We start from the raw sequence: 121,513 nt of genomic DNA on the forward strand, positions 1-121,513 counted from the left end.
GCAGTCTGACTGTTTTCTGAATATAATTATGTTCTTTACTGTCTTCATGTACATGACAAAGACCGATTATGTTGTCTTTGTACCAAACTTCAGGATATCATATTAAAATGATTGAGAGTATGCACTAACAGCGTGTGAGGACTCGCTTAGTTAGCCAAGCGATACATTGGCTACGTGATGATATCACCATAACGTGGATGTGATCCGGGAACATTTCCCCATTCTATAACATCAGGCATATGGACCTTGTAATGTTCCTGTACTCAATTTGAAAACACATACGTACACACGTGCGGGCGCACAGACACTCCGTAATATACAATGTGAAGGCATGAAAATAATATGATCTCAAAGTACCAAATGTTTTCACGTGCCTGCATTGGCTCCGATTTCGTCATTATTAAAGTCTCATAACCGACTGCAGTCAAAGGTATAACTGAACCGAATTTGAGCACTATGATGGAGTAGAACGCATTGCGCAGGGGCTCATGCACCTGGGCTCAGGTTTCGTCATACATTGCAATCTCATAATGAATCAACATCACATGGACCATAATGAACCTTTTATGAACTATTGTTTAATGAATTTGTGCATTAGTCTCCAATATGTTGTTTTTACAGAGCATCTTTCTTTCAGGAATTCAGTACCACTCGAAAGTGAGACTTATTATCCCAAAACGGAATTCATTCATGATACCAAGGCGGTGTACTTCCTTGACGATCCCATATCGAGATCAGTAAGTTTGTGGATGCCAAGGGTTGTGCCATAGATTACCAATAGATGGCGCAATTCAAATACTATCTCATGCACTGATTCATGCAGAATCAATTACCGTACGGCTTTGATCTCGTGTCCGGCGTTATACGTCTTAGATCTCCTGCAGTGTCATCTGTACATGAAATAATCTTATGTAGGCCCTATATGTATAGCAATAATAATGAATAATAGTGGTCTCTTGTGTTAAAGCGCTGAAGTCAAAATGACGCTCTTGGCACTGTTACAGTCATAACCAGCATAAACTGTACATTATAAGGACCCACAGCTATAGGAATAATGCAATGTCTTACTGAAACAAAATATTTCTTTTTTTTTTTCATTTCATTTCATATTCATTGACGATTAAACGTACAAATGAAGAAAGTCAAACGTAATATATAGAATAAGGGGGAGATTGTTCCAGAGATAATGACATACGTGGGTAAAGAATAATGTGGTCACCCCAAGAGTGCCAGCGAGGATCGAGGAACCTGGAGAAGAGGAAGTACCTGATGAAAGGAGTCTATGAGGGGGTTGATATGAATGAATAGACTTCTAGAGCCAGAGTGGCGAGGATCCATGGACTGTGTGGTAGACCTGCAAAAGAACTTTGAAGATGATGCACTTTTCGACTTGTAACCAGCGAAGGGACAGAAAAACGGGTGTAATGTGGCAGGGTTTCTTGGTAAGGGTGCAATGGGAAGTCACGGAGCTGCAGAGTTTTTAATGCGTTGAAGTTTGGATAGCTGCTGTTGATGGGAAAAGCCGAGAAAGAGTGAGTTACAAAAGACAAAGCGAGAAAAGGTGAGGGCATGGACAAGATTTTCTATTGCACTGTGGTCAGGTAACTGCGGATAAAGCTTTGGTCAGGCGCGAAGTTGTTATTTTATGATACGGATCTTGATATTATTGTGAGAAACATGAGCATTGAAGAACGTATTCGAAGATCTAAGAAAACTCATAAATAGTGAGTTTGAAGGGAAGGGTACTTATCCCCAACTTGATTGTAAAAGAAAAATAAAATGAACTGAAATGAACTGAACTGAAAAGTCATTCATATCAACTTTATTGACCAAGCATTTGCTTTGAGCCCAGAACATGCACCTCTGACTTCTGCCGATATATTTTCAAACCGGTATGGATGCACTCATCAATTTGTTGATGTCTTTGATGCAAGCTTCAAAGTGTCTTACAACAGACGGCATCGCGGTGAAGGTTGGAGGATTATGACACATAGAGGTGTATGTCATCGGCGTAGCAGTGGTAGCTGACTGGCTGAAGCCATGACTCTTGATGATAGGACCAACAGGCTGCAGGTTACAGAGCGAATAGGAGGGGCCTTCCATACCAAACCCTGGTGGACGCCAGAAATCAGTTTACTTGTTTGAGACAATTAAGGCATCACCGATGATCACACTTTGACAACGATTTGTCACGTATGATTTAATGAAGTCGACACTATAAAATCAAACACGTCGAGGAGAAATGAGAGCTGACACGGCGTTTCCCCTATCCATCTGCTGCGGGGTATCGTCCGCTAAGTTGGTCACCAGTGTCTGTGCGTTGTAGTTACAATATTATGCAGACGTGCTGTCAAGTACCACGTCAGGACGTCATCCAGATATTCTGAAAGTCGAGAGAAAGCCACACGCTCAAAGACTTTGGAGAAGTAGGAGAGGATGGAGACCTCGGGCAGAAACTCTGAAGAGACTCAGTGTCCATTGCTGGTTACTTTAGTGTTTTCCGAAAAAAAAAATTGAAATTTTTTAAAATGTCATATCTTCCTTATTTCTTATCCGATTTTTGACATTTTTTTTATTTTGTTGTAAAGAGTCTTTTTTGTCTTTCTTTTGAAGTTTACTAATTTTGGGATGGATTTCCTCTTTAAAGGAACTTGCATATAGAGAGTCATCATAAGCCACACGTTCCTCTAGACATGCTTTTAAACTTTTTTTTTTCCGCTGTCCTGCAGGGTTGGTTAAAGAGATTTAGATCAGAGTAATGAATAATTGCACTTGAGTGTCGAAATCTTCAAATGTTAGCATGAATAAGATAAAAGTGTAAGATTGAGAAAATCGATGAAAGAATTCGTTCAAAACTCAACAAGTGAAATAAAATAATCGCTGGTCGGGTTGATCACGATCAGGATTTTATAAAAAGTCTATGAACTTGAAATAAAAAAATGGCAGCCGCGGTTACGATACGATCAGTGGTTACGATGCGACTCGACTGTATTGTAAAGATCTACCAATAGAGGGCGTTTATCAGATCACGAGAGATTTTAGGTCGTTACTCCCTCTCGAGACCACCACGCGAGAGACTTGTGTGCATGTGCAATGTTGTGCATGCATGAAGCCTTTCTAGCTCAGAACGTGTGTGGACGTTACGTGGTGTGGTTATGTATTGTGTGCATGCAGGTGTATGACATAATCTTTATCACGTGTAAATCTGTTTACTCGAGCGAGGATACCTGTGTTATAAATCATGAGCAACAAGGAGAAGGAGGCTATGGAACTTAGTGGTGACAACGTGAAAAAGATGGATACGCCGAAACCAGTAAGTATTTCAGCCACATATTCAAATATCTTGCAGTGGAAATTACAAGGGAATTGAGACCTCGCTGCATTGAGCATTGCACATGCAGCTTTTGAGGTGACACAGAGCCAGAGGGGTGGACGGGGCTCTGGCGGGCGGGCGGGCGGGGCTCGAGCCGGTTGGTTGGGATGGGCCAGGCTCGATTCTGGGGGCAGGTGTGCAAGTGGTGTGCGCGTGCCGCTGCTTATTTAGCCAGCAACGTGAATGAAATGAAGTGAAAGGTCAGAATGAAATTTTATGAATTGCTACACGTCGAGATAAATGACTGGTATTGAAGTAACTCCCGTGTCAAATTATTTTTAGGTTACTTCTCAAGTGCAAGCGTTCTACCCAGATGCTATTCGGCTGTGAATGAAACTCCCTTTATACTTTACTGTGTTTACCGTACGTGTACCACCTTCGGCTTCGCTTCCGGCCATCTTAATTGATTCTAGCTGCACCTTCTTTTATTGGAAATCTTCAAGAAGAAGACCTGCAACTTGTAAAGCTCTGATGAGCTTTTGTCTTGTTTTTAGCTGCACATAGAACATTGTAGAGGATTTTTACCTGCACACTGTACACGCACCCAGCAGTTATAAACAAGCACAAGGTACGATAATATATAATGCCAGCGGTGGACTGTACCGCTACCAGACTGGAAGAAGAAGAAGTCCACAAAGTGACAAATTAACATTCACTCAAGTACTTTTACATCTAGAGTTTCTAACTACTACCCACTATTACTAGATGGTTAACTGAGCTCTTGCTCACACGTTTCGGGAGTAATTTGCAAAACTCCATCAGGAGTATACTTGGGTGACCCGTAGCCCCGGAGACCGCGCCGCTATGCGGCGGGGTCCTGGCGGCTACCTCGCAGTTTCGCTAAAGTGAGAACCACGAACAACTCCCTATTGCCACATACGGCGACTTCACGAGTAAATCATGGGTAAATTTCTATCATAAACACAGTGACAATAAAAAATGAAATACACATTACCCAACTGCCTTGGTTCTTTTCACGAATTTATCTGGAAACTGCAAAATTTTCCACATTTTTTAGGAGTAAGCGGCCTGCCCTAGTGGGAGAGCCGTGCTACCATTTTGAACGTGTCCATTAGTATTAAAGCATCTGCGCATGTAGCGAGTAATACGTAGCCTTTTGTCAAGGCCCTCTCGCTGCGTGGTGTAGAGAGCCCAGCCGAGTAAGGTAGCGCGACTCGCTTCGCTCGTCCGTTCGCTCGTCCGTTACAGCGAGAGGGCCTTGCCAAAGGCTAGCATGCAACGTTAGTGAGCATCGGCGAGCTGAAGACAATTCGCCTTATAAGACAACATTTTCTGCATCATAAGCAATGAAATGCATCAAAAAGTCGCCGATTTGAATCATTTAGGTTTAATCGACCCATGTAAGTATTCCTAGTAGTTTTTGTTGAAAAATTAAGGAAATATAGCGCCGCAACGGCACCCGTTTTGTACAACATTAAGATCTGAATGCGAAAACGGCGCAGCCCCAACGCTGCACGTTGGGGCTGGTCGCAGTTAGGTGACCCGCACCTCGTCATAGTTAATGTTTGTGCATAATTGAATCACATTTCGTCACTGAAATTCTATGAAATCCCACTCACATACAGGGAAAATGCTGAAGATTCCAATGGAATCATAAGTTCACTAATCGATATAGAAAATTTGCAGCTATCATCGCCAAACGCGAACGATTCGGAATAGTTGTGCGCTAAGGAAGGGGCCCACAACTCATCACTGGCGCTGCCATAGACAAAGCACGTAAAAGACCTGTGCGGGTGACCGTGATGCTCCCATAGACATACACGTAAAAGATGCGTGCGGGTGACCGCGATGATACTTATAACACATATTCCTCATAAAATTTCAGATTTTCGCAAAAAACTGTTCGGTTTTCACCACAATTTGCTTGGTTGTGGTAGCCCTGTCAAGTTTCAAGCGTACTGAACATAGTCCCTGGCTTGAATTTTTGTTTAATGCGCTTGTAACAATTTTAAGCAAGGTGACGGTATTCGGGCCCCTGACGAGGTGTGGGCACCTCACTATATATTGGAGGGAAAACTACTTGTACCAAGTACTAAGGGGACTGATACAGTTTCCACTGGATGTTTCCACTGAAAGATACATGTCACAGCTAGTACGTGATTATAAATATGACTAATTCTCATTGTGCAGCTATCCCTGTCTGTCAGCTTGTTGGCTGAGTCATATTAAATGCTGCTGTTTAGTTTATGTAATATTTCGCCAGTTTTGTCAAGCATAAGAATCTTCTTCGCCTTCTGAGCTGTTATGAAGAGAATATCAGTGATGCGTAGTTTTCATGTTAAAAATGCCGCATTCAGCAGCTTTCACTGAACTTTAGAGGCCATGAGCCTGTGTAGATGTGGGGTCTTCAAATAGAAATATTGTACAGTATAGAACCTATATAAAATACAAAACTGATTTGTGCGTCTCTCTAGCTCTGTGTTCTTTGAGAAACATTTGAGAAGTAATTTGTAACTTCTCTGTTCTATAGTGATGACAGCCCTAACTAACTTTATGCTGTAATAGTAATTAGTCTCCTAAAGAAAAGAATTACAAAAATAATTAATACCACATTTACTCACACACACAAATTAAATGCTTTGTTGTAAATACTGCTCAGTAGATTGGATTTTTGCCAAAATAGTGACTTGCTGTTTCAAGAAATATATGAGATTTTTCCTTTGAGGATGTAACAGCAGCAGGAGCATCTACAACAAAGTCCATAAAACACTTCCCTACACACTGGACTTTGACCGAGGTCATTATCGGGTGTAATAAGGGTGGAGTGTTAGCAGTAATGATCAATTCTCTTGTGGTTGCCAATGAAAATTTATGTCTTGTTTTGCAAATTGCAATGTCTTAATTGCCAGCCAGCAGTACACAGGCTACGTTATTAATGCACCAAGATTGCACTGTAATACTTATGAACTGATCTCCCTAGACGCTGTTATGAGCTCATTTTCTTTCAAGATACCATGTGACACACCCTTGACAAAGTGCATGATTACTGTAACTTTTTTATTATTTTGTACCAACTAGTGGGATACTTGTGAAGTGATGACATCTTAATAGTAAAATACACAGACTTATACTTTTTATGTTTGGCTGCAGCCAATGTCACTTTTTGGTAGCAAACATGGAACTTTGAATTCTATAACTTTGTCTCATATTGTCTGTGTGTGATTTTGTCATAACTTCTACCAAGTGGTGTTTTCCTCTGATTTTAATCTTCAAACACTAAGTTACAGTGTAGATTCATCAAAGTCAACGAGTGTGGAAATTGAGTTTAAAAAGTCCTAATCTTGTCAGGTTGGCCAAGGACGAAAACAGACTAGTCCAGTCTGAGTCAAGATTTAAAAAATTATTTTGCTTTTCCTGGTAGTAGGAATTCATTGTTGTTTTCTCTCTCTCTCAACCCCCACAGGGAAGAGTCACCTTCTCTCTAGCAATCTCCTGTGCTGCAGCGGTCCTTGGATCGTCCTTCCAGTTTGGATACAACACTGGGGTCATCAACGCTCCGCAAAATGTGAGGAAATTTTTCGGTGTTGGGATTGGGCATGTGTAGTACTTTGGAAGCAACCTCGAGCATTTTCTTGTCAGCAAGTTACCCCGAAGTTGCAGAAAGCTAGGCAAACTATATTGGGTTGTTGCTGGGAGAGTTAGCTGAAAGTGTTGCAACACATGAAAAACCTTACCCTGATGTGTGTTTGATTTGTTCAACAATACACTCTTCTTACAAAACATTAACCTTACAGATAGTTAATTCCAGATGTTTTCTTCATTGACCCAGTTTGAGGCCAGCCACTTTTGTTGTGATATTTTGCCAAGCTTTTTCATTAATGGGCATTCAGTTAGGGAGCCTGTTCTACAATGCCTCAGTCCAGCTGTGTGGACATCATAAAACAATGGGAGAATTTTGCTACATACTGTAAAAAGATAGGATGCAGACTGCTAAAATCAGTAAATTTGCCCAAAATCAGAAAGAAATGTAAAAACTTGCCAAGTTTCGCAAGAAACATGAAATCTCATGAAATGTGTACCAATTAGAGAATCAGGTTTGAACGTAGCAGTTAAGCCGTTGAGGACGGTTTGATTTTGCTACAACATGCATTTCCCATAGACACCTGCCCGAGTATACTCGGGACTCGTCCTCAATGGGTTAACAGAAACAAAAACTACTGTAAAAGTGGACATTTTCGCGGTGTTGAAATTTTCGCGCATTTCGCGCAACCAGAAACTAGCGCGAAAATAAAAACACGCGAATATTTTTGCTTGCCATACGTTCCTGTGCGTGATGTCTTGATTCCGCGGAATTAAAAACACGCGAAACTCTTCTGACCCGGCCTAGCGCGAAAAATTAGTCCCGCAAAAATATCCACTTTTACAGTAATATGAACAAAAGTGGCTCTAAAGAAAAACAATTTTGGGGGTGTTTTTGTTTTTGTTTTTGTGTGTTTTTTTTTTACACTACCAATTACAAAGTTAACAGTCTGTAGCAAAACAGAAACAACGGCAAAGAAAAAATGAAATAAAAGCAAAGGATAAATTATTACAAGATAAATGTACCAACCACAGTACTAAGAGTTCATTCTAGGACTTGATGGCTTGAAGGGATGTTTGAATTTAAGAAAGGGGACTTATAAAAAAAAATAATCACTCAATTTACTTTGTATCAGAAAGTTGATCGTGCAAGTGTCTTTCAGCCAGCTGGGAAGATAGAATGTAAAAATGTGAGTCATTTTTTGCCCCAGTGCCAGTAGGATGACAAGGAGAAGACATGCAAACAAGGTAAAAAATTGTTTAATGTGCAATTTAGACAGAACTCTTGTTTTATGCTGTCCTTCTGTGTGGTCAGATATTGTGTGAAGCAGGGTTCTCTTTGATGTGTTAGAAGGAGAAGAAGTCTGTAAAACTCTCCATGCAAGCTTGTCTGCATGACAATGAGAGATTGAAAGGTTTCTGCCCTGAATTGTTATAAGCACTGCATTTGCAAACAAACGTTCTAGTAGGTTTGAAGTCCATTTACTGTCATTATGATGGCTATCATAGTGCAAATTTGGAAACTAGAGCTCACCATTTTGGGTTGTGTTCACAAAGATGTAACGATGATGTAACTTTAAGTGTTTGTGTACATAGAAATATGTTTTGGCCAGACATTTTCTTCAAAACCAGTATTCATGTAGCTGAAAGTCTAAAACTAATGAAACAACAGGAAGCAAGTAGACTTTGAATATTCCAGGGAAATTTAATTGACATTTGCCAGGTCAAGTGGTATTTGATAGCCCAGTATATTTGTGATTTATAGCCCAGTATATTTGTATATTTGATAGCCCAGTATATTTGTGATATTTGTGTATTAGTTTTCTGATTCTTTTTTTTTTTTTTTAAGACATTGATGTTTTGAGGACATGCAAGATTAAATACAGACCTGCAGCACATGCCCCTAGCAGAAAACCGTGAGATATCAGAACTAAGTTTCTGAAATGCAAAAAGAATTACATTTCTATTGAAATTGATGGAAAATCTAGGAATTCTATAATGCTGTATCGTGAAATGCTTTACATTGACTATCAAAAAACATCAACTTCAAAGGGGATTTGGTACAAATTTTGACCCCTAGGAATGTTGAGAAGTATTTACACTCTTTACTGTGAAGCTGGTGACAAAACTTGGCAATGAGTGGCTGCATTGTAAGGAATAAACAACAGCACAAGGAACAGCTGTGTGATATTACTTAGTTAGAGAGATATTTGAAAATTTACACCAATTTCAATAATCATGGAGAATCCTTAGAACTAAGGCATTATCTACCAATTTGCAGATGAAACAAAAACGCAGCTTAGTGAGAGCACTTGATAGTAGTTCTGAATTGTGAGTTAGGGATCTAGTAACAACCAGTGTAAGTATGTAAGTATTGTTAAACATACAAAATGTAAACAATAGTTATGCTAATATTGTTTCTAGAATAAACCATCTACAGTTGAAGATGGTTTATTGAGAAAATAGTGATATCTCCTTATATTTTAGACTTTATTACAATTTTTTTTAGTATATGGTAGGATGTTTTGTGATACAACTGACCTACATATATGTACACATGCATCAAATGTGATAACTTGAACATTTTAAAATCACTGCTCCCAATGGTAGCAATACCTTTAATTGATAACATAGTGCAGTCATCTAAGACTGCCAGAAAGCCTGTTCTTGTATTTAAGACCCCTTTTACATCCTGCGCATGAGATGGTTCACTTCATATTTTGAATTCATTTTTAAAACATGAAGTTCAACACAAATCTGGTCATGGCCTATGAGTATAAGGAACCTACATGTCATCGTTTTGAAGGTTCATTATTCCGAAGGCTTGTCAGTCCAAAAATGAAACAGGGCTCTTATTCCGAAGGTTCATTAATCTGAAAATAAAATAAAGTTCATTCTGTCAAAGGTTTGTCAAGGCAAAAGTGAATGAGGTTTATTAATCCAAATGTTTGTTAATCTAAAATTTTAGAAAATGTTTAATCATTCCAAAGCTTCTTTACTCTGAAATGTAGTAAGGTTCGTAATTTTAAAGGTGCATTAAAAGTACACACCTTCCTTTCATTTTCGGATAAACAAGTGTCATTGCACTTTGGGATTAACAAACCTTTGGAATAACGAACATCACCTGAGTATACCATTTATATTCAGTCTTGTCAAAAGACAGAGGGAGAGAGAGAGAGAGAGGGAGAGAGTATCATGTCTTGCTTGTACAGTAGAGATATCGAGTTGACTTTTTGGCTCCATCACTGTCCAGGTCATCGAGCAATTCATCAACGACACCAACATCCAAAGGACCGGTGATCCGATGGACGATAGCCAGATCACGTTCCTGTGGTCCACCACGGTGGCCATCTTTGCTGTAGGCGGCATGGTCGGATCCCTGTCGGCCGGCTTCTTTGCCAACGTCTTGGGGAGGTTAGTTGACGGGACACAGCGGTTTTTCCTTGTACTCCACAGCTTTTTGTCCCCGCCGAACGAGTTCGAGCAGGGGACTATGAAACGGGCTCCGTACGTGTGTGTGTCCGTGTGTCCGTCCGTCCGTCCGTCCGTGTGTCCGTGTGTGCGTCCGTGTGTGATCAAAATGTTCAAAATGCTACTCCTTCGCCATTTCTAACCCGATTTTGATTCTGTTTGCTTTATATGATAGCACTACATGGGAGCTTTGAAACTTCTATACAAAATTTCAGTTGTGACCTTTGACCTTGACCTTTGACCTATATTGTACATTTTGCTTCAAAATGCTACTCCTTCACCATTTCTAACCCGATTTTGATTCCGTTTGCTTTATATGATGGCACTAGGTGAGGGCTTCAAAAATTCTACACAGAATTTTGACCTTTGACTTCTTTGACCTTTGACCTTGATTTTTGACCTATATTGTACATTGCCTACAAAATGCTACTCCTTCGCCATTTGTAACCCGATTACAATTCCGTTTGCTTTAAGTGATGGCACTAGGTGAGGGCTTCAAAACTTCTACACAGAATTTTGACCTTTGACTTCTTTGACCTTTGACCTTGATTTTTGACCTGTATTGTACATTTTCCTACCAAATGCTACTCCTTCGCCATTTCTAACCCGATTTCGATTCCGTTTGCTTTATGTGATGGCACTAGGTGAGGGCTTCAAAACTTCTACACAGAATATTGACCTTTGACTTCTTTGACCTTTGACCTTGATTTTTTTTACCTATATTGTACATTTTGCTACAAAATGCTACTCCTTCGCCATTTCTAACCCGATTTCGATTCCTTTTGCTTTATGTGATGGCACTAGGTGAGGGCTTCAAAACTTCTACATAGAATTTTGACCTTTGACTTCTTTGACCTTTGACCTTCATCTTTTTACCTATATGGTACATTTTGCTACTAAATGCTACTTCCGGCGGGGACATATATTACGCACCGCGTAATTTCTACTTTTCCTTGTTTGAAATTTGGTTGGTACTATGTTGATAGTTTTAAAGTGATCTGTTGTGGTAGGTGGATTACATTGATTAGAGAATTTTTAAGATGGTTTTTTATTAAGTCCCTGATATCATTTTGAGCATTTTTAAGTTCCTGTTAGGATTTGTTGATGATAGGATGAGAGATTTGAAGGTAGTTCTGCGCAACTGCGTGATGTAAATTTCATAGCTTTATTAAAGTCAGCCTGTCTGAAAATTGGTTAGTATTCTTTCAAGACACTTGAAATCAGCTTTTTGAAAAAAGGAGTTGATATTGTATTGAAGGGTGTATGTTTGAGGAGTGGAGGATATTTTGTGAAGAGTCATATAATCACTACGAAAATCGGTTGCTGTTGCTAGTTTTAAAGGGTGTGTACAGTTTTGGTCGAGGTGTAGATTTAGCTTTTAACATTTTGCGAGATATTCAGAAACCACTCTATGAGATGTAAGGGGGACTGCAGTTCTAAAGGGTATCAAACGTTTATTCGATGAAAATCGGTTTTGAAATGGCTGAGATATCCAAAAACAAAGTGAAACAAAGAGATCATGATAAAGTTGTGGCATGTCGCCTTTTATTACTAGCACTTGTTTGGATATCTCAGCCATTTGAAAACCAATTTTCATCAAATAAACGTTGAATCCTTCTTAAAATTACATTCCCTTTCATATTTCATAAGAGGCTTTTCATTATCTCACTTAGGAATGTTCAAAACATGAATCCCTACCTCAACCAGTACTGTACAGTCCCTTTAAGACAGCTTTATGAAACTTGTTAGACATTATGTTCAGAGTTTTGATTTTTTTTTAAAAATGCTTGTTTTAGTCAAATGGCTCTAGTTATAGACACAAGTGCCGGAGCTAATGGCCCAGTGACATGTTATTGATAGACTGAATGTTGTAGTCCATTTAGCTCAAAAGGAGTAGCAATTTAGATTAGTGTTGGTTATGATTAGACGAATGACAGATATGTGATGATTAACTTTATTTTAGTGTTATTTAGCTTACTGGGAGTAGCAATTTAGTTTTGTGCTGGTCGTGATTAGAATAGTGACGGGTGTGATGATCGATTTAATATTCTAGTGTCATTTAGCTCATTGGGAGTACCAATTTACCATTAGTGTAGTGTTGATCGTAATTAGAATACCAGAAGAGTGTAATTGCTGTCAAGGTTCTGTAGCTGACTTGGTATTGTTGTCAGTTCAATAGCTTATCACTTGAACTCTGAGCGGAGCTCACAAGCAGTCCGTTCAAGGTACACCCACACACTAGACCCGCCTCTCCGTACCATCCTGTTTGAGATGGGCTTAGCAGTGTGGAGTGTAAACAGTGGGTCCTCCTCTCCAGTGGTCACTGGATTTATATGCATTCTTAGTTCAGTTGACCCTAATAAGCTGATAGTTTGACAAACTCATGTCTACACAGAGTGGGGCGTATTTCCGTTTACAGATTCCTGGGTCTGGTTGGGAAATGGCAAGAAAAACATTTGTGATAAAGCAAGGACTATGCATAAGAGTAGTTTTTGTTTTATTTTGTTTTTTCTTATCTGTATCTGCTTATGTTCTATTCCTGACTCTAGCAGCACTGTATAGCAAGTTGGTGATTGTAAAGTTTGCATGAGACAGTATTCACATTTGATGGAGTACAGTAATATTGTAGATGTACAATGTAGATGGGTAATTCCATGGGGTTGGGACTGAAATTGTGACATACAAGTTGAAAATTCAAGTTGGGTAAATTGAAATTTCCTTTTTCCCCCTGATTTGTTACTCCCATTCTTCAACTTATTCCACTAGAAATCTGTTTATTACTTCGCACACTTTCAGTCAGCATGGGTAAACAGGTATGGCAAAATACCTATGTTACACGGACTTCATTTGTTGACATCCTTCATAATTTTGTGTTCTGAAATGATAACAATGAACACATCCACGTTTTTTTCGTCCATAACACATCAACATGTTATTTAACAGGCGCATGAGATCATTATTAGTAAGATTGTATGTTCTGATGTCAACTGCAAGCCACTTTTATTAACATGTTTTTTTCTACAAACCATTAACGATTTCAATCAAAGGTTTAACTTTTTCATCAAGAGTGACACAATGACAATATTCTTAAAAGCACCACAATTGAAGCAAGTGATTTGTATGGGTATTCAAGTGAAAACATGATTTTATTGTTATAATCAGGGGTTTTCAGTCAACAACCTCGCCCACAGTGTACTACCTATGTTACACGGACAGTATGTCTTTGTAACATAGGTACACTACGACATATCAACTGATTTCCTTTATTGTGGTGTGAGATGTTAAAACCTACACATATAGACTTTATGTATGTTCCCACAAATAACACTATTGTAACAGTTCTTTGGAATTATATCTACTGCACACCTGTGGAACAATACCTATGTTACACAGACTTCAATTCTTTGTAACTCTGGTATGAAAGAAGGCGGACTTAATCAGAAGAAGAAGAAGAAAGTGAAGCTTTACACAATTTGACCTTATATACACTAACATCATCAACTAGTTGTCAACTAAGAAAACTAATAAAGAGAAATCAGACAAGTCTTCTTGTCTTCTCCATGTTCTTTGTTTGAAATTAATTTCTGCTCTTTTGTCCAATGTCCATTTAGCCCTCGATTTTTGTTTTTCTTCTGTCCATTTTCCCTCTGTGCAATTTTCTTCTTGTCTAGTCTGTTACGTTCACTCTTCTTGGGTGTTGCTTTGTCGGCTTCCTCTCTGTTTGTGGAGTGCTGTGGATGTGTCCTTGTCACTCTTTCATGTAGTTTAAAACGTAGCGGTGGCAGAGGAGGAGCCATGGCAGATTCATCGACAAACTGAACATAAGGTGTAAAGAGAAATAGAATAAAAAAATTAAAAGAAAATTTTTGTCGGGGTTGACTATATATTCCTGTTGATGTATCTGTGTGTTTATGAATGGAATTAAATAAGTTCAACAATTTTGCTTACATTTCTACCTCTTGGCATACCCATTAGCTAGAGTTCCATGTGTACCTCCCACCAAAATTGGAAAAAAAAATGGGTTATGCTTAAAATGATGTAAATATTAATAATAATAATAATAATATAGCATGTAAAACATAGGAAAATATCATTTTCATACTCTATGCTAAAAACTCGTTTTGATGTAAGCTAGGAAGGGCAGGTCGCTGCCCCCAGTGTCCTAGCTAAGGTTAGGCTAGGGTCAGGGTTATGGTCCTTAATAGACTCCCAAAATAATACTAGGCCCTATTTTATATTCATCCCCCATCAAAATTGTCGCCCTCTTTTTGAATGATAGTGTAGAGCAATAATAGTCCAATTTTGATTGGGGTTCATAATTTCATTGAAGCCTTTCCTACCCACTACCCACCCAAACTGAATAGGACACTGGCATTTTAGCTTTGAGACTTCACAGTGGGTGAGCATGGAATAGAAATGGTGAATCCTTGTGAAATGTTAACAACTTCATCAGAGCATCTAACAGGTCAGTGAAATCTTGGAAGGAAAACATTGACATTTTCGAAGTAAATCTGTTAAAGAGAAAGAATTTCACAGCTCCTAGTTCTCTCAATATCACCAGCAAAATAAGGCAAACTCTATTTCTCTAGTTCAGATGCAGTCTGGACATCTACGTTTTCCAACTAGTATATAGTGATGAATACTAACTTTAGCACGTCTACCTTGGTAGATACCTTATGACAAAAGGGTCCAAAAATTCACAATAATCGGGAGGTAAAACAAATTTATATTGCAGTGAAGATACACTGATATACTTTTGTATGGTTTTCTAAGAGAGGAATTATATGCTCCTTTTGCAGAGACCGGCATGGACGGAAAATTTGGCGATCAAAATTATGAACATGAACCTGTAACAAATATCTCAGTATGTGGGACTACAGTATCATCGTCCACAGTATTTTTGGCCAGTTCAGAGGTTTAGATGTCGTTTTTTTTTCCTCTAATAGAGTTACAGAATATGACAAATGTTATTATTTTCGTAAAATAGCGTAAAAGCTTACCAATTGACTTCAGAAACATTAAAACTCCTGTACCTACGTTACATGGACAACGGCAGAAAAACAGATCTTGCGCTGTCCAGGTAGGTGTATATTGGCTGTGAGTAGTTTTTCTGCCGTTGGGGGAGGACTGCCAGTGACATGAATACGATTGCTGAAGTTAGTAGCTCTTCTTTTTATCACGAGACGCGTCTTTTCTTACCTACGTTACACGAAGAGGCCGGACATCGCACTGAAGTACAGTGATATGTTCTGTATTTTCTCGTTTATTTGGAGGATTTTGATGCTAATTTTTGGATAAGAATACTTCTGAAATATAAATCTCATTATAGAAATAAAGTTTCTGATCATATTATGATTGGAAGTGTATGTAAAACCATGCTATACCTATGTTACAACAAAAATTGCCATGGACATCATTTGTAACATAGGTATGAGGTTGCTTGAAGATGCTCTGGTGTTCTTATTTTGTTACAAATGTTTATGTGCCTTATAGTCTTTGTAGAAGTCACCTTGCCTCTCTTAATTATGATAGGCATAATGCTGAAAGGTTGTATATTCCTGTTTTACATTGCCATGAAAATGGCATATATTTATGTCACAACATAAACCACAAAAAACCATGGGACATCATTAGTGAAACAGTCATAGACAAAATACATTTGTACACAGGCTTGTTTTTTTTTCATCAAATAATTCTTCACACATTTCTCCTCAAGAATAACTGCAAACCACAGACAATTATTTGATAAATTTGTCAGAATATGACTTTTATTCCCTACACAACATGAAAATCTAGAGAAGACCCAACCCCATGGAATGACCCAGATGTCACTTTGGGAAAGTTGACTGAAAATCTAGGCATTAGAAGTGTATTTGCTTCGAATCAAGAACAGTATTCATCCTGGGTTTACACATACCATGGGCCTTTTGAAGTATCTTGTAGTGCATTCCCTGCTGGAAGGTACGTTTACTTGCAAGCCTATATGTGATGTGAACTTAGTATCTGTAATGTACAGTACTCCATTACGAGCAACGAATATCAGACCTCCCAAATTACCTGATAAAGTACATGTACTTACATAATCATGCAATAGTGAAAAAATGTAAGGGTAAATAGGGCATATCTTGTTTTTTTCTTCTTTTTTTTGGAGGATGCACTATTCATAAACATATCTTATGTACAATGCATATATATACCAAATATATGTAAAAATCTTCCTCAGCCTGGCAGCCCACTTAAGTGACAACTTGTACCATGTTTGGTAGGATTTCTGTGGGATAGGAGTGTAAAAAGAAAAATGGAATCAAACTCACTGGAAAAGGAATAGCAGGAAGTGATGAAACTACAGGTACATGACTATGAAATGCCATTGAAGAATATCACTCTTGATGCTTTTCTGTTCAGACAAGTATTTCCAATGTCCTTAAACAAAAATTTGTACTGACAGAAATGTAGTTAGTACACGTGTAGCTTTCCAGATTGATCAGTGTTCTTCTCATTATTAGGAATAGAGAACTTAAGGAGAAATTTTGAAAGCTCTATGTGGTATGTGAGCAGCCCTATGCAGTGCAAATATCAAATATTGATCATTGTAATGAAAATATTGCCCCTGGAAAGTATCAAGTACATCAATCTTGGTCTTATTTTTCTCACTTTTTTTGTCTCTTTGTCTCAGCCTTGTCTCCTTGAACTTTGACCCTCCTGAGGAGGGTTAGAGAGTGTGTTCTTTCTTCATGCACTATATTAAAACATACATTATACTGCAGTTGTTAATGGTCACATTAGAGACTAAGCAAAGATTTGTTTAGCTCCATGATGAAGGTTGCGAGTTAGATATTTATTTGAGATAATTAGTCTCAATTTGCGACCATCATATTCATAAAGATCTTCGGGTGAAACATAGCCGTCACAACCCCCTTGGAGAAACTTTGTGAATGAAAATATACATTTATTAGATGTTCCCTTCATGGATACCCGGTAAAATATGAAAATGTAATCTGTATTGTATAATGTTCAAGGTTGCTTGAACAACATAAAGTTCTCCAAATGTGATCACGGCGTACTGTTAGGAGCGAGCATTGTGACATAAACCTGCTCACCTAGAGCAAATTAAATTCGCAGCTGGGCATTATTGATCCTTGTCAGTATAAATGTATAGTGGGAAAAATAGCCTCATAGGTATATGATGTATATAATAATTTTTTTTTTAATTTCTGTTTCTTCTTTTAAAATGCCCTGGAGTGTCAAGCTCTAATGATAGTCTGTGGTGTATCAAATTCTTTCCAGTATTAAAAGGGTTTTCCCTGAAAAGAATCTACTCATTTAGTCTGCAACTGGTGCGACCTCACCATCACCCTGAGCTTGGCTAGACAATGCTTAAAATCAATCAGCCAAGTATGAATAACCAATGGAATGCTGTTTACTATCAATATCACTTTCTGCTCCAGATGATGAGGTCTGTACGCAAGGTTGAAATTGAGACATGAAATGACAATGTCAGTTGCAGTCCTCAGAAAGAGAAGGGGGTACAGTTAAAAAACTGTAATACAGAGGGCTTATGGAATATGATTTCTTCCTTTAAATCTAATGTGATTGTATCATTAAATCTCATATCGCTGTCACATGAAAATATGGGGAAACTTTTAAAGTCATTTTACATTTCAAACTCTCCAATTGTAAACATGCAATTATGATGAAATTTTTTGTATGCGATTCTGATATGAATCTACTATATCAATTGCATTTAAATGCGGATTGGCATTGCCTTCTAAAAATAGAGTGTGAACTAGTGAGATAGGTTGCCAGACTGCATGCTGAACAGAAAATAGAAAAATCAGCAAAAGAAGAATATACACAAGGATCTACCATTTCATGGCTTGTCTGAGGGTGTGTCTGTGTCTGAAGCACATTCTTGTGTAATTATTTCCCTTCTTCGATTGTGGAGACAGGGCTGCCATGTGACACACATGGGTGGTATGCTGCACTGGGACATGTGACTGAGTTGAAAGGTCAAATGAAGCATACATACAATGTATGTTAAGAGGTCAGCAAGATATCCTAGCTGTATTCTGGGATCTTGCTGTGTGCTATGAGATATCACACTATAACTTGCAATGTTTTTTTGTTTTTGTTTCAAGGTGTTAATGATAACTTAAACTAACTAAAATATCTCTGTGCTTGATCAATTCATCATCACTTACAGACAAATGTAAACATAAGCCTTATGAAGAGATAATTTTTGGTAGTGACAGGAGATGTTACCATTACGTGCGCAGACAAAACAGCAGACAAACAAAAGATAAAGGAGTAATGTTTCATTGAGTCACTATTCAAAATGTTATTATGGTGTCAATTTTTTCTTTTAGCATGTGCGTCTAATCTCTGTCTATGTATTGTCACGTTTTATTGTTCAGATATCAGGAAAATTAAAGTGTCATTTTTTTTTTTTGATTGGTGCCAAAGGAGTTCATCAAAGTCAGTAGTTACGTTCAGACGATGATCTTTGACCTCAAGGATAAGCTAACTTTGAGGATAAGCTATAATATGGGGTGCCAAGTGTCACACGGTCGATTTCATGATCAATGAAATAAGTGAATTTGTGATGAAATGGCCACTTCATTTATGAAATAACTGATTTCACAACGAAATCAATCTTGCAACACTTGTGCCCCATAGAGCTTATCCTCCAAGTCAGCTTATCTTTGAGGTGAAGGATCACGGTCTGAATATAACTATAGTTTTTCCGTAGTCTGCTATTTTTATTGTCCCTAGAGTCGACTCAGTAGTTTATGGTCAAAATCTGTAGTTTTCACCTTTTAGTTACCAAATTGGCTTGTAAGGGAGCATGTCATCAATATGTATGAATGTATGTATGTGCGTGCATTTGTATGTTGTATACATATATATATAAGAAGAAATGTGGTGGTTTTCAAGTGTGGTTCTAATCTCAGTCAATGTGTTGTCACAGTTTTTGCACATTTCTTCTCATGTATGTATTAAAGTATGAATGTTACATTAATATCAATATCTGTATTAGTCATTGGCATATATTCATGTGTGGTATATATTTTTAATGTTCCCAACCTTCAGGAAAGGAAGCATGTTAGCAAACAACATAGTGGCCTTTGCGGGGGCAGCACTCCTTGGATTTGCCAAGATGGCATCCTCGTACGAAATGCTTATTGTTGGACGCCTCATTATTGGCCTGAACTGCGGTAAGTGTTTGCTTGTTGTGGACATGGTTTTGTCTCCCCCCCTTTTTTTTACAGCTGAAAATTATTGCCTAAGTGCATTGGGGAGTGAGGTTCATATAATTTATGAAGTGTCAACAACTCAATGATTACAATGTAAGATTGAAACAGAAAACAACGTTTTCTCCTTCATAGAACATTAAAAACTTCTTTGTTTTGGTCTTAAAGGGAAGATAAACCCCAAGAACAATGTGGATTGAGTGAAAGCAGCAACATTAGTAGAACACATCAGTGAAAGTTTGAAGAAAATCGGACAATCGATGCAAAAGTTATGAATTTTTAAAGTTTTGGTGTTGGAACCGCTGGATGAGGAGACTACTAGAGGTTATGACGTATGAGTGGACTACAATATCAAGAAAATATAAAGAAAATACTACAAAAATCCATTTTTCATGAAAATTACATATTCCATCAACTTGATATTGACATATGTTAAGGGTAGCAATTATTCCCCCTGCTTTCTGAAAGCGGTTGGTCCACTGCTCTTTCATAATTCTAGAAAAGTGAATTTTTGTTGAATATCCTTTATATTTTCTTTGTATTGTTGTCCAATCATACGTCATATCCTGTAGTAGTCTCCTCATCCAGCGGTTCCATCACCAAAACTTTAAAAATTCATAACTTTTGCATCGATTGTCCGATTTTTCTCAAACTTTCACTGATGTGTTCTACTAATGTTGCTGCTTTCACTCAATCCACATTGCTCTTTGGGTTTACCTTCCCTTTAATTTTGCTCTGTATTTGAGATGCTCCTTGAGCACTGTACAGAGTGGATTTGGCACAATACACAGAAACTGTTGTTGTTCACTCTAAGATATGCAAATATGTATAAAACATGTTAGACATAATGCTGAACATAATCACAATTTCATTTGGTAACCACAAAATTAGCAAAACATTACCAAAAAGGTACGCTGACAGTTTCACAATCTCAGAGCATGTCATATTGTGGTTTCTATGTAATGTTTTATAATAAAAAACCAAATAGGGCCATACATGTGCAGTAGTATCCATCGATCTTCCCTGTTAGCCTGAATTGCATGCAACTTGCTGGGAAATACTCTGTACTAGTCTGCTGCTAGGGCACGGTTGATCATCACTTAATGTTCTACAGCTACACATTACTGAACAGGGACACTTCGGGAATTTAATTCATATATGCACACAATGCTAAAATACCATGTTTTCATCATCAGTCAGTTGTTGTAAATCTTCTGTTACGAGTCTTCTTTTGAAGGCTATTCTTTTTTCTTAGACTGTTCTATAGGGCTGGTGTTCAATATTCTCCACAGTGTGAGAAATAATGATTGGAACTTTGATACTGTGCATGCACTATTACTGCACATAAAAATTGAAGCAGTTAACGGAAGGAGTAGAGGTCGATCTTGCTCGTTGTCACTCTGTATCATGGATAGAGAATGTTTATGAGAATATGAGGGTATGCCCTACTCTGAGCTGTTGTAAGTCATCAAAGTGAAATATTCAATTGTAAGACAATGGCCAATAAATTTTGAGCCAATAAATTTTGAGTGACGAAAGGCTTATAAGTGGTTTGTCTCTTGCTACCAGAGTGTCTGTAAAGCAGCTGCCTAATATCCATGCCCTTACTCATTGGCTGTAAACTTTAGACATTGTTATGACCAAGGATAATTTCTAACTGTTCCACTAGACAATATTCCTTTTTGACCTGAATTTCTGTGATGCATATTTGTCTGTAATTGATTTATTATACCCTCTCTCTCACTTGTTGTCCCCGCCGAACGAGTTCGAGCAGGGGACTATGAAACGGGCTCCGTACGTGTGTGTGTCCGTGTGTCCGTCCGTCCGTCCGTCCGTCCGTCCGTGTGTCCGTCCGTGTGTCCGTCCGTCCGTCCGTCCGTGTGTCCGTGTGTGCGTCCGTGTGTGATCAAAATCTTCAATTTGCTACTTCTCTGTCATTTATGAGCCAATTTTGATTCTGTTTGCTTTATATGATAGCACTACATGGGAGCTTTGAAACTTCTACACAGAATTTCAGTCGTGACCTTTGACCTTGACCTTTGACCTATATTGTACATTTTGCTACAAAATGCTACTCCTTCGCCATTTCTAACCCGATTTCGATTCCGTTTGCTTTATGTGATGGCACTAGGTGAGGGCTTCAAAACTTCTACACAGAATTTTGACCTTTGACTTCTTTGACCTTTGACCTTGATTTTTTGACCTATATTGTACATTTTTGCTACAAAATGCTACTCCTTCGCCATTTCTAACCCGATTTCGATTCCGTTTGCTTTATGTGATGGCACTAGGTGAGGGCTTCAAAACTTCTACACAGAATTTTGACCTTTGACTTCTTTGACCTTTGACCTTGATTTTTGACCTATATTGCACATTTTGCTACGAAATGCTACTCCTTCGCCATTTTTAACCCGATTTCAATTCTGTTTGCTTTATATGATGGCACTAGTTGAGGGCTTCAAAACTTCTACACAGAATTTTGACCTTTGACTTCTATGACCTTTGACCTTGATTTTTGACCTATATTGTGCATTTTGCTACAGAATGCTACTCCTTCGCCATTTCTAACCCGATTTCGATTCCGTTTGCTTTATGTGATAGCACTAGGTGAGGGCTTCAAAACTTCTACACAGAATTTTGACCTTTGTCTTCTTTGACCTTTGACCTTGATTTTTGACCCATATTGTACATTGGCTACAAAATGCTACTCCTTCGCCATTTCTAACCCGATTTCGATTCCGTTTGCTTTATGTGATGGCACTAGGTGAGGGCTTCAAAACTTCTACACAGAATTTTGACCTTTGACTTCTTTGACCTTTGACCTTGATTTTTTGACCTATATTGCACATTTTGTTACAAAATGCTACTTCCGGCGGGGACATATATGTTACGCACCGCGTAATTTCTACTTTTCCTTGTTTTGTTATATTTTTCGCTTCTCTCTATCAGTCTCTCTTGCATACTCTTCTTTGTCACCTGCTTTTGCTTTCCAAGGTTTGAAGAAATATTTGTGAGTTAAAAATTAATGTGACGCCTGACATGAGATTTAGTATGGTGGCATTGACACTGCCTACTGTTAGTGATAAGAAAAGCGCAGACATGTATAGCATGTGTTTTATTGCATTCATTTCTGTAAACTTTGTCTTTCTCCCCCATGTCAATCCCCATCCCCATCCCATCCCCATCCCTTCCCCATCTCCAATTTCTATCCCCTCCCCCTCCCAATCCCCTCTCTCTCCCCATCCCCACCCCCATACCCTCCCCCTTCCCCTCCCCCTTTCCATCCATTCCCCCATCCCCATCCCTTCCCCCATCCCCATCCCCTCCCCATCTCCAGTCCCTATCCCCTCCCCTTCCCCTCCCCTCCCTATCCCATCCCCATCCCCACCCCCATCCCCATCCCCATCCCCTTCCCATCCCCATCCCTTCCCTCCTCCCCATCCCCTCTCCATCTCCAATCCCTATCTCTTTCCCTTCCCATCCCATTCCTCCATCCCCTCCCCATCTCCACCCCCTCCCAATCCCCTCTCTCTCCCCATCCCCACCCCATACCCTCCCCCTTCCCCTCCCCCTTTCCATCCATTCCCCCATCCCCATCCCTTCCCCCATCCCCATCCCCTCCCCATCTCCAGTCCCTATCCCCTCCCCTTCCCCTCCCCTCCCTATCCCCTCCCCTCCCTATCCCCTCCCCTCCCTATCCCCTCCCTATCCCGTCCCCATCCCCACCCCCATCACCATCCCCATCCCCTTCCCATCCCCATCCCTTCCCTCCTCCCCATCCCCTCTCCATCTCCAATCCCTATCTCTTTCCCTTCCCATCCCATTCCTCCATCCCCTCCCCTCCCCCTCCCTTCCTCCTCTCCACCCCCCCCCCATCCCTTCCCCACCCTCTCTCCACCCCCATCCCTTCCTCCACTCCCATCCACTCCTGTGCAGGTCTCAACACTGGTTTTGTACCCCTCTACCTGTCAGAGATTGCCCCCTTCAACCTGCGAGGGGGTGTTGGTGTCCTCAACCAATTGGGCGTGGCATCCGGGATCCTGATCTCTCAAATACTTGGTCTTCCTGTAGTATTAGGTAAGAGGGGATCCAGTGTGATCCACAGCTACATTACTATTAGAAAGACACTAAGCCAAGACATTTGCAAAACTTAGGGTATTGGGTCGTAAATAATAAGAATTTTAATTTTTCATGTCGGTGTTACAACATATGCACCGAATTAGACCAGTGGAAATAAAATTTTATACCAATGTACTGATATTTTATTCATCCATTTCATTTTTGTCAGTGCTGTATTTTTATTCTCTTTGATTTATTTTAGCATGGGATTATTTTCCAGAAACAGAATGCACTGTTGTGGTGAATATATCTACAATCTGTACATAACCGTTGTCAAATCAAAGACTTATTTAGCTCTCAGAGCCCATAAACTTTTTCATGAATGAGGCAGTATATGACAACACTTGAAAAAAACAAAAATATGTTGCAACCTACTTACATAATGTATGTTCACAGCTTGTAGGATTTGAAGTGTACAACAGTTTGAAGGTGTCAAGGAAATAATTGAAGGACAATGTCTTATCGTTTCTTAACTGTTCTCCAGCTCATTCCTTTGTATAAAAAGTGATTTGTGACGTTTGAAGCAGACGACCGATGTTAGATGAGAAATCAAAATATAAAAATTAAACTGATATCATCACACTAGAAGTGGCAGTAGTGCATCATGAAATTTGCTCCGTATCCTGCAGGTACGGACAGATGGTGGCCCCTTTTGCTAGGTCTGACGGCCGTCCCGGCGGTCTACCAGCTCGTGGTCCTACCCTTCTGCCCAGAGAGTCCCCGCTACCTCCTCATCAACAAGGGAGAGGAGGAAGCTAGCCGAAAGAGTAAGTGATACCAAGATCCTGTTTCATATTAAAGCAGTTTGTATGCATAACATAAGTTATGCATGACTTTGCAAATGACTAGAATATGAAATGTCAATATATGTTCCCCCTTTGTTTTACTTATGTTTTAACAAAGTATGACTGTATGTCAGTATTTCATGTACATTGGGTCAAAAATACACTTTGAACTAAAAATGTTTGTTATCATTAGAGAATGCTCATTTCATTTGCAAATTTCAGCTTTGGCTATTGAAATTAACAATAGTTAGGAAACCCACTCTTGACTCGGGAGGTGGGGGATTGGGGGGGGGGGGGGTATTCTCTAAAGGCTTGGCATCGCACAAACAAAGCACAATAAAGGTTGATGAAAGAGTTTATGTATGTGTGTACATATATGTGTGTGTGCTTTATCAGGCAGGCCTTGAGTGGCTAAGCAAAGCGTTTCTGTATGTGTGTGTGCCATGATTTCTAGGTCTTTGGTCGCTGAATAAAGGAGCATGTTTGTGATATTTGTTATTCAATTCTTGTTTGGTTTAATTTTCTGTTGTTGTATAAGCTTATCAGGAGCTTTTTCAGTGCAGGAGAATATTTGTGCAGAGGGTCTGGGCTTTAGAAATTAATATACTATGAAACGAGGAATGTTTGCATTCATTTTGATTTTGTGAATTTCTTGAGAGCCAAGATTCATGAAATTAAAATGCACATGAAAATGCTTGGCTATATACGTTAAATGCAAGTGACAATTTGTGAAAACTTCATGCTGCACAAAAAGGTTGTCAGCTCCAATTTCAAAGATTTCATGCCCCCAAAATACCTTGCTTTACAGTTTTGTTATCATTATCATGATTGGCAAGTCCTGAGTGGTTAATCAACAGGTTTGTGTATGCCATGATTGGTAGGCCTTGGTTAACTAAGCGAGGAGTGTGTTTGTGCTACTATGTTTGACAGGTCTGGAGTGGCTACGAAAGGACACCGACGTGGATGCAGACATGGCTGAGATGAGGCAGGAGTACGAGGAGGAGACCAAGGAAGAGAGGATCACGGTCATCGAGCTCTTCAAGAAGCAGTCACTGCGCTGGCCGCTGGTAATCAGCATCATCATGCAGCTGTCGCAGCAGCTGTCTGGTATTAATGCGGTGAGTTTTCGACTCCTGTTGTGCTGCGTGTGCCTCAACTGCAGATCAGATATAACTCTTTGTCCACCATGTTCACACACTTGACATGAACAGGATGTACCAAATCTCCAGTTCCGTTCATAAAGGAGAATACACATTGGTCTCTGTCCATCTTGTGTATAAACTTAGTTGTTCTTTACAGCTATATTCTCGACACAAATTGCTATTAAGAATTCTGATGATATGTTTATGGATGCAAGAAATGTATGTCCTTTATACTTAAATACTTTGCTCACCCATTTGCTTGGATCCCCCTCCTACCTGTTTGGCTCCCTGCCTTTGACACCTAACCTATACCCCTTTTGTTTTCTTTGTTCTGCCACCCTAGCTCCTCCAAGACAGTGCTGGCTGTAGTTCACCATGTGTCTACTGTAATACCCTGTACATGTATGTTTATCATTTGGCTTCTGATGAAGATACTGCCGGGACCAAAAGCTCAGGCCCCTTTGACTCCTTCACACTTTGATGCTTCAGTTTGTGTGGTTGTATTTAGGACAAAGAAAGTTTTCATTGGCCATAAAACTCCATGCTGTGGTAGGTTCATTGTTGTCCTTCTGTATCTTTCCTTCAGGTTTTGTATTACTCCACGTCAATCTTCATATCAGCTGGTGTTGAAGAGGACACTGCTCCATACGTCACCCTCAGCACAGGGGGTGCTATCGTCCTTATGGCTCTAGTAACTGTGAGTGAAACAGAAAAGAAAAAAAAAGAAAGATGAATAACATATGTTGGTGTGATGTCCAACACAATCATTTGTTCTCTTGCTGCCAGAATGTCAGAACTTTATGGGTGCAAACGTTAAATTTCATCAGTGCTAAGTGATGTCCTTCAAATTGGTGTTAAGAAAATCATGAATCAATGTTCAATCCATGATCAAAAGGTGCAACCTGCTCAAGTTTGGACTCTCAATTGTGTGAAAGCTGTCTTGCTAATATGAAAATGTATTGGCATATATAGCTCCTCTGGCATTCTATGTAGCAAGTGTTCACAATAACTAAAACAAGAACAACAACAACAGCAGCAACAGTAACAACAATAAAAAGAAAATAAGAATGAAGTAATGGCAGGTAACTTGATTCAGGCAGTAGATATTCCCTTCCTCACCCTTCCTCCAAAGATGTGTGAGAAAAAAAAAAATGAATAAAATGAAACAAAGGAGAGGAAACAAAGCATACACTTTAATGCTGATTTGTCACATGTGTGGCTGCACAGTTTGGAATAAAGTAACTTTTTTTTTGTTGTAAAATATGTTACAACATATTTTGGTTAATTATGCAATAGTGTCCTATTAGATCTTCTGCTAGATAATTGTAGAATAAAAAGATACTGGTAATCAGCATTGAGCATGTCAGTTTTCTAAGACCATACATCAGCTGTAAATGATATCTTCCAAGTATCGCTTTGGAGCAAGACAGCATTATGGACTGGACAGCCTCAATCTCTCTATAAATTATAGGAGCAACACTAACGATTTTTATAGTCTAAAGATATGACTTCAACTTGGAGAAATTTGATTTATTTGACAGCTTAAAGGTCTATTGAGGACAATTTTCCTCTTTTGGAGTCCTTGATGGTGGTAAAATGTTTGCATGGTGGTAATAAAAGATTTTCTAAAAGGGAAGGACCTTTAACCCCATATTGCCAATTTGCCAGACTTGTCAAGAGTGGGTGTGTACACACACTCATCCCCTGTTGTGAATTTTGGCTCCACTAAGTCATCAATACCTCACAAGGAACCTTGTTGCTATGCCAACTGGTGCAGTAAGTGGAGCTAGCGAGGGTAAACAACTCCAATGGAAGGGGGGGTGAAGGAGGGTTAAAGTATACATCCCGTAGAGAAGGAAAGTAACCTCTCTTGATGGTGATGGTACTGGGCGATTGTGCTATGTGATCATGTCTGTTTCCTTGTACAGCGTAGCTGTTCTGTCTGGTGAGGGATTATGTGTTGTAGTGTCGGGGGGGGGGGGGGGAGCGGGAAGGGATAAATGGGTGAGGAGAAGAAGGGAGAGATAGAGGGAGGTATGGAGGGAAAAAAAGAAATCAGAGGGATGGGAAGTGGAAGAGAGAGGGGAAGACAAATGATCATTTGACCTTTTTTCATGAATCATGTGTATTATACTGGCATTTCTGACCACTGATAATATGATGCAGTGTGGATGTAAAATTACACCTCGTTTTCTCCAAGGGTTCTCTTCAAGGGGGCTACTACCTGACTTAAAGAAACTTAGTGATGGTTTGAGAGTTGAACATGATTTTACATTGTCACATTCTTTGGGGATTTTCTGAACAGCGTGCTGATGCAAGATGCATTTTTATGCTAACAAAAAAGCCAAAAAAAAAAAAAAAAACACCCCAAAACCAAAAAACAAACAAACAAACAGTTGTTTGGAAATTGGAAGTACTCGCTGGAATCTTTGCTTTGCTATAGGATAAGTTACATCTCATTTATGTATGATGCACATGCTGGAAGAAGACAGCCGAAATATTTTGGCAGTCTTAACTGCCACATAATTCTTCTTGTCATGCCATGCATTTCAGATTGTGTGGATGTTTTTATGTCACCTTTCAAAAGAATATGTACACAGCTCATGCTGATAGTATAATGAAAGTCATTACCCACCAGAAATTGGAAAGGTCAAAAGGTATCATAGTTGTGGCTTGTGTGACAGATGTTCCCCCTTCAGGACAGGATGACAGCTGTTAGTTTCTGAACAGTTGGTAAATTCTTGCTGGAACAGAAATGCTTTGGCAGGAAGTATGGAAAGTCAGAGGTAGAGAAGTGGCAAGCTTATACTGTATGTATGTGTGTTGTATGTGTGTATGTGTGTGGGTATGGGTGTATATTTATACATCTCCTGCAACATCCCTTGTCATTTAGTTTATCACACCTACAATAATGATGATAATAGTAACAGTAATAGTAGAAGTAGTAGTAGTAGTAGTAGTAGTAGTAATAATAATAATAATAATAATAATAATATTAATAATTGCATTTATAAGGTGCTTTGTACTAGTGTTTCTAAGTGCACAAAAAGACTATATAATGATATCATACATCTTCATTACACGGTTGGATGAAAAGGTAAAACTTGAGCATTTCATGATTTTCTTACTGTAGGTTCAATTTTAATGAAACCTCCACCAGATTAACTTAACTCTATCTAGTTAGACAATTTGGACCCAATGTGAAATTGCCCTTCAAATCTAAATTGCTGGAAGCACTGAATCTATTTTTGAAAAACTAAACTAAAAACAAAACCTTCCACTTGCGATTATCAGTGGCACTCAAAGTAATCAAGTAATAGCTTTTGGTTGCTTTATAATACATTTAAAAATCATTGATGTTAGTAGTATAGATGATGATGATAATAATGATGGTAGTAATGATGATTATGATGATGATGATGATGGCGATAGTAATAATAATAATAATAACAACAATGATATTATTGTTATTATTATTATTGATAACAAAAATGATAAATATTCAGTTGTAAAAAACTGAGAAGGACATTAAATTGTATGCGTGTCATAAATAACTAAGGATATGAAATTTTAACATATAACAATGTTAAATTTAGCAATTATTAAAAGATGAGTTTCAGTGATCTCAATACATAACTTTTTTTTTTCTCATTCTTAATTATCACAAGATGACTTTTAAGCAGTAATTCAAATTAAGTTCAAAATCTGTCGTGTCTGTTTTTGTTGTTGTTGTTGTTTTTGGTTTGTTTGTTTGTTTGTTGTTGTTTTTCTTTTTTTTGGGGGGGGGGGGGAGGAGATTGTTCCATAATGCTGATGTCGTATTTGTCAATAACCCTACCATCTAACTGAAGATTCCGTACGTAATGGCCTATTGTTCCCTGAAAGGTACAGCAATATTACTCTCATTTTGACAATTTTCTAAATTATGCAAAATAGATCAATGCATGTTTATTTTTGTCTATAATAAGTTATGTTTATTTGAAAGTCTATTATGGCATTTTAGGGAGTAATCTGATGGGCAGTTTCAGGCGGTTCAGTTACTAATTGGTATGTTGTTTTTCACCTCTCCTCCGGCAGGTGCCATTAATGGACAGGGCTGGTAGGAAGACCCTTCATCTCGTTGGTCTTGGTGGGATGCTTCTCTTTTCCATCACCCTCACTATCTTCCTCAACCTCAAGGTGAGTTCACATCTGGAGCAGTTTTTCTTAATCAGCGAGTCACTGTGCTTTTGCAATAGACAGTGCGCTGCTGGTATAACAAACATGGTTGTAATGAAATTTAGTTACAACAAAGTTTAAGGTTCCAAAATTGTTATCTCTATGTCTTTATAGGCTTTATTTGTTTGACTATAACAAAATTTCAGTATAATGAAAGAAAACCTAAGTCCTTGGGATTTTGTTAAATGGGAATTGCCTGTGGTTTTGAGTCATAATTGCAAAGTTGAACCTGCCAGGCAAGTGGTTAAAATCCTGATCGAGAACCAGGTTCACATATTGCACTCAAAGATTTGTCAAAGTCAGATTATCTCATATTTTCGTTAAGTTTTGCTCTTAGTTTTAGCAGGGGCAAGTCCTTACAATTAACCCAATATGGTAGCAAAGGTCATTACAGCTCTAATAAGTTTACGTCTACATCAGATTGCATCACGTACAACTCGAGTTGAATTCTGATTGATCTCAGTGCTGCTCCAAAGATGACATTATTTATGAGTTCATATCTAAAGTAGATTATCACATGTCAAACCTCAAACTTTGCTCCTGCTTCTCTAACATGTCAAACTTTCACATTCAACAAAATGAGAGGTGCATTTTATTGGAAAAAAAAAACAACAACAATGACCCATATATATAAAAATTACTTGTGGATTATATGACACCTTTCTTTATATGACCTTTAGCTGTTGAAGACTAGTCCTGAGTATATTAGGGCTGGGGTAAATGGGAAATGTGTATTATAGAAGAAGCAATCAATTTTCAGTGGGATAAGAGCTAAATTATAGCTTTATTTTTTGTTGACATTTCATAAAGTGCAATAGTAGGTATTGAATACAGATGCTGGCTCAAGACTAGAATATAAATATTAATTTCTTGAATGCTTACTAACTACATATTCAATATTTTCTCTTCTTTTTCTCTCCCAAGGACACTTGGGATGGATCGTCCTACATCAGCATCATTTCCGTCATGCTGTTTGTGATCAGCTTTGGACTTGGACCCGGTAGGATAAACTTGGACTCTTCTCATAATTGTAAAACACATGCTGATGGGAGAATTAAACCCAAATTTATATGTGGATTGAGTGAATGAAGCAACGTTACTAGAACATGACAGTGACGTTTTAGGAAAACTGGACAATCTGTTTAAAAGTTCTGAGTTTTTCAAAGTTTGGTGCTACCATTACTGGATAAGAGGACTACATTTTGTGATGTCATGCATGGACTATTATTTAAAGAAAATATAAAGGGAATTCAGACAATTCTCATATTTTTAGCATAACTGGAAAGTACTTGACTTACCTCTTTAATAAAACAGGGAATTATATTAACCATAACATTAGGTCAGTATCGAGAGGAGGAAATATTAACTTTTCATTACAAAATGAAATTTTGTGGAAATCTCTTCATGCTTTCATTATTTTGTTGTCCATGCATGACATGAACTGTTCTGTCTACTCATCCAGTGATGGTGGCAGTGAAAATGTAAAGATTCCTAACTATTTTTTTTATTGAATGGATTGTCCAATATTCCTGAAGCTTCACTGGTGTATTCTACTAAAGTCTGCATTACACTAGAACATACACGTATAGAGCCAATAAATGGCTAACGAATTCAAAAATTTGAAGATTATGCTTGCATCTGTTGCTAATAGTAGAATAGTTTGTAACATGTTTGACATTTTTTTTTTTTGTTGTATTTATTAGCTATTCATAGGAATTTGCAGAGATATGCTGGGGCTGATTTTTTTATTTTGGACATGTTCAAAATAAAAAATCGGCCCCGATCCTAGAGTAAAATTTGTTGTATGACTTTTTGATGATTTTGAGATGCATGGTCATATGTGACGCAGTTCGGAGGTCAAGATGTACTTGTGCTAGCATGATACCAGTAGCTGTGATATGTTTTCAATTTTCTTCCTCCAGCATCCATCCCATGGCTGTTTGTGGCCGAGCTCTTCTCCCAGGGGCCCCGCCCTGCGGCCATCAGCGTGGCGTTCATGGTCAACTGGCTGGCAAACTTTGCCGTGGGCCTCCTCTTCCCCCTCATGCAGGTGACGTCTCCGCACGAGAGTTTGGCAAAGTTTTCGCACACAGATTTTAGATCTGTGACATGAGTGGTTAGGATGTGCCTCTTCCCAGATTTGGAAAATGGGAATAGCTGTGTAGCGCATGTGCAGAGTAATATTTTTTGCATAGTATCCATGTCAACAGATTAGCATCGCAGATCTAAAGCTTGCTATTCATTTTCTTCGGACCAATTATAGCAGGTTGTCTGCATGGTCCCAGTAGTGTAGAATACTGTATACGCTATATATTTAGTGAGTCTAAAATTTTGTGAATCCCAACTTCCCAACGATTTCGCGAGTGGTTAGATTTGCGATCGTGGAGTCCTGTACTGAACAGAGAATTGTATACGCATAAGTCACATTCATATCAGGATCAGAGTCAATATTTTTGTGTTTCTTTACTTTCACGAAGAACACCTGACTCGCGAAATTCGCGAAAATAAAAACTTCACAAAATATTTGGTATATACAGTGCCTGCAATTATGTTTGCATTGCAATTCAAGTTTGTATTGATTGAAGTAATGGTTAGAAATTACTCAAGCTCAATAAGCTCAATAGCTTTAGCTGCAGGTGGGGTAGGGTAATCATTAGTTGCTCTTTAAAGAAACTCTGTTTGCAATTGGCAAAGACCCCTTAGTGTTTTGAGGATAGTGCATAAAATATATATATTTTTCCAATCTATGTAAAGGAGGAGGCACTATAGAGCAATTCAGCCAGTGCACAAAGTTGTCTAGGATGCCCCCTCTACTTATACAATCATTTTATCTGCCCTAAAAACATGGCCCTTCATTTACAATTTGATGAAGCTCATTGATTGTGGCCACCACCTGAGGAATAAATCTTTATTAACCATCAAAAAGTATGATATTTTTTTTTCTTCCAGCTGAAGTCATGTGTGGAGAATTGCATTTTTAACTTATGTACAGTGACAATTGACATTTCACATATCCCATTATCACACTAATTTGAATAATTGTCAGTTTATTTCTAAGCCCTTCATTAACTTATGCCATCACTGGATATTCCTTTCTTAAGTCATACCTGTGAGTTCTTAAAGGATGTGGTTTGAAAATATGGCATGCTATTTTGTACAGTGGGACAGCGGATCAGAAAAATTACTATTTTAGCCCAGGAAGAAGGTGAATGTAGGATTTCTATGGCCCCTGTGTAACCTATCCAGTTGAAGATGTTATGATTAGCATTGCATGCAGTGTAAGTGAAAGCTATTGTAATTGCAGTGGCGGATCTGGGCAGGGGTGCACCGGGTGCGTGTCCCCCCCCCCCTTTATTTTTTTTTTTTAAACAAACGAAATGAAAGAGGAAAAAATGGGAGGGGGGGTTGGGTGTGTGCTGCCCCCCTTTATTTTTGTAATGGAATTCCCGGATCCGCCCCTGAATTGTTTTTTACTCATCCATGTGACCATTTATGCACAAATTGTCTCACCAAAGTGCTGAACACCTCAACAATGTCAACTTCTATCATTCCACGTTTCGACTCCAGGACAGTCTCGGGGCTTATGTCTTCCTGATTTTCGCCGGACTGCTGGTATGCTTCTTCCTCTTCACCTGGAAGTTTGTGCCAGAGACGAAGAACAAGAGTTTCGACGAGATCAGCGCCATCTTCAAGAAGGACGACAAGAGGGACTACAAGTCCACCGTCGAAGCCCACGAGCAGGATGTGAGTGACAAGGTCTAAGCTTGGTGTGACCCAGACATAACATAGTTTACAGGGTGTGGGACTACACTTACAAATATGTACACTGCATAACACCACAACAATGTTTTTTGTTGTCTTCTTTCGTGTGGCACCATGTGTTTTAGTGATGCTGTTTGCTAACTTATACCCGTCACTTTGGGATGATCTGCCAGAGCTATGAATGTTGCAAACTCACTTTCTCGCTCACCAGGGGTGATTGAAAATTACTTTTTGGCAAATGAAATAAATACCAGTAGACACTTTCAGTTGAAAACTTGGGGCCCTTTTCCCAAATGCACGTTTCGGGAAGTCAATGAAATATCTGTTGTTATGCCCCATAAAGGGTCGGTACTGTCCTTCACTGCACTGTGTTTACACCCAGCTCTTCATAAGTAATGAAGTGGAATCTGTTGCGTGCAGTGCTCTTTGTGTCTTGTCACTTATGGGTCTCCATTGGATGTCCTATATAACGTCGCTGCCGCGACAAGACCTTGTATCTGAAATTTTGGTGAAAATGACTTTTTTGGATTAATGGTCAGATAATCAGTAAGTGATATCCTGTCCAAATCCTAGCTGTCTTACCCCCAAAATTAAGCTGCCACGGCATGTCCAAGGAAAGGCTGTCCCATTTGGTATAGTGCTTTGGCTGCCATGTTTTTTTGCTCTCCTGAACATTTGACATTTTTTAGATACGAGGTCTTGTCGCCCCAGCGACGATAAGCTTCCAGTGACTTACCCTCTTGACAGAGGTGATATTGTGGCTACTACACAATATTCCCTCAGCTGGTCTTACTGAGGCGCATCGTGCCATACCAAAGAAAAACAGAATCTAAATAAAGATTGGTGTGCCATAACCTATAACACTGTCTGCATGATTGTAATACATCATACATGGTTTGTATAGAAAGGTGTGAATAATGTATTGATTCACAACAGTGCAGGAATTGCATGATATCATAGCAGTAGATACAAGCGTAGCTAAGCCCAGTGCCATATATAATGAGAGTATGAACAACTACTAAACTGGACGCCATGTCGTTACTCGGCATATTACGCATGAGAGGATTAGCGTGTACACTCAGAGGTCATAATGAAAGCAAGCCAAATATGTAGTTAACAATGGACACTGTGTGTGCGCGCACACTTTGGAAATGGCGTGGCTCCATGAAGATCAACGGGACCAGTTTTGACCAATCATAGGCTTCGAAACTCATAAGCTAAAAAAACGAGTTGGAAAGACTCTCTTTGTTTACGGCACTGGCTAAACCTCACAACCCGTCATTGAAAACGTGTAACGGCCTCTTAATTGTGTGATGCTTCTTAGTTAAGTTTAAAGTCAACACAATCCATGTCCCAGAGGTAGCTTTCCTGATGTCAGTGAGAATATTTGCTGTGATTTCTCTGCTCATTTTAGTTTTTAAAAGACTACTCTAACCAAAAATCCATGGGCAAGGAAAATGAATGTACAATGGCCAATCATCGTTTGAGCCTTCAAGTCCTATAAGTTGTCACTTTGCTTTTTAATTAGTAAATCTCCAATCACAACTAAGAATCATTACTGCTCTACTAACATGGGAATTTATCTAATTATTTTTTCTTTTTTTTCACATGAGGTCACTTTGCTTTTTAATTAGTAAATCTCCAATCACAACTAAGAATCATTACTGCTCTACTAACATGGGAATTTATCTAATTTTTTTTTCTTTTTTTTTTCACACGATTTTGTTATCAACCAACTGAAAGTCACAACGGCAGTCACAGTGAAATGCATGTTCGGGACAGAAAACTGAAAATGTGACCTGAATAATTACATCAAATATTTATGTGATGACAAAATGCCAGCTTTGGCAAGTTGATACAAACTCAAAGAAACTTGATTTTACCTTAATTGATTTATTAAGATTTTGGGAGCCTTTTTTTAACCCTAAAAAGACTGGGGGGGGGGCCTAAAAGGCCCCCCCCCTCGACATTTCGCGCGATTACTCTGCAACACGCAATGCTCTCGCCGCGATGCTCTATGACTTTTTTCTTTTGAGTTTCCCGCACATTTTGACGCCAAATTTGTGACGCCCGGGGGTACGGTTCTGAAGTTACATAACTTTTTGTACATGCACGTGAGACCGAAAATGGCTCAAAAATGTGATTTTGTGTACAAAGTCAATGCAAATTGAGTTTTTTCACATGGTTCATATAAATATGCTTATTTTTACTCTCAATGGCTAAAATTAATTTGTTTTAGTAGTATTAGGCTTCAAAAAGTGTTTGCCACAAATTTTGTTGAAAAAAACAGCAAAAACAAAAGGTCGAAAAAACAAAGAAATACATAAGAAATTCATAAAACAATAAAATAAATAAGAAATCAATTTTGATACCGAATTTTTTTTCAAGTGCATTTGCGAAGAATGCCACAAAGAATAATTAGACCAAAAATGAGCACTTTTGGAGCTTTATTTACTGATTTAGATCAAAGAGTCTGATTTCTCGCATAAATTAGCATAATTAATCAAAATAAAATAAAATAAGACTATTTTGGAAAATTTAAATATACGATCTTGTAGATTACATCGCATACTACCATTGTGCAAATTTCCGCGGCGATCGCGCAATCCACGGCCGAGAGCTTAAGGGGGGGCCCTTTAGGCCCCCCCCCAGTCTTTCAAGCTACCAAAATAGCCCAGTCTTTTTAGGGTTAAATGTTGCTGCCAGATAAGATGAAATTTGTGAAGTTCCACCATTTTCCCCTATGATTCAGAAGTGACAGTTCCTGTTTTGAGAGCAGTTTTATGAAGAAATTAACAATTAACATCTATTGATAGTGGATATATTGTAAAATTAATGAGCAAACTGATCAAATAGCAAATATTCTCGTGCTGTGTCTAACATTGGTGGTGATTGGTTGTGGATATTCACACTCTGCATGCCTCATTTATGTATTGCATGAAATTACTTTTCTGTGTGAATTTATGCTTCTGTCTTTGAACATTCTTATCTGAAATTCACTGTGCCTTTTCTAAAACACATTTTATTCCAACAGTGTTGGAAAGAAATGATCCTTGGAAAGATATTTCTACTGTGAGTAATGGGTGTCTACTGTGATGTAAAAAAAAAGAATGAAATGCTGTTGATATGGACCTGTAGTGGCTGAAGCATTTCAAGTGGGGAGAAAAGAAAATAATATGTAAACACAGAAATCATGCTGCATTCTTTTGATACCTGGACTATAATCAAGAGTTGCCTACTATACTGCTTGGGCTGCACCTACTATGCATTTAATTGTGATTGAGAATTCCAGTATTAAAGAAGACTATCTTCTTCCATAGTTGCGATTGCTGTTATCCGCAAGTGTTGTCACCGGCAGTGTTTGATGTGTGTAGAGTGTATACGTGTGTGGATTGTGCCGCAAGCTTCAGTACCTCATATGTGTCTTGTCGGTTAGTTTGTTTGTCTGTTTGTTGATCGGCAAGGCTGTAGAACTCGTCGCAGCCCTATATGAGTACTCAAAGTGTACTCTACTGAAGTGGATACAGTGATATGCAGAAGTTTCGCTGCCTAATATTCTCTTGACATTGTACTTTTTCTAAAAATTTACAGGGGCTACAAGTGTTTGTTCATGCAACTTCTCTCTAGTCTTTGTCCCATCCTTTATCATTTTTAACAAGCATTTTTCTGCATTAGGCCTATGGACAAAGGCTTAGGAACAGCTTGAAAGGAGATTACTGGGTAGAAAAATGATTTGGATAGATACTTCTGGATATTTTGATTGGTTGTTCTTAGATATTTCTTGCACTCATTTATTGAAACATTTACCCCCTCCCCCCTGGAATAAAGTTTGAAAATTAGATCACATTGGCAGCTCTGTGACTTGGAAAGCTTGCATGACACTGTCTGGGACTCATTTGAAATACAAAGGTTTGCAGTTTGTCTGTCTAAAATGCAATACTTGCTGTCACTGGAGCAAAGACTAAATGATGCTCAAAGCTGATTGATTCGTTTCCATAGTGATGGCAATGATTGCAGCTTACTGCAATGGGAAGTGCTTTCTATACGATGGGCTTATGGTACAACTTGTATATGTATGTATATATTTCCAGAGATTTTCATAACAGTCATGTACTTGGGGAAGATGGAAGAATGATATGATGGATTTCATATATAAGATACCCGAAGTTGTTATACATACATGAACAGAATGTTCTATAATATATTGAATATATCTCTTTAGCTAGCAGCGATTAAAAGTTGCTAAATGAACTTCAAAATATTAGAAAATACTGTTCGTGATGGCCTACAGTGTTCCTCAGTCCACTTATATTGTACATCACCTGATTGATATCCAATCTCTCACCTTCATGGGAAAGGATAGAAAGATTACTTTCACATTGTAATATATTCACACTTCTCTCTTTTTCTGCTGTAATGTCTCCCTTTGTTGACAGTTATGAACTGATTTTGCATCTGCCGATATCTTGTGGAAATAGGCAACAATCAGAATTTGAAAAAGAAAAAGACATTAAACAGTATAGGAAAACATGAGTTTGTGGAAAACTCTCTGTTGGTTGGATATGAATATGCACAAATGAAAATAGTGACTGTAGAATATCTCTTCTTTATAGACCCTTATGACAAAGGGAACACTGCCAGCTAATGTTCAGTTAGATGACAGTATTACGGAATGAGGGAAATTCGTGACACGGAATCAATTCACCATCACACGAAAACTTAAAAGTTACAACAACTTTATTCCTCCCTCTGGATTCCTCGGACGGCATGGTCCCAGCGTCACTCGAAAATGAGCCATCTTCCCTTTTCGCAATGGGCCAAACAGGCCACACCTCCTTTGTATAAATGCATATTCATGACAACAGGGTGAAAAAAAATCAGCAGATGATAGAAGATTTTAGGTAAAGATTTTAGGTAACACGAATACAAACATAAAATTGTGTCCCTCCTATGCATGAAATGATCTGATGATAACTTCTTTTGATCATTTTAAACAAGGAAAGCTTACTGGTATTCAGGAATCGGAATATTCTGATGCTACTGTGCATCCTAATGAGGCATATAGTTAGAAAATCCTTATTTTTTTTTCTGATATGATTCATTGAAATGCTCTCTAGCTCATTCATAATTATGCAAATGTAAGTGCCTTTGTGCTGCATGTAAGCCTAGATTATGTTGATTTGAAAAAAGTAATGTGTTATATTCAGCAGTTGTGATTGTTTTGTGTTCAAATTTCACATTATATGCATGCGTTTATAGCTTTTTATGTGCATGTGTATTGGCTCTCATGTTAGTGTAGAAAAAAGTCATTGTTAATGGACAAGGCAGTATGTTATCCTTTTTATCAACAATGTATGTTTGTATATAGATTTATATTTTTATATAAGGTAGTGTCTTAGAAATACTAAGAAAATAACATTAATCATTTTTTGTAAGCATGAAATTCATATATCTGCAATATCACAGTTTGTTTGAATGAAGAGATGAGTGAAAAAAAAAAATGAATAAAACTTTCAACATAGGCCAATGCAGCATTGAAATAAAATTCAATTAATGTGCAATAATTGCAAGACACATGAAATATGTGCCTGTGGGTAGCGCTTATCCATCATTAACCAAATTCACAAATCCAAGGCATTGTGTGCAATTAATCGTGATTTATTTGCAATTTGATTCACTCCTTAAAGTTAGTCTCTAATAGGAGGTGCTTTTGATCATGAGTGCAATTACTAACATTCAGTGTAATAGCAGAAGAAATAGAGCTTGATTTTATCATGGAGCTTTATAGTGCTTTCCATAGCCAGTGGTGATCATGTACTGCTGTTGAGTTGACTTAATCTGTTCATAAGATGCAAGTATGCAAGTTTGTGATTGAATAAAAGTGATTTAACCTGACCTGCTTATGTGAATCGCTTGAATGTAATGCTCATGTGCCTAGAATGTGTGAAGATTTTAGACGAATGTGGCGCTGTCGGCGATGGAATTTGTGCATTTTTCGATTTGTACAATGGATGTGAAACGTAAAGGGCCAGAAACACCATCACCATTGATCTGTGCCCGTGTGGAGCATAACGTCGCTGGGGCGACAAGACCTCGTATCTACAAAATGTCAAATGTTCAGGAGAGCCAAAAAACATGGCGGCCAAAGCACTGTGGCGAATAGGATAGTCTTTCCTCTGACATGCCTTGGTGGCTTCATCTTTGGAGTATGACAGTTGGGACTTGGACAGGACATCACTTAACCCATTATTTGACCATTAATCCATAAAAGTCATTTTCACCAAAATTGCAGATACAAGGTCTTGTCACCCCAGCGACAAATTAAGGTGCCTTCAGTATTACTGGTGGCATCATGGCTTGTTGGTAATATCTGTATTGTTGTGAAAATATGAATGCCAAATGTGTGATCATATGTGATCAGGGCTGCACTGCTACATCTCAATGAATTACTTACATTGTGTGTTTGTGCCTGTGTGTGTGTGTGTGTGTGTGTGTGTGTGTGTGCGCGTGTGTGTGTGTGTCTCTCTCTCTCTCTCTCTTGGTGTATTAATCCAGTTTTGTGTTCATTTTGCAGTTGTGTGCCTTTTGTTTATTTGTTTGTTTATTTGTTTGTTTGTTTTTATCTTGTCGCTAGGGTAGATGTTAGCATTAGATTTCAACACATGTTGATTGTGTATTTCATGACACTTAGTTGGCTTTTATGTAGTGTTTTTTTTTTCTCTCTAATGCTGTGCTTTTTTGTAATGAATTATGTTCAGTGTTATTCATAGACATTCATATCACTTAGTGAATGCAATATTCATTGCTTTATATTCAATCATATCACATTTGCCCATGGTAGTTTTTGGTTCTGTAATAATGCCACATATGTGCTCACCAACATTTAACCCTAGTCACCTTCCACATCTGTAACCATCTATTACATAAATAATTGTATGCATTATGTTTTTCAGGAAGTTCACTTTTATATTTGTGATGTTAGCACCGCTGCATTTTATTTCACATTCATGTGCATTGATTAAAGTAGAGAATCCTATTTTGATGACCTGCTGATTGTTCTCGAATGCAAGGTTGCATTTCATTCAAGTGAACTCCTCTGTGCATTGTCAAAAATACCCAAGGTGTTAAAGGAGACCTCCGGATGATTTTCAGATTTTTACATTTGAACAACTATAAATTAGTAATACTGAGGACAGAGTTTCAGAATTTGTGATAATTGGGATAAAGAATGAGAATATTTTCAAAATTTAGAACAAATTGCAATGAACAAGGATGATGACATGGCAGAGTCACCATAAGAATGCATGAGTTGGGACTCAAGGAAGCAGAACAAAAGAGAAAGGCATGCATAGATTATACACAGGTGAACTCGCAAGCAAGCAGTATTGTAATCGAATTACACTGCAACATTTTTTAAATATGTGAACCTCCTATGTCATCATCCTTGTTTAGTGTAATTTGTTTAAGGTTTTTCAAAGTATTGTTTCTCTGCTCAAGAACCACAATATATTCCACAAATCTACACAGGGAGTCGTCGATTTATGTACTACATGATGTGAAATTATGAAAATCGTCTGGAATGTCCCTTTAAGTCAGGGGTCTTTATTTGTGTCCAGAGTAAATGAGTAAGGAAAGTGGGCAATGCTAAGGGCATATGACCTGATAGGCCATGTGAAGGTCTTTTAAATACCTCACAGTAGATGACTCACCATTGAAATCTCAGTAAAATTTGTCTTTGCCGCTATAGTTACTGATTTGTCATCTGTGTCTTGCCAATTTTATGCAAACTTAGGAGCAGTTTTTGGCCACGTGTTGCAAACAGGATATTTTACCACTTTAAAATATAATTAAGTTTTAAGTCAATCATTATTCAAGTTATCAAAGACAACCCTAACCCAGGGCTCGACACTAACGGTGGCCTGGTGGCCCGGGGCCACCAAAAACGCATGTCGGGCCTCCAAAATTTCAGAAATGAAGAATTTGGTGGCCTGATAGGTCCACCAAAAAAGGTCGGATGTTTGCCTTTGGACCACCAAAAATAAAAGTTAGTGTGGATCCCTGCCTAACCATAACAAGCTTTTATTTCTGTATTCCTGTGATACCTTAAAATTTGAAGAATTTTGTCAATATTTATTTATTTTTTCTCTCACACTTGTTCTTCTGTTTCAATGATCTTGTCACAAAATTTTGTTCCGTAATTTTATCATCATTTGATAATCGATGTAACGATTCTTTTTTTTTCTCCCTCTGTACTCCCCTTCAGGGTCTCTTATAGCGACCGAGGATATTCCGTCCTATCGTTGCCTACCACCCATTTGTCTGTCAAGCCATTGCGCGTTGTCTGTCAACGTGTTTCTCTTATTGTCTCCATGGCATCCCATCATGCACCTGCTTTTGTCATCGCGCAAAATTTTTGTCCGCTTTTTTTTTGTTGACGTCTTCTTGATGATGTTGTTCACGTCTTAGTTTTCTTCAGGGCTCTGTGATGGCCTGCACATTGTGACTGTGCTAGAATTGAGTGAAATAGGCTGGAAAATTGGCTACGCTTTTTTTTTTTTCCCTTGCTTGTGGGTGAGTGTGTGTGTGCATGTGTGTGCATGTGTGTGTGTTGTTTTCAGAGTGTATGAACTGCGCTTCATATGCAGAGATAATCTTTTTAGTCAAGATTTGCTGGAGTTTTAGTTCTGGTAGAAAATTACTAGGGACTTGACATCCATCTACTTGGTAAAAGAAAAAAAGTTTATTAGTAGTACAAATAGTTTTAGTAGCAGTGGTAGTAGTAGTAGTAGTAGTAGTAGTAGTAGTAGTAGTAGTAGTAGTAGTAGTAGTAGTAGTGGTAGTCAAGAGCTTTAGAAGTGTTACAAGCTACAGTGATGAAACTAGTACTAGTGTTGTATTCTTTTTAGTGCTTTTCATTAGTATAACATGGATTGTTATACTAGTAGTTGCATCATTTAGATTATACATTGAAGTCAAACTGCCCTCAGAGAATCATTAGGCGATGTTTATGCATAGTCTGTGCTAGCTCTATCCTCCTGCTCAGCAGACATAAGCTGCCAGCCACGTACATTTCATTTCTTGTTGAAATAATTAAACTCAGCTAATGCCATTTCGTACATGATGTGCATTTTGTTCCATGTATATTATTCTTTTCACTTTTCTATCATTCACATGCAATGATAACTCAAGACAATTTAACTGTCACTGCCACCATCCAGAAACATTGCTCTTTCTGAGTAGGAAATTTGGATTATCTTTGCGAATGTATGCTAATTTTCAGCCTTTCGGTAATCTGTGGCATCTGCCACAGTAAGGCTGCAAGAAAACTGCGTGGAATGATTTCACTGTATTTCGCATGTCTGCGAAGAATGTAATCATAAGTGTAATTTGTCTAGACTTGGTTGAGATGGGGATTCAGATCATAACTTTTTGCAAGATAATTAGAAATCTCTTATGAAATAGACTGATGTAAATTCTTCTCATTCATCCAGTTGAAGTACGAGATCAATAATTAGTTGAATCAAGAGACTGGAAAACAAACTCACTGTTGCGATAATTGGCGAAACGTCGCAACAGTGAGTTTGTTTTCCAGTTTCTTGATTCAACTAATTATTGACCTCTTATGAAATACTGTAAAAGTGGATATTTTCGCGTGACTAATTTTTCGCGCTTGGCCGGGCCGGAAGAGTTTCGCGTGTTTTTAATTCCGCGGAATCAAGACATCACGCACAGGCACATATGGCAAGCAAAAATATTCGCGTGCTTTTATTTTCGCGCTTGTTTCTGGTTGCGGGAAATGCGCGAAAATTTGAACACCGCGAAAATTTCCACTTTTACAGTATCAAAGACCATACAATTCCAAGAGGAATTCAAAGTTTATTTGGTGAAATTGGTGTTGAAATAGCTGAGACATCATAAAAGGTGAAAAAAAAAAAGTGTTACTAATGAAAGGTGGATCCCACCTTTTATTAGGACCTCTATATGTTTGGATATCCCAGCCATTTCAGAACCAATTTTTTTATCAAATTAACTATGAATTCCTTGTAGAATCCTATGCTCTTTCATATTATATAGGAGGTTTCTTATTATCATGCAAAACAGTTTGAAACCTGAAGCCCCATCTCAATGGAAACATTATCATCCCTTTACTTTTGTTTGTTTGTTTGTTTGTTTGCAGGGGGAAATGTCACAATTTGATGATTTTAGTATGGATTCATGTCATTTTGTCAGTCTTACTCTTGAATGAGTCAGTGTTAATTTTTTTTTTTTGTGCAGGCAAAGCTACATGTGGTAGCCTTGCTTTGCAACAATGCAAAACAATCTTGTCTCAATTCCAGGAGTGTATGAAGTATCCATTTAGATTGGATGTGAGAGGTAGTAACATTTTGAAGCCTTGCAGGAAAAAAAAAAAAAAAAAAACGACAACAATGTGTAGCTCTGGTGAAAGATTTCATGTCAAAGGTAAATGTCATGCTTCGATGATAATGGGGACCCAAATATTTCGCGTAAGAGACAATGTGAGTGCATCTCAATTTCTAGGAAGATATTACGCAAATGCTTGGTGTGTAGGAAATGGGGGTTATTGTTCGTGGTCTATGACACTTCCATCAAGTGCAAGTAAAGTTCCATAATCATCAATGAAAATGCAAACCTACCTTGGTAGTCAGGAGCAATTTCGCCCATCAATGGTAGCTATCATCAATGATGCAGTTACCATGGAAACATGGGCATGGAGGTATCGGTCCCCTACAAAACAAGTCTAATGAATGTGGAAATATTATCTGTGACAGTGAGATAGGCTGTCTAGAAGAGCTAGAATCTTTGATGTTGATTAACAACTGCGCTACTCTAATTGATGGCCCGTTGAGACGGTGATTGGGGAATGCCTGCTTGGTGAGCAAAAGTAAAATTGAAGAGGGCTAGGGTTTGACTTCGTTCTTCTCAAGTAGAGGTGTAGAAACCTAATGGCCTAAATTGCATCCAAGAAACCCAGCATGAAGGAACAGTCACCTATTTCTCTGCGGATAGTTAGCTCTTTATTTGACAGATGTCCATCATTAAATCTCATCTTAGGTCGTCATGGTAACTGATGATAGGTGGAAGAACATTTGATGCACAGAGTACCTGCCAGAGTTTCATTGTATAGTACACATTGTATGTTTAGATGGAAGACATACAATTATCAGACCTTTTTGTGATATTAATCTGATTCTAATTATGCTATGACTTTTTATTCTACAGTACATGTAGTATTTTTTTTTAATAGTATAGAACACCTTAAAGCAACTATGTCATTTTTAATTGCATGTAAAGAAATTGAAAGTGAGTCCTGTGCCAAATATTTTTTCCCAAAAATCATTTTGTTGTTTGTATTTCAGAGTTAAATTGTGAGTATTGTTTTAGGAACAGAGAGAAAGGTAAAGTTTGATGTATATAACGAATGCACCATAGGAAGACTATCTGATATGATGAAATTTTGGGTAGGTGGTAGCAGCAAATGTATGTGGAATAATGTGATACAATTGATTTGTCATAACTCCCTGTTTCCCCCCCCCCTGTCTCTGTCGATCTGTATTTCTGTCTGTCTGTTTTCTCCCTCCATATGTGAGTTCCTAATCTCTGAAGTCTATAGAGATGTACCTTTGATGTGAGTGTGCCTGTTCGTAGTCTAAATTTTTTGTCTAATTTTTTTTTTTTTTTTTTTTTTTTTAAATCAAGGATGATTTCTACAAACTGATATGGAGATCAAATAGAGATATGTCAAATATGAAAAGATGACTATTTTTTAATGAAATGTGTAAGAATTCAGCTGCCATTTTTTTATGTGTGATGTGAGTAAGAAGAGAGTGGTGTGTTTTTGTGATGAAATCCAGTTCTCATGCTGCTAAATGTTGATTCAAGGCAATTTTTGATCACGGCAGGGTTTTTGTTTGATATGTTGCACTACTCATAAACTGAAAACTAGTCAGAGTAGCCTTCATCATCTGAAATCAATTCCACTCTCTGTGTTGGTGTAATGTTAGGAAGGTGTTGTTTGTTTAATATGTTTTGTTAGACACTTTGGTGAGAGTTAGCTGTGAAAATGTATTTGTGATAATAGATGGTAGAGTTCTCACTTCTAGGTGGTAATTCATTATGACATGTTGGTCAACATTGTAATCAAAATGTAACTTCATTTATGTATACAACTCAACACTAAAGGGGCTACGGTATGCGTTTTTATAGGCAATCTCAAATCCCCTCTTATCAAGGGAATTATTTGATATCTACATCATATGGTGTTAATGAGACTTTGCTTAATGAATATTGTGATAACTGTCTGGTTTTAATGCAGTTCACCTGACAGTCATTGATGGATGTGCCTATATGCACTCATGGCTGTTGGAATCTGCATTACTATGCAGTAGGCCTATGTATGAAAAATCTTTGGTCACTTTTGTTCCCCCAGTTGCTCTTCATTAAAAATGAATATGAATAAAACCAATTTGACCTTAAGTGTATATAATTAGGAAATGGGACAAGGACTATGAACCAGTGTTTGGTGCCGTAAATGTTCTTCCGTTTTAGCAACCTGGAATCTTTGCCACTTCCAGTTCGGTATATCTCTATGTAAAATGTTGAAGCTGCAGGTATTAAGTACCTCCTGCTATAAGTGCACTTGTCACTTCCTGCTGTTTTATACTGAGGGGAAAAACGATGGATTGCAGATTTCATTGTGTTAGCAGTACGTGTGGTACGAAATGTTCTGATTTTGATCAGTTGGTGTCATAGAATACAATTTGATTAGAAAAATAAAAATCAAGTTTATCCATGGGTGATCTTTGTGGAGTATATAATTGCAGATTAATGAATGTCTACACATACGTAGGCCTACGTTACATCTACACAAATATGCACACACAGACACAAACACACACAGACACACACACACACAGACACAGACACATAATGATACATATACATGTACTGTACATCATATGTGCATTTGGTATATCAACTTCTTATGAAAGAGATACTGGGGTGAGTTTTTCCCGTAGTCTTGACTCAAGACATTCTCTTCTTCATTTCTGATGTTATCGCATGCACTCATTTGTACATGTATCTTGCAGCTTTACATTTCATTTCCACCATCTTTCAGTGAGAGCAGATGGGCATTTCCATACATGCCTCGTGTAAATACAGCTCTATAACATTTCATATGCTCCGTGTCATGTCGTATGTGCTTGTTTTATTTGTTGTCTGTGTACAGTTAACGGAGATGTTCAGTCACTGCCATATGTTCCATGCCACTGTCCTGATGAGCTAAGTGTTGCTTTGAAGTGTAATTCATTATGGACACATGGCGTGCATATACATGAATCTCATTATAACAAGGTCAGATACAGCGAGAAACCTGTGGCCTTTTGCATGAAATTGTTAATGTGAGAAGAACTGGTTAGAATGGAAGACTCGGGTTAGACTCCACCATTGACTTGATGTCGAGAATTTCTTCCCTCCAGGTTTAGTCCATTGTGTTATGGATGCCATGAGCATCCAAGTGCTAAACTTGGAAGAAATGGATTCATGACATGCTGTACAACGATCCATCCACTTTTCTCTGAGACCACTCAACCAAATTGAATGGGGCTTTCTGCAAGATGTAGGTAGGAAGTTATATTTTCATACCCTGAAATAGCATTAAGATTGCTTAATTACTTGGAAAGTTATCAATGCTGAAAAAAATTTTGTTAATAGTTTACCCGAGTTTTCTCGGTTAAAAATTTTGTGCAACAGGCCCCTGATATGAGAAGGTAATTCTGCATGTCCCATTCCTTTCATATTCTAATTTTTGATCTGTGATGCAGGGTATGATGAGATATAACCCTATGTAACAAGGGCACAAAAATTGTGTGCCATTTTGTTTTGTTTTCTTCCTTTCTTTTCTGCAGACAGGCATATCAAATGCCCGTGGTGGATCAAAAGTGAAATTATGTTTGATTTTGTGTTCTTGCCGGACTTAATGATTCAGGAAATCTTTGGATGCCACAAGCATGTGCCTCGGTAAAAAACACAAAAAAAAAAAACACAAAAAAAAAAACAAACCTGTGTGTTTGTCTGCCAATATGTGAATGTCTGAATTATTTGTATGTGGCAAATACCTATTATTAGAGCCATACACGTACGACTGTTGAAGCAACCTCCATTCACTGTGATTTGGAAATATCCCAGCTCTTGGAACAAGCCGTATGGTAATTCAAATAGTCAGTCACAAATTCTCGCATCCAGCTTTTATTGCAACTGATTGACAAATTGCCCTTCATCGACGTGAATAGCAACGTTAATTCACTGTTGAAGTAGTAGCACTTTTGATTCCATCCCGAGTATGTATGTCCATTATGTATTATTTGTGTGTGTGTGTGTGTGTGTGTGGCTACTGCAAAAATACTGAATACATTGTAAGCGGTGCTAATTTACTTTGACAGAGGGCAGTTTGTCGACAAGTAGCAATAATAAAAAAATCATGGGCGTACATACTCAAGCAGGATTCAAACCCATGACCTCCTGATCACCGGACAGGCGTCATCTCCACTAGACCACCGAGCTTTCGCCCAACAGCAAGTGTTGGTTCTAATCCTTATAGCATGCAGCAGGTACTGCATAATTGATATAGGGCAATTTTTCAATCAGTTGCAAAGAAAACATCTCGACGGAAGAATTTCATGAATTTGAATAAGTTGCAATAAGCTGTAGGGTTTCATGATGTGCTATATGTAGTATGCACCATTTTTGTATTTTGTACTTATTTATTTACCACTCGTGGGATGGATGGCCCTTTCAGCAAATTGCTGTTTGTCGAAGGGGTCCAACCCAAGTAAAAACAACATAACAAGAAGAATATGAAGAATTTGTCTACCTGAGCCAGTACACTGCGGTCATATTATTTCATCAAACTGCCTTCATCAAACTCCAGTCATCACAGAAAATGGACAAAAATAGAAACAGGAAACTTTTTTGTTCTTCCCACAAAGTTTAATTTCAAATTTTCAGAAACACCAGTACAGAGAGAGAGATAGAGAAGGGAAAAAACAAAACAACAACTCATGCTGAATCTTACAGTTACATATAAATCTAGTGATATTTCATTTCATGTTTCACCATATTTTCATATATTTGTACGTCACACTATGAAAATAGTTCACAGCATCACAAACTCTACACTGAACACAGTGATCATGACAGACTTCGTGAATATAAAACTTCAAATTACATCTGTGTGAGCAAATGAAATGACATCACTCAGATCAAGTATCCAAAGAAATAAAACAACATTCATATTACAGCCATACGTTTATATGAAAATGACAACATAAATTAACACAGATTTTCACAGTAGAACACATTAATTCAAACATAGAGCACTGAAATGAATTCTGGAGACACAGCAAATATCCTAAAACCTTTAAAAATGATTTCTAGGATAAAATATAATATTATTTCACTTATACCGCGTGGACTGCGATGGAAATAAACCATGTTGATGTGAGACCAGTGTAGTACTAAAGTTGTCTTCTTTGTGATCTAATTTCTGCTACAGCTGTACTCCGATACAATGGACATTTACAGAGTGTCAAATATTAAAGAGATGTCTCCTATTCGTTTTATGCCCAAGCTTGGAGAGGATGTAGGAAGAAAGTTGATCATCCTTGTATCTCGTTTTAATGATGTTGATAACAATGATGATGATAATGATGATGATGATGATGATAATAACAATCATCATGATATCAACAACATATTACAGTTTAATACTATCATGACACATTATGTCTGTCATGTGTGAAGTACAGATTATCATTGTCATTGTCAGTTTCATCATAATCATTATTGTTGCCTCTGATCATGTTGATAAATTGAAGGTGATGACTTTTGATAATCAATAATTCTGTACAACTATTCCTATGATGGTCTTGCCCTTCCCCTACCCCCTCCCTCCTTCTCCCCCACCCCCTTCCACACCAGGAAATTAAACAGAAGAGCCTACACTTCCATATATCTGGAGATAAACATCTTTGTTTGACCACACTGCTTCCATTCAAATACTGAATCTCCCAGACCACTTCAGTGAATTAGTAAAAAAAGTACCAAGGGCAAAGATGCATCTACTGCAGAAAAGAATTGGGAGTTTACAAGATTTAGTAATTTTTCCATAGAATGATTTCTAAACTATCTTGCTACAGCCTGAAGAGCTGATTTTTATGTTCATGATGAGAAAAAGAAACTTCGAAAGACATTCTGCAGATGTTTGTCATGGTGATCAAGCTTTGACCTTGTGTAACCATCTAAACATATATATTTTTTTAATTCATTCTTTTTTTTTTCTTTGCACTAATTTGTTCTTGTGCTTGGTACAGCCAGCTTGGTTTTGGCAACAAAGGTTTCTAAGTTGCAAAGTTCCATGGTAAAGTTTTGAGGAAAAAAAAAATGTTGTAGAACAAATGCAAAGAGATCTCATCAAGGCCTCCAAAATTCTATTAGTGAGGTAGATCATACGTAAAAGAACTCATTGAGCAACATTTCTAACCATGTAGGCCACGTGTACGCCACATGCATCTGACATAATGACTCTGTCAATATGTACATAGCAGCCTATAATGATTAATAATGACAGCATTTTCAGAACGATTGAACAACCCTGGTGCATTTTTTGTTTACAACCATCATACTTGAAGTTGATCTTCAGCATCTCCAGAGGCGTGACATTCTGTACTAATGAGTGTCTTTCTCATTTTTTCTTTTTGCCTATGAGGGCCCCAATTGGGGGGAAATGATACTTAATTGTAGGAATCAGTTATATCACCATATCTAATAGTTTGTTTTTTTAATGTGGTGCTCACACTTTTTCTTTTTACCTGAATCTAAGCAGCTACCAAGCAAGCAGTATAGGCCCTTGTGCACAATGTGGCTAGGTGAACTTCTGGTCTACAAATCCACACAGATTGCTTTTTTATAATTAAATATGTACAGCAATGACTGTGAAGATATTCACACAATAGGAGTATAATATGCGAGTATATAAGTAAGAGAGTAACATAGGAGTAGCATGTTTTGGGAGACATGAAATTACCCTGTTTTCACTCTTTTTCTGGGAATGCAGTCCCAGTTTTTTTGCCACTGTAAGAAAAGTGTACCAGAATGGCATTTCATCTGACACTTATTGTGAATTTTTCATGTCACTGTCAATCACACAACTGATTGATATTTCAGTTGGAAACCCTGCAAAAAGTAATTATTACTTATATTGTACACATGACACTCTTTTGCATTTATGGCTATTTACCAAAGCACTGTACAGGCACAAACCATATACTACTGTATCTACATCTTTGCTGTTTCAGTTCCACACAGCTCGACTCCATGTGTAAAATATCACGGTTCCACACAGGTATCCCCTTTTCATGTCTGTTTGACCTGTGTTGCGAGACTTAACTTGATAAAGCATAGTTCGACCAGATTCCCAGTCTATTCCTAGCTCATTAAATCATTATCAACGTAATACCAGTGTCTTGTATGGCACTCGCAATAAAGACCTCATCAACAAGGAGATACTAAGTAAGCTGCGTACTCTTCTAATGCGACGCATTCATCGCTTTCACATTACACTGCTCGATAATGTGTCAACTCGTCTCCGACCTACTTTTCTCTGTGGTCGGACACTGCCGACATTCTTCTTCAATCCTTACTTGCATTCGACACAGATTTGTATGAGGAAAACGAGAACAACAGCAATCATACACCAACTTGTGGAATGCTATGATACACAGTAAACAACACAATGCGTACATGTTCACAGGAATTTTCAGAATTGCACACTCTGATTATTTGGATTTCAAAAGGAAACTAACAACAAAAAACCAAAAACTGTATGGAATCACAGCAAAGAAGGACCAAATCTTGTTTGCATATTACTACATGACCGACATGCACCCTGTATCATTACGCTCTTCAGTGCCTTCTGGCGATATACTAACAAAATAATCAAAAATACGGTTTATTTTAAATCATCAAAGTGAGTCAATTTCCTTGAAATGTAAGTCACTCTACATACAAAACTCCCTTTGTCTCATAAAACAATATCGATTCTATTTGTGAAAAACAAAATTATGAAAGTTGAACTCCTCCATATCTGACTTTCTCCTGCTTTGTATGACTTTTGTTTATAAAGCATTCCACGAAATCAGCTTAAATTTACTAATATTGATGAGAAGAAATTTGTCACGCTAACAAGCAAGTTGAGTTACAAAGATACTGAATACAGTACAATGTTAGTAATACCATGGGGAAGATAAAAACCCAACAAATCAAATTTGTTTTCATCTATTTGTTGCCTTTCACCACCATTTCCTGATAATGTCCAAGAAAGAGGGTTATCTGTTCTTGTTAATTTAAAGGCAATTTTGGTCACATTTTCAAGACTTCTTATGATGTATAGCTTGTGTAGCTTTATTTCCCAAACCTATGACAGAGATAGTAAAGTGGCCACAAAATAAACTATAAGAAAAAATTGACCCTATGTTAACGTGCACTAAATCATGCAAAAGATTACTCATTTGAGACATTTAATAGTTTGAGTCAGGAAGTGGTGAAGGCATGCTTTATAAAAATAGCAATAAATTTGAATCCAAAAACGGTGATAAACTTTGAAATGTAAACAGGAGGTACAATGTAGATACAATATAAAACTTTATAGATAATTTACAGAAAACTTCAAAATATCAACATATTTTACACCCGTATTATCTAATTCCCATTTCTTTTTTCAGCTTTTTGGTTTGGGCATTAAAGAGGAGATTATGGTGATGGACGACATTTGATTTTTATAGCATTTCAAACGGTACAAATATGCAGTCATCCAAGCAATACAAATTGACAGTTTCCTGCCATTTACCAAGTATTCCATTTCAACAACTGTCAGATTTTGTGTCATCAAGATTCAACCTGGTCACTTCGCTCTTTCTGCACTAATGTTTACATTTTGCTTTGCTTGACTAGCCTCAGAGTTGTGTGCCTAGCTACGATCAATAGCAACTACCTACTAAATTTGATGCGGAGGGGAGAAGAAAAGGAAACGTGGAGACGATCTTATCATGTGATGTTCATTCCAATGAAGTGGCCTGCTGCAATTTATTTCTTATGACATGACACAAAACTACTGACAAGAAATCAAATCCTTTATATTACAGCTTATCCAGAGAAAGTCGGTGAATATATATATATACATAATATGTACATTCTTAACAAAATGATAACAAAGGAACTTAAGACATATGAATCTACTTTTGAGAATACACATGATCTCAAAACACTGATCTTAAATGTAACAAATCATCAATTCAATAATTACACTGTAAAACCCTCATAAAGCCATAGTTGCTTGTATTTAGATGCAATGGATTTAACAAACGCGAGAATTAAGAGCAGACAATATGAATGAACAATCAACCCTCATGGTATAAAAAATCTGCGTAACTTTTGTTATCCATTCTTCATCTGTCACAGGATTTCTTTACTTTGGGGGTTATTCACTTTTCTTTCTCTCTTTTGGCCAATTTAATGCTGGCCTTTCCAAAAATACTGTATAACCATATGAGGGTTTAATCTGTATGGGCTACATACACATACACACACGTGTATCTCAAGCTGCATTTCAAACAAAATCAAAATAAGCTGTCTTGGTGATTAATAGCAAATTCAGTCTGCTTATCTTATTTAGCAATGCAAAATTCTTTGGCTCTTTTGTTTTTAAATCCAAATTGGCAACATCTGGTGGATACAAACTTCAACTTCGGTAAGTTTCTAATCTTGTTACACAATACTATCAAATTGCCACATGGCAGTACAATACTTTTGCAGTTTTGGCAATGGTATACTTTTCTGTCAACGAAGCAAAGGTACTACAATCTTTAATTTGGCATCTGAGAATGAGGTATTAAGGTTTACTTGCATACCCTGTTTGAGGGTAGCTCATCCTGTATTAGGGCTTTGTTTGTCTGTCCTACATTCACATCTATTTCAAGCTGCATTTCAAACACAATCAAAATACAGCTGTCTCGGTGATTTAAGAGCAAATTCAGTCTGCTTGAATATCTTATTTAGCAATGCAAACTTATTTGGCATTTTTCTTTTCGTAATACTGTAGACAAAATCATATGGGTCTTAGCGTTTACTTCTTTATTTACTTCGATAAGTTTCTAATCTTGTTACTCACCAAATACTACCACACTGCCACATGGTGGACACAATACTATTGTGGTTCGGCAACAGTAAAACTTTTGAAGACAATCATGCAAGGTACAGTATTAGTCTTAATTTGGCCACTTGGTATGATGTACATGTACTATTTTTGGACTTTGGCAGATTGTTTGAGGTCCAGTGATAACGTAACAAGTCAACATTTGGGAGTACTTGTTCTTTTCATTTGGCAAATCAATATTATTCTTCAGCTACAAACGCCTTGGCTCATGTTCCCGAGGTGGCTCATATCCGGAAATTGGCATTCATTTCTGACCCACAAGCGAATTTCACTCAGATTCAAGAGTATTGAGTAATCTGAGATCTGTCATCTCTTTCAAATTTCGAGATAACTGCTGGGGAAATAAGTCACTAACACATTGCAGAGATGCACATAACTGCGTTTTAAATCTCTATTCACCTTGATTTTTGCACTGGACTGTTCTGTGCAGCGCAATATAATGAGAAAACACGCAATAATTTATTGTGCTTCCAAAAAGAGTACAAAAACATTTTTTCCTCTTCCTCAGCTATTTCCCGATTGCACACAGAATCAGTGGCACAGTAATTGTCCTTCTACGTTTGCCGACATCGACAAAGCACAGGATATTCCTACCATACTCTAGAGCAACACAGACGCAGTTTGAAAAGAAAATAGGAAGAAGATACTGATATGAATTCTTCTTTCCATCAAAAAAGCATGATTTACAGTGAAAAACAAACATTACTCCAATTTGTCGATAAGCACTGATGACTAGAGTGTCTTACAATGTTATTACAACTTTAACTTGCGATTTTTGCATGCTTAAACTACAAGTGTTTCAGCTGGGCATACCTATTTCCAGAACTTACAAACTATAAGAGGATGAAGAATGAAGAAAAGAAAAGAAAAAAAAAACATCCAAAACACACAGATGAACGATGTTTAAAGAAACCCTGTCATTTCACAACCGTAATTCACAACCAGAACTCTTGACCAATTTACTGTAAAGGCCTACCATTATTAATCTACGAATGAAATATTTTACAAATGACTTCCCTACCGTAAACCAGAATGTAAATTGTAATTGCCAAAAGTCTACTCTTTTAATCTAATTCAGTTTAATCTAATTCAAATAAAAAAAGAAAGAAAAGAAAAAAAAGAGAAAAATATCACAATACATTGACTGGCTAACCAGAGAAAATGTTAAAGGCACTCATTGCTGTCATGTCTTTTTTTGTAGGGAAAAAATATTTCTATGAATTTTACTTCCAAATATCTTACGATAAAAAGCTTCACACATTTCATTCAGTGAGGGTATGAAGTCTGTTTTGTTCATGTGGGGGAAAAAACTCCCAATATTCGTAGGAAGCACATTCTTTGCAATTGGGTCGGAGTGGGGGGTCTCTGCCCATCCACTTGCACCGTATCAATGGGTGACTGAATTTTAATTTTTCTTCTCTCTCTCTCTGTTCTGGTCCTCATCTACCAGTGGCTTGTATGATTTAGTTAACCCTCTCTTGGATTTTCTTTCTACTCTCAGAGGTAGAGCTGTTCCTCCAACAATGACAGGACTTCAGAAAATGTCAAGAGGACCAATAGCAAAAAATCATCCTCAGAATACACAACTACATCCCTCCCCATGCTTTCACTTTAAACGTTTTTTTACGCTCATTACTCCCAAGGAGAAAATATAGCACTCTTTCCACACCATCTTGACTGATAACACTAACGGTTTATCAGGTTGCATTGAAGGAGGAAACATATTTACATGGTAGTCAAACTTACTGAACTTTAGTTATGATTACCACAATGTCCACTAGCATAGAAAGGTATTTTTGAATCTTGCTTTTTTTTTTTTTTTTTTTTTTTTTTAAAGTTTTATTCTTTTTCTATCCTATTATGTACAAGTTTATCTCATATGGACCTCTCAATTCAATCCATGATGTTGCACGGACTTGCTGCCGTTGCCATGGCAATATGTCAACCACCATCCAATACCACATCTTCTATTGATGCAGCCCCAACACACACTCTGCCAAGTGTCTCCAGAGAAGGGAACTATTTAAGATGAATCACAAGAAGAATAATTTACGATACATATACCTCACATTGTATATATACAGCCATCTCTTCTTATCGTAACTGATCGACAACGAATCGCGGTACTGCTCCATTATGGAACACCGGGCCATTTGCACAATACTGAATAATTCAACAAGTAAACTACCCTGTAACACAATATGTTATTCTGTTGTTCTTTGTTTTTGTTGTCTTTTAGATTTTTGTCTACGTACGTACATACATATACAAATATATTTCTGTTCATGTTTCATATAACTCTCTCTCTTTTTTTTTCATTTTTTTTTTTTCCTCATTAACCCCACAAACTAAAATCCACAATGTATCGTAAATGAACAATAGCTCCTCATGCAGTCTGAATGGTAGTGTCGTTGTGGAGTGAACTTGCCATTCTGGTTCCACAGAACACAACTACTTTACTTTTTAGATCGCTATTCTTGAGTGTTCTCCAAAATTTGAGTCACAATATCTTTCTTTAATTTTTTTTAGTCGGCTGGAACTCTTTACTTTCTTAAAAGGCTATGATTCACAGTGCATGAAGAGCTAATGTCCACCACTTATTCTACATGTGGAAAGCAAATATGACATGTCTTTCCCAGCCACTTTGTTTATATTTACAAATGGTTTAGAAATCCATTTCACACAGGCGAAATAAGAGCAGTCTACCCAAGATTATCCTACATGAGGGAGCTCTCACATGACACATGTGAATTGGTGCTGACAGTTAAAACACAGCTCCTGGTGAGTGACATAATACTGTGAAAGGCCCCCCAAAATTCCCAAAATATATGATACCGGTACTCTCTGAAAATAAAAATACGGAAGCAAAATAGAGTCTTTTGTCCTGGAGAAAACCATAATGAATTTGAGCTATGCTTAGTGAGGTTGATCTACAGCATGATGTGCCACCCTGTTTCAAGTACCATGTTATCGGTAGGGCTTACATAAAATGCAGTAAAATATTACTCATTACTATCTGATGAAGCAATTTATGTGTAAAAATCTAGATTTTGTGGAGTGTATTTTGTTTCTTTGCTACATTTTTCATCATTTTTTTTTTTGTTCTGGAAATAATATTTCATTTTGAAAGAGCATAAAGCTGCCTCAGAAAAATTGGAATATCCTCCTTGCATCCTGGCAATCATTCACAAACATCGGTTATTTCAAATTACCTGAATTTCATCTTCGACTTTGAATATATTATATACATACATGTATATTATGTCTATAGCACATGATCTATAACAAGGTTGAAGACGCTACCCGCCCAAGGTAAGATTTCAGCCTCAAGAAAATGCGAAGCGTGTATAGACTGGACCACCCGGGCACAAACGTCAATGCACTGTAGGCAAAAAAATCACTGCATAGAATCTCCAATGAAAGGGCATCTCTCTCTCTCTCTCAAAAAAAAAAAAAAATACAAAGAAAGCACAACATCAAAAGACATGCCTTCACTTTTGCAGTAACCTCCTTTACAAGAAGCTAATTTGAGAAGAAACACATGAACTCTCTCAATCCCTGTAACAACTCAAAAAGGCAGCAATCCACATGATTACTGCCAATCCATTGTCACACAATACTACTTATTTCCAAAGTATACAGCAACTAAATTTTTCCCCCAATATCTGCCGAGATACTTTTCGGACGTATTCATGGTGCTATCCTATAAAGGATGTTTCTGAATGGGGTGAACTCGACAACTTTCCTATGCTGTGAAATCAGCTTTCCTTTGTACCCAATCAGCCACGCGGACATACTGTATTTCTTCACTGCTGGTTATAAGTGTTTAATATGCTCCTTGAATACAACAGAGAGCAAATACAGCTCCGTATAAAGCAAACTGACTCTGCACTGCCCCGAAAGAAAATTCGGAGACATCCTTCGCGACAAAAGCAATCTAGATTAAAATACTCCGTTTGCGGCAGGTTAAGGGTTTTCCCACACTGTAAACAAATCAGGCAAATTATTTTCAACCATTTCATATATCATAGACAAGATTATTCATTAGTGCTATTGTTCTTGTGTTTTTCTCATTTTTTTTCGATGGTAACATCCACTTTCCGAAAAAAAAATGGCGGCCCACATCGGCTCGAGAAAGTTCTATTTTATGTGAGGATATGTTTTCAAAATCCACGAACATCGGGAAAACGACAAAAAATACAGTTTCTTGGACCACTGTTTCTTAACTGTTATGTTCAGAAGTGCCGAAAATAAAATTTTGGATGCGATATGTTGTCATTTAGGTGAGAAAATTTCACTTTTGTCGAAGATTGTGCCCATTTTATCGGTTGGTTTTTGTTGATTGGTAGTGTGTTTGTATATGTGTAGTGTGCATGTAACAGTGCAATGCTGTGTTTAGCGGTATATTACAGAGTATGTTGTACCTGCCGCGAACGGGCGCACGGCCGCATACTGCCGCAGTTACTCTAGATATTGCTTTTTTTTTTTGCTCCTTGGTTCCAACTTTTATAATGTAACTTCTCTACCCTAATATAACTATCCCCTTCAAAGACCACATCAGATAAATCTTTTGCTACAATACAATGTTGACATGGCGACTTCTCCAATCTTTGTGCCCTGGCAGTCGCCTTCGCTACTCGCTTCGCGTTTCCAGAGACATCATCAAGCTTTCGCCACGTTGTCCTGTAGTTCGTAGTTGTCCCGACCCTTGCCCTTGCCCTTGCCCTTCCTGAAGTCGTCGGCGATCTCGTCGAAGGTGCGGTTCATCGTCTCCGGCACATAGAAGTAGGAGAAGATGGTGGTGAGGAGGACGAAGAACATGAAGACCAGGAAGGAATACGCTCCGATTGAGGCCTGAAGGGATGGAGAGAAACGAGAGAGAAGGCATTGCACATATCATTGCGCAATTACTTACAAAATCATTTTCCTTTCATTCGTTTCGCATTTGTTGCGATTGGGAATGTCTCTCTTGAAGGCCCACTTTCATAAAATGTCCCGCAACCAATAATTACATAGTAGCAGTGTAAAACCAGAAATATTTGCGGCAAAATATTTTTGTGAATTGGAGACGACCGCTTCTTTCATGGCATGAAATTTTTTCGCTAATTGCAACTGGCATTCAATGCAAGTAGTGTAGACAGGAACTGTTGCACGCATTTTAATTTTGAAGTCTTGGCTCCTTGCGAAATTCACGAAAATTTCATGCAAGCAATAATTTCTGGTTTTACAGTATCAGAATACCACAGACTGACTATGACCTTTAATACACATGTGACATGATGTTAACAGTTCTCTAGTTTCCCCTTTTGCTTTTACTGCTCAAGGAATCTCTTTTTTTACATCTTGGAAGAGAGAATCATATCTTTTCTCAGCAAATGCTATCCTCAAGATCAAGGTACAATGATGACACACATGCATATACTGTAAACATGGACATTTTTTTGCACAAGGTTCGGGTAAATAACTTCTGTATCTTTAAAATTCTGTTGCCTGTCAACACACTACCAGTAAACGCACAAATTCATGTGGATGAAGTATAATAAAGCACTGATTTGCATGCCTTTAATTCTCTTGAAACTGCACTCTTGCACTCTCTTCAAAGGGCTAGAAACATTCAATTCTGAGGAGTAGTTTGTAGCAAGGAGATGAAAATCTCTTCTTCCAAAATCTGATCTAACCTGAAAAGAAACACCACCACCACTCCATGATCTCCCAACTTTGGGTTGGTTTTGTCATGAAACAGTCGCACATATATTTCTCACAGTTCGCTCTCTTTTCAGGCAGACAATAAGAAGAAGATGATGCTAGGCTCACCTGGATGAAGGGGAAGATGAGACCAACGAGGAAGTTGCACCACCAGTTGGTTTGGATGGCGATGCTCATGGCAGCTGGACGGGGCCCCTGCGCCCACAGCTCGGGAACGATCACGAAGGGTACAGGTCCTGAAGAGATAGGAATCATGTTCAAGTGTATCAATAACATGAAAATTAACTTTGTGACATGGAAGAGCACCTAAGAGGTATCCCAAATATGCTATTCATTATTTGACAATTTTTTGACACTTTCTATTGCAATTTGGAATATTTTTCTAATAATTATTTTTACTCGTAAAGAGCTTCACACTTTCATGTTTTCAGAAAAAATTGGAGTCAAAAGGGGTCTGAGCTTTCGATCCTAGCAGAATCTTCGTCAGAGGCAAAATGACAAACATGCAGGGAAAGCAATCACATATAAGGACTTTACACAACAAGAACAGACAGGGACAAGCTGGGTACACAGAACAAAGAAACAAAGGAGAGGGTGGGAGGTCATGGGCAAGGAGCCCAACAGGTAAAAGGAGGGGGATTAAAGCAGGAGGGTGGACAGACAATAGGCAGAGGAGAGGGGACAGACAAAAGGCAGAGGGGGGTCAGTGATGATCATGAGGATCAAGGAGGCAACCAATGAAGGAAAAGGATGAATAGGGAGGCAACATCAAAGAAGATAGGGAACACCAGAGGGATAAAGAAAGGGAAAGAGTGAAAAAAGCAACAACAAAAGGAAGGGAGGGGGGGGGGGGGGGGGCTGAGCAAACAGTGAGCCCTGAAAGGTGTACCAGGAGGAGGCAACAAGGGGAAGAAATCAAACATATCAAAGTGTATGCATATACACACACAGTAATAATAATGACAATGAAATAACAGTAATGAAAAGAATATTGATAAAAGAAATAAAATAAAGCACATATGAAAACCTGGGGGAGAGAAAAATTGTATACATTGTAAGTACACAAAAAGCAGGCAAGGCAAAATAAGCACAAGTATGTGTAAACAAACAAAACCAAGTGTGTGTGTGTAGGTAGAAAAAGGCTGTATAAAAGAGACTCGGACTAGAGGAAGGAATCAAATGGGGAAAAAAGGGTCTGCAAATGGAAAAAAGCACAAAGAAAGAACAAAATGAAATTGAAAAATGAAAAAGCGAATAACAATGGTAATAATAATAATTTTAAAAAAATAAATATATATTTATATATTTTAAATATATATATATATATATATATATATATATATATATATATATATATATATATATATATATATATATATATATATATACATACACATATATATATATATATAAAGGTGGTTAGTCATTTCCCTCCTGGATGTTGAGGTCATGGGGTTGGATGGTGTGAAGTCGTCTCATCCAGAGCTTCTCTCTGCTGGTTCTGACTGTGTCTGGACGAGTGCCTAAAGATTCAATGCCCTGTAGAGTCATATCAGTGATGGAATGATCGGGTAGATTGAAATGGTGGCCCACTGGAGTGTCGAGCTTGGCTGTGTTGACAGTAGATCTGTGTCCGTAGAAGCGTCTTTTGAGTGTTGTCTTGGTTTCCCCAACATACTGGATTCTACAAATTCTGCAAGTGATGAGATACACGACATTAGTGGTAGTACAAGTGATGTTTCCCTTTGTGTGGTGAGAGAGGCCGGTAGAGTTGCTGGTGAAAGAGTCACTCTCATGGATGTGTATGCTACAAATGATGCACCTGCTGGCTGAACATTTGAATGTGCCATGCTGTAAAGGAGAAGAATTGTCAGTGAGGGAGGGTACTTCAGCACGGACGATGAGATCCTTGAGGTTGTGGGGGCGCCGGTATGCCAGGATTGGAGTATCTGGGACGGCCTGCAAGAGACGATCAGAGGTGTGAAGGATATGGTGATTATCACGAAGGATATTGTGGAGAGAGGGTAGATTGGGATGGAAAGTAGTCACAAGTGGTATTCTGTCAGTGGTGTCCTGCTTGTTGGTTTTCGGTTTGAGAACTTCAGATCTGGGGAGAGAACGAACTTTGTTGATGGCTTGTTGAACTCTCCTGGTACCGTAGCCCCTGGCTGCGAGATGTCTCTTCAGGTTCCTGGCATGGAAAGAAAACTCAGAATCCTCAGAGCAGATACGGCGAAGTCTGAGGGCTTGACTGTAAGGGATACTGGTTTTGCAGTGGCGGGGATGGCAGCTGGCTGAGTGAAGGTACTGATGGGTATCTGTGGGTTTAGTGTAGAGAGTGGTGGTGACATGGTTAGACTCCTTCCTAACGGTGACATCAAGGAAGTTGGTCTCTTCTTGGGAGAAGTCGGAAGTGAATTTGATGGTTCTGTGGAAAGAATTGATGTGGTCAGTGGAAGTATGGAGGCTCTCTTCCTCCCTGGTCCAGATGAAGAAAACGTCATCGATGTAGCGCCACCAAATCCATGGACGACAGGGGGCTGAATCTAACATCTGCTGCTCTAGCTTGGTCATGAAGAGACAGGCGAAGGAAGGAGCCATCCGGGTACCCATTGCTGTGCCAGATACCTGTAGGTAGTGCTTGTCCATGAATGTGAAGTTGTTTTTCGTCAGTACATGTGACATGAGGGATTTGATGTCAGATATGGGGGGGTTGGAATGGCCGCTGCATGTCAAAGCCTCACAGGAGGCTAGAATACCTTCATCATGGGGAATATTGGTGTAGAGAGAGGAGACGTCGAAAGTACCGATGATTGCTGTCTCGGGTATCTGGTCCTTGATGTCATCGAGCTTCCTGAGAAAGTCTGGTGTGTCATGGATGTAGGAGGGTGCGAGTGAGACAAGAGGTTTAATGTGGTGATCAACAAAGAGGGAAATGTTCTCTGTTGGGGAACCATTTCCAGAGAGGATGGGACGACCAGGATTGCCAGGTTTGTGGATCTTGGGGAGGAGATAAAATCGGGCAGGTTTGGCATTAACGGGGGAGAGAAATTTGTGAGCCTTCTTGGTGAGGTGTTCATGTTCCTTATTAGAACAATGCTCTTCCATATCACAAAGTAAATTTTCAGGGTACTGCTGCACTTTAAAGGGGGACTTTAAACCACACACATGATGTGGAATGCATAAATATTAAATTTTTGCAGAACATAAAATGAAGCTTATGCAAATTCACACAATGTTTCCTTTTTTGTTTGAAGCTATTATATATATATATATATATATATATATATATATATATATATATATATATATATATATGATAGAGAGTACTGGAATATGAGAGAGCAAATTTGAGCTGAAAGGTGAAAGGTTTGGTGTTTGAGTACGATATTTATATTGTACATTTGTGCCAATGAACACTGTGTTGTACACATGGCCCATGTGAGGTATTATAAATCAGCTTATGCTTTTGGTTTAGTTTAGAACAGATTGCAATTGAGAGAATACAGGATATATATGCAATGATGTTGGGTTGACATACATTAAAATTAGATATTTTAGGCTTTTTCTGCAGTAGGTTTACATATGTACAAACAATATACAGTACAGTGCTGGGGAGTAAGTAGGTCATTCGGAGAGGTCACACTCATCATTTTATATGCACCTAAGTGCTTTATGCATGCTTCATGTAATTTCAGACAGATTTTGATTGCTGATATGTTGTATATGCAAGGCTATACAGCCATTATTACTGAGAATTTTAGAAGTTGTGATTTATGGAACACACGCATATCATGTGTTGTCCTTCATTTTTATTTTCTTTTTCTTTTTCTTTTATTTTCAGCAGAAACATTGTTGCAATTTACAGGTTTCGAATTACCTGCAATAAGCTGTAAAAGAATATGACAAGAAGGCAACATATGAAGTTAACACATACTTCATCATACATCACTGGATCTACTGGAACAACGTTGACATTCACCAAAAAGTGTCATTGTCAACAGTTTACAAAGCTGTGTAATTCAACACTACCCAAGATTTGTAATGGCTTGCTTCACGAAAGGTTGAACCGACCTCTTCAACGCCGTCTTCATTTTGACAAGACACGATATCTGCACAAGGGTGTTACAGGTATTCATTCATCACGGTGGCTTTTCAAAACAGTTAGTATTTGTCAATTGTCAACATCAGTTCAATAATGTCTTCATCGTGACTATTTCTTCAGGATGAGTGACACTAACAGTGGCCCTTAATTGTCTGCAAAGGTCATGAGGTAATCATTGAAAAGTAGTTTCCAGTGGTGTAACCGGTGTTGAGCTAGTTGGAGTTACCCCTGATGACATCAATCTTGATGATTTGACCAGTCAGTTTGGGGGCACGAGAGTGTTGGTTAAAGACTTTGTGAGTGGTCATTCACAGAGTGTGAAGGTGGGCCTGGTTCAGATATATTATGTGAACCCCTGTACTGGATTGTGCACATCTTTAGAACTGATCTCTACGTGCGTACACACACAGCGGCAGAATCTTGACTGGAGTCAACTGTAACTGATGAGCGTGCACTTTGATGCACATACTCGCTGACATGTGGTGGACAGGCGCTAATTCGTGGCTTCAAATGTACCCCTGTGGGCAGTAAATGAAGACCGATTCAATCAGGCCACCAATGTTTCCTCATGCTGCAGGGTAAGGCACAGCTTGCATTGAGGACAAAGGTGAAAGTGTACTTTGATGCAGGACACTATGACAAATCCAAAGAAAGGACAGAGCACTTTGGAATTTATCCCATCGAAAGACAAATTACAGAATGTTTAGTATGATTCTTGTAATATATTATTTAAGCATGATATTCTTGTAGAAATGCATGCAATCCATGTTCCTCACTGTTTTTTCTTTTCATATATTTGTAGTCATATTTATTTATGCATGCAATTTAGTACCTTGAAGTCGTTTAAGTCAAACAAAAGTTGCATACCAAACTAATATGACTTGAAACAAGGAGGTTCATGAGCTTGAGTTCCAACTTGCTATACCAACATTCACACAGCTGCCAGTTTTCTATGGGTGCCCAAAGAATTCAACAGGTGCAAATGTGCCTTTGATGATCAGGGTTTGATGCTGCCATCTTTCTCAGCTATGTGAAGATTTATTGTGAACTGAAACATAATGTCACGTGTATTTTGCTCGTTTATTCATTAACCCATTGAGGACGAGTCCTGAGTATACTCGGGCAGGTGTCTATGGGAAAAGCATGTTGTAGGAAAATCAAACCGTCCTCAATGGGTTAAAAGAAACAGAATTTTGCCTACTGATAAAATATAAGTGTCCGGACATGTCCAATCCTGCAATTTTGATTTTTTTTAAATTTCATCAATCTTTGAGCAACTTCCAGTTATGCAACCCTGTGTCTTCAGCATAGTGTCTTCACGATATGTATTGCTCATTTTTCAAAAGTAGGGATGGCAAAAAGTAATTACCATATCATCCCTAGTGAGTGGCTGGTCATTATGCCACAAATCATGAATCAATTGTCTTCTTGTCAGTTTGGCACGTCTTCAAATACTTTTGAGTGGCAGCATCAAACATGGAATCAAAGCTGAGGGAATAAGACTCTTGTGACTCCATCTCTTAATCATCCTTGCTTGAAAAGATGAACAACAGTTGCAAGTTTTTGCAGATATTCTTATATTTATACAGCATGCCTGACAAATTCCTGATGAAGATGTTTTCAATTTACTTTTTTGTGCATAGGACATGGCAAAAATGTATTTTGTGAAAAGTCGATTCCACTGCAAGTTGTCTTTAAATGCGCACATTTTCAAAAAGTATGGGCTGATAAATGGCAGCTCCATTTGCATCGTGACAAGTGCATTAAAGTCCACACTTCCAGTATGTCCTGTGAAGAAGATTGTTACATGTGGATGATAAATGAGACTTTTTCTTTTGATAGAGGCATAATAAGACCTGTCATAAGTCACTCTCCAAGCTGGGTGAGCAAAGAAGATTTGAAAGTGTGCAGAGAAGGGCCCTAAAATTATTCCTGGAATTAGGCATTTGTCCCACTTGAAACTTTTGGGGGCATTTCATGAAGCGTTTTGTCTGACAAAATTGTTGGACAAATTTGCTCAATCAGATGCAAGGATTTCAGTAGCTTATAACAGTTTGTCAGAAAAAAAAATATCTGACAAAATGCTTCATGAAATGCCCCCCCTGAATCACCTATCCTCGCCATGTCTCAGTTACAGGTGAAAAGGATGGGACATAAGTGACATGAATAGATAATCTGCAAGGTCAATATCATGCAAAGTTTGGCACGTTTTGTCATAATGGAGGCAGAATATAGTCATTGAACGGAGCTTGGAAAACGGTGTTCTCAGTTTAGATATGAGGAAGTATTTCTTTGCTGACAGAGTGGTTGACACAGAGAATGGTCTCCCAGAAGAGGTGTGGTTTCTTCTGCCTTTAAAGAGGATATCCCCTACCCCACCCCCCCCCCCCCAAAAAAAAAAATAGATAAATAAACTTCAAAAGAAAGAGAAAAATATTCCCTATAGAACAACGTAAAATGACAAAAATTGGATATGAAATAAAGAAGACATCACATTTTGAAATTTCATTTTGTTGTTGTTTTTTGTTTTTTGAACATTTCTTGACCAGTCCTTATACAATATTTCATGTATGTTATTTACAAAAGTCGGGAAATTCTTATTTTTAGCTAATACAAGTTAAGCCATGTTCCCTTTAATACAAAAGTATATCAGAGTTAACATCTATTCTTTTCTATTTTGGGTGGTTTTGAGGCAAGTTGTTTATTTACAATGTATACAGCTGAAATATAAGATTTTTGTCATTTTTTTTCTCTATACGAAATGAATAAGAAATTTGTGAGAGCTTGGAATTGTCGATTTGCTGATTTGAGTATTAATGACCGGTCAAGAAATATTTTTTTTTTAAATGTGAAATTTCCAAATGTCATATCATCCTTATTTGCTATCCAATTTTTGTCGTTTTTGTATTGTTCTGTAATCATAATGGCCAGATTTTGATGTCTCGTCTTTACTTTTCTTTTACATTGTACATGTATATATTGTAAGATACTACTGCCACTGTTTGCCATTAAGTACCGATTGTCTTACTTATTCGATCATTTTTTTTGTTAACCGTCGTTGTTTGCTTTATGAAGTTCATTATATGTATATAGTATATCATATGCTTTCTGTATTACATCTTTATTTATGGCTTTGTTTAGCCATAAAACATTTACTTGTTTGTTATTCTTCCATGCCCCCTGGCGGGGCCGTTCAAGAATAAAATTCATTGTCACTGTCATTGTCATTGTCATTGTCATTGTCATTGTCATTGTACGGAATATTTTGCTCTTTCTTTCGAAGTTTATTCATTTTTTTGGGGTGGATTTCCTCTTTAAAGGCATAGTAGATGAGAACTGCAATGCAAGGATGTTGCATTTGATTGTGAATAATCACTAGTAAGATTCTTGGTCATGATTCCCTGCCACATGCTGTATGCCATACATTTCACACGGTTTTCGTTTCGTTTCGTTTCGTGAAATATTAATAATTATCAAAGGGATTGTATAGTTTTGGTCGAGACCTAACGTCAGGTTTATAACATCTTTTGGTGAGATAATAAAAAACTCTTAAGAAATATGAAAGAGCAAGTAATTTCAAGAAGGATTCAACATTTATTTGATGAAAATTGGTCTTGAAATGGCTGAGATATCCAAAAAAGCGATCCTAATAAAATTGACCGACCACAACTTTTAATAGGATCTCTTTGTTTTACCTTGTTTTTAGATATCTCAGTCATTTCAAAACCGATTTTCATCAACTAAACTTTTGATTCTCCTTAGAATTGTACATTTCATAGAGTGGTTTCTAAATATCTTGCAAAATGTTTCAGGCTGAATCCTCACCTCAACCAGTACTGTACAGTCCCTTTAAATTGATTAATAAATAGTTGAGCTCTGCACTTTGGAAAGATAGCAGCATAGGAAACACACAAATTTATTTGAGGGAGAAGCAGCAGAAGATAGTCTGGTCCAGTATTCAAAATGTGAAAAAAGTGGGTCAGTCCAAAAACAAATTGCAATGGAAACAATTCCACAAATATTTAGCCTGGAAGAGCCACTTAAAGAACATATTAACCCTAAAATTTGAGTGGTGGATCAATGCCTAATTTGCATGAATTCAAAATGGCCACCACTTAACCTATTTATGCCTAAATCTTGGGACATAAAACCTGCAGAAAGTAAATTCTGGTATCTACACCATTCTTTTTTTTTTTTTTTTAAATCAGGGAACACAATTATGACATCAGTAGTAACTTTAAAGTAAAAATGCATCCAAAATAGCTGCCGTATAGCCTGTTAATGCCTACATCTCCAAATATTTCATCTGTAGATGGTTCCCTTGGTGTCTGTGGTCTGTCATTGCTTATTGCAACTGCTATTAAGAATCATTGCTGCAGTATATGTAACACTTGGGGAATAAGTCACTGAAAATCTGCATAAATCTATAGGATTAGAGCGTGTTCAAATATATTACTACCGTGTATCATACCTCCAGAATATTATATAATATTATGCAGAATGCTTATTTTGATGCTCATATCCATAAATTCAAGAGCAAAGAACATTTTACAGTATCATGAACAACCTTAAACATATCCTGACTGCTAGTTGTATGAATTTGCACTTAATTTAAAAAGGACCTACAACGTGTAGTGCAGCACGACTCACATTTTTTTCCTTACATGAAGTTTCCAGGTTAAATGCAAGTGGAATGGTTTCTGTTCCAATTTCTCTTGGGCCATTTCATATTTTGAAAGGACCAGTCAAATTTTGGATAAAGTGGACAAATACTCAACTGCCAACGATGAGTTGACTGTGTCCAACGACACCAATCTACAAAATTAAGTGTAAGGTAAAAGAAAAGTAATGTTAAGAATAATGTTCAGGGTAACTTTATTCTCTGAGTCTTTTGAAGTAGGTAAGTCTAGAGCTCTTTTATCATGCCTCATTTCTGAAAATAAAACTGTGACTATTCAGCTGATTAAATCAGCTTTAGCATTGCAGCTGCTTGACACATCGCCCTTAGCTTATAACTTGTCATACTTTTCATTATGTGTTTGATACCCTTGTGCACTACTGAAATATTTTAAGTTAGCCAGACAAGCCAGGCATCACAATGCCTTAATCCAACAGGAAAACCCATGATAATACATATATCTGTGTGTGTGTGTGTGTGTGTGTGTGTGTACATATATATACATATATATATATACATATTTACCTCAATCTCTCTCTCTCTCTCTCTCTCTCTCTCAATTTATCTATTTGTCTGTGTAATCTGTATATCTCTTTAAGGGGCATTACGTATCCATATACTTTGACAATCAGTTTCCAGACATCTGGCGTCAAACAACAAAGGAGGCACTGGAGCGGATGAGGTGATTAGTGAATACCTATACAGTAAAGACTGAACCGTCCCTAGGATCAATTCAGCGTCCCAAACTCACAAATCCACTCCAGCCTCTGAAGCACTGCAGAAATATCTGTCTAACATATCTGCAACAATGTTTCCTTCACCTACTGGCATAGCTGTCTGGAAACTAAATGCCAGTTAGTGGGAATCATCCAGTCCCTTTAATCCCTATTGTTTCACCAAGGCCTATCCTGTTGATCTGAGACATTGTTGAACCCAGAGTAGGTGGTCTAATCCACCATGATTTTTTTTTTTTTTTTTTTTTTTTTTTTTTTGGGGGGGGGGGGGAGAGGGAGAATTTACAGAATACTGATAGGAAAAATAGAAATGCAGGAGCTATGTGCCTAGGTTGATATCATCCCTGGGGTGACAAGACCTTGTCTCTCAAACTCTAGAAATTTCAAGTGAGTGGAAAAACTTTTATCGTTTTCACACCATTTTTCATAAAAGTACATTATAACACTGTGGTGGATTACTTCATAACTGTTCTGTTATAAAACTCAAATCAGTGTCTTTGAGGTCCAAAGTTATTTTTATTTATTTATTTTTTTTTATGTAGGCCTATGGCAATTGAGATATGAGGTCTTGTCGCCTCAGGGGATGATATGGCCATAATGGGATTAACTTTTGACTCACCAGGCCCTATGGCGAATGAAATGATGTAGCAGTAGATGAAGACAAGGGACAGCCATTTCATCCAGTCCAATTGTGACTGAAAAACAAACAAACAAAGTAACAAACAAATGAAGAGTCACATTCTACATAAATACTGTGCACGTTAATTAACCTGCAGGGGAGGGGGGTTTATTCTTCAACCCCCCAAAATATTGTTTTCCAGTCATGGGAGTCCTACTCAGTAAGCATGAGACTGATGTACTACATGAAACAAGGATAGGCAGCAGCTTCCCACAGATGCCTGGCCTACCATAGACATCTGCACACCTGTATGCTGAGTGCGTAAAAGCGAAATGATATTTGCGTCCCCAATTGCGAATTCAACCACCCATGATATTGTCTCACAACTTCCACTTTGTGAGACTATATATCAAATGCCTGCAAAATATTTGGCATCTGCAGTAAATATCTGAATGAATGACTGAACAAAGATAATCATAGCACCAATAATTTAAACGCAAATTTGAAATCTCATGAAAGCTTTTCTGGGAGCCTCATGCAACAACTAAAATCTTAAGTTTGTGATATATATGGGCAAGTCCAAGATAATGTCCCCTCAGATGCTCAAAATTCATCTTGATTTTATCAAAAAGTTATTGATATCATGTTGTAGCCAAAGAGTTAAATCATATATTTCCAGCAAAGAAAATATTGAATTATGCAAATTTATGCAAGAAATATGGCCTTGATTTGCATAAATCAAAAACAAACCTTACGTATGGGACAAATTATAAATATTCATCTAAAATCAGTTGAATTTGTCCTTGACCTAGTTCCTTTATGGACATGACCCCTGTATGAGTTAGTATAATCTGCAATTGGTAAGACAAGGTCAGCACATTAATTATGCAAATTATGCACTTTCCCAGAACATAGTGTCCCATACGTAAGGATTTGAGTATGTTTTTTTAAGTTTTTTCTGAAGATTTGTAACATTGACCAATCATACTTTAGGAAGTTCTAATTTATTCATGTCAACTCCAGATTAGCAAAACTAAATGAGGAAATTTAATTAGTCCTTCATCTTATAACTAATTAAAGTTTGCTTACGTATGGGACAAATGCCTTACGTATGGGACATTACATGCAAAGTGAATGGGAAAACCGCCTTTTGACATGAATGCTATATGTCCTTACATTTGTTTGGTTAATGGTTATCTTTGCACCTACTCTGAAGGAAATGTCTATATATCTGCCTCTCCTACTCAGTTGACCTCAGGGAGAGTGTAAGAACAGCATTATTGAGTCATTCTATGATTAAGAAAGGAAAATAAAGAATATTCATTTATACTTGTATTTTCTTATTTTCATTACAGGCTGTGCAGCTGGTCTTAAATTAACATTCCCCGTTAACATTTTGATATTGGACATTTTCTTCATTCAGTTATCATTTTCAACTTTACCTCTCTACAAAATGACTTTGTCCAAGAATGGGATTCTCTGAGTGTCATTTTAGGTGCAGTACACTGTTCAGCATGTACCACAGGTTGTACAGCCTCAAAAGCGAAATCAAAACAATTGTGCTTATGGCGCTCATCAATGACAACATTATAGGTCTTACTGAAAAGAAAAATCACTTAAGGTGTGAGCAGGTAACTTTGTCATTACTAGAGTTGATAGCAAAGGAAAAACCCTATGAGAATACTTTTTATTTTGATATGATTGTTAATATTTCAACTGCTCACCCTCAGAATATGTCATGACTTTAACATCAAGGTCATGAACATGATTTCTGAAAATCCTGTAAAATGAAGACTATAGTTTACATTTGCTATAAACCACAATATCAATACTGGTTCTGTGGTTGGAGTGCTAAAAACACAAATTACACAAACAAATAGGGAATTCAATATTCTTTTCTATTTTGTGTTTGAAGAGACAGATGTGCTCTGAGACACCTTCATCAACTCATACTTACTTTGTACCCCACATCTACACAATAATCAACATACATTGCAATCTGGTAGTGTATGATCAAATGAGGTTATTAGAATTTATTCAAAATTGTAATTTGCAGATCAGTGAGTAACTTAAGTGTTTCAAATCTAGATTTGAATGTGCAAATGATAATCTTTCCTGTATCGCTACACAAGCATGTATGTATGTACAAAGTAACACAAATTTTGTCGTCTTTGGTTTCATAGACACGAAGCCAAGCAATTTGAAAAAAAAAAAAAAAAACAGCATTGGTACATACATTCTTCTATCTCCTTGAAATCTAAAACTTTCATTAAAATTTGATTGATTTTGCAGTTCAGCTAAAATTCACATGGCAAAACATGATGATTACAGAGCAAAATGAAGTACTCTTGTTGTTGTTGTGTTTTGTGCTGCATTTCAAACAATTATAAAAGCTTTATAAAAACTCAGACAACTTGCAAGGTAAGCCTAGAGCTACTGAAAGTACCCACTTCAAACTGTATTTGCAAATTACACTGTACATGACATTTGATTCTAAAGTTGAAATTATCAAGACTACAAATTAGTTATTGTACATGTACATGTATGCTATATCAAGGTCACAAGCTAGAATTCGCTCATTTTTTTTTTTCATTTGATGAAAAAATATTGACTAGAGTAATTACAAATGGGCTAGAAATAGAGTGTCAGTACACTATATCTGTATGTGCAGACATCATGAGGACAGTGTTAATGCATGACGGAATCCAAACTAAGACATTTCATTGTAAATTGGTAATTACTTTTATTTGTTTTATTTTAGCTTTTGCTAGGTACCTGAACCAGGAAAGTACCCACTTAGAAGTCTATTTCCTTTGTTACATGTTGTAGCATGATTTGTGGAACTGAATATGACACTATGGGGAAATTTAAAGTCATTCCCATGAATGCATTTGTGCACTAAAGACAAATGTCCCATACGTAAGTTGAGCCATGTCCCATACGTAAGGTGTACTTTCGTTAATTAAACCAACTTCATGAAAATATGCTTTATTCTTTTGCAGTGAAACTTTGCTGGAAGATACTTCAGTATTGTACCTTTCTTCACTTCCAAACAGAACTTGATCAGTAAGGTACTTTCAGAGAATTTTCAGTTCAAACTTTATTTTGAAAAATCCAGTTTTTCTCTGGTCCCATACGTAAGTTGGCATATTTTTCTTAATAAAACCATTAACCCAAGGTCAAATGACATCAAACTTAAACACAATATTCTTCTCAGGGATACCAGTCCTCCTGATGATAAACAATAAAATCCAAGTGCTCCTTCATTACTTTTCAGAGGTTTGAAATCTCTGAATGTCCCATACGTAAGGTGCGCGATATCTTGGACTTGCCCATATACACCTGTTCAGTGTGGGTGCTGGTTTTTTACATCAATGTATATTTCAGCCGTAAAAGGGGGGGGGGGGGCTACAGTATATCTAACTACAGTCAATTTATGCACTGACACAGCAATGCACCTGACTCATTGCATAACCTATTGAATCATCTTTTCTTCTTATTTTGGAAGCCCCTCAGTTATGGCCGACAGAAGTTACAGTGCTTTAAAACTGAACAGGCGTATTAATATGCTATGCAAACACTTCATTTGAGAACATTTTAGACATTCAGGGGGAAAAACTGCTTGTGAGGTGGATTCACTCCACACGAACCAGAAACCTTGCTCACTGTGACACATTTTGGATAGACTGGTTTCGTGTGCAGATCTAATTCGTAGCATTGCACCATCTCTTTGCATGGAAGAGGGGGGGGGGGGGGGGAGAATCACCATGCTGGAATGGAGGCTAGTCTAGAAATCTTTGTAAATATTCAAAACTGAATGACAAGCATCGTAAAAATCAAAATGACAACAACAACAACTCACCTGCAGATTAATGCTCAGAGTCAGCATGGCCAGACAGACGGCCATTAGACCAAAGGGGATGAGGATCAGAATGCGTCTGCCTGCCTTCTCAACCATGTAAACCTGAAAGGAAAAGTGAAGAAAACATAGTCAGGGCCAGTGAGAAGTTTTCTCTTCCAGCTCAAAATTAAAGGTCCAGTTTACCTTTGGGAGCAGTGATTTTAAAAATGTTCAAGATATCACATTTGATGCATATGTGTAAGTCTGTTGTATCACAAAACGACCTACCACATAAAATTTTTGCAATAAAGCCTAAAATATAAGGAGATATCAGTATTTTTCTCAATAAACCGTAACTGTAGACGGTTTAATCTGGAAGTATTCTTTTATAACTATTGTTCACATTTTGTGTATTTAACAATACTTAACATCGATTATACGGATTCAGTTTTTTACAGTGGTTGTTTCTATCACTAACTCGCATTTTAGAACTAGTTCTAAGCACTAATGCTGGGTTTTTGTTTCATCTGCAAATGATAAACTATGCCTTTAAGACAGAAAGTGATATACCAAACAGGATTGACCTTAAAAAAGTATCTGCACACTCCCAAAGAAAAGAAGAAATAAAAGTGATATCCAAACTGATGTCAGTTAAACTCATATAAATCTCTTGAACGAAATCAAACTCAAAACTAGATAAACCAAGTGCATTTGAATTCAAAGGAGAGGCATTCCCTTTAACTCTGTATGTGCCTACAAAACATAGCCTCATGTGCCAAGCTTTTTCACCTGCTTTCAGCAATCCATCCAAACTTGACCTAGTTGTAAAATTAGCAAGCCTACTTAATGTGCCTCAGTCCACATGAAGGACATGGTGATACAAGAGGAGTTGGTGGATCCTGCAATTTCTATTAACTGACAATTAGTTTCGACACATCGGTGCCAAATCGGCAAAGAAAGCTATCCGGAGTGCACGCCAATCGGTGATAAGAGCACTGTACAGACTATAAAGGGGTGGTATAGTTTTGGTTGAAACCTAACATCAGGTTTCTAGCATTTTTTTGTGATATGATGAGAAACGTCTTACGAAATGTGAAAGAAGATTAGGTCCAAGAGGAATTCAATGTTTATTTGATAGAAATTGGTTTAGAAATGTCTGAAATATCCAAAACAGAGCGATTCTAATACAAGGCGGGATGCAGTTTTAATTAGGATTGCTTTGTTTTACTTTGTTTTTGGATGTCTCATCCATTTCAAAACTGACTTAGAATGGTATGCTCTGTACGTAACTATTTCAGAAGTTGGTTCTTGGTATCTCGCAAAAAGTTAAGAGCCCAATTCTCATCTCCACCAATACTATATCATCCCTTTAAGGTTGAAAACTTGTGTGTCCCAAGCAATGCAATTTGACTCACCGAGATAATCGTCATGACGACGTTGATAGCACCAGTTCCTATAGTGGAGTAAGCCACCTCCTCTTCTCCCATCCCAGTCTGATAGTAAATCTCTGTTGCATAAAACAGGACCTTTGAAGACAAAACAAGAAGAAAAACAGAAAACAAGAATAAGAATACATATTAAAGATTTGCAGCAGGTGAGCAAAAGGTTTAAAAAAAAAAAAAAAAAAAAACTTAAGCTTCTAACAATGCACTGCTTATTCAAGAATCGGTCATGAAATTCGAAATTTAAAGAGGCTTCTGATAATTCCGCAAATAAAACAATCATATTAAAGACAACATATAATTATTTCCTCTCACTCTGACAGATTATTGAGGATAATAACAAATCTTTTGACATGAAGACACAGCACAACACCCGAGGATTTTGTTTTCAAGGACATCAAGGGGCTCGACCCCTGCAATCTGATACATCGATAGCCTGCAGATAAAAATCTGCTGGTACGCTGGATTTATTCTACGGAATGTATAATCTCAATATACCCAGCAGCATTACATTCATGCTTTATTAATTCTATTTTAATGACAACAGAAAAAAGGTCAAAAAAAAAAACATACGCAGAAAGCAGGGTAAGCATATATCAGGTAATAAGATGAATAAAATTACTGCAAACTTTACACCGTTTCATGGGAGGAAAAAGAGTGTCAAGTTGCTGCCATGTTTGCTGGTGCCCGCAAAGCGTACCATCTGACAAAACACCTCCACGCCCACATCACATCGCTAGCCTGTCTAATTGCCTCACAGTAATTGGTGACAGCTGATTATATTTATCTTTCACTTCCTGCTCTTTGCAGACAAACACATACTGGTACACACACCAGACACATAGTAGTAAGTTCTAGTAACCTCGTTTTCAATGTTCTTCTAGACATAAAATCAAAACACTTTCACAGCTCTTGATCCAAGCACATTCACAGCTTTTGAATAGCACTGTACCATAAGACCTGAAAGTACCATGCAAAAATCAAATTGCAAAAGATGTTCGTCATCACAACTTGAAACTTTCAAAAAAGTTGTGCATGTATATCTCTTCAACCTAGGACTCAATATTTTCAGGAGATATTTGAAAAAAAAAAAGGTGTGTGCAAACTCTAAATAAAAGAAAACTACATGTGTCATTCACTATATTCTGGCAGCTTCAAGCATGGGGCAATTTGCATAAACATGCGACTCTAGCCACATATGAACACAAGGTCAAACATGCCTCGTCTGGGAGGTATGAAAAGCCAATATTTGCCAGCCATCTTGTTGGCTGGCAGCGCACACATTGGGGGTACTATGGACGTGGCCAGAACGAAAGCATGAATGGCAAACTACACGCACAACAGTCCCATGTTTGCTGAACAGACCAGACATGGCTGAGGGCTTTTCAGGGAAAGGACACACCTGCAAACCATGACGTAGGAACGCGATGCCAGGCAGGAAAATTATTTCCGCCATTAGATTTCAATTCTGCTCTCACGGATATTGACATAAACCAAAGTCAACGTTAACCATGTTTTATCACAAGTTTAGCAAACAGTCACATGTGTGTTACACCATCCTGTTGTAGGGTACAAATAGTACAAATTTTGTTTGTCAGGTGTGTGCATAATCATTTCTATTCATAATGTCATTAAATCTGGTTTGAACTCATGTCATTAAAGTCTCTACCATCATCTTTGAACACTACTATCATCATCATCAACATCATCATTTACAAGTGTATCACCACTATCAATGCCACCACCACTATCAATGTCACTACCCTTATCCTATTCGAGCTCAAAACACTGAAGATTATAACCATCGTCATCACTGTCATCATCATCGTCTCCGTCATCCTCCTCCCAACGGTCCCTAGCAGTAGCACATCATCATTGCCTACAATGCATAGCTCATCAATGCTGCCATGGTGATTATAGTTGCCTTCTACATCACCACCACCACCTCCACTACCACCACATCCATGATTGGCACCTGCCCACCTTCTTCCACCTCCTCCACCTTCAATACTCACAGCATCATCAACACTGGTCACCAACGTCACCACCACCACCAATACCACCGTCAACACCACCACCACCAATACCACAGCACAACCACAGGCACCCGATTGCCTCCCTCCTCCTCCCATACTCACATCATCACCATCATTGGTCACCACTGTCACCACCACCACCACCACCAATACCAATACCATCACCACCTCCACATCCACCACTGGTACCTGCCTGCCTTCCTCCTCCTCCAATACTCACATCATCACCATCAATGGTCACCACCACTACCAATACCACCACCACCAATACCACCTCCACCAGCACACCCACCACTGGCACCCACCCACCTTCTTAATCCTCCTCCTCCTCCTCCTCCTCCTCCAATACTCACAGCATTGATACCCGACAGCTGCTGCCCACCCTGTAGGACCATGCAGATCAGGAGAGGCATCTTCCAATCGGGCTCCTTCAGCGTGAGGACGTCAACGATGCCCACCCTCTCGTCCTGCAGCTGGCTCTCCTTCGCCCCCTCCTCCTCAATCTCACGCAGCTCCTCGTCAACATCATCTGACCCACGCAGTTTTTGAAGCGCTACAGGAAGTATAACAACTAAAGATCGTAATTTGTCATCACTGACAAATTAAGGTGATCCGATTTTTTTTTTAATCAATGATTCGACTCCTGATCGCAATAGGCATGACCATACAAGTTTCATCTGTGTTTAGAGACATTGGCCGTGTGATGTTTATATTCTCATTTAGCAAAGGGAGTCATATCTGCCATGTTTGGTACCAAATTCTGTATACACTATAACGAAGAAACAGCAACAAGTGCATATGACCTTTGACCCACCTTTGCACTCCCAAGATGGAATCTGATGAAATAGTGGTTATTTTGTGAAATGATTCTTGCGACATTGTCTATACGTGTGCAAAATATGGGAAAGATAGGACAGGTATTCACCAAGATACAAGATGAAACATATATGACCTTCGACCCTAATTTACATACCCAAGATGGTGTCCGATCAAGTAGTTGTTATTTTATGAAATAATGTAGGTGACATGAACTAAACATGTGCAAAATATGGGGGTGATAGCGCGTGTTTTTCTTGTGTTATTGCAAAGAAAGTTGCAAAAAGAAAGAAATATCTCAATACATAGAAGATAAGCTTTAATTTCAACCAAGTTTTTTAACGTGATCCCAACATCGTATGAAAAAACGAAGGGCACAATCACGATAGCACAAAGTCTTAGCTACAACATATTAAAATCTGGGAGAAATTCACTGAAGGGTAAGTGAGCTAGTGCTCGATAAAGACAATCATGTCAATTTTCACATTTAAAAAAATTCCCTCCCATAGAGATAACACGTCATAACGAAGATACAGAAAGATGTACATATGACCTTTGACCGAAATTTTCATAGACAAGATGGTATCTGAGCAAAAAGTGGTTATTTTGTGAAATGATTCTTGTAACATGGACTATGCGTGTGCAAAATATGGGAAAGATAGGACATGAATTCACCACGATACAGGATGAAACATTTATGACCTTTGACCCTAATTTACATACCCAAGATGGTGTCTGATCAAGTAGTTATTTTATGAAATAATGTACGTGACATAGACTAAACATGTGCAAAATATGGAAGTGATAGAGGCTGTTTTTCTTGAATTATTGCAAAGAAAGTTGCAGAAAGAAAGAAATATCTCAATACATTGAAGATAAGCTTGAATTTCAACCAAATTTTTTGACGTGATCCCGACATCGTGTGAAAAAACGAAGGGCACATTTACGATAGCCCAAAGTCTCAGCTACAACATATTAAAATCTGGGAGAAATTCACCGTAGTGTAAGTGAGCTAGTGCTCAATAAAGATAGTCATGTCAATTTTCATTTCCAGAAAAACTGCACTCCCGTAGAGATAACACGTAAACTGGTCAAATTTGACAAGATTACTTTTAATCCATTTTTACGAGGTGATGACGTCATAAAATCAAAATTTTGTAATTTTATAAATATGAAAGCACATTTAATAAGCTACAACATACTGAAAACTGGGTGAAAATTGGCAAAGGATAAGTGAGATAAACTTGAGTAAACTTGAAATATGATGACGTCATTTTAAAAATTTAGTTTTTTTATTTCATTGTGGAATCTGATACCTTTTCATCATTTTGCTAGCATCGCCTACCCATGAAAGGACATTTACAACTCATCAGCTTTCAGAATATTTAAAGAAAATGGGGGGTCACTGTCCATCCTGACGAGTACGCGTCCGTCCAATTTTTCAATTTTTCAAAAAATGCTCCAAATGGTCTGAAACATGTGCAATAAAATTTTGAGCTCGATTGGAGTATCAAAATATTTCAACGCACGCGTACGCGCACGTCTTAAGGATAGATATGAATTTTGAGAATATGAGTAGAATTCGCTTGACTTGAAATATATGTGACGTAAATTTCATTGAAAAATTCTATTCCATTAATGAGATATGAATGACAATGTGTTTTCATATAATGACGTCATACTGACGTCACGGTCGACTGATCACTATGATACATTAGATCTGTCGTCTTTGGGACATGTATGCTATAAGTTTGAAATTGATACTCTGAGAACTTTCTGAGTTAATAGATGCACAAATTTTGTCCAGAAATAAAGAAGAAGAAGAAGAAGAAGAAGAAGAAGAAGAAGAAGAAGAACAAAGAATCAGTACAGATACAGAAGGTGATACGAGAGGATACTCGGATCACCTAATAATGAAATGCTTTTGTGAGTACGTTGATGCATGCATCAGTCGTGACCTGACCGCTGATAGCACATCTATGCCATCTGCATATTTCACAGCATCATGTTGCACACTTACAGTTTATGCATTTCACAGATTTGCTGATTAAAGGATATGATGTTTGCACGGATAGGATGTTTGTACATTTGCAGTTTGTTTGCACATTTAGGGGTAAGACATTTGCAACTTTGTGGTTGTTTGCACATTTAAGGGTTTCTACACAATTCACTGCTCCATAAGAGCTGCCATACCGCTTTGACAGGCACTCCTTCTGCCCTTGCACAGTAGTAGCCACCTGGGGCTCTCCGGACAGAACGGGAGGACGATGAGCTGAATGCCACTCATAACACCGATGAGCGAGAGGAGGATGGCCCAGGCATCTTCTGCCTGGAAGGCATATAATCCTAGGGCCTACGAAAGAGAGATACAAGGCCAATGGTAGATAAAGTGGTATATCTGCTAAGTAGATTGATATAATAATATAGTATATACATATATATATAAGCAGATAGATAAAGAGAGATATATAATTCTAAGGTCTACAAGAAAAAGAGATGAGAGATAGGCCAATGACAGATAGGTGGGTATATTATCTCCAATATTGTAAAAGTGGATATTTTCGCGCGACTAATTTTTCGTGCTCAGCCAGGTAAGAAGAGTTTCGCATGTCTTTGATTCCGCGGAATCAAGATATAAACTACTGTAAGGCAAGCAAAATATTCATGTGCTTTTACTTATACACTTGTTTCAACACCACAAAAATTTCCACTTTTACAGTAATTTAGATTGACGTACCTGGTAATAATGATATATACACCTATGTGAGATAGATAGAGAGATTGTAGCACAGACATCTAGAAAGATTGATATATGTGTGTAAATTGACAGGTGAAGATGGCTACATGATGCAAATGATTGGTGCTTTTAGCACGAAATGTGCACTCCAAAAACAAAATAGACATATGGATGGATTGTTCTGATCGGCATTATAACTGCATCATTTTTATTAAGAAGGCAGCCCGACAGTCTTGCAGCACAAAAACGAAGGAATCTTCTCCGAGGAAACAGTCACCATGGTTACAGTCCGGAAGAGGACACGCCCACTCACCTGACCAATGAGGATACCAATAGTGATCATCAGCTGGTGTATGGTGCCAATGGCTCCTCGTAAATTGATTGGCGACACCTCGGCCAGGTAGAGGGGAACTATCGTGATGGCGGTTCCTGGGGATGGTGGGGGGGGGGGGGAAGAAGAGGGGCAGTCAAAGAGTTTTAATTTGTTATCATTCCATTCAACATTCAATTAAAAATAAAAGCTATTTACTTCACACATTACATCTAAAAACTTATTCTGAAAGTGTTGAATCACATATGTTTTAATGTCACAGAAAGATGACTATTGCAACAGTAAAATGGATCTTCACATAATGAGAACCAGATAAATATTGTGCCTCAAATTTATATACTAGATAAATTCTGTAAATACCATTTCCTATCTGTTGATCTTTTTTTTTTTCACAGAAATCATAACAATAGTATAGATTTGCTTTAATTGGCATGTGTTCTCAAAGCAGTAATTAACAGAAGTCTTCCACAGCCCTGCAGCGTCCACTTCATTCACAGACTGAAAAGGCAGCCACAGATCAGCACTGCGAACATTGACACCAGGCCAAATCACGCCACCCAATTTTGGTGGAAGAGATTGCCTTTCCTTATGAAGATTGTGAATTGCTTCCTGTTGTATCTTTTCTTTGTTATTGCTTTTTAGTTTGTTTGTTTGTTTGCTTATTTCCTCTTCCAAAAGTGGCTTCCAATTGGAGACAAGACTATGGTTAAAAAGTAGAGGAAGAGGGAACCAAAGACAGGTTCGAGGAAGCGTACAGACAAGTGGTCATATCGGTGGATGATACTGCAAAGAGATCAGTAGAGTTCAAGACCCTATTACAGGATGGGCCCATCTGTATTCTTACAATTGTAGTACCTGGTAAAACAATCAACCAAGAGGAAGTCACTATAATTATGACTGCACTAAATTACCGGCAGAATTTTGTGCGGCAGAATTTTGTGCGGCTGAACATTTCACTTAGGTGGGTCACTCGGAAGAAATTTTCCACAGCGTGTCTATTAGCTCGACGATCATTTCGGGCATCACATGACGCTCTCACGATCCTCTGCACAGTGACTTAGTACTCATCAACAGAAATATTAGTTTAACTTCATGGCTTGCTACAGCTGTAACATACCATGAGCAGACCTCCCAACCTTTCTGACTGAAAAAATAGGGATGACCTGGCTTAAAGGTAGGAAAGAAAGAGCAGTTCCCATAGGAGTGTGTATTGAAATTATCCCCCCCCCCAAAAAAAAAGGAAAATCCTATTGAAACAAGAGCCTGGAATGGTCAAAATTCAGATTCTTTCCTCCAAATTCAGAATGGTCGAGAGGTCTGCATAAGTCTGGTTCGGGGGGGGGGGGGGGGGGGGTGGAGTCGGTGGACGGTGCTTGATGGTCCAGAACATATTTTTTGAATTCTTCGGCTTTCTCTGGTATGTGTGTGTCTTGTGATATTGTACTCAGAGAACAATGACAACACGACCATGTCACATAGACAAGCAGCACCCATAACCAAAGGGATTATGTGAAAGTGGGCAAACATGTTTTGCTTTTGAAAATCACCTGACGCAGGTGAAACAACTTTCCTCTTCTCCATTGTCCGATGTTATCTCAACCATCATTAATGGGGCTAACAATGTCTGTGGCTGCCTCAAACATCAAACATTAAAGGATGATCTCATCATCCAGATTATTGTTGGCATATCTTCATTGTTCATCAATGACTTCACTAATTATGTTTTCTTTCTATTCATGTCATTTACTCTTCTTTATTCATTAATTTAGTTATCCTATTTGTATCCTATTGTTTATTATCTCAAACTTTTTCATTCATTTATTTACTAATATTTTCTTTAAAAACCAAAACAAAACATGTAGTCCTCAAGATTGACACCTCCGAGCTTTATATTTGAATGTGTCTGCCTCAGTTATTTTATACTAGCTCAAATCCATACATTGTGTTTGGTTGCAGTCAGGGAATGGGCATTTTCAGCTTTTGCATGAAGCCAATTTTCTAATCTTATTTTCAGACATTTAGGAGCTCCTGCTTTTGAGGCCATGTTCCCTTCAAAAGTGACCTTCTGAGGGGGAAATTCTAGATGTGGAAGAATAATTGACATTTGTCCTAGTACTGAATCACGCAAAACAGAAACTGTAGTTCTGTAACATGATGATTCCAAGTACCAAAGTCTCATTCTCAATCACGATAACATTCTTTTCAGTTGGAGCTCTGTAACTGAGCTCGAGTTAGCGGCCAGTTTAATACATGCCTCACAGCGATGGAGTTCACCTTGACACCTGGATCCAAAGATCAAAATGGCTAAAAAATTCAAGACTGCTATCACTAAAACAACATGATGAGTGATCATACCGGACCCGAGTGTCACATTTTCCTTCCCATGACATTGTCCCTGACAGTTTGATCTACAACTAGATGATATGATAATAAACCACCATGCGCTTATAGAAAAAATCTGAAAAAAAAATAACAGTATGCAAGTTCACTCTAATAAAAAGGTAAGGATGGATGGTCTTCAGAATTTCATTCATTCATATTACTTATCTTTCCCTGCCTACTTTTACAGTTGCTTTTTTCTTTGTTTCTGTGAGCGTGGTTGTGTGTATTTGAGTGGGTTTTTTTTTCACAGAAACAGCACTAAGTACAGCTCTAGCTCACTATCTCACAATTGTGCAACAAAACGTGAATATCTTGTGCAACTTGTGCAACCGAAGTTATCACCATGGATGGAAGTATGAACACTCTGACCTTAACCCTCTGTGAACAAGTGCAATTGTCCACAGAATTGGTTCATATCATTTCATCACTTAAAAGTTCATGTGTCCCTTTTGAAACCCTGAGAGTTATGAAAGATTCCTTTCATGAGCTGGTGTATTGTAGACATAATTCAAACCTTTGTTCAGAATGATAAACCTGGAAACATCTTTATGATGGAGTGGGCAGGAACACCATAGATGCCCAGTGAATCTATCTGGACCACAAAATTCTGTAATTCTCGGTACAACAGGGAAGGGTATTCTCAAGGGACATGGGGTTAGTTTTTCATTTCTTTCTAAAGACCTCTGAGGTGTATTATCATAAGATTTCATACATGATGTTGGGAGACACTTTTCTTCAACCTCGCAAAAATGGATACACAACCTTCGAAGCAGACTCAACTTTTGTAGTGTTATCTCGCCACACAGAGTAGAGGGCTAGTCCACACAATCTTATCGAAAAGTGTGCAATTCCTCCATTCTCATTCTCTCTAAATGACATTTACATAACCACTTAGATTTGTCTATAGATGATCAAATGGGCCACAAGTAGTATAGAATATCACAGATCTATATCAAAGTAACAAAGAAAAGGTTAAACGACCTACTTTGTTAAGAGGATCAAAGTTCATAATTGATAACCAAACAGAGTAGTACCGTTGCTTGAACAAAGGCGAGAGGTTCTCCTCTGCTCTCGTAGCTAGCAATGGATTCCCAATATGGATAGATATGTGATACATGGGTCAGACAACACTGACAGTCACGGAATGGTCAGTATCATGGATGCTACAGACACCAGGTCAATCCCAAAGGAGGACAGGGGAGGGGGGGGGGGAGGGGGAAGGGCAGAGACGAGAACTAGAGGACCTTTTCTTGAGGGGATTGTCAAATATGAAATATACCTTACCAGAGAGAACATTCTACATTTTTCAAGGAACGAGTTTAATAATCAAGATCTATGTGTCCTGACTAAAAATGAAAAGACAGAAATAAAGATGGACAAAAATGAACACATTTCTCCGTGTATTCTTCATCTATTAATATTCAGTGGACTTAGACTGGACAGAAGGAGGGTGATCAGACCCCTGTAAGCCTCTTCTCGTTAAGTCTCTCCCCCGTAATCCTCCGGTTTTGGATTCCCCCCGCACTGAGCGCTCACTCTAAAGGTCACGATGCTCACTTTCAATCCAGGAGATGTGGGGGATTCATGTCCAACGAACTCCAGCTTGAAGTCTTTGATGACCCCAAAACATGAACTTATAAATCCCAATATTTCATCCAGTCAGAGTGAAACGGAAAGCGCAAAAGATTAATGTCTTCACTTTGAGAAAAGAGGGGGAATACCTTTATTCTAAGAAAACTGCTAGAAAATTCATGAAATGAATTGTCTTCCTCAAGAAACATCTCTGCTCAATTGACCTGGCCTCATTCCGAATGCCAGCATCCAATCAGGGAGGTGTTCAACACCTCTCTGGTAAGGTAACGTTTGATGAGTAGTGAAGGAGATTTGCTGTAGTCTTGGATATAAAGTGGATGCAGAACTGGACCCTGTTGTAGCACTTTCACATATATTTTCCTGACCTGCCTGCTTATTGACATCTTTCCTGCCCTAAGAGGAAATGTCCAAGTCTCTTATCATTGCTATTTTGTTTACAATAGTACATGTTAATATATCTGTACAAACAACGGAAGCTGAGGACCATTGTATTAATGACTACCCTTGAGCAAGAAAAGTCAGCAGTCAGCAGAGTTTAGTCACAACTCTGCAGTCAGAGAAATATCTAGAGAGAGGCCTTCCACATCCAGTTACCTCAAGGAGGCTATTTAGAGAAGTGCCCCACAATAACAGTATTTTCAAGTGCACACAACAACCCTGTTAAGGGGTTTGTTTTCTTCAAATGAATCTAATTTGGTTAGCATGAGCATAAGGGTTTATTTACAAACTTGTATCTGCTCCAATGTTTCTCCCTCTGTGTACAGTGTGTAGGTGCATGTGATGAAACACCAGTATCTTTATCTTTTTTCAATATACTGTATACGCCATATATTTCGCGAGTCTAAATTTTCGTGAATCAGGAATTCCCGACGATTTCGCGAGTGGTTAAATTCGCGATCGTGGAGTCTGTACTGAACGGAGAAGTGTACACGCGTACGTCACATTCACATCGGGATCAGAGTCAATCTTTTCGCGTGTCTTCAATTTCGCGAATAGCACCTGACTCGCGAAATTCGCGAAAAATAAAAACCTCGCGAAATATTTGGCGTATACAGTAATGATGAGATATATATATGTATGTATCATATCTATTTCTACACAGGCTAATGGTCGCTACGAACATTTTCTTCTGTCGCTTTTATATATAGCTACAGCTCCTGTTGTGGTTTTCTTATCTCATGAATCACATATTATTGAGTATTGTATACGGCAAATATTTCGCATGGTTTTTATTTCCAGGAATTTCGCTAGTCAGGTGCTATTTTTGAATTTAAAGGCACGCAAAAATGGACTCTGATCCCGATACGAATGTGACATCTTGACGTGCACATCTACGCTCAGTACAGTACTCCATGATCACGAATTTAACCACTCACAAAATCGTCGGGAAGTCCCAATTTGCGAAAATTTAGATTCGCTTAATATATGGCGCATACAGTACACTGTAGTTTGTGTGTGTGTGTGTGTGTGTGTGTGTGTTCGTACTTACCAACATAGAAGCCATGGATTAATCTGCCGATGATCACCATCTCATAAGAATTGGCCATAGCACTGAAGCCAAAGAGGACGGCAGAAACCAGAGAGAAAATATTGATCATCAGGAGGGCGCCCTTCCTATGGTAGCATTCAAGCGAAAACAAGATGAGAGAAAAGAAGCAGGTGAAGGTTAGTTTGCATCATTTCATCATTCTCTCTTCAACATTTCTCTTCTATAACCCCCAGTTTCTTTCTTTCTTTTTTAAGGGATTAAGAAAATCATTTTAATTGAGGCTGTTTCTCTGTACTGGATGACTATCAAAGCATATATTATGGTCCCTGTGTTTTGATAATTACTCACAGGTAAATGATATGAGTCAACACATGATCAATAGTTCAAATCACTACCTGTGTCTAACAAGGGCACGAAACATGAATGATCTAAATGCACCATTTATGCACATGGCTGGTTCAAAGCACTGTTGAATACAGCTCTGCTGAAAGAGGTTAGTGCTTACGACGGGGGCACATATTCACAACACGTCTTAATGCATTGCCAGTGAAGTGTAGATTAAACCATTGGACCACATCACATCCAGATGGTCCACCATAGAATCTCATGTAACACTAAAAGATAAACCCATATTTGTTGCATGGTTCTATACTGTCTCACGACTGTCCTGAACTAACTTCTAGATGCATATAATTAACAGAAGTAGGTCAGCTGCATGACAAGATATTATGCTGACCATTACCTTCCCCCCTCCCCCCGCAAATGTAAAATACAGCAATCTTACGAACCTCAGAAATATGTACACCACTGCAAAAAAAAAAAAAAAAAAAAATGATAATCACAAATCACTAAAAAAATCTTGAATACATCAACACAACAACCAGCACAACTTTATAGACACATAATTCTGTTCTTATATAACCATTCCCAAAATGCTTCAGGAACAGAGGCAATATATTTTGGCTGCATGTCAGCGTGGAATGAGCGGGCCTTCACCCTGTAGTGTTTGGCAAACCCTGTAGCGTACAGTGAACTTTGCTGCACAAACGAGTGAAGCCAGCTGAAGCTCATTCTGATACGATAAAGTCTTTGCAAGGACAGTTAAAACAAACAGACATCAAGATTCCACCTATCTTAATCCCTTCAATAAGAAATCCATACTTAAGTGTAAAGTCTATCTTATACACACAACAAACATTGATTCTCTAAGCAGCCTCTTTAGGTATCAAAACAAATAGGATTACAAAGAAAAAAATAACTTCAGTTAGGAAGCCCCATATTACTAAATATTATATATACTTGTACATGTACACGTATATATCCCCAGTTTTGATATTATGTGTAAATCACTTAAATATTCAGAGTAAGACTGAGCACTTAATCTATCATTGTTGATATACATCTTCATAAAACTTGGCTTATATGTTGTTTGAAAGTTCGCTAAGGTGATGTACATTAGAGAGTTTTATGGTAACACCATGACTACTAGTATGTGGTCCATGAAAGGAAATGTTGTTTGGAGAAATCTGCTGAGACTTTTAATTAGCTGACAGAAAATGATGCAGACTGTGTAGGAATTACATACAATCTAAACTTATGCCTCCAAATCTGATGTTACACTCTCAGTGAAAAAAAAAAAAAAAGAAGAAGAAGATACACTAACACAGCAGTACAAGTAAATACAAATCTCCTTTTCTGGCACTTTGCTCGCATTCTATTCTATCTCAAATACTTAATACCTGAAATGCCTATCCTCTTTTTCCCTTTCTTTTCTCACTTTCCCTTGAATAACAAAATGATCTCTTAATATATTTGGCATAAAAAAAACAACAACATGAGTAATCTGTGCAGCATGCCTGTTGCATAAATGGCTGCACAATGTTACTTTATTCTATTTCTTTCTTTTTTTTTACTACTTACATTGTTCAAATTCTTTTAAAATGATACACAGTACTTGTTTGCCTGTAATTCCCAAATGATATTTCTACTTGACTTCACGTACACATGAAGACTGAATGCACAAATAATACACTGTCAGTCTTTACATTCACTGCCAGTACACGACATATCCATTGTGATCATTCCAGCGCTGCCATCATTAATAGTATTAGGAGTTTAGATAGACTATCTGTTGGTTGCAGATAATCCTATTCCCTCTCCACAGCCTTCTGAGCAAGCCAAACATGTGATTAGCAATCCTTGCATAACTCCAGGATAGAGCTTTCTTGACTGGTTATTGCTTGATTGACGAAGCTGCTGCTAATGAAACAGGTTTCTGACCTACAGTACATGGCATCCTAGCAGCCCTCCCATGTTATGTAACTAATCATCTTCATTATATATGGCATCCCCGATGCACGTTTCTTAAAACATATCTAGAATACAGCTTCAAACATAGTATTGATTAAAAAGAATAACACTTTTGCAGCCTATTTATGGGTACCCACTGTAATGTATGGATCATGGATTTGTAAAATGTTCTCATAGTTTCCTTTTTCACAATTTCTATCCCTTTAACTTGCACATCAGATGCACTATTGCAAATATGAACATATCATTTCAGAGGTACTGTATTCCTCTACTCTTCAAATACTCTATAAATCTGACTTTCATTCCCCCAAGATCAGAAAACTGTATTAAAAGTCCTTTTTACCTTTGGGAGAAGTGATTTTAAAAAAGATGTTAAAGATATCACTTTTTATACATATGTGTAGGTCTGTTGTACCATAAAACATCCTACCATATAACATTTTTGCAATAAAGCTTAAAATACAAGGAGATATCAGTATTACTCTCAATTAACCGTAACTGTAGACGGTTTAGTCTGCAAACATTTCTATCATAACTATTGTTCACATTTTGTATTTTAACAATACTTAACAATGATTTTACTGATTCAAATTTTTTACAGTGGTTGGTTCTATCCCTATAACTCACATTTTAGAACTATTTTAAAGCACTAATGCTGCATTTTTGTATCATCTGCAAATGGTAAATTATGCATTCAACAGATGAGTTGTACGTATACTGATATGTAAAATGCCAGTGAGTTTCTCCCTCCCTCTCTTAGTATATATATTATTTAAGGGGTGCATTTGATTACCCCATTAATATGAAAAGGGGGAGGGAATGAGGGAAGAGAGGTACAGACTGTGGACCTCAATCTGAGAACAGAAGAAGAGTGGATGTGGTTTATATACCTGCCCAGTCCATCGCTGAGGTAACCCCCAACCATGGCACCGAATGCGCCACCGATGCACCACACGGAGACGGTGGTGGACCAGAGCCATAAGACACCGGTGTCACTGAGGGCTTCGCCACGCCTGTCATAATTGGACTGGTTGTAGAAATCTTGCATCACCTGTACGACAGAGAGAAACCAGAGGAAATGGATCCTCATAATTATCTTCCAAGAAATCACACAACAGGTAACAAAGAAATAGGAAATAGGGTACATAAAATGCATATGGTTGACAAAACAATACAATAAAACTAACACATTATTTTACATATAGCGTTGAAAAGTGAATTACATGTATATGGAAAACATAATCTTCAACATTGGTATCACTTGTCACTCAAACTGACAATCAAATTTGACAACTATGTTTCACACAAGATCAAATATCTTAGGGGGAAGGGGATTTCTACATATACAAGGTGATTTCAATATTTTCTCCCATTCCACAAAATTTTCATATCACTTTCAACACCATGATCTTGGTATTTGACTTGGCAACAGATGGACATAATTCTCAGCCATACGACCTAAATTTCCTATGTTCTACAGCTAAATTCATACCAAAGTGGAACCGCCCCTTTCTTGACCTTTCAAGATTCACAAACAATCTCCAAACGACCAAATATTGACACCAACAGAAAAATCTGGTTAGCGAAGAGCAAATCATCTCAAAGGATACAAACATTGGTTTTGAAGGCCTTTTCTCACCAAAATTTTGCCCTCTTTTTCTTTTCCTCTCTCTTTTACAAATATATTATGTGCACTCTCTCTCTCTCTCTCCCTTTCACTATCATACACCTTTGTTTTCAAGGCACACTTCAGCATAAATCATTTTCCACAAACGTGATGGTTTCTATCAAGAGTGTGCGTGTACACGCACGCTTAAAGAAAATCATTTATAGCTCTGGTACAAAAAGAAAATAGTACAATGATCACCTTTATTTTTCATGCTTGTGGGTAAAAATCACACAGTTCCACACAAATCAATGTGTGTAGTCTAGGTATGTGTGTATGTGTGTGTATGTGTGTGTGCGTGTGTATGAAGAAAGGTGGGTGCTTGCCCTGGAACACAGTATTCGTATTCCAGACTCATAAAAATGCTCTACTGTAGAATTGTGTGATTCTAGCAGTAAAAGCTCCATACTTTGCAACGGTTCTTGATTTGGCTGCATCATTCATCAACGTTATTTGGCATTTACAGGTGAACGTGTCTGGAATCACTATAATCTAAGGCAAAACCTAGAAGTGCAAATGTAGTTAAGTCTATAAAAAACGATTGCCGGGTATACTTAGTATGAAAGTGCAGTGGCATACACACATGCACTAACGGGCACACACTGTCCCGTGTATCCCTGCCTTAGACCGCGACCTAAACACTTCACGCACGGGCGACAGGAACGCATTTTCCACATAGCCCACTGTGACGTCAGGCCCATTTACGTCTACGGAAGAAGTGAAATTCGATCGCACGAACAAATACTGTAATCATAGCAGCCTAGAGCAGACGGCTCTCCTCGGTAAGCGATCGACCCCGAGAGAAATGCGACCGCGGTACATCTCTTACCTTGGCCGACGACCTTCTCAAGGAAAGCATAGGCCTATATATTATGGAACAAGAATAAATCGGAAAGCCAGAGAGAGTCACGAAGTAGACTATTTTGGCCTACTTTACGAAGTACGACATGAACCTCGTAGCAGAGTTAACAACGGGCGTCACGTGCTATATCGATATCATTCTGTACTGAGGAAATTAATTCACAGGTACAGTATAGAGAGTGGAAGAGAGAGCGGAAGGTCAGACGACTACTTTCCCAGGGTCAGAAAGTTCCGATTTCGTCTTTCAGGTGACCTTGGCATTGTAAACATCCAGTTGACGTTCTCAAAACGAGAGTATACCCGAATGCCTCACGGGTCGGGAAGACACTTAAGAAAACGTAAACACGGTCATATAGATTGATGAGAGGGAGCGTGCACGATGCACTTTCGAAGTGCGTCGTAACCTCAACCCTATAGCTCACTTCAGGCCAGAGAAAACAAAATTCAGGGGCTGATTTTCGTGTGATCCCTTTCCCAAAAGTACGAGTTATTAAAAAAGAAAATTACCGGAACGCAGCCGTTTGTGACCGGGTTCACTCATTCACTGTATCTATCTCATGTGGTTTTCTTTCTGCAACTCCTTCCACATTCTGAAATCCGACCAACTATGAGAAAGTATCACTCTTACAGCATTTCTGTAAGAGTGATACTTTCTCATAGTTGGTCGGATTTCCGCAACTTCCGCTTAACTGATGCATCACTGTTTTGAGTCACTTGCTTGTAGTAAACAGGTTTCCGTACCGAAGTGAAATGAATTTTGTTTCTGGACTGCTGACATTATACTAAAAGTGGCTGTGTCATTGACGTGAAAAAAAAAAAAAACAAAACAAAACTTTGTTTCTGGATGGCTGACAACCAAAAGTGGCTGATCATTTGTTATTCTGATTGCGTACGCCGTTAAGGGGAAAAGGGAATTAAAAAAAGAAGAAGAAAACATCCCAGGCGAACATTACTCCTCACCTTCATGAACACAAAATGCCGAAATATCGGGAGACAATGTTGACAAAGTTGCGCACAAAGAGATTTCTCTCACTACCTACTCGTGATAAACTGATGTTGATGTATGAGAACTCGGCTCTTCGGTTGCGCATCGGTAACTCCTGACGTAAACAAAATGGCGGTCGAGTTCGCGAAGTTCACGTGACACGCGAAACGCGAAACGCGTTGCACGCTACGACACGGGCACCAACCGGTTCAATAGACAACCGATGACAGCATAAATAAAATGTTATTTTTTCGTCTATCATGATACCTTTATGGTATCCAACAGCATGACATGAATTATGCTCAACTTTATTTCTTCTCTTCTCTCCCTTCCTCTCAAGTCTCTCTTTTAGTGAACATAAATAGATATGCAGCGTGAAGATATTGTGACAAAAGCGAACATGCTATAGGATCACAAACGCAAGGGAATGTTGGATGGGCCTATTATAATACTACAGGGAGGCGCTTCTCACCTCCGGCTAATAAATACTTGCAATTATGTAAATATGCATTCGTCAACGTCAATAAACCTCCAAAATGAGCGACTACTTCATAAAAGCTTGGCTATTCGCACCCTACTATAACTGTATATATATTATATATATATATATATATATATATATATATATATATATATATATATTTTTTTTTTTTTTTTTTTTTTTTTTTACCTATTTAAAGCATTCCGTCCAGTATTTAATTTTAGTACATGTAGCGCGTTCAGGAATGGCATTATTGGAAGAGTCGGATATCACACTGATCATGAAGGTCGATGAAAGCTATCAAGTCTCGGATCGTGTTTTTGTCAACGAATTTTGATTCAGGGTCGAGAAAATGTGTGATGCTCTTACGCAGGCGTAGTAATTTTACCGAGTTCTCGCATGAAATGACATTCTTTTGTTACTCCTGCTCCATTTCCTTTCAGGCAATCATCAAGCGCAAGACCGCGTACCAGTGAAGATACACAATATAGCCGGGCCCGGCGTTTTTATTATGGGGGAAAAAAATGAGTACCACAATAAAATGTCGATGTTTGCATGTTTGGGTATTCAATTTTTTTTTTTTTCCCCACCGTCAGTCCAACCAACATCATGTATACGCAACAGCCCACATTAACGACATCAATTTTTACTGCTTGGCTCGCATTTCTTTTGTGTCGATTCGAGGAGGCCTTTACCGACGTAGTCTGCTTTTCAGGCCCGCTTTTCTTACCCTCTTGCGTCTCAGGTGTATACAACAGCATAGATAGTGAAAGGGCCCCTTAACAAACGAGGTTTTCGTTTGTATGTCTTCCGCTCTGTCTATATCTTCCTCTCCTATTGGTCATAATCTTGGAAAGGGGGGCACAAGGGCGTTCACTGTTGGGTAAGAACAAGCTCCACTATTCAGTGTTCATATTGTATGTAGTCCGCGGTGTTTACAAGGCACTTGAGATTGAGCGTGGTATTTTGCGATGCGTGCTTGTACACACGCAGTTATGGACTATATACAGGTTACACGTCAATGATACCGATGGGGCTCTCAATTCCCAAAGTGAAGATATTCTAGTGATATCTTCTCCGAAATCACTTCTCTCGTAGTTTACAACTAGCTTTGATCGGTCACAATATTGAGACCAAGATACAACCTTATAAACTTCACTCATTTTTTTTTTTTTATTATTATTTTCCTCCATAACCAACAGTTTCGATCGGAAGAAGCGCCTGGACATTTTTCTCCGTTAATTGGTGAAATCAACGCCTCCCCCTGTGAAAGTATCGATCGGAAGAAACGCCTGAAGCGTTTTCCCCGATAAACTGGAGAAATCCGCGTCATGATAAAACAGAAGAACAAAAACAGTCGGAGAGAACAAAACCACCACTTCGCGTGTTGTCCAGGGTGAACGAACTGCTCTTAACATACTTTCACATCCGCCTTTGAAACGTGGCGGTATGTGCTACATCCCCCGATGGGACCTATCGGCCTACCCGGAGCATTTTCGTTAATCTATACTTCGTCATATCTAAACCAAGTAAAATAGGTCAAAATTCAGATAATGAAGGATTTCCTTAAAACATGGTTTTTGTTTACTTAAGTGAATATAAATCACTCGTTCCAGTCTGAGATTTCTACGGAGCCCGAAGACACAATAACCATAGTTTTTCTTTTTTTCTTTTTTTGGCGATACATCCCCTCCCCCCCCCCCAAAAAAAAAGGAAAAAAAAAAAGAAAAATGCACGCACATCAAAGCTTGGTCCACGGCATTCGAAATGTAACCACAACTTGATTAACATGACGAATCCATTATTTGAATACCGGTAAAGATGTTTCCCGGAGTACTTATGCGCTCTGTCACTTCACGAGCCTCAACACACAGACATCTTGTAAATGCAAATCCATGCAGTTCCAACTTGTTTGCTGATAGTCTAGCCAATCCGCGACCCTTTCAAAATACTAAATACTAGCAGACAGTAGTGAGTAAGCAGAAAACGTAATTTTTCTCTCTAAATTATTGAAGAGGATAGTTTGGCCTAACTTAACGTAGACAGATAATCTCAAGTGAGAATTGACAAAGCCTGTGCATTTCGAACCCAGACATATTAAATCATCTGTATAATTGCTCGTCTCTTGATTACTTGCAACAAATATCAGAGTTCTAAAATGAGTAGCTGTACTTGTCTCATTTTTAACTGTAATTGGCAATTAGAAATAAAGCAACGGGTATCATCTAATCGGTTCACATAAAATTAGCCATACTGTCATCATCACATGAGAACTAATGTTGCCCTTTGTTGTTATGGTATTACGTTGTTTATACTGAAAGCACAATCGGCACACCACACTTTCATTTCTTCCACAGTATTACATGCATGCATCACTGCATCACGCCGGAAGAACATCCTCGGTCAAGATTCCACCTCACGCAAATCCTACACCCCAATGGAAACGTCATCTTCCTATCATGCATTTTGATAGTGGAAGAAATGTTAAAGAGTCTGATTGCACAGGTCAAGAAAGTTGCAAAATGAACGCCGTCAATCATCAGAGATAAGTGAGATATAATCATCTGTATACGGCTCTGAATCTGTCTCTTACTTGAGCTATGGATACATTTACTGAAGGGATTTCACCAGTGTCCGATGCATGGAGATCAGGAATTCAGTGTGTATATAAAAGTGACAGCAGAAAAAAGGAAGGAAGATAAAAAAAATAACCATAATGATAATATAATAATAATAATAATAATAATAATAATAATAATATAATATAATATAATAGAATATAATAGAATATAATATAATATAATATAATAATAATAATGATAATAATAATAATAATAATAATAATAAAAGTAATGAATTAGATAATAATCTTTATGGCAATGATATCATGCAATGATATAAATGATAACATATAAAATTTGTATATAAATCTAGGTATGCACGTTTCGCATAAAAGGGATGAATGACACACGGTATAGCCCCCATAAACTTTTAATTACAATTATCACCAACCAGAGTAAATGTATAAAACGAGAACTATACAGAAGAAAACCAAAATGATGTAACAGCATAAGAACAGCAATAAATATACAGAATAACGACAAGCAGCATCAGTAAAAGTAGGTCCTATATGAAACTAAAACCGGTAGCGTATACATAGTAGCCGTAAACAGTTACTAGTATCGTAATTGTACAGTTGACTCCCGTTGTAAACGACAGCGGGTTTTTTTTTTCCTTCGTCAAATTTTCAAATTTTCAAATCAAATTTTCGTTATAACCGAACAAAAAAAAAAAAAAAAATAGACAAAAGACATAGAGTGGATGTGTTGCGGCCTGGATTTTTACTTCGTTAAGAATTTCGTTATATCCGTGTTCGTTATAACGGGAGTACACTGTAGTAGTAACTAGTAGTATGTATAGTAGTATAAATAGTATAGTAGTAGTAGCAGTAGTAGTAGTAGTATAGTAGTGTATAGTATTAGTAGTAGTAGTAGTAGTAGTAGTAGTACAGTGTATTAAGTAGTAGTCGTAGTAGTACTAGTTGTAGTAGTAGTTGTTGTTGTTGTTAGTAGTAGTAGTAGTCGTCCGTGACAGTGGTAGTATAGTAGCAGTAGTAGTCGTAATATATAGTATGGAAGTTTCGATAGAATACGACGAGGAAGAGAGGGAGAGAGGGAGAGAGACATCGATTTGTTGACGTGTTTGAGAACAGAGAACCCACCGGGAGCACGTCGTTCACGTAGCTCGCGGGGTTCCAAATTAGGAGTGGTGACGTCGGTCGAGATGTATCTCGCAAGCTCCCTCTCATACCGGCAATCGAAGAAAACCGCTCAATATATAGGCCCTATTTGTTTGATATTCTAATATCAGAATTATCTACAAAGTGCTCATAATATTGTTTAATTCTGCAAGAATTTAGCACGTACGGTAAAAATAACAAATAGCAAGAGCGTTATAATTATATCATAATGATATTCATCCTCATAATATTGTTCATTGATTTATCATCCATTCAACATTGTTGGACAATATCACCATTACGATCTATAATATACGATATGACATTAGCAATGATGGGCTTATCAATGTTAACACTCTAAGACAAGAAATTGCTGTTAAAGTTGTTGTTAACAACTAAAAAACGTACTCTATAGGATAGAAAAAGAAAAAAAAAATGAACAAGAGAGTCCGACTGTTATACCATTATACTTTGCAATGATCCTGCTTCGAATCTCAGGGTGTGTTGTTTATCTTTGCACGGGGCCCTGCCACATCCCACGTTATTGTGATTATTATAATTGCATTTTGTATCACTAAACTCTAATTTTGATCAGGATGTCCTCGTGCTTGCGAGTGATCATGATCTTGATTTGAGATGAAACTGGAAGTTCTTCACATAAATTGTTTGAAGCATTAATAGGAAGCCAAAGCACAATTCCTTATGATGCATCTCTAAATTTACTAATAATTACAGTTGAGTCATTCCTCCGACAAATCTTATCCCGGTCTGGGCAGTTAATCACAGGCATATCCTTTTTAAGAGATCCTTATATGCATCGTACTATGAAAACATCCGTCATATACTATAATTAAAAGTATTTGGTTTTTCCTCGTAAAACAAAGAAATAAACAAGTAAAATGGAATGGGGTGGTAATCAAAACATTATAGACACCAACACAAAAAAAAAAAAAAAAAAAAAGTATACAGCCTGAAGCAGCCTACCGTGATAAAAATCAATGTGGTTATAACGTATTCCATCACTATACTCTTTGCACATTCACTGATCGTCTGCGGTATACTAACTAGTAGATCGCACATAATCGCTGAATGACGTCGATAACCCGGTTGCGGCCTATGCATGGTGTTGAGTAAGCCGCAGCCTATGATACATTCTCCCCTGTTGACTGCAAGATGATTATCGTGTACAGGAGAGGAGGTTAAAGGGGTGGTGTAGCCTTCGTTGAGGTGGGGTATTCAGATTTTAAGTTTTGTGAGATAATTAGAAACCACTTACATGGAATATGAAAGAGCATACGATTCTAAGAGGAATTCAAAGTTTACTTGATTGAAATCTGTCTTGAAATGGCTGAGATATATATGTATATATAAAAAAAGAAGTAAAACAACAAGGTCCTAATAAAACGTGTGTCTCATCATTTATTAGGACCTCTTAATTTGTTGGATATCTCGGCCATTTCAATATCAATTTTCATCAAATAAACTCTGAATTCCTCTTAGAATTGTATGCTTTTTCATATGCGAAAGACGTTTTTAATTATCTCACAAAAGGTTAAAAGCTGAATCCCCCACCTCAGTCTCCGTATGGAACCCTCGGAAAAAGTCATATTTGTTTCTATTTGTCATCTTTATTTTCCACGATCTTTCTGAACCTTTGTTTTTAAAGGCATAATTTACCATTTGCAGATAAAACAAAAACCCAGCATTAGTGCTTTAAAACAGTTTTAAAATGTGAGTTACGGATAGAAACAACCACTGTAAAAATTTGAATAAGTAAAATCGATGTTAAGTATCGTTAAATATACAAAATGTGAACCGTCTATACAGTTACGGTTTATTAAGAAAAATACTTACATCTCCTTATATTTTACGCTTTATTGCGAAAATTTTATATGGTAGGACGTTTTGTGGTACAACAGACCTACTCATATGCATCAAATGTGATATCTTGAACATTTTTTAAATCACTGCTCCAAAAGGTAAACTGGACCTTCAAGAGCCAAAAGTGTGCATGCATTGTTTCTGGGTTTTTTTTTTTTTTTCAGGTCCCCATCTCTCTCCCCCCCCCCGTTCCGCCTCTTTCTACTTTATCTCATCTTTCATGTTTTATGTTGATTACCTTTGTAAATGATGCTACCAGGTACCGAAAGATTTTCCATTGTGTTTTATAGGTATAGCAATAAAAGTTAGACGCCCGTGTCGTGAACTTTGCAAAGTTCATCATAAACGTTTATTGATTATTATGAAACTGACACACGTGTACAACCATTTTCACTGCAAACCTATCAAATGGCTTCGAGACGTATTTAGCTTCTTCTTTGCAATAACATGTCTTGTCAGATTTGAAATTACAATATACTTCCAATTTGTTGGGCAAAACAGGAAAGAAACAGAAGATGAACTCGCTCTCAGCTCCATGGATCAAATTTCAATACGGGTCGTTATCCCGCAGAGGATGGACGTACGCTGACGTTATTTTCCAGGAATTATTATGGAATTGGAAAACAAGCAGTTTGTATGATGTGCATGGACCTACAACATGGACCTACTATGCAATATCCGTGAACACTCCTGGAATGAAGTTATTCAAATTATAATTATAGTAATGCATGTATAGTGTGTAGTATCCATTGTGTGTGTGTGTGTGTGTGTGTGTGTGTGCCATACAGTTGTATGTGTACGCATGTCTGTGTCGTGTGTATGTGTACAATATTGTGTGTGTGTATGACAGTGTATTACCCATCAGGGGGGCATTTCATGAAGGAACTTGTCGGATGAAATATCTGACAAGTCAATTATATCCGACAAGTTCAGAGAAATCAACCAATCAGACTAAAGAATTTCTCAAACCTTGTCGGATATAATTGACTTGTCAGATATTTCATCCAACAAGTTCTTTCATGAAATGCCCCCAGGTCCCTCACCCACGGTAAGATACACGTGCAAGAGGAGCTTGACAATGATCACTGGGGTTGGCAGTCATTCACATTGTGGAATTCGATTATCTAAACCGCAATGGCAACTGTACTTCAACACCGGATCAATCCAATCAAACAAGGTTACTAGCTTGACAAATTCTACCTTTCATGAAAATACAGCATGACTCGTGGTATACATGACTGCACCGATGAAAATCAAAATACACTTTCTTCACAGACAATATTGTAAAGTCTGTGGGTCAACCAGGTAATAATTTGGACAACGCCATTCAATATTTTATAGGCCTAAGCACAAAATGGTGATGATGATAGTGATAATAATAATTATACTAATGTGGATATGAATATAAAAATGAAGCTATTATAAAATCAGAACAATCCTTTCTGGCGTAGTAATATATATATATATATATATATATATATATATATATATATATATATATATATACTTCATAATTATGGTTCATTCAATTTGAAGAATAGTACAGTTACTCAATTCTTTAATGACATACTTCTAACTTGATATGATACGACTTCAAATTCAACATAAAATATATGGCAGTCTCACAAAATACCATGGCTCGCATTTATTGAGGAAGTGATAACTATTCTATTCCAGATATAGTTACTACCTGTACCTATCATGAAATCATGACATCGCAACAACGCGACCAGGTCAAAAAATAAAGAGAGAAAAAAAAAAGTACTCACTGGCTTATAAAAACAACAACTAAACAAACAAAAACAAGGAAAGAGAAGCGAAGATAGTTTAAAAAAATTGCCAAACAGAGATAAAAATAGTAACATAATAGATGATATGAAATTGTGAAATAAATAAAAAAGAACAAAATGAATAATAATGACAATTTACTACAAATTGATGACAACACGTAACAAAAATAGTCGTTCTTGAACTATGGTTGCCTCGAAGAGCAAAATGACAGCTTAAATAAACGCAGTAACTTGTAATAATATTGCGACATTCGTGCAGTACAGCCATTAAATCGGGAAGGAGATAACGATGATTTGTCATTTTTCATACTGTGCATGTTTATCTGACGGGTCATCCATTATTCAAAATTACAGTTTGCTTTTAATAGTGTGCTTTTCTCCATAATTATCCTGAATCTTTATTTTTTTCTCCCCCTCCCTACAATGCAATCTTCACAACAACCAATCACTTGTAAACATTCTGACCAGCCTTGATAATATACATTACTGTATGAAAACGTCATGAGCTCAAGACAAATTATAATCATTCCTGACATTCTTGCAGATATACTGTATATTACGCCTTCCTTCCGCAATGTGCAGACATGAATGTTCTTCCGTATCTAGTTGTTTTTGTTTTGTGCTCTCGATTAAATGTCTTGCTTTTAGTCATCTGGTTTTATCCGGATGGATACGGTCGGATCACTCTCGTTCGGGATCATTATCAAGGATTTAGTTGCGTCAGCCACAGCGGCAGGATTTCCCCGAATATCGCCACTCCGAGAAGATTGCGGAGGAGTGCGGTGAGATGCTGAGCTTCAACTATGCACGTACTCCTCGTAGGAATTTATCAAAATTCTGAACCCATTCGCCTACTTGGAGATAATAGCCGATTTAAAAAGAACATAATAAACACGCTCGTATCGAGCTCCATACCATAATAGAAAGGCTGAAATCCAATCTTTCCTTGGATGTACTGAGTAGAATATCAATGTTTTCAAGCAGAAAAAGAATATGACTAAATTAATAAAACTACACAAAATATGATGTCTAAGACACTTCTGGTCAATAACTTACTGTAATCATCATCATCTTCATTTTTACTTTTGTTGTCATAGCTGATAATTCTTTCATCATCCCTACCATTAAAGGGACATTCCAGACGATTTTCATAATTTCACATCATGTAGTACATAAATCGACAACTCCATGTATAGATCTATGGAATTTATTGTGGTTCTTGAGCAGAGAAACAATACTTTGAAAAACCGTAAACAAATTACACTGAACAAGGATGATGACATAGGAGGTTCACATATTTCAGAAATGTAGTAGTGTAATTCCATTACAATACCACTTGCTTGCGAGTTCACCTGTGTATAATCTATGCATGCCTTCTTCTTTTGTTCTGCTTCCTTGAGCTCCAACTCATGCATTCTTATGTGACTCTGCCATGTCATCATCCTTGTTCATTGCAATTTGTTCTAGATTTTGAAAATATTCTTATTCTTCATCCCAATCATCACAAATTCTGGAAACTCTGTCCTCGGTATAACTAATTTATAGTTGTTCAAATGTAAAAATCTGAAAATCATCCGGAGGTCTCCTTTAATATCTCCTTCATTTTTCTACACCATAAGGCTGCGTTCACATAGAAGTATTCGGTATTCGCTATTCGCTATTCGCTATTCGCTATTCGGGCCCCGAATACACCATCATCCGCACCTATAACTCACCATCCCATGCAGTGAGGATTTCTTCCTCCTACATCCTAGCAAATCTTATTAACAATTTCTAAACTGCATCAGAATGTCAGTCTACATGCTTATTTTTGCCTAAGGGCAAATCCAGACCAAAATTGTCATTATTTCATTATTTCGGTATACGCTGCAAAAAAAAAAATCGAACAAGTTCGATTCCCACTTTGCTATACTTTTCGCAGCTATTCGGTACTTTCGAATAGTGCCCTCCTATGTGAACCGGTGTGAGGAAATCCTATCGTTCGATTCAAGCTATTCGCCTGCCCTCGAAAAACGAGCCCGAATACCCGAATAGTATACTTCTATGTGAACGCAGCCTTAGAGAGCCAGTACTGCTATTCGTGCTTTTCGCCATGCATGTCACAACGTTCACTATTTGAGAAACGCACATCATTTGCTTTACACGCAGAATGCATCAAATTAACATTAAAAACACCTAAATTTGCAGAAATATCTGCAGGTATAATGGGAACTATGCGAACTATGCGAATCATTCATTCCTGACATGGGTGTCATAATGACATACAACGAAAATACAGCAGAAATCTGTGCACATGTTCCATTCCTGAATGTCAAATAGGTCAACACGAACAGACAGTGAAAAGAGAAAGACACGCAAGAGTACACACAGACACACAACAAACACACACCCCTATGCAATTAATGCTCGGACATAAATGCTCCATACTATGCGAATCAGCACGCAGAGCATGGTATGAAATACATTTACGTCTACACACGATACGCTCGTTCTCATTATGTATGCGCGACCTAGCTGGAGACCAGCCTCCGCTACACCCAAGACACACCTTCCGTTTCGTAGCCTTTCTGTAGCCGTTAGATTGTTATCATTCGTCCCTCTCCTTTTCCCATCCCTTCCCCCGTGTGTTTGTGTGGTTTTTTTTTAATCTACCAGTACACGATTTATAGTGGCTGACAAATGATATTCTATCCTATATATTCTCTATCATTCACCAGTGAAGGGGGTTCGCAGCAAAGGATATACAATACATGAATATAATACTAGTAGGCCTGTACTATTCAAATTCATTCGCAGAACGATTTACTAGCAACAATAAAATCTGCCAACAGGCTTTATGTCAGTGGATTGTCGGCAGTCCGCAGTGAGCGTACCAGCACAAATTTCGATGGAAGTCTAGCATAAACACGCGACATCGGATAAAAAGTGCACTTCTTTTCCTTTTTATTCCTTGCACCAATCTAAAAAAGAAAAACCGGGGGGGGGGAGATCTAAAGAGAACTGGTGCCATGATGTAAGGACTCCCAAAACGCTCATTCTATTCGGTTACTCGAGTTAGGCACGAGGAAATGACGCTCCCTTGGTATGGCACAAGTCATCGAGTTGGCTTCCTGCCCTATCAGCAAACGATAGCTCTATTTCAGTATGATGAGCTCTGAAAAACCCTTGCCATAGCCATCGAGTACAGTACACTTTTATTACTGCACACTCACATAACATTAATCATCGGGGACAAGCGAGAGGTCTCACATCCTCAATGAACTCTTCTTCAGGATACTAAGTAGTCTGCCTCCTTCAATCCTGAAGATTGTTGCAGCAGATATCTCGTCGATTTCATCATACTCAAGAGATCACGGGATAAAAACGGATACAAATAACGGAGACAACTCGTATCTGGTTTCTTCAATAAGCTCTTATATCCTACACTCCAGTATTACTGTATCAAATATCTAGCATTTTTCTCCTTTAAAAAAAGAAAAAAAAGAACAAAACTAACGAGCTAATGTCACTGTCATACTATAGTATCCCACTGAAGACATTCTAGTGCCTGGAACCCAACTTGCTTTCAAAGACTCGGGCAAATTTTCTAGTCAATGTGAGGATCAATTATTGTCCTAGGCCAATTTGGTATGCATATTTAGAGCCGTGTAGATGTATAATATAGATTCCGTTCAAGTATGTTATAATACGCGTGCCCGGCTTGAGATGAGGCTACAACTAGTGACAGAGAGACTGAACTGAGTACTGCGACTACTGTATTTTGTAGTTGAGACATAAACATCAGGGAATGAAGGAATTTATATAGCGTAAAGATGCTCAATAATGCCCAGCATGAAGCTACACATTTCCTCCTTGCTAGAAACAGCTGTCGAATTCTTAGACGGTTTTATCATCGAGTTACTTAGCTCCATGGTTTTATACTGCCTTGCAATACACACTAAACTAGGTTGTCATCCCACGCAATCTGATGATCACCAATGTCAAGTCAATGTGGTGAGTTCCGCAATACAATTTGTATTCATTACCCCACCAGCACACATTCTTGTCGAGTTGTGTTTGCTGGTATTAAATGTTTGTAGTTGGTTTTAAACCATATGGGATGCTGACGCGGGCATCCGAATTTTAAACTTTACAAAGAAAGGCAATATCAGCATTGAAGGACTGGTCTAGCCATCAAAAAGAACGAAACATCCCTCAGAATTATTATAGGTCCATTTTGCCTTCTATACACAGGACGCCAAAGAACTGATAAATCGCATGAACTTGACATAACTGCAATGCCGCTTCTTACAACTCTGTGAAGTAAATATTAATGTTATCTAGTCACAAACGTAGTTTGTATAACAGCTTTTCTGCGTCATGTTTACATCGACTCGAGAGAGCGTGCCAAGCAGCACTGGAAGCAGTCGGCGGAGATCATCGCAGAATAAAGTCTGAATCTGAAGACTTTGAAGACCCGTATTTGACCTGCACATGAACTAGGCAGACATCTCGTTTTACCCAAGCCGGTTCGGCGGCGCGGAATGCCTCAAAGATTTGGCGAGCAGCCAAGAGTGAACACGAAATATAAATCGAAAGTACACTACAGTCGAAACCAGTAATATGGACTGTACACAGCCCCTCTCGCTCTCTCAAGCTTCAAGTGAATGTCTTCTTTCTTCTTCTTCTTCTTCTTTTTTTGTAAGGTGAGGGTACCACAGGAGCACAAAAAAGAAAGCATCGAATAATTTCGTCGAAGGATGGCCAATGGGGGTTCGTCCGCTCGCGACCGACGACCAGTCGTGTCGGCTGAAGGTTATTTATGTCACCGGCCGCCAACGACGCGAGGAATTCTGTCTGCACAGTACGTAAGACGTTCCAGTCCGGTGAAAGGGGCTTGCAGGTGACCAGTGCACATACATGACGTAGACACGACACGACGGGCATAGTACATACCAAACATATTTACAGGACATGTTTTCATCACAAGCTCCTTTTGGAGTGTCAAAACACACACACAAGAACAACAACAAACAACAAAACAGTAAGTATGATATATCCTTCCTGTTTCCACTCATATTTATCACTCCTAGTTTCACATTTTCTTCACATTCTGTTTTTTCTTCGAAAATAAAAATCGGTGATTTCCTCAAGTACAGTAGTGTACAGCACGTGCTGAGAGCAACAGTCGGCCACCAAAGACAAAACAACATACAAATACTACGCACGTACTATCCTTTGACTCTACTTGGCAAACCATTATTTAAAAGCATGAATCCAGAGATGTTTTGCATTATGTACCAACAATAGCTCAGAAGCTTCACCCGAGGGCCTCATACATTTCTTTGCCCAGTGTTGTGAATTTGGGGACGCTTCGGACGTGGGAGGCATGCAACAACAATAACATGAATGAATCTGTTGTGTCTCGCAGATTACACCGGGGGAGTGGGAACCCCACCTCCCTGAGGAAAGCATAAAACCTCCGTGGAATGATTGTGTGTGGATGTACTTGTGTGCGTGTGTGTCAGATGTGTGTTTGTGTGTACTCTTGTGTGTGTCAGATGTGTGTGTCGGGTGTGTGAGGGGTGTGTCTGGGTATGTGTTGATGCGATAGCCAATCCAGACTCGGGGAATGTTTTAGTGCTGTGGTTGCGGCGAGCATGAGACAGCATCGCGTGATGTCGTGCGATACATTCGGCACGTCCCGCAGATTACATGAGCTTCCGTCGTCAGATGTGCGTCTACCCGCGACGTGTGAATGTTATTGTTGACGTCACGAGTGAAAGGAGGCATGGTGGAGGTGTGGCGTATCATGTGACCAGTAGACATCCACACATGCACATAGAACATACACATAAACACGCCCACTGCGGCTCGTCATTGCGCATCCTGTTCATTTGGCATTAATACGGTCAACACTTGTTGTATTCCTCCTTGTGTACCGAGTACACTACCCACCCAAAATCAATATGCATATGGCGTTTTACAAGATTTAGATTTCCGACAACGGCATATGGCGTTTAACATAATCATTTCCATCATTCAACCAATAGGACCTATAATGTCAGTACTGCACACGCTTTCAAAAGGAGCGTCTGCTATTTCAAAATGCCGAAATTACCGTCTAATGCCATGAAGGAATGAAATGCCAAATTAGTCCTGTATTTCAACTTGGTTATGTTTGGATTTAATAATGATTTTTAAAAAAAAAAAAAGATTCTGGAAGGGAACTGTAGGTCTACCTCCGATGAGCTGTGCTGAACAGGGTTTGAATTTCGATCCCCCCCCCCAACACACACAGATTTTTGGTAGCAATGGACTCGCACAAGCATTTTTCATTTCCTTGTAAAGATGACTGTGAAGATTGTAGTTTGTTTCATACATCCATGCGAGTCACTCGGTGTCTCTGGTGATATTGCAGTGTTGTGTTTGAAACACAGTTTGTGGGGATTTAATGTTCGCAATGACATTCATTTTGACAGCGCAAATCTGGGAGTAGGAGTGTACCAAGGAGGTATCATGCACCTCCTTTACCGTATATATATGTCGACATGATAGTGACTGTTCTTGCATGACTAGAATTGCAAAAGTACCTCCGACACACGAGCTTAGGCATACGTTTTTGAGTGCTTGTTTAAAGGGATGGTGCAGTATTGGTGGAGATGAGAATTGGGCTTTTAACTTTTTGCGAGATACAAAGAAAACACTAATGATATAGTACAGAGCATACCATTTTAAAAGAGGAATTGAAATTTTATTTGATGAAAATCGGGTTTGGAATGACTGAAACATCCAAAAACAAAGAAAAACAAAGCAATCGTTATAAAGTGTGGGTCCCACACTTTATTAGAATCGCTCTTTCTTAGATATCTCGGTCATTTCAAAACCAATTTTCATCAAATAAAAAAAACCGTTGAATTCCTCATAGAATTACATGCTCTTTCATATTTCATAAGAGGTTTCTCATTATCTCGCCAAAAAATGTTAGAAACCTGAATTCAGGTCTCAACGAAAACTGTACGACCCCTTTAATTAGCTAGTATACAGGCTAGGCCTATCATTCAACAGGCAAAAAGCAGCATCATGGAAATAAAACAAAAAGTAACAAGAAACAAACATTCGGCATCTCCGAGACAGCGATGGTACTGTAGATGGGCCATTGTAACTTCACATTACATTTGCTGATCTCTAAACGTGGGACATCTTGTCGAAGTACATGTAACTTTTGACACTGAAGGTGCCCCGTAGGCTGCTGCTGATATTTCCTGTATCTGTATCTGTATTATATTCGCAGGGAACAGTAGGCGATAGAGCAGGCGGCACGAGGGGGTAATTGATCGGAAATGTCTAGATAGATAAATAGTATGGTTTAAAAATTGCAGAAGTCGCAACTGCGACTAAACCAGTGCATATCCTCACGCTTCAATTGGGTCTTGAACCCGACAAACTCATCTCCTTCTGGAACAGGTGGTAGAAAGATCTCCCCCGCGTAGCAGCGAGTCCCGGGACGCGAGTCGTCCCTCGGATCGAGTGAACAATAGCCTTCATTCCAGACTCTCATGTGTTTGTTTTTTCTTAACTTCGATGAAAAGTGCACCTCTCTGTACTTGACACCTTCCTATAAATGACTTGACGATAGCACGGGTATATGGATCAAGAATATGTGTCATGGCCAGGGCTACTATACAGTCACACATCAAGCTCAGGGCGGTTCTAGAAAGCGACAAGGGAGGCACTGCTGTGTGACTTGCGTGTGAATAGGCAAAAATAAATTCTTAGAGCCAGTGTTCATTGGTGTTTATATTCTTTCAGCAGGACATAAATAGTTGTCATGCTGGAGATTCCTGCAGAATCGGGAGGACTTGTCAGCTCTCATGCACGGCGAGCGCTGTACTTCAAATTCTTTGCTTTTCCACTACTTCCGACTGTCCCACCTGCACATGCTTCGTCACAAAAAGACCCAATGGTTTCAAAAGTGTCTCACGCACTGATATGAATAACTGAATGCAGCTGTAATGATAATCGCATAAAAGTATTCTATTATCATTGTTGGTCTCGGTAGCTGCACGGTATCACAAAAGTTAATATTGCTCCTCTTTCCACAAAGGGCATCTCGGTAACAGGTCCTTTGAAAGATTCGCTTGCCTGGCAGAGTTGTCGAACAGAGCAAGGCAAGTGGGAAGGTGGGTTTGTAGCATCAAGTAGGAGCATGCATGACGATTGATGTGTACGGGTTTCAAAAGAAGCACGTCACAAGCTCGACACCCAGTCATACAGCTCACGAGTCATAGAACCTACGAGTCAGAGTCCAGGAGTTATACAGCCCACGAGCTATAGTGAACAAGGCCCATGAGCGCGACATCAAGTAATAGGCCCACGAGAATTAACCACCAACTCGACACTAGTGAAACAAGGCCTACGAGACCGACACTGTGTCTAGCTCGTGGGTCTTGTTTGCCTAGTGTATAGCTCATGTGCCTTACATGCCTAGCATCAAGCTCATGAGACTCGAACTGGTGGGCCTTTTTTTTTTTTTTTGCCTATAAGTATATACACTGTCGAGCTCGTTGGCTGTAGTACTCGTGGGCTGTACGACTCGTGGACTTTCCTCCATTGTCGAGCTCGTGGGCTGAATGACTCGTGAGGATCAAGCTCGTAGGATTACCCCTTTTCAAATGCCGTCTGCATTATCCAATTACAATGAGTGCTTTCATTCTGCTCGTGAATCCACCATATGTCCTGGGCTACTGAACGAAAGTATTTACATTTTTTTTTTTTTTTTTTTTTTTGGGGGGGGGGGGGGGAGTGGGGAGTGAGGTAACCCTATCGATCCTGGAAATCAGAACTGAAATGATTCGGGCAAAACAAACGAAAAAAGTCACAGCCCTCATTCCCCCCCCCCCCCTTTCAGGAAAGGGACAAGATTATTCAGTTTCCAGACCAATCCAGAGACTCTAAAATATTCCATCTTTACCTCTTTGCAGAGTAGAGTGAATGATCAGATCAAAGAGGGACTCACCTAGTGCTTCCTTGATCAACCAAGGACAGCGGTAATCGTCCACGATCCTTCGCCTCCTTCATGCCTTGCTCATCATCAGGACGGAGGCAAATGAGATCATTTTGGTTTCCTTTAAATTTGACGTAATGAGGCCCATCATTTTCTATCCTTTCTTTGCATGACACAACTCCCCTGACTTTATTCATACTGTAATGGACTTTTTTTCCGACCTCGTCTTCAAGTGTTACCCATAATGTTCAATTCACTTCAAGATGGTTTTATTGAGTAGGGTAAAAAAGAGCATAAAGTTAATGACTTCATAAAGTATTATTCGCTATCCAGTAAAAGTGCGATGGCTCGAATCGCAACCACAATGCAGATTCAAGCCCCGAAATCATCTCGAAGTCTCCCTTGTCTTGTAAATAAATCTCTCCTATATATATATATATATATATATATATATATATATATATATATATATATATATAAATTTCCCATTTTTCATGAAATTATGAAGAAAAAAGGTTGATTATCCTTTACATGGGTTCGTAGATGTCAAGTAACGACCAAGGAACAACAATTCAACTAGAATTGTCGCTATGGCGACTGGTATGCCTCCGCCATAATGCATGATTCTCCTAATAGGTCTACAGTACAATGTTTCGACAATGTGTGATGACAGTTTCACATAATTGACAAAATATTAAAATGACAGTTTCGTCACAAATGTGCTGAATGATCACTTTCCTTGAACTAGGTTTAATGGGATGAATGGCTAAATTGACTAAGAGTGCAAGTATTTGGCAATTTGAGAATTTTTACTTGACTTTTGACCCTTTTATAAGTTTATGCATTGAGTAATTTTCAAATTATGGAGAAAAGTGTAATTTCAGTATTAAAAGGTAAAACATCAGCATTTATACCTGGCCTTTGACCCTTGACCTTTGACTTTATGACCCTTAAGTTCCCACGAGAATCACTGTCAGGCAGAACATGCATGAATATGTACTAAGTTTCATGATGATACCTTGAGTCACTTTCGGGATACGGAGAAGAAGTGAAATTAAGCACTTTCACTTGACTTTTGACCTTTTGGCAAGAAACTTCCCAGAGAATCTGTTGAGTAATGCATGTATATACCAAGTTTCAAGAAAAAAAAAATCTTGCAGGCATTGCATAAATAGGAGGGAAGCGACATTTAGAGGAGTTGACCTTGACCTTTGACCCATGACCTTTGACCCATGACCCCCCCCCCCCATTCCCTAGATAATCACTGTCAGTCAGTGCATGCACATATACGAAGTTCCATTAAGATACTATGAACCATTTGCGAGATAATTATGGAGAAAAACATGAAATTTCAAAATTTTAACTTGACCTTTTTACCTCATGACCCGAAACTCTCTCTGGAGACTCTTTATTTGGTAGTACATCAAAATACCTTCAGGCATTTCGTGGATACGGGGGAAATGGTGAAATTTTGAGCATTTGACCTTGACCTTTGACCTTGAGCTTGTGCGCCTAAAAATTGAGAGGCACAACTTTGCCTACTCATAAATTATACATGTCGAGTTTCATTAGGACACCTCAAACGGTTTTTTAGTTACGCTGTCCACAAAATTGATTACGGACGGAAGGACGGATGGACGAAGGACGGACGGATGGAAGGAAGGACGGACGGACGGACGGAAGGACGGACAGACGGACGGACAACCCGAAAACATAATGCCTCCGGCACCACTTCGTGGCGGAGGCATAAAAAATTTTCATAAACAGATCGATGGTAGATTTGAGAGGTGATGGCATCTTCCCCTATGTCTCATTTTTTTTTCGCATGTGTGTGTGTGAAATGTACTTGCGACCAGTATCAATTCGGCAAAACTGGTAATTTCTTATGTTACCTCCGATATTCACGAGGCTTTCCTCATTCGGTTCATTTGATTCTTTTTTTTTAACTAAACTTAAGTCAGCTTGTCCATGGAACTTCTAAAGTAAACAATTCAAGACGATAACTTAACGTTCAAATATCACGCCCATTAAATTTAAAATTATTTACAGCAAGGGTTTGCGTGATATTCATCAACCGCAGTACGTTATTGTTTAGTCGTTGTTACCCAAAAGGATTATTACAAAATGTATCACTTTCTATCCAAAATGATATTGGTTACACCTTACAATGATAGTCCACAAAATGGTAGTGCAGGTCCGATGGTAAAAATGTCATTATTATTACAACTATGTTATCATTTTTTTTTTAAATCTTAATATTTACCAAGGATGGTCTCTGCAGGGTCAATACTGTTGTTCTCCCTGTGAGCCCCATACCATTACTTCACCTTGCGTTGCTGCATGGTATCCATCTATACATCTACTATTTCGATGTGGGAATAAAGACGGACGTGTGGGCAGATCATCTCGTCTAGCCTATAAGGACGAGCGTTACTCTGTGCAGGATTCGAACACCAGACTTTCTGTTCCATAATGTAAATCCACAGACCTAACCTTTCTACTATTAAAATTTAATCATGGTGCTCACCCTATCCGTCTCGAGTGAAACCTTTCAAAATTTTTGGGGGTAAAACTATACCTTACTTTTGGAGGTGATATACCTACTTTGGTGTAAGTAACCTATATGAAGCAGTAAACGTTGCGTTTCATACACTGCAGAAACGGATCCGTGTAACATTTGTGTATTTTCTCACCCGCAGAGTGTGTTTCCTGTCTGATATCGACAAGAATGTGTTTAGGAGTCACCTGCCCGACAAGAAACTGCGCTGTAACGAACATTAGGCTGGATCAACGGCTACGGATTCGCAGAAAAACAACATGAATGCTCAGTTATCTGAACCTATTATGTATTGCGAGTATCATCCTTCATAGGACATCCTGGTATCGTTTTATCACCACACTCAACGTAATTTGAGAAATTTGTGTATAACGTAGTACGTGTGACTGACCTTCCATCACCATATCCAAGGTGTTGCAGCTGACGTATGATTATAACACTTCATTTTTTTTTAATAATTTCCAACTTATAATCAGATCGATAACCTATTTTTCAATATTCCGTGAGAATGTCACCCATTGTTCATTGTTACAATAACTGTAATAGGAACATAATAACGACTGGCAATGAGTGGGCACAAGGGAAAAAAATCTATGCAGTGCCCTTCTCTGTGCTAAAATGAGTGAAATGGTTTCAAAAAACACCGTTCAAACATTCACCTCTTATAAAAGCATAAGCAACTACAGCTGTAGCATTTTGTTACGATTCAAAGCAAAATTAAATTTTTGTTAAATTACGACCATATAAACAGTGGTCAGGCCAATGACGAAATATTGCATATAAATGTGACAAACTTGTATTAGATAAAGGAAAAGAAAACGTGAATCATCTAGGAAATAGTCCATTTCATACATATCATAGAGCTTTGAATGCCTGAGCACCAAAGAAAATTTGACTGGTGTCAATACTCGGAGTTAGAACACACTAGCTTCAATCTCATTTATCTTCTGGATGGGACTCGTCTTGTATGCGCCACATTTTGAATATAAAATGAATTATTTTATCAATTCAATGCATGTTGCAACTGGGTTGTGGTTCAGCTAGTGTCAACGCCTTATGTTATGGCTTCGAGGTGATGGAGGGGCGTACACGTATCACTCAGTCAAAAAAAAAAGCGTTTTTGGTGGACCCTGCTGCCTAAATGCATTGTTCCCTCGCTTAGCGCCTGATTTCTTGAGCCATTCTTAGGTCACTGTTTAATCTGAGCGATCAAGGGTCCCTCGCGATCAAACTTCGCCAATATAAAGTGTTTGATTATATGAAAGAAGCCATTCCAAAAATATATATCACGCTTGGACGTAACCTTTAGACGGTCCTCGCACGTGTTCCTTGCGTGTTATCCGGTTTTCTCCTCCAAATCGGCTCTTGAATAAGTCCGCATCAACTCTCATCTTTGCATACAATGGCTGATGATCACCACACACTATGCAATGACATGGATCATGTGTAATGAGTATCATAAGTTTAAACATACCTCGTACTTCAACATTGAAGGGCATTAGTTCAAGATGGCTTACATCTACAAATATTGAACTGAAATTCAGTTTAACGACACAACCATACATAACTAATGAGTCCATTCCATCATCACGCTATAATGGTACATTAATGAAGCGCTGCATTCGTCGTATAACAATTTACATGGAGATAAGAATTCCCCTTCAATAAATGAAATGCGAATAGTAATTACAGTCACTCATCATGCAATGTGAATAATGATAAACATCGCTTTCGTAAAAGGAAATAAATTCCTGTTTGTTTCTTCAAACCCCAGCTTACTTCTTTTTCGTTTCAACATTATCCAGTTTTTATAAAATATCTTAGCTACATGGTCTTACATGCTGCTACTGTCAGTGTCACTGATATTGTGTATACCATAATATCAAACCTAAAAAATAATTCCACCAAAAAACAGCAAAATGTGATTGAAAATAATCTCTTTATTATGAATATGAACGCCACTAAATAACAGGTCAATCCTTAGATTTTTGTTGTTGTTGTTGTTGTTGTTGTTGTTGTTGTTGCAAATTGGACCCTTTATGAAACGACTTTTACTAGGGTACATACGCTCTATAGATGTAGTAACAATTAGTATGCCCACTACGAACGTTTACCTCCAGATTTCAGCGTGTTGCCCAGGCATTCAGCACAAAACAATAATTCAATGCATTAGTAGAGTCGATTACCATGTCGTATTTTACTCGATTATCAATGATAGTTGATTCATAAATCTCACATCATGATTTCATTTTAGTTTACATGAATCCAAAACTTCTTCCCCCCACATCACCGTGTGTCCAATGTGATATTATTGTGTTTTCACGACACTTTGTTAGATTCATTAAGATTGAGTTCAATGACACCCTTGTATTTTACAAGAAAATACACTTGAATTCACTATAAAAATATTACTTAATGAACACTGTAGTAATGGAGAAGGAATCTCTTTACCGCTTCGCTGATAATTATTGGAAAACATCACCGATTTCAAAAAAAAAAAAAATGTAACGTTTTCGCAAATTGCATGTTGGGATGAGGCGGCATTATGTTATTGATGACAATCAATCCCTGCTCAGGAAGCGTTGCAGTTCCATCTTTTATTTCAGTCATCGATGCTCCCTCCCCTCCCTTGAAAAGCTTTGAACGATGATCGTTGCAGAATGAGGGGGAAGGGTGAGCTAGCTAAAAGCAGCAAATGTTGCAATCAAGTGAATGTTGTTGAGATGGAACGGAAACAGACGTTTCGTCCGTCACGTAGCTCCGACAATATTAGCCTTGACGTATCCAGCCACCTGGAGACAAAGCACATGTCTCTTGCCCCCTTCCTTGCTCAATAGAGAAAAGGGTTTCAACTTGGCTTCCGGCCAGTCGACTTGGCATCGTGCCAATCTTTCAATCACTTTCTATTCACAAGCATCGATCGAGGGGCATTTTTATAGTTCCGTCGAAGAAAGGCGTAAAAGACCAGGGAGGTTGGAAGAGACAAAAGCATTTTCCGGGGGTTTTACGTGAGGGTTTATATACATGGATTCAATTTGTTTTATTTCATGCCTTTGTGTTTACAGCACAAAAAGGAAGAACGCGAACAATTGATATCCAGATAGATTTATGAAACTTACGTCTGTGCATTTTCTATGAAGACTGAATGTGAAATAGTCACTAAAGTTAAATAAATGGTAACGATGTGATATGAAATAAAATGATACAAAAAAGGGGTAAACACCGGCATTTTTGATTGACCGTATTAAAGTTCCATTTATGTACAATAGGTTATTCATGGTCGTTCTTCGCGGTTGTTGGTGTTTACTTATTTTGTACATAATTATCTCTTTTTGATGTAGTATAGGTTGTGACAAAATGAAGATACTTCCTAAGCATGCCTTGTACAGTGTATCACTCTTTGCAACCTCCACTGACTATTATATACATACTTACATTATCACGGTCTCTGAGCAGATTTCTATGCGTAACAATATTCAGCAACACAGCAGGCACCTACAATATGTAGCTCAGCTCTACTCTAGAATACATCATTACAGGCACAACAGCCTCCCACTTTAGGCAAAGGGATGAACAATTATCCGGTTGTGTACTTGTAAGGCCTTGTAATACAACTAACGGTTGTTTTCCAAATAAGGTAAGAATGATATACATGCCTATTCTGGATTGTTGGTTTTGGACAAGGAGTGCTAATCACACACTTGCTATCTCTGATTTCCAGATTTCCTTGTCTCATCACACTGGTCTACCGGGACCAAAAGTCCTACTAGCGGCCATCGAGTGACCATCTGGAGGCTTTTTATACCGAACAAAATCTCAACACAACTTTATCAGGGCCACTACATGTATGATTATGATCAAAAATTTCGTTATTAAGAGAGCGAAATCAAAGCACTGAAAACTAGAACTGTGTGACCTAATACATGTACTATATAGTATATATACACAATGCACTTTGTCGTTGACGAGATAAGGAGATTTTCTTTGTACCATTCCTGCTCAGGACATTACAGACTGTTGTAGCGTTCTATCCAGCTGTGACGGCACCCATGGCAAATAAACTTTTTAGAACAGAGAGTCCGATTTTCCGCAAACTTCACTGATTGATGTTTTCCTCTACATACTCCTGCATTTCTCAATCCATGTGAATGTACATTTATAGATTCCATTCACGTTTCAAAAACCTCGCTGACCAGTGGTGCATGGGCCGTTCACAAGACTGGTGTAATACTATAAAGAGTACCGTTCTAACTGGTATACCTGCAATAAACCTAGCATGTTGTATTCTTTCCACGTATACGAGGAATATTTTTACGGCCTTCTGGAATCACAAGAAGATGATATTGTCCATGATGATACCAACACGCTGGTTAGAAACTCTCAAAGTGAAGGGTTCCGGATTCCCCCCCCCCCTCCCCCCCCCCCCCCCCCCTTGTTCTACGTTCCCCTTTCCCTGGACCACCGTCCTTCCGGTCCGCGTCCGGTCGACCTTTGGCTGGTAATATGGCGCGCCGGGCGGTATCGTCCCGCCATTCAAATCTTTCTTCCACGTGGTCGTCTTATGTAGACAGCGATGTGCAAAGTTAACTCGACAAATTTGAGTTCGTCTCTCGTAAATTTATTTCATACCGAATATCAGCTTTATCAGGGCTGCCAGTCATGTCAAAATTTGGATGTGCAAGGCTACGTATATCTCTGCATCACGAATTAAACAATCAATCAGGTCCAATATTGTAATGTACGAAATCACGTCGCAGTAATGCGTAAATATTGAAATGAATAGAACCAATGAACTCCCTGAAATAAAATGTGCAGACGTTGACTACTTGAAGAAGGTGTACCCCCTGTTCTTCTACAAAATATTTTGTTCCTTTGTTGATATTTGTACCACCTCTCTGTTTGAACTGATTTTGTTTCGTTGCTGTATCTTTGATTTGCTCAGTTTATAAAATGGAAACGGTTGTTTCACGTCCTCTCTGAAAGAACAGCCTTTTGGCTAATTGAGGACTTTAACCTCGTGACAACAACAACCAAAAAATAAATACTTTTTCATACAAATTTGCATGTTTAATGTTGAAGTTTGTAGAAACTGAAAATCCTCGTCAGGAAAGAGGATTTCTGGAAGATAGTGCAGAGAACAGTGCTCGCCAAGAACACTAGGCCTACACATGACTGTGACAAGTAACCATGCGGCTTCTACCAGTTCTGTTGATGATGTGAGGGTACCACGATGTGATGGAGCTGAGTTCCATGTGACAGAGGAGGTTTTTATAGATGTGACATGTTCCTCCTTGGCATACCTCCATATAAGCATGCATGGATCACAGTTCAATGTGAAAGTGAAGGCGCGCGAATGTAAAGCACTGTCATGATGGTATTAAAGTACGGACCGGTGGAGATAGAGAGGTTACGTAACTGTCATTATTTACGATCGATAAAGTACAGGCGCGCTAGCGAATTAGCAGTGTGTCACCAATCGGTCAAAGCGGGGTGTAACAACGGGGCGGAAAGTGCATGCCCCTTGTACCACCCAGTCCACGCCCCCGAGTACGGATTCCCGGAGGAATGCAGGCCTTTCTTCTGGGAACAAAAGCGCGGCGAGATAGGGGTATTCATCGGGCTGTATACTGGTTTTGTCTCACCTCCCTGTTTAGGGGAAGGGGGCAGGACTCAGGATCAGAGGCGATGTATATACATAGGTTGAACGGCGGGAACTCTTGTCCACTCTCACTCTCTTCAGAATCATAATATTGAGTTCAGCGTACAGCAAATTTGGTCATGGGTGTAACCCGTTGAAACATTGAAATGCAAGTGTAAGTTCAGCTATTGGAGTATGATATATTTCATTTTCAAAGAAGAAGCGAGAGAATTAAAAATATATATCTAGGCAGCTTGCATGCAGATTTTCAAAGCATTCCAACGGTGTTGAGGACAATTTATAGCGACTCTTTCCCACGACGTATGGAATTGTTCCCATTCACTGTTTTCATTCCATGCAGTTCCGCCGTGCGCCCTTGCTTCGCACCATTACGTAACGTCGTTATATAAAACGGACGATTATTTGCTGACGGGAAAAAAAAAGAAAAAAAGAGACACCTCTTTCCCTCAGTGTGGATGCTGCGCTGGGTCAAGCATACAGCAGCCACATACAAAAGAGTGTCACTAGAATACTACCATGAGGTCCCTCCCTGCTCTATGATACAATGTACTGGTACTACCACCGAGTATTAATTGGTGGTTTTAAACTGGGATAGTGTCATTTCCAAAGGCCAGTAGGGTCAATGAGTACCTTTACGTCTATCTATAGTAATACGTATACATATAATTCTCGTGCAATACAACTTTGTCGTCCTTCTAAATGTCTTATTATATATTTGTAGTCAAGCCTGCAAAGTGCAATTGTTGATATGGAAGTGTTAGAATTCTTTGTCATTTTGATTTCATTTCCTCTATCTTTGAGAGGTTGATTCCTCATACACTGTACATACACCTTCTCAACTACAATAACGAGGTAAATACGAGGGCAGGCAATATCTGTCCCAAGTACACTGGCAGTTTTTCATTTTCAATTTTGATTTTTTTTTCATTAATCATTTTACAAGTACGTGTAAGCTATTATAAAATCTGATTTGTATACCTATCACTTTGTTCAATACAGTGTGATTTTTTTTTCCTTGAGAGATGAGGGAAGAACTGCAGCTTGTGTTTTCAACTTGTGCGGACCCGATATTAATTTAACTGGTTATGGTCTATAGCCATTGTATGAAAGACGGTTCTTGCCCTGGTTGGAAAAGAAATCAAGGCCAACAAATCATGCAAAAAATTAAATACAATTTTCCTTTCAAGGATGAATATTCTGCAGTGCATTTACTGCATTCACTGCATTTGTTTTTTTTTTTTTCTAACTTTGCATCAATGTCTAATGATTTTTTCAAAGACCCTTACAGCTTTCTGCATTAAAAGTGAACTTCATGAGTACTGTTAAGTGCTGGTGTGCTCAGCTCCCTTTTGCTTTAAATCTAAAACACACACACATACACACACACACACACACACACACACATGACAAACACACATAAACAAAACCATAGCACACTATGAAGGACAGACATATTAAGCAATGCACGTACATTGTAGTTGCTTCAAGGGTTGTCTTTTTTATTTTTGTGAACTGTACGTGTAAGTGCTCATCAAATCGTGGAGCTACAAAGCTGTGGCTCCATAATCGAATGAACAAACTATACTGTGCTCTTTTTAAGAGTACTGGTAGTGGTGCATTTGCAAAAGGCATTTTGAAATTCTATCTCAGCCACACCATACAAGGTTAAAATATTAAATTTATGCATTAGAACTTGAACTAGAACCAGACAGTCTTTATACAGTAAACATGGTACCTGTATATCAGTGCAATAATACTGTTAACACAATCTTCCACAAAACAAGGTTTATGAAGCAATGCTCTCATGACTTTGCACTCCCTTGAACTAATACAGTAGTTGACTTGATTAAAAACTGGAGAGACTGACAGGAAAAAAAACAACAACAACAACAAACTTTTGGGTGCAATATTCTATCCCACATATTTTTCTTTTCTTTTCAATGCTTGCATAGGGTTTGTCTAAAGTGGCAGTATTCTCAGCAAGCAAAAAGTCATGAGGCCCAAATGTAGAATTCCTCTGCTCATGAATACCAAGTAACCTCCAATAATAAAAACAGTGCTGTGTCTAGGAAGAATGTCTCACAATCACATATTGCACACTTAAATATGGCTAAAGCAATGTATGCTAATGGATCTTCACACAACTTATCTTTGTGGCATGTTTTGTCTGCAAGTGTATGTTTTGACAAAACATTAAAACCAACTTTCATTTCAGCACTCATTCGTGACTCCTGGCCTGCTTTTCCGATATTTTGTCTCCCAGCTAGTAGTTTGTGGAAAAATATATTATAGAGGACCACGCACCAGTTTCTTTTTGGTTTAGTCGGCAACCAGTTGTAGAAGTGATCTGGGCCCTGTCTTATAAAACTTGTGATAGAAATCAATCAATCACAAATCTCTTGAAAGCTGCAATCAATAGCATCCTGTGATTGATTGAGTGCAGTTCTCCATCTTAAATTTCAATCATAACTTTTTTTTTTTTTATAAGATGGATTTGCATTCAATTGTAAAGTTGTGATTGATTTGAATAAATCACAAGTCTTTAAAAGACAGGGCCCTGGACTGGATTTTACTATTGCTGTATGAGAGATTGAGGCACCTTGGACTTGCAACTTTAGCATACCGCAGAGAGAGGTGATATGATCGAAGCTCTTAAATTATTTCATAAATATGATCAAAAGATTTGGGTTTGATAAAAAACGCACAAGAGGACATAAATTTATCAAAAAGTTGTAGGGCCTATATTTTTCTATCACATACCACTACAAGAAGAAACTCATTTTACATGCATACCAGGAAACCTTGGAATAGTTTACCGAGAAACTTATTTAGATGCACCCAGTGTCTTCAGTTTCGAAGTTGGTTTGGATAAATTCTGGGACAATGAACCCATCAAATTTTTAAGTTTGACGCCACTCCACCTGGCCATGACCTAGCTCATCTCAATACAATAAAGGAGCAAACCTGAATCTGAATAATTATACATTGTAGAGGTTCAGCCTGCGTTCAGAATCATCCATTTATATACTAGGTATCCATAGGTATAGGTAGGTAGCATGATGTAGGGCCTTAATGACATGCACACAATAAGTAAACAACAATATTAAAGTGGTCATTCACTTACCAGCGAGGGTCCAGTCAGAACGCCGATGCCGTAGCCATACTGACACGATGAGCCGAAGGTGACGGCTACCACGGACAAGATCAACCAGAGCGTTGGCCGACCCTGCGAAGGCGAAGGGACAGAATATCCGCTAGGAGGCATGATTGAATTCCAATAATGAAACACCAATGAACACGAGTTATCGTACAATGTAGTATTGAAGCTCTTGCTCAGCTCAGCTATCTCAAGATCACGGAACAGTTTTGGCTCAAAATGTTGTAATGCCAGGCTATAAGTATTTGGCGTTTGTAGGCTCAACTCCAGATTCTTTACGAGGCTGAGGCCGGCTGCTGCGATCCTCACTTCAGAAGAAGCATGTAACTGGCGCGCGGCGTGGTATGGCTCGTATAATACTCGTCGTCACGTCCGTACGTTTGTGTACGCTTTCTTCACCTTCGCTGCATTACTAGTATGCGCTGGTTGTTGGTGGTACATGTAATGTGTGTACTGACGAAAGTTATTGTACCAAGGAGGTATGCTCTCATACCTCATAGTAGTAGTTTACTACCCTACGTGTGTATGTACGCATGCGATTTTATTTCTGAATGAGAGACTCCCAAGCTTGCTACCGACGATGGCGTCCTTTGGTCTTTTTTCGCTGCGATCGCCGCCTGCTGCCCACGCGGTCACTGCGCGCGGTACAATGTCTCGTCATCTAAATAAAACATGCCTACTGCAAGCTTGCGTAGAGTGTGTGTAACAGAGCGTGACGATGCGAACGTAAACACAAGGAACGCCTCCTCAAGATTAAGATACAGTACTTTGTAAATCGAGATCGATAAAACCCCGCAAGATAAGACTGGGCTCTAGCGGTTAACCGTTATGTCACCTCCTCTGGACCCTGGTCACTTTAAAGAACTTTATAAAGGCGGGTAACACAATACAAGACGCAGTGGGTTTGGTGGGGGAGGGGTTAGGTATGATACAATCGCATGACCATCTACGCAAGGAGGGTTTTTCAAAGAATTAACGAGA

At 38.3% G+C, this 121,513-nt stretch overlaps 2 protein-coding genes and 1 pseudogene across 2 annotated transcripts; 1 reads left to right on the plus strand and 2 right to left on the minus strand.

Annotated features, from left to right (window-relative positions):
- The first annotated feature begins 3,207 nt into the window (after nt 1-3,207).
- On the plus strand, nt 3,208-42,126 carry LOC140239312 (solute carrier family 2, facilitated glucose transporter member 3-like). The gene is made up of 13 exons (XM_072319184.1): nt 3,208-3,313; nt 6,798-6,899; nt 10,167-10,327; nt 19,475-19,599; nt 23,572-23,712; nt 24,384-24,521; nt 25,470-25,657; nt 26,268-26,378; nt 29,759-29,860; nt 30,824-30,899; nt 31,822-31,949; nt 33,467-33,643; nt 41,925-42,126. Exons 1-13 carry the CDS (start codon nt 3,242-3,244, stop codon nt 41,934-41,936), a joined length of 1,533 nt encoding a protein of 510 aa, XP_072175285.1. The 5' UTR covers nt 3,208-3,241; the 3' UTR covers nt 41,937-42,126.
- Nucleotides 42,127-52,813: 10,687 nt separating this feature from the next.
- On the minus strand, nt 52,814-120,772 carry LOC140239234 (solute carrier family 2, facilitated glucose transporter member 5-like). Its single transcript, XM_072319111.1, has 11 exons — nt 120,500-120,772; nt 89,661-89,821; nt 86,461-86,585; nt 80,979-81,094; nt 80,122-80,281; nt 77,466-77,665; nt 75,050-75,160; nt 73,656-73,757; nt 69,794-69,869; nt 59,766-59,893; nt 52,814-58,805 (listed from the first exon to the last, which is right to left on the minus strand). Exons 1-11 carry the CDS (start codon nt 120,638-120,640, stop codon nt 58,614-58,616), a joined length of 1,512 nt encoding a protein of 503 aa, XP_072175212.1. The 5' UTR covers nt 120,641-120,772; the 3' UTR covers nt 52,814-58,613.
- LOC140239112 (uncharacterized) lies at nt 61,077-62,765 on the minus strand (annotated as a pseudogene).
- Nucleotides 120,773-121,513: the final 741 nt, after the last annotated feature.

This window comes from Diadema setosum, chromosome 15 (genome assembly GCF_964275005.1).
Source record: "Diadema setosum chromosome 15, eeDiaSeto1, whole genome shotgun sequence".
In the NCBI taxonomy this organism is placed as follows: domain Eukaryota; kingdom Metazoa; phylum Echinodermata; class Echinoidea; order Diadematoida; family Diadematidae; genus Diadema; species Diadema setosum.

Excerpts from the sequence above, each read along its gene's own strand:
- LOC140239234 (XM_072319111.1), bottom strand. The coding sequence starts at position 120,640 with ATGCCTCCTAGCGGATATTCTGTCCCTTCGCCTTCGCAGGGTCGGCCA. Across the intron at positions 86,586-89,660 it reads CTCAGCGATGGACTGGGCAG|GAAGGGCGCCCTCCTGATGA; the intron begins GTATATAAACCA and ends ATGCTACCATAG. Across the intron at positions 59,894-69,793 it reads TTCATTCGCCATAGGGCCTG|GACCTGTACCCTTCGTGATC; the intron begins GTGAGTCAAAAG and ends CTATCTCTTCAG.
- LOC140239312 (XM_072319184.1), top strand. The coding sequence starts at position 3,242 with ATGAGCAACAAGGAGAAGGAGGCTATGGAACTTAGTGGTGACAACGTG. Across the intron at positions 26,379-29,758 it reads TCCTTATGGCTCTAGTAACT|GTGCCATTAATGGACAGGGC; the intron begins GTGAGTGAAACA and ends CTCCTCCGGCAG. Across the intron at positions 29,861-30,823 it reads CTATCTTCCTCAACCTCAAG|GACACTTGGGATGGATCGTC; the intron begins GTGAGTTCACAT and ends TTCTCTCCCAAG.